At 41.9% G+C, this 117,931-nt stretch overlaps 1 protein-coding gene, 1 long non-coding RNA gene and 1 other non-coding gene across 5 annotated transcripts; 1 reads left to right on the top strand and 2 right to left on the bottom strand.

Moving 5' to 3' along the window:
- Window positions 1-875: 875 nt before the first annotated feature.
- On the top strand, window positions 876-13,776 carry LOC128415855 (uncharacterized). 2 transcript variants are annotated; one of them, XR_008331088.1, is made up of 3 exons: window positions 876-1,661; window positions 4,439-4,516; window positions 10,823-13,776. It is a non-coding gene; the product is annotated as an uncharacterized LOC128415855 (long non-coding RNA). The 2 variants fall into 2 exon arrangements; XR_008331089.1 differs by lacking the exon at window positions 876-1,661 and adding an exon at window positions 1,735-1,939.
- Window positions 13,777-14,734: 958 nt separating this feature from the next.
- EIF2B3 (eukaryotic translation initiation factor 2B subunit gamma) lies at window positions 14,735-93,976 on the bottom strand. Of its 2 annotated transcripts, none has more exons than XM_053392599.1 (12): window positions 93,851-93,976; window positions 93,016-93,172; window positions 90,641-90,780; window positions 78,128-78,287; window positions 76,709-76,820; window positions 59,807-59,896; window positions 46,674-46,804; window positions 46,186-46,376; window positions 41,673-41,750; window positions 39,692-39,840; window positions 22,739-22,842; window positions 14,735-14,951 (listed from the first exon to the last, which is right to left on the bottom strand). In XM_053392599.1, the coding sequence occupies exons 2-12, from the start codon at window positions 93,161-93,163 to the stop codon at window positions 14,899-14,901; spliced, it is 1,356 nt and encodes a 451-aa protein (XP_053248574.1). In that variant the 5' UTR covers window positions 93,164-93,172; window positions 93,851-93,976; the 3' UTR covers window positions 14,735-14,898. The 2 variants fall into 2 exon arrangements, with proteins under 2 accessions (XP_053248574.1, XP_053248576.1); XM_053392601.1 differs by lacking the exon at window positions 93,851-93,976 and adding an exon at window positions 93,574-93,821.
- On the bottom strand, window positions 38,829-38,935 carry LOC128416785 (U6 spliceosomal RNA). The gene has a single exon (XR_008331302.1). It is a non-coding gene; the product is annotated as a U6 spliceosomal RNA (small nuclear RNA).
- Window positions 93,977-117,931: the final 23,955 nt, after the last annotated feature.

Raw genomic sequence — 117,931 nt, 5'->3', positions numbered from 1 at the left:
AACTGATATGAAAATTTGCCTTACCATGCTATTTGGAATTTTCATTCAGAAACTTGGATGGAGCCTGGCAGCATGGTGGAATCCCAGGAACAGCTGAAGGTTAGAGGTCACAAATTGGGAAGTTTCCTGCTGGGCATTACTGGAAACTGGCCATGTATCTCTGCATCATGTCTGGCTGCAAGACAGCAATGAATCTAAAGTTAAGTAGGTTGCCAAAAGATCAAAGGCTGATTATGTGTTTTTTGAATTCCTATACTTAGTGTTCATTTGCTATGTTGTGAGCCACTTTGGGTACAGTTTTGTGGAACAGTGTCATACAAATAAACGCATGATGATAGCAAAAAGAAGAAAAGGGTTCCTGTGCTATAAAAGTGTGATGCAGGAATCAAAGACAGCTATTTGACTGTGGCAATTAGAAAAAAACCCCTTTGAATATCAGAAAGGAGGTAGAGTAAGAGTGAAAATTAAAGTGGGAGAGGCTACTCCCCCCCACCTTCCCACCCTAGGACATGAAGAAGACTCTGACTTGTAGAAGAAGTCACAAGATGGTGATTTATCTCCCTTCAGTTTGGAGAGATGCTGGGAGGAGAGTAGTGACCTAAAGCAAAAGAAAGGAGAAATTTGTAAGGTAAGCCTGGAAGTTATGGTAAACACTGTCTGAAATTCTGGAGAGCCAGGCAGCATAAACAAGGTTTAGGCAGACGGACCCATGGTCTGACTCAGTACAATGCAGCTTCCTGTGGTTGTATGAAAAGCCCCCATATAGGAGTCTCACTGGGGGCAGCAGTGTGTGTACGTGTACAATAGGTGCTGTGGCTGCCGAGCAGAGGAGACATCAGGGGAGTGATGGCAGAGTTGGGCCTCCGCTAGCAATGCTCTTTCTGATGCGTTCACAGTAAGGAAACAAACCTCTGTGATTCCATGCTGAACAGGGGGGAACTAAATTGGCTCAGGCTCTTGCGTCATGGGAAGCGTGAAGGTTTGAGTTGGCTGGCAAGGTGGTTGTAACCTTGGCACCTGGACAGAAACCCCTTTATTCCAAGCCTTCTTCTACCTAGTAACTACTGGAGTTGGCTGCATCATCACAAGCTGCCCAGCACTCACCTCAGGCCTTCTCAGCCATGAAGAAGAGAGCAGGCCAAACCCACAGCGGTTCACCAGTGTCCCAGGGCTCCCCGCTCTTAATAGGCCACTGCTAGAAACAAGGAAGTCTCTGGCTCCCACCAGGAGTTAATTAACAGAAGGAAAACACTTTTAAAGGCTGCCAAGCAAGCAATCGACAGTGTCAGGCAAGGTTACCACTACACAAACTGAGCTCAGCTACACAACTTTTAGCCAGGATCCACAACACGCACACACAGAGAGCTGCTGGCAATCTCTGTGAATGAGCAGCTCATCAACAAAATGCCTGAGGAAAGGGCAGTGGTTCAGCTGGGAATCCAAGTTATTTGCCTGTTAGCTAGGATGGCAAGGCCAGGGGTTGCTTCAGACCTGTGGAGGATCAACTAGAATACAGGCACTGAGAAGTCTCAGGTCTGAAAACATTCAGGTGAAGCAAGGAAAAGAACTAGTCAAGATGGAGCGTCCTGAATTATGCCACTTATCATTGGGATCCTACCCACAGGCAAAAGTCTGGGGGAAGAGGATTGATGCAAATATAGGTGTGTGTGTGAAAGCTTTCATGCGTTGGTAGCTTCTCATTTGGATTATTAGAATGTGTTTGTGGGTGGGGCTGCGTGTCTCTGGAGTCAGTCGGGAAGCTTCAGCAGATGCCAAATATGGCTGTGAGAGTGTTAATTGGGACCAGACATTATGAACATAATATCTCACACTTTTCTCATCCTCACTGTCTCCTAATTCAAAGTGCTGGTTTTGGCCTAAAAGGCCTACACAATTCAGGGCCTTGGGACTTGAAGGGACGCCTCTTCCTGCCTATATGGTGAGCTCAACTGTGGGTGCCCTTTTCCAGTTGCCCCCTCAACCCAAAGTTATGAGGGTAGTCATGAGAGGGAGAGAGAGGGTCTTTTCAGTGGCAGAAAGTGTTCCTGGGGAAGTTTGCCTTCTCTGGCATCCATGTTCTCTTTTTGGCATCAGGCTCAAGACTTTTCTGTTCTCTCAAGCCATTTAATATCATGTGTTTGGTTTTCTTTTTAGTTCCTGTGATAGTCTTAGTGGTCTTTATGTACTTCTATATTTGCGGGTTGTTTTTCAGCTCCTGTGAGTTGTATTGTATTTTATTTTGTTGTTCTTTTGGCTAGATGTTTAAGTTACAGTCTGAATTTTTATGGTGCTATTATGTTTTTCATTTATTTGCATTATGCCCGGAGAACTTATTTATGAGGCATCTGACAAATATAAACAAATATATAATAAATAAATAATGGTATTACTAATTAGTGAGGAATTGGGTAGAATTTTACCTGCCCTTCTATCTGCATGTGTAAATTGCCTAGAGACTTTGAGGGGAAGGGAGAAGGGGGAAGAAGGAAAGGAAAAGGAAGTTCAGGAATGAAGCCCCAAATTTGCCTGAGGTATCCAGACTCCTACCATGACAACAGCTCAGATCAGAATGTTTAGAATTGACAAACCAAACCCTCTCACATCAGCAGCCAAAAAGTCTTTATAAAGTTAGCTCAGGCAGAACAGAATTCAGAGGACACAAGCAGAGTATTCTCGAAAGCCACGTTGCTATCTCTGCCCAGTTTATCATGCTCCTAAGGCTGGCCTCTATGTCTAAGACTAAGAGGGACATAAAGGCCTGGCTCAGAGATTCAAACAAAGAAGAACAAATCTCTTTCTTAGTGTCAGTCATTAAACAGCTCATGGGACTTACAGAATAACCTAACAAAGTCCTTACTATGTCAGATGAATGGTCTCTCTGCGTACCTTGCCTGTGACAGCAACTAGCTCGAGATGACCCTTCGACAAGGCAAACAGCAGAACAGGCCTCTACAAGAACACTGAAAGATGAATAGGAAGGTGCCGTATGACATACCCATTTGTCCACCTGACTCATTGTCTCCATTACACTGGCTGTGCTCATGCCTCATGGTCAGCCACAAACATGGAGTACTGCTACCAGTCAGTGGTCCTGTCTGCATGTTGCAGAAAGCCACAAACCATGGCTTACTGTGAACAAGCAGAGTGCTAGTCCATGCTGCTGAATCACTCCCATTTTACTCCACTCTTCCTCAAACTGGGAGGAACAAACAAGACTTGGCTTACTATGACATCTGAAGCAGCACTTGTGGGTTTGCCCCCTGCTCCAAACATACCACAATGGTTAACCAAGGTTTGCTCATTGCTTCCAAATTGTGTTTTGAACAAACCATGAGTGCTGGTTCATATGCCATGGGAAGCAAAGGCTTGTGGTTTGTTGCTCCCAGCTTCAGGAGGGCAGCGATTTAGCAGCATGCACTAGCATATGAAAGGGCCCACTGACTGGCAGCAGACTGCCAGGGTTTTGGACCCACTTGGAGAAGCAATAGATTGGAGCCCTGTCATTAATGTATGTTGTCTGTTTACCCTGTAAACCCACATCACAACCATGTCTGGATTTTATTCCACTGGGTACAGCGGTTCAGGCTGCTTATACCCCATTTTGTATTCACTCCTCTTCCATCATTATGCCCAGTGATTTAGCACACAGTCAGGAAGCACTTTAGGAACTGGTAGGTATCATTCCCTGAGATACCCCCTAACTCACAACTGGAAGTTAGCCTTGTGAACTGCACTGCATATCTAGGTTCTTGTCAGTTTTGTGGAACAGCAGGAACTGGGATAAGTTATCTCTACAGTGGGTCTGGGTGGGAAGCAAAGAGTTTCTGACCTACGGAGAAGGAATGAACAGGTACGGAATAAAACCAACATATATTTATTTATTTACCCACCTACTTACAACTCAAAATGATGTGTCTAAGTGGTGCACAATAAAACCATTCCATAAAATGCAAAATAGGTTAAAATACAGATCACAAATCCCAACTGCAACATACACAGATGCCTAATGCCAGAAACAATTTGTGAAGAAGTAAAAATACAGTTGAGCCTTCATCAGGAAAGACACAGGTTAAAAAAGAAGAAAAAAAGGTAAAAGTAAAAAGAGGATGTCCTGAGGAGTGACCAGCCAGAGGACTGCTGGACCTTTTACTCGCCAAAGCCCCAGAGCTCTATTGGGCTGCCATAGATCCCACAAGCTGACCAAACTCACTTGGACAAGACTGAACTTCTGGTGCCTATGGCAGATATCGTTGGAGGGGACCCTGGCACTGAGAGAGGCAAGGCACAACTCACTAAGAAGGAGTAGTTGCTGCTGCTCTAATGGCTTCTAGGACTATATTCTCTGGGGAAAGAAATGTAAGGTTTGGGATCTGGCTCTGTACCAAGGGCCAAAGCTCAATTTGGAGTTGACACACTTTACCTGTTTTGTCTTCAACAGGGGCTCCCATCTGAGTGTATCCCCCATGGAATTGATGGATCACAGGGCGTTCCAATGGGCGTTCCCTTTGGACAGCAGGTCAGTCTCCCTCTGTATAAGGCAGGTTCCTATGTATGCCAATATCATAACCTTAGGCTTGGCCTGGTAAAGGTAGATGCAATGGAAAATTTCCTTGGAGCAAAGATGGGATATAAAGGCAGTAAAATAAATACTTTCCATTTTGTCTACTCACCACACTCCATTTACAGCACACGTAAGCCAATTATTCCTAGTTTTTCTCTTCTGTCTGCTTCTGAAAGCAAGTTAGTGACTCTCCCACAATCCTCTACTTAGATGAGAGAGACAGAAATCACATCTTCACCATATATGGAAAGCACTCTTATAGCAGCCATGGCCTCTCCCTGAAGAATTCTGGGTACTGCAAGTTTGTTGGTGCTGAGTGTTGTTAGGACCCTTTATAAAGCAACAATTCCCAGCACCCTTACAGTTCCCAGGATTTGAGGGGGGGGGGGGTAGGCCATGACTGTTAAAGTAGCATAGGAGTGTTTTCAATGTACAGTGTGGATGTGAAGAAAAGTAGAGACAAGGAAATGAATGAGACATCTTGCTTCATTCCCTGTTTGGCAGAGTGATCGTTCTATTAAATCTGTTATCAAAACTGTGTTTTGCCAATCTTTCCCCACCCACCCCGCCTACACCCTATGCCAACCAGATCTTGCTTGGGCATCTTTGACCGTCAGGGTGCGGCCTTACTGCATGAAGCCAAGGACAAGATGGCACCCATCATTCAACATTCAGAAATCAAGCAGGCAGGCAACTGAATGTGTATTTCATCACTAACAACCTGACAATGTCCCATTGAAGATAGCAGGCTAGTTTTTGGAAGCACAGAGTAGGATATGAGGCACATATATCACTCTGCTGTTCAACAGAGGCGAATTACCTCGGTTGGAAGGGGCTGCTGCCTCTGCTCCCTACCCCCAACACTCAGCAGCTGCCTCTCAAGGCAGCTCCCTTAGCCTAATGGCAGGGCCGGCTGTGGCCTTGAATAAAGCCAATGACCACAAGGTCTTCTCTTCTGCCTCCAGCAGAATATGGGAGCATTATAAATTGCAACGTGTGAACGGATCTGACTGAGTGAGCCTACCTCTGGGTAGAGTATATTATCCAGGATTATCAGGGCAGCATAAGTACTATTGATGTTTGTTTTTAATTCCTTTTTTGCTTTTAACTTGTTTTTTAACTTTATGATTTTATTGTTTGGTTTTATGATTTTATATTATTATAAACCACTGTGATACATCTTTATGATACAGTGGTATATAAATATTCAAATAAATAAATAAATAAATAATCTTGTCCTACATTTTCTTTACAGTCACCCTGTGAGGAAGATTAGGTTGAAAGATAATGATTGGCCCAAAGACGCCCAGTGAGCTCCTTTCCAAAGCAGGAATCTGGACATGGGTCTTCTTGGTCCTAGTCTGACACTCTTATCCAGGAGTAGCCAATGTGGTGCCCTCCAATTCTCATCGCCGCTAGCTGTGGCTGATGGGAGTTGTAGTCCAAAACCTCAAGAGATCATGATGCTGGCTACTGCTTTTCTAAACACTGCACTACACTGGCTATCCATCCATATATTAATACATGCACATATACATATCAGCAGTGAAACAGTTTACCACTCTAGAAGTCCAAAAACCTGTCGATGTGGAAATGAGTGGAAAGGCAGTGTAGCATCTCTCTTTTTGTAACTCTACCATAGGCCTGAGCGTGACAGGTACTGCCATGATATTACATTGCAAAGGTAACAGAACTGGCACTTTAGGGCCAAAGAAGATGCTAGTGAAGCGATACAGACATCTGGCCAAAAGTATTATGAAAAGCTCACTGGGGGAACCTGGGCAAGTCACTGCCTTTCAGCCTAACCTACCTCACAGGGTTGTTGTGAGGGTTAAATGAAATGGGGGGAGAACCATGAACAGTACCTTTAGCTCTTTGTTAAAAAGGCAGAATATAAATGTGATAGATAGATAGATGATAGATATAGGTAGATGATAGCTTAGATAGATGATAGATAGATGATAGATAGATGATAGATATAGCTAGTCTGTTCTGCTTGCTCCTTCTCTGCTCTTGCTTCCTTAAAAATAAAATAAAATAAAAACACAATTCTTGAGAAGGAAGGCATGGGCTCTTATTTTACTGGCCTCTGGCAACCTAAGTGTAGCAGTGGTTGGGTTAAAAAGCGCTTGACAGAGGAAGATTAAAAACAATCCAAGGAATTTGTTGCAAACTTCCTGGATGGTTCCCCACACGCAGTGGCGTTTTCTTGGCTGCCTGGCTTATAATCAGCAGAGTGGAATGTTGTAAATTAAATATTTTTAAACAACTTTGCTCTCTCCCTGGTTAAACATTGCAAAGATTGCTCTTTCTTGTCTGTTTCATGCTGGGTGGTCTCTCCCCCCCCCCATTTGCCTGTACGTCTTCCTCAAACACAATTAACCATTTAGATGTTGCACAAAGGATTAGCTTATGCATACAAGGCCAGACGCTAGTCCTTTTCCTTGAGGTGGGGGGCGGAAGGGGGGTGGGGGCAAGGAACCAGGGGGCAGATCTTTTACTTTCCGCTAAAATACAAAAGCCAAGAAAATCCCCTAACCCCTCCAGTTTTCCTTGAATGATAAAGGCCCAATGGTAGGCTCCTCAGCTGCCCTCAAGTGCAGGCCTCACAAGCTCCTTGCTTTCTTATCTTGATGGTCAGCACTGAAACAGCCTTAAGCATCCCAGTTGATGTGGCACCCAGAAATTCTGGTACCTTATAAACCCAAAGTTTGCCTTAACACACTATCTGTTTATGAGCTTTGCCTGTCCACTGGTCTGCTGTGCCTGCAACAGTTATTTCTCGACCCACTGCCACTCATATGTGGAGGTAACCTGTATTCTCAAATGCAGATTAATCAGAGGGATGTTAAGAGACAGTGTTCTGAAAAGTGGAGAGTCTCATTCCCCCTCAGGTATACCTACCAAGTACTCACATGTGTGGACATAGACTGTTGATCTATAAATATTTTTACCTCTCATGAGAACAGCAAGCCAAACCTAGGAGATGAAGTAAAACCCTGCTACTTCAGGATTAGCTGCACTCCTTAACTGGAGTTACCACCACTGGGGAAGAGGAGTATATACAGGTGCTTCCTCTCTTGAGAGCCTGACAATGGGAGAAGAAGCCTCTGTTTGAACTTTGGTTTGGCAGCTGTATTGTAGTGTGGTGTAGTGGTTGAGAGCGGTAGACTCGTAATCTGGGGAACCTCCACATGCAGCTGCTGGGTGACCTTGGGCTAGTCACACTTCTTTGAAGTCTCTCAGCCCCACTCACCTCACAGAGTGTTTGTTGTGGGGGAGGAAGGGAAAGGAGAATGTTAGCTGCTTTGATAGTCCTTCGGGTAGTGATAAAGCAGGATATCAAATCCAAACTCCTCTTCTTCTAAATGACAGCAAGGGGTCAGAAACTGGTGTGCACTCGCGCATAGACACACACATATCATGCCAGAGCCATTTCCTCAAGGCCGCTTTCTTGTACTTCTGGCCAGGGAGCAGGGAAAGCAGTTAAGTCCAAAAACATCTCCTGTCCAAGCTCTCCCAAGAAATGCTGAGCACATATGCCCTTCTTCTGGGCTGGAGCAGGCTCTGAGCTCCCTAGTGTATTGCATTTGTAGAGCTGGGACACTGGATACCTGCAAGTGTCCCTTGTCTGAAGCTGCTGTGCACATTGACTTAATAAAACTGTAGAGTTGGAAGGGACCATGATGACCATCAAGTCCAATCCTCTGCAGTGCAGGGATCTTTTGCCCAACGTGGGGCTTGAACCCACAACCCTGAAAGTAAAAGCCTCATGCTGTACCAACTGAGCTATCCCACTTGGCTGTTGTGCACGTTGACTTAAATGGCCCTGGGCCATAACTCAGTGGTGGAGCCTCAGCTTTGGATGTAAAGGGTTCCAGGTTTAATCCCCAGCATTCCCACACCGGACTGGAAGGGACCCCGCTGGTAAACCTTGTGAGCTGCTGCTTGTCAGAGTGGATAATAAGGATCTAGATGGCTCCATGGCCTGACTAAGTGCTAGGCAACTTCCTATGTTCCTAAATGTAGTTCCTGGGATATGTTTGAAAGGCTACCACTCTGGGTTGGCAGCTTAGTTAGAGTTGGTATAAATGTATGGCTGCATGTATTCATGTGTATATGGATATCTGCACTAAACCTTGTAACTCAAGGTCTGAAACAAAGCATGTGAATTTTGATGCTGCAAATTTGCTTAGATGTGCATAATGTGCATAATGCTTTGTAGATCCCGTGCTAGAAAGCTCAGTGCCTTGGGATATAATAGAAGCTATGCAGATTTCTAGACCTTCAGCTATAACAACCCTGTATGTCATTAAGATGAAGAAAATCCTATCTTCCCAGCAATTAGTGTGTTTAGGAAAATGGTATTTACTTATAGCAAAATTACACCGATTAATTGGCAACGCCGCTGGTTTTGGCCACACACCCAGCAGGGCCAAAAGCAAATTGGTAAGATTTGTTTTACATCTAGCTTTAAAATTACATCTAGAGTTTGCTGCTGTGTTCAAACAAGATTTTTTAAATTGCCATCTAGTTTTCGAGGCTGGAAAATGGGCATCTCCAGAGACAGAGTGATAAATGCACAATCTGCCATGTTCCCCTGCCCCTCCTTCCATAAAGCAGAGTAGCTATTGTATCTTCCCTATTCCTAACACGAATCTCAGCCAACACATTCATAACTGGTCTGACAAAAATGGGACTCTGATAATATTACATTGCTAAACTGGCCTGCCACAAGATAGGCTGGCCTATCTATCAGAACACACAGGCTGCACATGACACACCAGAACAAAGATATGGCTGATTTTATTATAAAAATGTTGGAGTCTCTTGAGCCTCACAGCATTTGGAGAACAATTATTCTCCATTGGCTTGTAAATGCAATGCAAATGCATTTACAGGGTACATTTCTAATGAAAGAAATACTTCCCTGAAGAGAACTGAACCCCTAAGTCAGTCTCCAGGTCTTATAATCACATTTTGAGATGTATGTCAAGAAACTAGATACTACTGAAAGGGCAGCGCAGATGATAAAAAGTTTCAGTCCCATGAAAATAAAAGGATAAAACAGGGGAGGAGATGGGTCTACTCCCTGAACCATCCTGTGTGGACCCACTGGCACTAGAGGCCACCTCCCCTCTCCTGGGCCCTGAGGAGAGACCTCTACCTTTAGGCTCTGACGGCCAGTCTACAGGTCTTTTGGGGGAATCAAGCAATCCGTGAGATTTCCCCACAGCTGGAAACCCCATTACACCAGGAAAGTGTGTCCGTTTGGGCCAAGCTATTTTTTACCACAGTGTGGAGTGCTTTTCTAGATGATGCTTGAAGAGGAAACACCTGATAGTCTTGCAGCCCTCATCCTGCCTATTTTAAGAGTACAGCCACCTGTAATTGACACATTTTCAAACTTGGCCTCATGCAGATCTGCAGGGATGAGAATGGGAAAGGGAAAAAGAGGTAAAGATGTGGCTGTTGCCCCTTTTGATACTCATTTGCCTGCATGGCACTCTGTGCCAAAGAAAATGTGGTGCTAGTCATGTGTGTTGATAGCACAGTGCGAGCTCTTTAAGTTTAATGTGGCCATATAATTTCATGTTTAAATTGGACCTGTTGGTCACACTTGTAGCTCCACCAACTTTAAAATGATTCCTCTCTCTCTCTGTGTGTGTGTGTTACAAGAATGTACAACAGGCATATTGGAAACTGAATGTGTTTGGGGGCGGCTGCTTGAGTCCCAGGGCTTTTTGAAGGAGGTACTGTGAACTATGGCATATCATGGCTTAAGATGTGTGATGGAAATGGGTCACGATAAGTAAAATGATAAAGACAAGATATAACTACAGTACAAGAGCAGCCCACTAGAGAAGCCACTGCCTTGCAGAGATCTGTGCAGTTGTAGTGACTCAAGAGCTGATGGTTTCCACTTGGAAGAGGATTGAGGCAAGCAGCTGCTAGGATGCAAGGGAGCAGGAACTAGTCGTGTGGAGGGTGCCTGCTACAAGACACAACTACATTGGCATGAACCCAGAGGAAGCACCTCTGTTACTGGAAGGATGTGTAAGGTGAGCCTTGTGCAGAGCAGACCCCAGAATCTCACTGCCAGATCACTAGAGGGTTAAATTAAAACAGCTATCTTGTGATTTCTAGAGGAACCATTATTTGGAATTATTCATAATTGCACTGCTGCCACACACAGTGACTACATCAAGAGCAAATCTGTGCTTTGATAATCTACTTTTATCTTGCCCCAAACACCTGCAGGTCATAAAAGGCAAAAAGGAAAAGCCGGTTCCTCCAGCAGTCAGTAGCACTTGCAAGCAGCAGAAAACTTGAATTGAGGACCTCAGTTCTAATCTGCTCACTGAGGCTTCCCATCCCGTCTCACGACATTAAGCAAAACAGGATTATGAAGACAAGGAGATAACATCTGATATAGATATGGGGAGTTATCATGGGAGCAAAGACCTTGCAAAAAACTACGATACCAACTCCTCAGGCTCACTTCTCAATTTACATTTTGTATTCAGGATACTTGCATACAAAAGACAGACATATTGTGTCACCTAAGATCAGCACACCTTTGTGATTTCAACACACCTTTGTGATTTTCTCAGTAAATTCACTTAGGAGAGTGGGAAAGGTTGATCTTTTCCCAACTGCTGCTTCTATGCAAATACACAGGTTTAAATGCATGAGAACCATTTCCAGCAAATATAAGCAATGCACATTTTGTACTTAGCAAGCCCCAAAGTTATAGAATGAATCAGAATATGATCTGGGTTATCTGGCGATGTATGAAGTAGAGCAACATTGGGTTACAGTAGAATAGCACCAAGGGGCAATGGATGAGATTCTCTATTTTTTAAAGTAAAATGTTAAGTTTTTAAAATGGAGGTTGCGATCTGCAGACTTCTGCCCAATCCTCTAACCTGAGCTTTAGACAGATCTCACAATTTATGGCAATATCAGTGCTATGTAGACATACATCTAAATGCCTTGACTATGTGGGCATGCTTTTGTTTTTTAACCTCCTCACAGGGTGTCCCAGAATACTGCAATATGTTGGTACCTTGAGTTCTATCGCTAGTTACATTTTAAAAAGATAATGGAGTGCTGAAGTTTTCTCTGGGTATTTGTGGAATAAAGTTATCCTTCTGCATTCTTTTCCACAAGTGCAATGTGACATTAGATGCTGGAGCAGTTCATAAGGACTTAGATGCAGGGTTAACTTGGGCCATATAGGAGGACCAAAGAGCTGCACAGGGCTGCATGTGGAGAGACAGGCAGCCTTTCATCTTAGACAGCTGCTGCTTCACATCTTTCCATTTGGAGCCAGTTCTTTAATGTGGTTATTTTTAATTTATGAAGGAATGGGCAGGGTTGGCTTATAATTTTGATTCTCCTGTGTTAAATGAGGGAAAAAATGCTGCTCCCCTTAGGGGAAAAAAAGATCAGGATCATGTTTATCACTTTGTCTAATGAAAATGAACTAATATTCCTCTGGGCCAATATCTGGTAGCAGAGACCAAACAACCAGGCTTAGATGTGCATTTTAAGAGTTCTGCTAGTCAGATTCCTGTGAACCAAACATTTTAAGAAGTGAAGAGCCTCTTTATGACACACAAAAGTTCAAGAACTTGTATTTTGCACCATGATCCTGGAATTGTACTTTGAATTGTGGTTGACAGGACATGCGTGTTGTTTTAAATAAAACTATTTTGGCTAAAGGGTTAGATGCATACCACTCCACTGGAGCTTCTTTTACCATGACTATGCTAGTATAGTAATATTCACATTTAGATCAATATTTAACCTTCAAGAGGCTTAAGAAATTTTAAACTGGACTCGGGTTTACCATTTCTCTCCTGTCCTCCATCCATTTAAAAAATATTCCCTTGGTTTCATGGAATCCATAATCACTGCATAGTCTCGGTATTCTTATGCAGGGGGTTTATTGCTTTGCTTTGTTGTTGTTTTTATTATGTGTTTTTATTTTGTATTTTTATGCTATGAACCATCCTGAGCTTTTCAGATGAAGGGCAGTATACAAATTAATTAAATAAATTAAAGGAATGAATAACAAAGTTTAGGGTAGTAAGTGCTACCAGTTTACAATGCAATGAACCTAAAAGAGGTGACTAAATGTGGAACTGTAAAACAGTGACATAAAGCACTCAGGCTTTTAGTTTCTGCCAAAATCAGCAAAGGTAAGGCAAACAGTGACAAAGCACAGGAAATGGTATACTGTGTGCTCCATCGTCAGGTGAATACTAACAACAGAACAAAAACCTTCTGAGTGGTCAGGACACACTCTAAAATAGTAAAGGAATGGTAATATATGCCCCAAGGTAAGCCAAAGCTTGCCAAAAATTTAAGATAAACAACAGGAGTTGGTTCACTAAATGGCTAGCCTGTGGTATATTTTCCTTTGATATCCACTGTAACATCCACTGTTCCTGTTCCTCCTCCTCCTCTTCTTCTTCTTCTTCTTCATATCTCACCTTTTCCCTGGCTTGGGACTCAAGGTGGCTTACAAAAAAAGTGCAAAATACAGCTAAAACAGAAAAGCTAAAAACACAGAAATCATTAAAAAGTAATTAATCAATAATATAAAATAAAATAACAACAATAAAAACATCACAGCAGCAGCTCTTTCCTTAAAAACAGGCAGTTCCTAAAGGCCTGTTGGAATAAAAAGGAAGAGGACAAGAGGGAAGGAGCCAGTCTAACTTATTCCAGGAAGAGAGTTCCAAAGTCAGGGAGCAGCCACCAAGGAGGCCCTCTTCTGCATTCTCACAAGCACATCTGTGAGGGTGGCGGGACTGAGAGAAGGGCCTCCCCCTGAAGATCTCAGGGCCTGGGCAGGTTCATATGAGATAATAGGGTATTGCAGATATAGCCTGGGCTAAGCCATTCATATGCAGGTACTGTTCATCATGTGGAAGCTTGAAAAATATTTGAGTTTACATCTGCACAAGGTGGTTTGATAACATAAGTGGTTTAAGGATAAAGTGCTCATTAGTTTATGAGCAAAGCTTAGTTCATATTATATACCGGTATTCTACCAGGTAGCAAGTGCTTGCAAATGATTTTAAAAACACAATTACCCACCTGGAAGGGCTCTTTCATGAGCTTTTACTGAATGTATGGTCCCCAAAGCAACTACTTGTGGTCTTATCATTGTGAGACATCCTTCTTTCTCAGATACATGTATATTCTGGCATTTAATTATAAACCTTGATATAACCTTGACCTATCTGCTGTATTATGTTGACATGGTGTGATCACAGCTCTAAAGCCTTGTGTGTCTGTGCATTTCCATGAATAAGGAGTAAGATCATATGGAGCCAATTCAGATACTGGATTATTGTCACTCAAATAGACTTAAGAATTTAAAATTATCTAAGTGTGAACATGTCCTGCAAGCAAACAATCACGCCTTTTGTAGTGAATCCCAAAACTCAGGCATTCATGATTTTAAATACTATTATCCTCCCCCACTTTTTTCCCTTGGAAGGAGATGAATCCTGATCTGCTTTGGAAGGCATTCCATACTCATGACCATCTTGTTTTTCTGTAGATATTTCAGTTTTATTATATTATTTTAAGGTGGAGTCAGCAGACACCTAAACAATTCTCAGTATACTGACTGCTGGGCTAATGAATGTATGGTTTCTGAAATATTTTATCCCCTTTCCCCAACATTCTGCTTGCCTTTTGAGGGCTGCAGTGCTTTGTACTGACAATTTTAGGGACGACAGGAGCAGATGCCTGAGTGAGACTAATTAATTCAGAATCAAAGTGGATTTTTAGCGGAGAATATTTTTTTCACTGTGCATCACCTTGCAGTTACTGCTTCTCCGCCCACTGTTATTTAATCGTTTTGTAACATTGTGTAGTTAGCCTTAAGACTGAATCATCTTGTACTATCTTGCTTTTTTAAGGTACTGGAACCCAGAAAGTTGGCACTTTCATCACAGTGAGATCAGCTAAGCTGTTCTTTTGACTGAGTACAATCTGTGTGGTCCCTGCTCTTAGCTTGGTTGGCAACACACAGCATTCACTGGATTTACAGGAACCAATATCACCCTGTGCAAGGCAGCATGCATGTCAATGAGGGAGGATATGGTGGGGGGAGGAGGAGGGAAGAGTCACACAGAGGAAACAGAGAGATGTTCTTGTAAATATTTATTTATTAAGGTGTAAATAAGAAGTTAAAAGCTGGAGAGGATACCGGTGTCAACGATGCTAGGAGTCAGATCATGAAACAGGACTGCAGGCTCCTGCCATGCCATAAGCTCAGGCAGCCAGAAAACCCTCTTTTAAATCTGTCAAATTCAGATTTCCATCAGCTGTTCAGTACCCATGATAACTTCATTAATGTGCTTAGCTGTAAGAGAAAGAGAAACACATTTTAAAAAACGAGTTATTTAAAACCTATGCCTTATCCAATTTAGAAATGAATTTATTTATTTTTGAGGGGGAGGGGCACAGATTCATTGGTAAGTTAGGCACAGCAAACAAATGATCTGTTCCTGTCTGAGGCAGGCACCTAACCAAACATTAGAAGGTGCCTTGAATGAGAGTGCTTGCAAGTATCAATCACTGCCACATGCAACAAAGGCAGAGAGCAACCAGCAGCTGTAGCTGGCAGGTGTATATCTGGAAATCAGCGTGGAGTCACACTGGCCTAAAGGAAGGAAATGCTGTAGAAACTAAATCACAGTACGACCCCACCCAGACCAACCTCCCTTTGGCAAGAAGCTGAACCCTCTTCTGTCAGCCCCGTACGGAAGTGGGCCCAGAATTAGCAGAAACAAAAGGGCTCTATGGGAGTTTTCAGTCCCGGGTCGAGAGGCAGTTCTTTTCAGCTGGCTTCACCCTGTTCTAAAACCCAGATAGGGTTTTGCAAATTCTCCACCTCCTCAAAATTTTCTTACCAGGCTGTCTTTTATTTGCCATTGGCAAGGTTACAGATGCATTCAAGCCGCAAAGAAAAGAGAGGGATTAAAGAAGGTACTTTCAAAAGGGTCCCAGAATTTGGGCTCTGCTTGGCACAATTGTTTCAGACTGAGAGCATCTGTGCCAAGCAGATCCAGAGCCACATCAAAATGTCTGATTAGTGCTTGGTGAGGGAGCATTGCCTGGCCCATTTGTTCTGGGTGCTCCAACCTGAATGGCTTGGAAAATGTGTCACTTGTTACGCAGGAATTTCTGCTGGGAACAGAGGAGTGCTGCAACAAGCAAACTCCTTGGGAAACGCAGACAGAGAGCCCCCCACAGAAAGCTTGGGATCTAGAAGGCTGATGAACTTCTGTTGCAATCAAACTGCAATTTGAATAAACACAGGGACAGAAATGACTCAGTCCCAGCAAAACTCCATCATGGCACTGGGCATTCATGACAAAGTGCTTTCCTCCACCGGACAGCAGCTATTCGCTGGCAGCATCTGTCCTGGAGAGCCCTGCCTTCAGGGGGAATATGAAAGCATCTCCTTGTTGTTTGCTCAATTAGCTCCAGACAGATTGCTGCTGGTGATGGCAAAGCTAAGCTGTAAAAGAGGAGGAGGAGGAGGAGGAGGAGGAGGAGGAGGAGGAGGAGGAGAAAGGGTGTGTGGGAAGAGAGAGAAGGGGTGAGGGCCAAAACCCAGGACCACCACGAAGCTCCAGCCCTCAGGGGCTCCAGAAAACGTTCAGTTTACTCACTCAATTACATACACTGTTTTATAAACCCTTAAAATAAAATAGAAAACAGTCCTTGGCACAGAGTTCCTGTTCTATTATACAGTAGTGATGAAAGACTCCGCTGTGTATGAGCACTCCTGAAAAGCCAGAGATGAATTAATAATAATAACAATAACAATAACATTAAAAAACAGAATAGAAAGGAGAGGGTGGGGTTGTGATTGCAGAAATGCAGAGATGAAAAAGCACACTCTCTGGGTGGCTTGAGCTAGTGCAAAAAGCAACTCCTTTCTCTCTCTTGATCTGATGGTAGGTGGGATAGAGGGGATACCCACAGACGCAGGGAGCAGCTGCAGCTAGAGGTCAGGAGGTGGGGTCGGGCCCGGAAGTTCCATGTGGTGAGGGAGAAGGGAAACAGGTGGTGTGGGGCTGGTTTGTTTGTGTTGGTAACAGGAGTGGGAGCTTCTCACAAATGCTTGCTCCATTCCGCTCAGGATTTATTTAGACAATTCAGTGGTGCCTCACAGGCCTAATGTGGTGGGTGGTGTTGTATACTTTAGCCATCAACAGGGGCAACTGCAGCTCCTAGGATGCAATGCTCTATTTAAATAGGAGACTTTTGTTAGTTGATGCACTCACTATAATGGGGTGTGTCAGTAGGCTGAGCGCCTTTGGGTCTTCCCAGGTGTAATAAATGGGGAAAGACGTAGTTAATCCCTATTGTTGCATTCACCTGTTGGGTAAACAGCCAAAATATCTATTATCAAAATGTTTTCACTAAAAACAATTAATCTGAGACTTCTGCCTGGACAATAACCACTTAGTTTGGGACTAGTTAGCCCCAGAAAGCTATTCCCACAGTGAAAAGTCTTGCTTAACCAGGATTAATTATGGACTGATGTCTTCTGGTGTAAGTGCTGGGAGCTGGGCAAGAAAGTAAATGTCTTACAGAGGAACAATGGACAAGGCAACTAGGGGCAAAACAGGAGGAATTTGCTTCTGCAAATATCTAGGATTGGAATATCCATGCATCTAGCTGTAGCAAGAAACCACTAGCTCTGCCTCAAAGTTCTGAATTCAGCACCTTTCCTGCTTCTGACAAATTAGGCATATTCTGTGATCATGATGGAGGTAATGGAACAGCTGCAGCAACTATGCTCAAGATCCCTGAAGAAAGCTGCTTACTTGGTTCAGTTCGGATAGGTTGCCTCATGCACTTAGACCAGGGGAAGGCAGAATGGCACCCCCTCCAGATGTTTCTGGACTCTGACTTCCATTATCCCTGACCACCGGTCATGCTGTCTGGGGCTGATGACATATGAACTTCAACAACATCTGAAGATGAACAAGCTGGTACCCCTGACTTAGACCAATGGAAGAAGAGCCAGCAGATGAAGTCCAGGAGGCATGCAGATGGAGAAGGACAGACATGTCCCTTCTATTGCTGGGTAGGACAAAGTCAGTAGATGCGCCAGGAGAACCCAGGAGCTTAATGCTCTCCAAGAGTCTGCAAGCCAAGACAAAGGGAAGGAATGCTGGTATGAGAGAACCCCATTCCAGAACCAAACCTAGAAACCCTGCTGGACCTACCCAGAAACAGAAGGAAGGGAGATTGGTTTGATGATTTAGGTCTTCTTGAGACAGGCAGAGCTCCACATCTGAGAAGGAAAAAACTGAAGAGTTCTAAGACTAATATTTCAGGATTTAAGGAATTGCCAAGGAGCATCAAAATACCATTACTTCAAAGACTGTTGCGCTAGAATATTGAGATCACTGCACACAACGTGGTATCATGTTCTTCTGGGGCTTGGTGGGAAAGTCAAGGGCAAGATAAAAAAGATCAGAGCAAGCCCCTGGGCAGCTCCCAGTGTTCATTGCTATACAGGTATAGATGATCAAGAACCACAGTCATCTGAAGACTTAAAGAACAGACTGGCAAGGCCTTCCCTTTCAGTGGCTCTGTCTCATTGAGAGGGCTATATGCAATCTCTTAAGGGGCCTCTCACCGATTCTGCAATCACATGTTGCGGATAAGCTGCTACAGGGGAGCTATATTTTATTGTGAACAGTCCTAGATAACAATCTTCTTGGATTAGCAAGAATCTGGATATTTTCATATCTAGCTCACATCAGCCTATATTTTGTCTTTTTATGGGTACCTACTATTATTTGAGCAAGAGAGATTTCATCAAGCCTGGTCTGCTACTCTTGCAACCAAGTCCCTAAATTTAATAATGAGAGAGGAAGAAATGGCATGCTTGTGAAGCAGAGCTAAACAATATTTTTAAAATGTATGTAGAAAAATTGTGGAAAGCATTGTCAGCATTTCCAGGTGCATATGTGACAGATGCATATCCAGGGCTCCTCAGCCCACTTCTGAAGGTGATCTGGGGAGAAACAACAACAGGAGATGAATGGGACTGCAGGTTCTTGCAATGTGTTTTTTCTCTATTTCTGCAGAGCCACCCATATGCAGATGCCACTGTAGGCTGCATGTACACAGCCCCTAAAGTCAGTTCCCTGGAGTTAAATTTCCAAGGCCTTCCAGATGCACAGTTGTGATTATACAAATGTCATGCAGTGATTTGGACAGCTAACAACAAGGTCTCTGACTCACATGGGCTGTTTACAGAGAACCTCAGGCCACACAGAGCAGTTTCCTGTTGTGATAGATTCTAGTCCAGGATAGACCTCTGCATTCAGAGTCTGATCTCTTTTGACCTTTCTGCAAAAGTATGATCATTATTATAGAAGAAGAGAGAAACGTTTTACATTTTAAGGAGACAAGCAGCCTTTTAACTTTAGCTTGGTTTCCACTGAAGAAGGTAAAACTGGATTACAAGGCTATTGCCAGCTATTGGCTACAACAAATGTGCCAGGCGGGTTGTAAAGCTGACTTTATATTTAATGGGCATGTGAAAGATGAATGCTTGCAGCTCTTGGATTCATGACTATAACAAATTGTTTAAGACCTACCAAACCATAAGCAGCAACATGCCAAAAAGGGTTATATACCCATCTGTTCTTGAAGAATATTATTTCTTAAGTTTATAAATCTATTAGCAAATAAAATATATGTTCAAATCCTTAGCACTGGACCTATGATGGCTTTTCCAAGGAAGCGCAGCAGCATAATAGAGAATTGGAAGGGTCAGAAACATAGAACTGAGTATAACGTAGAGCTGAGTGTAAAGAATTGCATGAGGAAGGATTAAGCTGCCTTTAATGAAACACTGTCCACAAGACACTGAAGCAAAATAACTGTGTACTAGCTAAGCTTTTGGTCATCAAATTGTAAGTATGTGAACATATTGAGGCAAATTAAGTGGGGACCTACAAAAACAAGAAAGAACACAGAACACATGACATATGAAGACTGGCCACAGGAACTCCAGACTTACTCTAGAGCAGGCATCCTCAAAAGCTGTCATTATGCGTCTTACCAAGTCAACAGGATCATCACTCAGTACTCCCCAAGGAACTGGAAGAGTGGTTCATAGTTTGCAACATTCACTTTAATTCTTAGCTTAGGGGTCAAGGCAATAAATAACTGGGTAAACAATGTGTTTGTCTGCCTGTGTGCGCATTTGCATGCATGTGGAGGAAACAAGTGGTTGTTACCCACCAAAGAAGATCAATTGGGTATTAGTGCTGATTTCCAATGGGCATTTAGCACTGATCAATCACCAGTGAACAAGATTCTTTTTCAAGATACATATAATATATGGTGGTGGTGGTGGAGTCAGGGCAGAGTTTGAATCTTTTCTAAAAATTGCAGGTGCCTCACAAGGGATGCCTACTTCACTATTAGAGAAGCAATGGTCCAGAGGGAAAAAACGATGAAGAGGAAATAAGATGTTGTCAAATATTCAATAAAGATGGGGAAAAGAAGGAGAAACAGCTATCTGCTAGGATAACCGGGAGATAGCCCCCAAACAAAAACAAAACAAATGACAACTCCAGTGGGTTCAATTTATAGTGGACTAGACTGAACGTGGGTTGCAGAAAGTGCCTCCCAGCTGTAAGAGTAGTTGGGCAACTGAACGAAAATGCTGCATGGCATGTTATTTCCTGGATTACAAAGCAACCCTAACTGTTGATCACCATCTCTAAATCTGAAGCCTTGTTGCCTCCTATTGGTCAGGACGGCAGGTGGGGGGTGGGGGGAAGTGCCAGCGCCAGGCTGCCACAGCAGAGAGCTCAATCTGGCATCCCTTTAGAATACACATTGTTTCTACTGCTCCAATTTCACATCCCTCTTCTGTAAAGGGGCTGGCTTAATCCTCCAAAGCCGATCCTTTGCCAGCCCAGTTTTCTGTACAGTGGTAACTTGGTTCCCGAGCGGCTTAGTTGACGAACAAATTGGCTCCTGAACGCCACAAACCCGGAAGTAAGTGTTCTGGTTTGTGAACGTTTTTTGGAACCCGAACATCCGTTTCGGCTGCTGGCATTGTTTCCGGGGCTAATCAGCCAATCAGAAGCCGTGCCTTGGTTTTCGAATGTCTTGGAAGTCAAACGGACTTCCAGAACAAATTGAGTTTGAGAAACAAGGTACCACTGTAATTGTTTTACTGGGGGTCTGTTAATTATTCTATATGCTTTATGCTGTATTTGTGACTTTCTATTATGTTCTATCATGTTATTGTTATTTACTGTTTGTAAGCCGCTTTGGGATTCATTTGAATGAAAAGCGGCATAAAAATATAATAAATCAAATCAATCAATGTTCCTCTGCACCCCACCCTCAACACACCCATTTTGGGGCCTCTCATCAGTGGGAACATTGCCTGTGGTAGCTGTAAAATAGTCTGTCAGAGCCTCCCTGCCCCTTACAGAGATATCTCTGCTTAATCCAAACACCTAGCAGCATGGGTTGGGGGTTAGGATCGCTCCATTCATGTCCCCAGGGATATGATAAATGTCGAAGATTTGGCCTATGTGAGTGGGAAAGGCAAGATTAGATTACTCTTGCGCTCCCTTCAATATTGAACATGAAAAATGGAATAGTGGAAGCAAAGTGCACTCTTGATGGGATGTGGCAATAGCTCCAATTGATAGCAACAGGAAATACCGCTTCTGACTGGCGTAAGTACAGCAAACAGTCAAGGAATATAAATAGGTACCGGTATTCCTGGGGCTGCTCCTCTTTGGCAGTTCTAGCAACCCAACAAAGTCCAAGCCTGAGCAAATTATCCATGGCCAGGATGAGCATAAGGGTTTTTTAAAAGGCAGAATTTAGAAGATTCATTACTTATTACTTTGAAGTATTGTCCAGCTTACACTGTGGGGGATAGGGTGGTTTAAGCAAGTAAAAGAAATAATGACGAAATCGTTATGATCAGAAAGCCTTCGTGGTGTCTGTTCATGCCCATGAGAACCAAATGCATTAGTGTCCAAATTAAATGACAAAACACAGTGTAAACACTTCTGCAACTCGGGTCATACACAGTGTATACAAATCCAGCCAGCCTTTCCATTACAGACAGTTAAAGCCTAAAAATCAGCTTGAGAGAGAAGGCAAGCCAACCATTTCTACCACAAATTAACCGCTTGGGTGCAATGCTTTTGTCACAGTTCCACATCCCAAGCAAAGGAGGTACCAACCCTCCATCCTCCACTCATTTTAAAACCTTGGTTTCAGAGAAGATAGTTTAAACAGCTAGTCCTTGATCAACCATGGGCTCTCCAGCTCAGATGGGAGTTGCTAAGACTTCAATACCAGCTCCTTGTACTGTAGGGACCAGTTTTTGATGCACCTCATGATTATAGCAAAACTGTTTTATGCTACTTTTTATTTCACGTGTGTATGTTCCACCTTGGTTCGAGTGTGTGCTTCATGGCTCCAGGCACAAGACAGCATGTTGGTGCCTGCAACTTCTATTGCCAGCACTTTCAAAGGTTAGAGGCAGCATGGTCCGACTTGGCAGGCTGCGTATCCTCTGAGCACAAACTCATTTTACAGGTATATACGTTTTAGGAGGTACTTTCAAATAATTTAAATTAGTTGTTGAAATTGGTGCCATGAGAATCCAGGAACCAAACTATAGACCGGCAACAATGGATCAGATCATGGATATACTGACAACCCGTCTCCTCAAAATGGCCACAATCTAATTTCCCACTTGTATTCATGCCACCAAGCATACCTGATCTGGGGCATGTGACAATAGCTAGTTAGTTAATAACTCCTTGTGTTGCCTGACACTTGTGTGTGATCTAAGGGCCACCATCATTTTAAGGATAACTTTTATTCACTACAGAGCTATTTTTAGTACGCTATTGTCTACATTTGGGGCAGGATTCGAAATAATCTCCATTTCACGATATTGCTTTTACCACCAATGTACTCTCTTGAGTCCACTGATTCGCTAATCATATGCACTTGCATATTGCTCTAGCTGAGAAAGGATAAATCCTGGAAGTGGTGATGGATGAGGAATAGTAGCCCTTCTAGAAAACAGTGGTAAAGTTAAAAGATCATTCATCTGCTTACATTTGGGTTCCAGATGCTGGCTGTTTCCGATCAAGCAGTCCTTGATATCGGCTCCGCTCTCTATCACTGCATTATGGCACACAACACAGTTCTGTAAGCTGCACCTGTAATGCAATTATAAATGGGGCATTATTATTATGATATTGTTTTATTATTACCTTCATATCCCACCTCCAAGGAGCTCATGGTGGCATACATATTTGTCCCCTCTCCATTTGATCCTCACAGCAACCTAGGGAGGTAGGCTCAGCTGAGAGCTAGTGACTACCCCAAGGTCATGCAGTGGAGGGCTTTGTGGCTAAGTGGAGATTTGAACCCTGGTCTCCCAGGTCCTAGTCCAGGACTCTTAACCACCACACCATGCTGGCTCTGAAATGCAGCAAGAAGTTAGACCAAGAACAGTAGTGACTCCTTGACCAACAATAGCACCGCTACTGCCACCAGGGGACAGGAACCATGAATGTATGGTCTCAGATTCCATCTCTGTTGTAAAAAAGGATCAGGTAGTAGGTGAGTAAAAAATTCCCTGCCTGAGACCCTGGAAAATGACTGCCAGTCATAGCAGAGCAGACAATACTGGTCTAGATTAACAAATAGCCTATCCTGGTGTAAGGCAGCTTCCTATGAGCAGACCTGGGATATAAAACCTGCCTTTCTTCCAATTCCAGTCTTCTTCTTTCCCAGCCTGGGTGCTTAGTTGCTATGACAGAGCTCTGCTGCCAGATGTCACAAAGGGAGCATACAAAAGGACAAAGACAAGACAGTTGCCACCTTTCACATTCAGGATGCTTTTCTATTTGCAGCTTCTACTGCCTTGCAGAGCTCCCCCCACCCTTTTGTATTAGGGTAAATATTGCCACTGACTTTGTATTCATGCACACACAAATACCCTGCTATGTTAAACCAACAAAAGCCAAGGAAATAAAGCCTGGAATGCTCTCTGGTTCAGGGATTCCCAATTGGTGCAACCTTGCACACTGTTTGCTAGAATAACAAGGACACAGCCAAAATAGTGAAAGGTATACTACCCTGCCAACAAACTTTGCAAAAGGTTGGTTTTAAGTCACAGTTAAAGAGTCAGAGGAGAAACAAGCAAGCAAGCAAGCAAGCACCAGATTCCTAATTTCAGCTCTCTCAAAATCATACATTTAAGTGGTACTATTCCTTTGCATCTCTGTCTCATGAGAATCCATCATCAGACAAAATAGGGAGTGTGAAAATCAGTGTTAGAAATATTCACTGGCATTACACACAATTTCATTCTCAAACACATACCAAAGCATTGTCAGATCATAGGCTTCTTGTCTGTGCACAGGCAAGTACAAAACCAGAAAAGCTACATAGGCATCCAGCTACTTGAACAGATGTGATTTCATTATGTAACAGAATCATAGAACTGTAGATTTGGAAGAGACCATGAGGGTCATCTAGTCCAACCCCCTGCAATGCAATATTCTCAATGCAAATCCAGAAGTTTCTATTCCGTGTGGAAACAGAAAATAATAGCACACAGAAATGCAGAAATCATAATGCTTTTTGGATACTTCCAAAAGGCTGGAATTCTATGTGCTTTCCCTAAGCCCTTTCACAATGAGACACAAATCTATATTTCTTTTCATCACCTAGTGTTTGGTATCAAATTCCAAAGCTCTATTAAAACCTGGATGAATTGGGGAAAAGTTTTAATAATTTTCACATTTTACGACATTTTCTCATTTCTGGTTGAAGAAAATGACAACCTCACTTGAAATGTACAATTCAAGCTTTTCATGTTTCATTCCCAAGTTGCCCACTTGCAGCTAAAGAAAGCTGCACTCAAGTCCCCTGGCACAGGATAGATTTAGACCCTGAGAAATTGCTCCCCCTATTGGTTGCCCATCACTGTTCCAGTGGAACACGGCTGTCAAAGAAGGCAGATTGTCCTGTGAGCACAAGCAGCATATAAAGGTAAAGGTAAAGGTACCCCTGCCCGTTCGGGCCAGTCTTGCCAGACTCTAGGGTTGTGCGCTCATCTCACTCTATAGGCCGGGAGCCAGCGCTGTCTGCAGACACTTCCGGGTCACGTGGCCAGCATGACAAGCTGCATCTGGCGAGCCAGCGCAGCACACGGAACGCCGTTTACCTTCCCGCTGGTAAGCGGTCCCTATTTATCTACTTGCACCCGGAGGTGCTTTCGAACTGCTAGGTTGGCAGGCGCTGGGACCGAACGACGGGAGCGCACCCCGCCGCGGGGATTTGAACCGCCAACCATGCGATCGGCAAGTCCTAGGCGCTGAGGTTTAACCCACAGCGCCACCCGCGTCAGGGCTTCAAATATCAAGACAGAGACCTTGACTGGACTTAATGAAAATTCGCAAGGATACGATCATAATGCCCCGGGTTGCTAAGGAGACCGACTCCCATCTCAGACAATTGGGAACTGAGCTTCTCCAGTCAAAGCTGAGTTGACAATCCTCTTGTTGAAAAGAATTTAACTCCCTCTCTAAGACATCATAGGGCTCAGAGAGGAGCAGGCCTATGGTATGAAAAGGGAGACATTTTGAACAGGCAAGACTCTCCTTGCTGTAAGCCCAACTGCCTCCCCTCTCACACAGCAAGGCTGCACAGTTATGCATGATGGAGTCATCTAGCTCAGGTTGCCTTGGCAAGGCCTCTTATTGAGATGTTAATAGAGGGGAAAGGCTGTGTAGACAGCTCTCTCTCCCTTTGCTCCCTATCCCTGCTACACTGACACAGCTGCTTCCTTTCCAACAGCTCCATTTACTGCACAGCAGTGCTAGCATGAAGAGTATCTAGGATTCACTGGTTTACACACTAGAAACCCAGAGTGCTGTTGGGATTTTAAAAAATGCACCCCAAGTTCAGGTGCAGCACTTGCAAGATACCCGTGGTTTGCCATCGCAGAGAATTGCAAACTATAACTTTCCAAGCTGAAAGTTTCGCAGTGTCTTGATTCCAAGTGACTTTAAAACAAATGCCATGGAAAACAAATCAAGAGCACACTCTCTCGCATACTGTTGAACTTACCCAAGCTTCTAAGCTGGCTTCATTTGTGATGCTAGGCTGTGATTTCAGGAGATACATAAAGTAAACTGCTCACCTCTATATTTTCAAAGGGCAAGATCTTTATACCAGTATGCTTTGGTGTTACAAAATCTTTTACACTTGGAAAAACTGAAATCAATTAGTCTGCAAAGAACTTCCAGAAGCATCCTCTTAAGACATGTGGCAAACAGGCAAATACCCTCACCCTCTCCTCCATCCCCTTTTTTAACAGGGAGCTTGAGGAAGAGTTCTGTGTTACTCAAAAGCTCGCTAAATGTTTTGTGGCTTTTATTTGGCCTAATGAAGGCATTCTAATACTGCTCTTGTTTGGGCTTATTAAGAAACAAAATTTGGCTGCCTTCAACATCTGTTGGGCTGAAAGAATCCCTGAAAGAGCAGAAATCTCATTCTGGATGTCAGATTCCAGCAAAACAAGGGAAACGTATTTTCCAGCTCCAGGATGACAAAAGCTTACCAGGGCTGGAAACATTTTAAATTCCGTATCTATAATGCAGGATTTCAAACACACACTGATAATTCTAAGCTCCCACTAGGGCCCTGCCCCACAATAGAGCAGTTTGGCCAGATTTTACCACAGGAGTGGAAAACAAATTGAAGACGTAAAACACATTTTGTGGGTGTTCCTTCCACTCACTGACAGATGTAATACAGCCATTTGGAAATTACTTGCAAATGCTTTTTTGTGCACATTTTAAAAATCAAACTATAAAGACTGCCAACAGAAGAATTTTGTGTTTATTTTATTTCAAACTCCTTTCTGTTCCCCCACCCCTGTCAAGAAATAAGCTTATTTTCTTATGTGGTAAGCATCTGATTTCCTGGCAATTTGATTTCCAGTTTTGAGTACTGTATCCTTATAAAACTACAAATATAACATTAGCCTGTATAACAGCTTTGATGCTAGCAGTCACCTATGTAAGAATGTATCGGATAGAGTGGTTTCTAATGGGAAACACATTTATTGTTGCGAAAAGGACAATCTACATTTTCAGCACTGTGAAAGTAGATATCTTCCAATCCTAAAATCTGCAGCACTCACCTTATTAACAAGTCACAAGTGATTTAAAGGTATACAAATTGGCCAATGTGAACACAAAATCAGCCTCTATGCTAATCATAATATATTTAATGTCTATTAAATTCCGCAACTCAAGCTTTGTTTAAGAGCCATAGTCAAATTTCAGGCTGTAAAATCAATACAAAATAAAACACAGATATCAACAAAGACATTATGAGACAGAATAGTACAGTGGTACCTCGGGTTACATACGCTTCAGGTTACAGACTCTGCTAACCCAGAAATAGTACCTCGGGTTAAGAACTTTGCTTCAGGATGAGAACAGAAATAGTGCTCCGGCGGTGCAGCGGCAGCAGGAGGCCCCATTAGCTAAAGTTGTGCTTCAGGTTAAGAACAGTTTCAGGTTAAGAACGGACCTCCGGAACGAATTAAGTACTTAACCTGAGGTACCACTGTATTTATTGCGCTGAAAAACCTGTAAGATATCTTGTAATTATTATTATTTTAATAAGTAACGAGGGTGGTCTCTTTGCTTAATAAGTCTAAGGAAAATGATGAAATTAAAATTGTCATGCATGGGCAGAGTTGCTGCTATTAGAATTAATACACTCCTGAGGTTTCTTTTTGTCTTTGAACATGTGCCAATTAGTATACATGCACAAATACTGACAACTTGGCAGGAAAATGTTATCTAATTTTAGTTGGGAGGGTAAATGATAATGAGTTTCTTTGCAGAATTCAAAAGAGAAAGAGAACAGCCTGCCCAAACTCTTACTATTTTGTCATGGCACTGAAAATGACACATTAAATACATGGCACAAGCTCATTGGAAGATATTCCATTCTGTTCCATTTCGTACTGTTTTACGTGTTTTGCAATTGTAGTGGTTTTGTTTTTATAATGGTATATTCAGTGGCTCCCAAGTGGTTTTCCCCACGGACCACTTAAAAATTGCTGAGGATCTTGGTGGACCAATTCATTATTTTTCTGCCTCTTGTAGCAATCACAATATGCCGTGATAGGCGCTGTATGGTTTTTATTTGTATCTTTATTGCTTTTTTATTTCTTATATTGTATTGTATCCTATTACAATTTGAATTCCACAGAATTCTATGGAATTCAAAAGGCAAGTGAGTTCTTCACAGACACAGTGCAGACCACCTGAAGGAAGCTTGTCCGCAGACCACTTTGGGAACCTGTGGTATATTTTAAGAAATTGTGTGTTTCTAAGAATACAGAAAACCAGACAGTAACAAGCTCTCATTATTGAAATACAGAATGGAGAAATGGGAAAAATATGAAAACAGCATTCACCGATTTTAAAATACTAGTTGTTAATTGGAATGATTCCAAAAATGTTATTTAGAATTCACTGTCAATTTGCTATCTTATTAATTACTAGTATGAAACAAATCTTTAAGTGGAGAAAATATGCTTGAACAAAATTGTTACAGTGCCTGAGTGGGATAAAATCTGTACTAAATGTTTTGATATGCCAGTTAATATTAATATGAGGGAAACATTATAAAATAATAATAGTATTTGAGCCCCAACAAACTGAAAACTATGATTATGTCATTCATAAATGCTGGAGATGTGATCTATTGTGTGATAATGTATCATGGAAATGTTTTCCGACATTACAACGTACCTGCTTTATTGGATGGAATGGTGAGAGATAAACATGACATGCTCACCTCTCCTTTATTAATGGTGGGTGGAATTAAACTGGTGCTCTTGTGTTCATGCTAGTGGAAGAGGAGGGGAGGTATTTTTGCCTCTCACAAGCACTCTGCAGCTCCCACTGAAAACTAGCTCCAAGGAGTTGGGGGACCCTCCAGGACAGGGTGAAGAGTGGCACAAGGGGCTATAGGGAGAAGGGGGAACTGGCAAAAACCACCTCTCTGTGCTGTTAGCGGACACCACTTGATAGCTCCTGTGGCAGAGCATGAGACTCTTAATCTCCAGGGTCTCGGTGGTGGGTTCATGCCCCACGTTGGGCAAAAGATTCATGTATTGCAGGGGACTGGACTAGATGACCCCTGTGGTCTCTCCCCACTCTACAATTCTAGGATTCTACATGAGCTCAAAAGCCCTTTCATGAGCAAAAGGGCATCACAATTGGAGGTGGCCAATTGATTAGTTGCTAAAAATGGGCACAGACCAAAAAAAACTACAATTTAAAAATGGTTCTCCAAAGAATGGCACATTGTACAAATGTCTAAAGTTACTGAGATTGTGAAACTTGGGATAAGGAAGCCAACAAATGGAAACTTTTGTCAAAACATGGCATCTATTCATTAAATTTGGAAGGCTATGTATACATCTCAATATGAATGTTTATACAGGTTTTTAAGTTCAGTAGCATAATTTGTGTTCTTTTTTTGTTTTGTTTGAAAAGCTTTTTAAAGAGTTTTTAATTTTTTTAATAATGAAAAAGCTAACAACCACAACAAAACTGTGATGCATCACAAACCGTTTGACTTAGAACTGAAATTACAACTAGGAGTTTTGATCGGCTTCAAGCAAATCCAAGTAGCTGAACTGGTCTTCTCTGGAGAGGAAGGGATTTAGCCCAATTTTGTGATACTAATGCAGACACAGCCATCTGATGCTAAAATATGTTAATGTGTTGACCAGGTGTGATAGAGAGAAAAAGGGGTTGGGAGTCTGACTTTTGAGAGAAATGGGGGGGGCATGGAGAAGAGGAGTGATGACCAAGAAGTTGGGGAGGGGTAGATTACAAGGATTTAAGTCTTTAAAGCAGAGACCACCTAACAAGATGACTCTGAAATGCTTCTAATTTCAGTAAAGCCGCAACCCACCCCCTCCCCTCCCCCATGCCTCCATTGTAAACAACTAATCCCAGCAGAAAACAACAGAGAGTAAAATGTATACTCATTCTGCAGCATTCCAGGCCTTGCTTTATCTTTTATTTATTTTTCTAAGAGGTCAGAGATTGTTTGAAAGAAGGGGGAGGGAGGGAGGCAAAGACACAGGTCATCTCTTGTGTGGGCTGTTTTAAAGGCAATGTCCAAGAACATACAATCTGGAGTTTTTATAGCAGAGCAATCCCAGGCCTCATTCTCTCCCCCCCCCCCCCCATTTTGTGGTAAAGCTACACAGCTTTAAACCAAAGGACAGGGTGGTCGATTACTTCGGAAAGAAATGTAAAGAATTGGGAAATAATTCCTTTTCCTGTTGAAACTATAAATAAGGAAGGCTGATTTACACAGTGCCAGGACTGCTGACTTTCAAAGCTTGCTATCTGTCTATAAATCAAGTGCGTTGAGGGAAGTTAACTCTATACTTAAAGAGAGAGAGAAAAGCAAAGCCTCCACCACCTAAAGGTAGCGAGAGAGCCAAGGAATTGTGGTCTTCTATTCTCTTTAGCCCCAGAAAAATGCATCTGAGTGAAATCAAACATAGTGTGGAGGAGTGGGGAGGGTGGGAGACTAAAATCTGCAGCGTTCAGCACACAAGGAACAGGCTGCAGAAATCCAAAACACAGCCCATAATTACAGGCTACCCGCCAATTATTTAGGACTCAGTGATTAAAGTAATGAACAGCCATGGAGGAAAAGGAGCTTAGATGACTGAGGTCAAGACCTCAAGCAGAGCCCCAGCCCTAGACTCAGCTACCCAAAAAGGTATGGATGACAAACCCTTGCCTTGCAGCCAGTCTACAGACATGGAGAAGCACAACACATCTATTTTATGTGGTGCTTTTAAATGCCAGGGTAGTGGCTAATGGAGCAGCAGCCATCTATTATTTGACACAGGGCAAGGCTGGCAACGTGGCACACTTCAACAAGCCCTGGCTAGATTTTGCACAAGGGCTTATGCTGCTCTGAAGAGTTGTGAAGGAATATGTGGTGAATCATTCAGCCCAGTAAGGGGACAGGAAAGTGTAATTAGCCATAACTTGTAAAGTTTTCATCCTTTTGGTCAAAATTATTGCAAGTTTGGAATATGCATATTTCATGTCGGAACCTGGGATAGTCTAGAAATCTTGCAGCTGTATTGAACATTCAGCTCCTTAAAACAATCTGGATCAACCTGTCTCAGAGCTGGTGTCTGTGACTCCAGGACCTGGTGTCCTAGAAAACGCCGACATCTGTATCAAGGGTGTCAAGACTGGCTCAACATTTCAAGGCTCCTGAGGGAACCGCAGATCTCACCATGTATTGTATTGGCAGCCCCACAGATGTGGCAGGATATACAGTGGATTTTAAAATTCCATACAAGCCTGGAATCTGCTAACCTGTATTGTGATGGGACTAGAATGTTACCTTTGACTGCTGACTGCTTTGTCAGGGCATGACTCTCAGGGACTATTGATCTATGGATCTGACTCGTTTCTGGAACTCAGAATTGCTCACTTAATTCACAAGTTCTCAAGGTAATGATGTAGTCAGTTTCTGGAAAAAGGTCTAATATAACACAGAGGCTGTTGGTACAATTGCTCCTAAGTGATTCTCTACCCCACTCCGAAGCCACCCATAATTGTAGATTCAGTCAGTTACATTGCTTACAGAGAAGCAAAGCAGCAGGAGGAGCGACAATGCAAATTTAAATCTGACCAAATATGCCACAGAGCCAATTAGAAGGGCTATAATGCGGCATAAAAATCACCAACACAGTTATGCCCAGAAGAGCTGTTCCAGCTGGTACAGAGACTATGTTTCCCATGTTTGAATATTATGGCATTTAAAGCTAATGTGGACTTTTTTTTTTTGCAAAGCAATTTGCAGATAAAATAATACAGTGGTACCTCAGGTTACATACGCTTCAGGTTACAGACTCCGCTAACCCAGAAATATTGCTTCAGGTTAAGAACTTTGCTTCAGGATGAGAACAGAAATCAGGCTCCGGCGGCACGGCAGCAGCAGGAGGCCCCATTAGCTAAAGTGGTGCTTCAGGTTAAGAACAGTTTCAGGTTAAGTACGGACTTCCGGAACGAATTAAGTACTTAACCTGAGGTACCACTGTACAAGCTTAATTTGATTGTTGAAGCAGAATCCAAAACAGAGATGTCACAGTACCTGCTTGTCAGAACTGCTCAGATACATTTCAGTTGTTGCCGAAATATGTTTATATTCAGGAATTATTAGCGCAGTTGTCAAAACCCTGTCCCTAGGTTATTTCACAACTGCTTAACACAATAACATTTATTCCAGCCATGTATTTGTTACAATGCTTGTGTTACTGGGACATCTTATCTTTGATCATTGGATCATGATGGAAAGGCATTTTATTCTTCCTCATGTGGTCAGATCATTACTTTTGAGATTATGTCCCACAGACCTCTGGATTGAATTTAGGCCCAAACACTTATTGCAATGCACCTGCATGCACCTGCACTCTCCATCCTTTCACTTTTCTGCCCAAGAGCAGAACAGATTTCTTTTTTTAAAAAAACACCTGTTCTAAAAACAGCATGAGAATTTCTTACTGTGGCCACTTGCTGAATTCAATAAGGCAATAAAGGCTATGGCACTGTTTTGGAAAATAGCTTAATGTTTGCAGTAATTAGCAGACCCCATCACCTTCTATTCTTATATAAAGTACCTCCATATTTCATATGTTTGATTTGGGGAATTATCCATTCAGATAAGTTCTCTTCAGATTTAGGTACCATTCTCAAACTTTAAAACAGAGTGCAACAGCCTTATGACTTGGAGGAGGGGAAGAGAGAGAGAAGTCACGTAAGTGCTATTATATTTTCATTACTTCTTGCAATATTTTCAGTTATGTACCTTCATCATTGCTTCCAGCAAAGTGCAATGAACAGTTTTGTAGAACTCTTCACTGTAAAAAGCATCATGTAAAATAAGGAAGGATGGGGGCAAATGGTACAAATGTCTCAATTCTTCAAGCGGGGCTTGGTCTTTGGGCAGGGCAACAGCACCACCCCCTCTCCATTAAATCCAGTGGGCATTCCTACAAGCTTATGGGCCATTATGCAATGGTTCTGGGTGGTCTGCTAACTAGAGTCCTTCATAATGGTGAAGGACATGTAAGGTGTCAAGAAGCGACATTTTCTATTAGTATAATGCAGTGCAGAGCTCATCCTGGAGCTCCAGAGGCATAGTTGGCCAGGCCCAACGCCAAAGCAAGCATCTTGCTGGCTGTTTCTTGTCTGTCTTTGGCAAGAGCTGCTTTGGCGTTAAATATAAATCTTATATGTAGAATATTTTTGTCCTTTTTAAGTGGTGGACATCTTCCACAAAGCCCACTCAGTATAAACAGGGAGTTCCAAATTCGTGCTGCTTCAGTTTTGTGGGGCAAATGCTTTCTCCAGAACAGAAACAAATTCTGGTTCACATTAATGCCAGAAGCACTTTGTTCAGCCCATACTGCCTGATTGATGGCAAAATGTCCTCCAGAAAGAATCCACCATTTATCACTGGACATAAGTAGCCTGCATCAGTGTGTCCCATATGATCACCCTTAGTCTAGCCCCACAAGGAGCATGCCAAACTGGCAACTGAAGAGGAGGCATTCCTGTGACAGTTACCATCCTAGGATGCAGACCACCACAATATAAAATGTTTTGATCATCTCCACATGAGTTCCACATTATTTGCAGCTTCGCAGCTATGAGGTTGGAAACAACTTCATTTTCTCATTCCTACTCAAGAGGGATTATGTTGTAAAATATATTTTATGATGCCACACAAATATTGCCTTGGCAGCAGGCTTGTTCCCTTGTACATGTTATACAAGGTGGGGGTGGGAGAAAGCTTCTGTGCTTGTACCCCTATAAATCCCCAATACCACCCTGGGCTTAATTAGAACTTTCTTCAGATCGCTCGCAACTTTGTACATCAGGTGCTGATTTGGCACCATCGAGGAAACAACTCATAAACTTCACAATCAATCTGCAGTTAGCAGCCAACTTCTCTTGCCTTGCTGGTTGGGTTTTTCTCTCCCCTCCCCCGCCCTTGTACACATTCTCATAGAAAGTAGCATTAAATTGGAGACATGTGGTAGGCGGCAGTGGAGCTTAACTAGACACATGTGCTCTTTCTCCCATCAGCCTGCTGCCTGAAGAACAGTGAATGCATCTACATCGTTCACTCAGGCAGGTAACTGAAAAGGTGCTTTAGAAAAACACAATCACCACCAAGAAGCAGCTCATTTCCTAACTATGAGTGACTGTAGAAGGTCCCAGATATTTCTATCCCATTTTTCCATATAAACTATAATCGAGGCAGCTTACAAACAATCAAGAACAATAAAATTATGTAAGCCAGCTCACAGCAGCAACTTCAGTAGGAGTAAAATCTTTATCTCCCAAAACGTTTCATTGAAATAAAGCCACTGCTCATCTGAAAATGAACAGTGATGGGACCAGGTGTACTGGCCTTTGTAGAATGTTCCAGATTCTGGATGCCAAATATATCATCTAGGTTGTGTTCAGATATTGTTGCTTATTCCTCCCCAACCCTTTCAAAACTCCCAACATCTTATCCAGGCTCTTCCACCTCAACATCCTTGTCTGACCACACTGATTCCCATCACAATGATCCTTAGCATTTAAACTGAGCAATTCTCTTGGTGCACTCCACTGAATGAACAGGAGCTATACAAAAGGACAGGGCTTGCTTTCGCAATGCCCATTCATCTTCAAGCACCATGAGCAGAATTTCCCAATAGACTGTGCCCTGTGGCAAGGGTGCTATTTGGATTTTGTGCCTCAGACACCAAAGTGCCTGTTCACTTCCTCATACTTCCCTCAAGTCATCATCCCCACAAGTGACCTCCCTTGTCTGTTTTATCACATGATACCAAGCTTTCAGGACGCGGGTGGCGCTGTGGGTAAAAGCCTCAGCGCCTAGGGCTTGCCGATCGAAAGGTCGGCGGTTCGAATCCCTGCGGTGGGGTGCGCTCCCGTTACTCGGTCCCAGCGCCTGCCAACCTAGCAGTTCGAAAGCACCCCCAGGTGCAAGTAGATAAATAGGGACCGCTTACTGGCGGGAAGGTAAATGGCGTTTCCGTGTGCTGCGCTGGCTCACCAGATGCAGCTTTGTCACGCTGGCCACGTGACCCGGAAGTGTCTTCGGACAGCGCTGGCCCCCGGCCTCTTAAGTGAGATGGGCGCACAACCCTAGAGTCTGTCAAGACTGGCCCGTACGGGCAGGGGTGCCTTTACCTTTTACCAAGCTTTCAAGTCACCAGGCCCTTCAGATCTCTACCCAACCCTTGTCCAAGATTTTATCCTCACCTGTTCCTTGAATTGACCTGTAAATTACCTAATTAGGCAAGTTACCTCATTTAACAAGTGTCTAAAGTATACAAAGAGGCATAGCACTATTACTGAACAATACCTCAAGCGAACTTCATATTGTATTGTGCTTGTGAAGCTCGCCCACTTGCATTCCCCTTGAAGAATATGCAAGTCAAGTGATCCTCCACAATGACATCTTTTCAGATGGAGACCCTAGTCATGCAGCATATCTGCCTGGTTGGCGAGGACAGCAGGTGTGAGATCTCTGCATGATCATGTGCCATTAGTGTGTCTGGCTCACACATTCTGTGAGGTGTCTGTGAGGGGGAGGGGCTTCCACTGCCATCAAAGTGCAAATCAGGGCAGTGATTCTCTCTGGTCCCTTAACTGGGAGGGGACGTGTTCAAGCATCAAATGTATTTTTACCACACTACACAAATGGAGGCCAATATGGTCTAGACTAGTTCTAAAAATGCAAGAAAACTGCAGGAACAGAAGTCGTCTATCATTCCTAGATTGAGTGTTCTATTACCATGCTTATAGGCAAAAACTCCATGCCTTCACTTGGAAAAAAACAAAACAAAAAAATGGCCCAGAAAGTACTTTGTTGATTTTATCTTGTCTTTTAACACTTCTATCCCAATGGATTAACCATGCAGACCCAGAGGCAAACATTTTATATACAAACATAGCCAGCTTAAGCCCATGGCATCTTGGAATGCAGCCGAGCACATCCAGTGTTTTAAGTAATATGCTGAAAATAAAACTGACTGAATTATACAATAAGAGCAAAGACCCTGCCAAACATGTTACTGTTACCAATGACATCAGTTTTACTCTGATGACATTCACTACCACTTGTCATTTGGCAAGCAATCTTCCCAGATGTGCTGTGCATGCCACATGATAGGCAAAGCCAGCTCAGTGCTGTGAGAACTTGGCTGGAAGTTCCCAATGGAACGGCTACAGTCTCCTGCCCATGTTATAGTAGCAAACTGAGTATTTTTAACATGGAGAATAATTATAAATTGCAGGGCTCTGTGACAAGTAGCAACAGAATCCCTTTTCAAGGAGTTGGTTGAGCATGAGACTAGACACCTAGACATTCCTATTAAACAATGCACAGATAATTTGTCAATTGAGTATCCCTGAGGTGTTTCCTCTACATTCCATTTACATGTCAAAAACTGAAATCTGGGTAAGACCTTGATGTTTCTGCTTCACTGTTTTTTCCAACTTAATGAAATTCAAAATTAGCAACTCCAAATGTGGATCTCTCTAGTACTATTGACTAAAATTAAGCTTGGAAATATGCAAGTTTGTCCTTTGTCAACTTTGCTTCCAAGATTGTTCCTTCCCCATCCGCTGTCTGATGTTCCATTTCCCTTGGGAATCAGCATACTTCTTGTGAATCTCCCACCTCTAACCATAACATCTATTAGAATCTGCAACATAACTAAGAGCCACTACAGTGACCACCATTCCATTCCCCACTTTCTACATGGCTGTGGAATATCTAGGTTTAAACTCATGGATTTGTGATCCTGACACCCAGTTTGGCTCTGAGTGCAACTAGTTGATTCTGGGGTTCTAGAATCAACTCTAATGCTACAAAAACAGAGGCTCACTTGCTCTGGTGAAATAAGCAGTAAATGGAATAATATGAACAGCATCTTGAAGCTATGCTTCTATTAAGATTTTCTCTCCCCAGCACCTTCTGATACTATGCAACAATCCTTGACTGGTCGCAACAACTGGACTTCAGGCTGTAGAAACTCAGGCAGATTACCTACTGTTAGGGATGGTTGGGGTGGGCTGTGGGAGAGTTGCTTCTACTTAGCTGAACTGGCTTTGATGCAGAGATTGGCTATTAACTCACCAGTCAATCTCTGTGCTTACTTCTCATTGCAAGCCATACTCTTCCATTGGTCACATATGTGGCAGAAGGAGCAGAACAGAACCAATGAGAGAGCTTGGAACCAAGGGTCACCTTTCAGTTATTGCCAGGGGCCGTAGCTGTTTGCATGGTAAGCAGCCTAAAAACAAAAGACTTAAGTGTCAAACACTCAGAGGCATAAATCATGACTCCTACCTTGCCACACTTTAGCCAAAGTAAAAAAGCCAACACCCATTTCCCAGCTGCTGTAATGATTGAAGGAGAGCATGTGGCTACTGTGCACTGTGCATGGATACACCTGGCTGGCAACTGAATAGTCTCTGTAGTATGGGCAGCAGTTTCTTCCTGGCTGCACAGCTCAGTGCAGTCATTTGTCACTGAGCCCTTGGGAATATCCACAAGGAAACATGGGCATTTTCTACACTCCTGCCTGTCACCTGATTTGCCAGCATCTCTCAGCACTTATACTCTTCTATAAATTACTTCCTTTAACAGCTTTTACCAGTTCACCCCGCCAGCTTGCCAAACCTGGTCAAGCATGCCTGTCATTCAGCACATATGGAACTTGTGTTAGTTTACTGCCTCCTGAAATGGAAGAGCAAACGGTGTAGTGAGGAAAGCATTAAGGAGAGAACTGATAATCTCACTTAGCTATATTGGATTCTTTTTTTAAAAAATGTGAAGGATTACTTAACCAAACTAGGAATCTAGACTTGATGTAAAAGAGAACTGGCTCATCGTTGTTGAGTACTACAAAATAACTCTTTCTGTCATAGCAAATCAATGGGCTCATGCATGCTAATTAAAAGATAAATATTATTAAAGAGTTGCCTTGATGCTAATTCCAAATGTCTCCACATTTCTTTATTGTTGAAAACAGCACTGTAGGTTGAACACATGCAGCCAGGTAAAAACTCTCAGGTGAGAAAGTGAGCTAAACCACAACTCTAAAGAGAAGATACTATCTGTTATTTGGTGCTGAATTCCTGATTCATTTCATGAAGGCCAAGCAGCACAAGGGCTATTTTGGGTTGATGGGATTTCACAAATACCTTAGAAGAAATATTCAATCTAACACAGAGGAGCTCTATCAGAGGGTGAATCATGGACAGCAAAGCAGATGGTTAGTGGAGTTTTAAAATATTCAATATTTAGAATAGTGTAGGAAAATATTATTTAATGCCACAGCAGAAGGTGCAGAATAATTTCACACATGAGATATTCAAAATATTTCCCCACCCAATGAACAATCAGCTTTTGATATTCATTGCTAAATGTAGGATTTAAAGCACCCAGATCCATTTTGTTTGTCAAATGCAGGGTGCTAAATTAGAATAATAAAAAACCTGCAGTTAATCTTTAAAATATTCCATTTGTTTATACACTGGAGATCCTTATATCCCAAGCTTTCCATTTTTACCAAAAAGCTATTTCTCTCCAAGGTAAAACTCTCAACAGAATATGAGTGCCATTTATCAAGTGTAATTCATGGCACCAAAACTGTATGGGATCAATTTAGAAATGAACCAAAGGCTAGCCATTATTTTGGAGCCAAAGGATTTATGATGTACTCAATGTTTGGCAACTGGACACCACACTTACCTGTAGTTTCCTCTATTAAGTACAGTGTTCTTCAGAGATCTGACATCTTTTGCTTCCTCCCCTCCACCCAAACATGTGGCTGTGAGAACCAACTCACATTTTTCAGGGTTCTCACCACTCTCATGAGAGCTATGAGTCAATGTCAAGCTTAAGCAAAAAGGAGTCAATAGCTTGTAGGGTTTCCTATTCACTAGTGCTGACAGGAGGCTGCTCTGTAAAGGGAGGTGGAAAACGTTCATGGCAGCTGCCATTTAGGTAACCATTTGTTGTTTTTTAAAATATGGAATGCTTCATGAATTTGCGTGTCATTCTTGCACAGGGGCCATGCTAATCTTCTGTGTATCATTCCAATTTTAGCATATGTGCTGCGGGAGCAAGCACAGTAACCATTTGCTTTTATCAAAGGTTAAAACTATGCTGAAGGACTGGAAGGTGAGTGTACCAAAGACTGAGGAAAGCCCTGGGAAAATCCACAGAGGCTGCAATCCTTGGGGGAAAATCTGTGAGTCCTACATAAAGAAATAATAAATGCTGCCACTTAGCATTTGTGGAGTGTATGGGGTGTTAGGAGGACACACCGTGCTCCTTTTGGGGTAGTTTGTCCACCTTTGGTCCCCACCCTGCACTCATCTCTCACCTGTGGCTGCTGGAAGCTGTCAGCATGTGACAGCAGCCACATCCCAGAAACGGCTTCAACTGGCCAGCTAAAGCAGGTGAGGGTAACCAATGGGTCTCAAACCCTCAGTGAGTTTGGGACTTCCCCTGCATGCAAAGACAGGCTACGGTGGATTGAATGGACAAGACCAATAATGGGTCCAGTGGCCAAGAAGATGATTTCTGCATGTGCTGTAGATGGAAATGAGGGGAAGAGGGGGCTCGTCAACCTAGAAAGGTATGGTTGTGCTAATGTAATGTTCACCGTAGTGCTACACTGAATGCAACCCCTTACCTTTGCAACTTAACATTTATTTTTCTTTCATCATTTTTCTTTTGGTCTTGGGAGATGAAAGCTTCTGTCCTGGGGCTTTCAGCCAAGATCAAGTGTGCTTGGAATACTCTTACTTCAGCAGACATTGGTGAGTCAGTAACCAAAACTTAAATATGTCAAACCACAAAAAAAATAAGAAAACTACCTACCCTTCCTCAATCCTGACAGAGTTCATGATGATACAGTTAGTAATTTTAACTTTGTCTTTGATCACACATGCAGTACCAATGACAGAATGTTTAATTGCCGTTTTCTCTCCTAGTTGTGTTGATGCACCTACAATGCTGTCAGATCCAACCTTGAGAGGAGCAGAAAGAAAACATAGTTAAACTTCCTATTTACCTTTTATGGGTGCTGCTAGGTCCAATGAGCACAGAACAGATACAAGGGACTCATGGAAGCTTAAATGAAAACCAGCAGGGAAGAACAGTCCCTTACAGCAGACTAGGAGATGGGAACCCAGACAGATATTTGATCTCTGAAAAAAGCTATGCCTTCCCCTAGTCATACGAAGCATGTTTGTGATCCAAGAGTCTTTTCCACATAAACAAGGTCTGTTTATTTCTTTTCAGTGCTGTACAACTAAAGAACTGGCTCCAGGATATGAGTCTTAGCACTGAAGAGGGTGGTGCAATCTTTGCTCATGTAGAACTGTGTATGTGTGCGCTACAGCTAGTGGCACCGCCCACCCTGTGGAATGCCCTCCCATCAGACGTCAAGAAGATGAGTAATTGTATATCTTTTAGGAGACATCTGAAGGCAGTCCTGTATAGGGAAGCTTTTTAAGGTTTAAGAAGAAGAAGAGGAGTTTGGATTTGATATCCCGCCTTTCACTCCCTTTAAGGAGTCTCAAAGCGGCTAACATTCTCCTTTCCCTTCCTCCCCCACAACAAACACTCTGTGAGGTGAGTGGGGCTGAGAGACTTCAAAGAAGTGTGACTAGCCCAAGGTCACCCAGCAGCTGCATGTGGAGGAGCGGAGACGCGATCCCGGTTCCCCAGATTATGAGACTACCGCTCTTAAACCACTACACCACACTGGCTCTCTTAATGTTTTACTATGTGTATATATGATGGAAGAGTGGCTGGTGCAACCCACTATAAACAACAACAACAACAACAACAACAACAACAACAAATAAATAAATAAATAAATAAATCTAACATACTAGAGCAATGGTGTCCAATGGTCAAAGTCTTTGGCTACCACCCTAAAATCTATGAGGAAGCAGGGAAAAGCATAATACTACTGTTGGTTGCCACTCTTACTTAGAATTTAATACTTTCCAATACATCCTGCTGTAAATGGTAATTGGTTGCATTAGGTGGGGGAAGACAACTCTATCTGACTGAATGCTTACATCAAGATCTACAAATATGACACATAACAACGATGCCTGTCTGCTGGATCAGTTTGAGAGAGGAGCTGACTTGACTTGACGCTGGATGCAATCTGACCCAGTCTGTACAATTATATATTGGTTAAATAAGCTGAGCAATGAGTAAGCCTTATGCCTGTAGGCATGCAAGCACTTCCCTTTTCAGTGCACCTGAATGCAGTGTGGTAGTTTTCAATGAACCATAGTTTCCCATATCATCCAAACCAGGAAATTATGGTTACTAGCCTCAAAACAAACCAGCATCTTAAACCATGTTTGAAAGTTTAAGATCTTGTCTTTTTCTAAAGTTGGTAACCACAGTTTCCTGGTTCAGATGAAATGGAAAAATAGGGTTAATTTGAGACTTCCATACTGCATTCAGGCATCTGGCGTAGCCATGGAGAGCAAAGGGGGCAGCTGCCCCCCAACTGCCCCCCTAAATCAGGTAAAGAAATAAATATACTTAACTAACTGACCAATTGTGTCACAGATAACTCGGTTCTGCCCCCCTCCCAACATAAAGCCTCCCCGCCAAAAATAAATCCTGGCTATGCCCATGTTCAGGCATGCTGCAAAAGGGTGTGGCTGCATGCATGAACACAATTATCACTCATATCTCAGCATAGTAAGTCCAAATACAGTCTCTGAGAACTTTCATTGTATTAGGCGGACAGTTAATATGGATGGAAATCATGTAAATTAAGGACCTTTTTTGGTCCCAGCACCCCATATAAAGAGATGTTGCTACTCACCAGACCTTTGTCAATTACTTGTGCAGTACAGTGAACCAGAGGTTCTTCTGGGCAAAGCGAAGACAGCATTTTAGGAACCTGAAAGATGATATCCAAAGTCACAAGTTACAATCCATTGCAGAACTGGGATAAAAATCCACACCCAAAGGGCTTGTTGGAACAGAACGGCCCTCAATAGGTACAAAGAGACAGCAAAAATTGCATTTTTCTGATATATATCAGGAGGGAGTTCCAAAGTGTAGCTGCCACCATGTTAATAATCTGATTTGTACATCATATGGAATGAATCTCCTGATGCGATAGTATCTGGAGTGCTCCTGCAGACTGATGTGATTGTCTAGGTATATATGTGGTGAGACAATCTTTTGGGCGTCTTGGGCCTTTTTTTCCAGCCAGAACTCTCAGGTGGGTGCCATTGTTATTTTAAGAGAACAAGGGAGGTGTTCATGATGAGATAGAAAAATACTACTAGTCCTAGTTAATTAAAAGCAAGCAATATTATTAGAAGCAATATGCTGTGTGACTAGAGAGCTATGACCTAGAGCTAGGGATGGATGTGTTGGGGAAATATTGGGGCACCATCAATTTTGGTTCTCTCAGTTTCTCATTTTTCCAACCTGAAAGTCAGTTCTCTGCATCTTTTTTGTCAATCCTCACAAAATTTCTTCAGCATTTTAGTGTGAATTTCTTCTAATAAACCCCCCTTTTTATGCAGTTTTGACCAATATACACATTTTTGCAAGCACTTTCACCTACTGTTATGCATTTTTTGTATACTATCTTCACTAATTTTGTACCCACTTTCCCCTGACATATGCAAGAAGATGTAGCAAAGGACCATGCAGAGAGCAAAGGGAGAGGGGCTGCCGAACTCTTTCCCTTCCAGCCATTTCCTTGCTCAAAACTGTTCCAATCACAAACTGCTTTCCTGCCCATCTGTAGGAGAAAAGGTGCAAGAGCTTTGTGAAGCTTTAAAATGTGTACCCCAGTTAAATAATGCAAAAATTGTCAACTAAAAGGACACCATTCCTGCCTGTTGCCTGCATGAGAAAATGAAAATAACTATCTAAGAGGCAAATAACAGCTATGCACCTAAGAACTGAAACATTCCAAACAACCCAGGAGAAATTTTTTCCTATGCTAGTTCTGTTACCTAGATTTACATATCAGAAGTCGAGTAGAAAAACTCAATTGCTGCTAGATAGAAGGCAAGGACCAGGCATGAAGAAGAGACAAAGGCCCCTCCTCCCCAGTTACAATTTCGGGCTAGTTCAGGATCAGGCAGTTGTTAGATCACTTTTTGTTCCATGTTGAAGACCTGTTTTGCCTGTGTAAGGGCCTTGTGCATAACGCTGGACATATTTAGCCACCTTGAAGACTTAAGAGATGAGGAGAGAGGAGCCAGAATATATTTATTATGTATTTATTATTTAAAGTACTTATAGGCCACCTTTCAGGGGGAAAATCTCACAAGGCAGGAAACAATGAGATGGGATACTTTAAGATACACCGGAAGACTAAAAAAATTGTAAGAATACAGCATTGTAAAAAAAGAAGTAGTAAGAATCAGTGGCAAAGACTGTTAAAGACAGGCCATCTGGAATATATGAGTTCTCAAGGTATGTTTGAAGGCTTCTGGTATAGGGGAGGTGTGTAGCAAGAATAAGATTTAAGACGTAAGGGTAGGTAGAAGAGCATGATCTCTACCAGGTCAAACTAATGCTGACTGTAGTAAATTCCAGGTGCTTCAGTAAATGCATGGAAGAATAGGAAAATGTTCTGTTCCACAATAGTCACGTCTTCAGAGGAGCGAGTAATATACACAGATAATGTGCATACTCAAGGCACAATCCTCAGTTAAAATCTCAGAGCCCATATAGTAGCATAAAAAGTGGCCAGAGAGAGCGGCTATACATAGAAAAAGGAGATATGAAAGATAGAGCAGTACTTGCAGGGAGTGTCAGGGTCAAGAGGAGGTTTAGCTTAGCTTTTCGTTTTTCTGAAGAAACCTACTTCCTGTTCTCGGAGTTACTCCCTCCTGCTGCCACCTGCCCACACAAAGGCAGCGGCAAACTTAAGAGGTCAACTGAAAACAAGTAAAACATTTCCTGAGTGCAAGGGCAGGGAGGTAAACTGCTGTTCTGTTTCTGCTGCTGAAGCATTAACAGCTGCTTCGCAAGTTACTGATAAAAAAGAATATACTGTGTGCACATCTGTACATGCATCTCCTTAACGGTGTGGCTTATGTATGGTGAAGCAGAAGCTAATCTTCTCTCCCCCCATGTGATGGAACAGGTATACATGTAGCCACTCCAAACCTAACTATGCAACATGCACACAAAGGGTGCAAAGAAAGCAGTAATATGCGAAGCAGGCTTAAGAGAATAATGCTGCAGGTAAAGACTCTGCTTTCTGAAGAAAATGCTGACTTTGGCATAATTTTTATTGTACCAGTGGACTAAATATGTTGTTGTTGTTTAGTCGTTTAGTCATGTCTGACTCTTCGTGACCTCATGGACTAGAGCACGCCAGGGACTTCTGTCTTCCACTGCCTCCCGCAGTTTAGTCAAACTCATGCTGGTAGCTTCGAGAACACTGTCCAACCATCTCGTCCTCTGTCGTCCCCTTCTCCTTGTGCCCTCCATCTTTCCCAACATCAGGGTCTTTTCCAGGGAGTCTTCTCTTCTCATGAGGTGGCCAAAGTATTACTCAGCTTCAGGATCTGTCCTTCCAGTGAGTACTCAGGGCTGATTTCCTTAAGAATGGATAGGTTTGATCTTCTTGCAGTCCATGGGACTCTCAAGAGCCTCCTCCAGCACCATAATTCAAAAGCATTAATTCTTTGGTGATCAGCCTTCTTTATGGTCCAGCTCTCACTTGCATACATCACTACTGGGAAAAACATAGCTTTAACTATACGGACCTTTGTTGGCAAGGTGATGTCTCTGCTTTTTAAGATGCTGTCTAGGTTTGTCATTGCTTTTCTCCTAAGAAGCAAGCGTCTTTTAATTTTGTGACTGCTGTCACCATCTGCAGTGATCATGGAGCCCAAGAAAGTAAAATTTCTCACTGCCTCCATTTCTTCTAAATATGCTCACAAACAAATGAGTGAATGAATTCTGAATGCAACTCCACAAATTAAAGCAGAAAAACTAGGGCGGGATGTGTACGCAGATCAAACATATACAGATTTTTTAAAAAGAGCACCTCGAACCAAAAAATGAAAAAACAAAATCAGAATGTTAGAAACAACACTCCCTTTTAAGGACTCCTCATTGACTTTTGCTGTGATGTTTTCCCTCGGCATAGTTTCCTTAATAATGTTACCATCCTGGAAAGTTAAACATTCAAGGAAAATCTTCTCTGACCATCGAGACCCCTGTGAAGATTTGCACATTAGTTGGGATTACCACCCAGGTGCAAACACATTTTCAGTCCTGACCCCAAATGCTTCAACTGTTTAGATATCTTAAAGGCAGCCGGGGGGCGGGGGGCGGGTTAGAGGCAACCCACACAGTTTCTGGATGAATTCAACTTTGTGGCTTCTTACACAGGCTGACAGCAAGTAGTGGCCCCCTTAGCCATACTGCTCAAAATTAACAATGGTAGCAGAAGTGCTCTCTCTCTCTCTCTTGCCCCTGCCATAAAATGGCTGCCATCCCGGCTATGCCACAGAACAGGTCCCATTCATCTCAAATGGCAGAACAACTTACTGTCCAATGCCTGGGGCTCCTCCAGATGACCTGTTTATTAAGCATTTATCCTGATTTCTTTCTACAAAATTTACATAGATGTAATACTATACCTGCTCTTTATTGAGCTGATGTACAGTTTTGTTTGCAGGGATATTACATGGCAATGAGAATTCAGGGTGGTCTTCCTACCAATACATCCATATCCCACACTTTAGGATGCATTTCCCTGTCACTTTCCTAACTGCAAGAACTCTCTCTGTGTGTTGTTTTTTTAAGTGGATTTGTTGTACCAGAGCACTTTAATCTATTTTGATTGTACAAACCTAAATGCCCTCAAAATGGTGGCAATCTGGAGAACGCAATGGTATCCCTTAAAAGTGTGAGCAGTCTTTGGCCACTCAGTCTCCTTCCTCTAAGTGATGCAGCCAAGATGCAGAAACTTCCCACCTTACCCACCAACAAAATCCTGCAGCATTTTTGCCACAGCTACACACAGTATTGGAAATTTTACTATGTATTTTGTGTTTTTTATATTGTAATATTGCAAACTATCCTGAGACCTACAGACGAAGGGTGATCTACTAAATAAATAAATTGACCCATACAGTTTAGATTTCCAACAGATAGCACAGGGTGCCCGACAAAAGAACAAGGTAAAAAATAAGTTCCCAAATTTGTGTATTTATGATCACAGGACACCAGTCTATATTGGACCGTTGCAAACATGTACACACCTCCATCTTCCACAAGTCATGCAACATCTCAAAATTGTCCCAGTAGACAGATAAGCATGCAGATGTGGTTTGTTTTTGTTTTACCTGTCTGTTAGCTTCAATGTAAAGCCCAAGAGTGTTTACTCGGTAGCACAGCCCATCTTTCATTATGTGAACATAACAACGAACTTTCCCTTCATGGAATGCTTCCTTCATATCTCCTCTCCGATTGTTCCAACAAAGGTTGTCTGTGCCCAATTCAAACAGGCTATCCTCCTTCAAGAAGCTATAGATGTCTGTACAATATGCAAAAGACATAAAAATGAGATTTGAGTGAACATCACATAATATTTTGAAACCATTACTTGGGAAAGCATACAGCACATCTTCACATGCATATTTCTGTGTGCTGTACAAAATGCCAATAGTGAGTGAACGAAAGTGGATGTGGCTCTCACATGCATGCACACATGTACAGGATACTCAGCCCCCCATCAATTGATCTGTGCAATTCAGCTGAAGCAGGTGAGACTGTCTATAATTAAGCAGTATATAAACTGTCTACATACATACATACTCCTTTTTGAACTAACCTAGTGGTTTCTGGTCCTTTTTCCTTTGGTCGTGCTCTTTGTTGTTTTGTCCCTGTTGCAATGGTGCAGGAGATGAAAACTGCTTCCTAACCAAGTATGGAATCAGCTCACTTCGGATTGATGTAAATGACCTAGGGGAAGTTAAAACAACAACAACATACAGCTATTGAATCTAGAAACACTTCGAGAAAAATAGGTTGCTTATTTATAACTGATATTCAAGTGGTTATCTTTGCATTCATGCCATTGGATTTGAAACCCGAGCAGAGCATTTGCAGACCCTTTAAACTGTAAGCAAGTAGACATGCACTTTGGTTTTGACTTCTGTACAGCACCAAGCACGTATTAGATACTTTATATATAATACAGAAAGATGACACAAGCCAGTGAGCTGCTGCTCCTGTCCCTTCTCCTGAGACAGAGAGAACTAGATTTGGACAAGAACACTCTAGTGCTCATTACCTTCCACAAAGCCTCCTTATACCAACCAACAAAGATGACAGGGAAGGAGAGTGGGTTAACTGCAGTATACTTGGCCAACTATAACTTGGACGGATGGCTTTAAAAGAGGATTAGACAAATTCACAGAGGACAAGGCTACCAATGGCCACTAGTCACAATACCTATGTTCTACCTCAGAGGCAGTAGGTCTTTGAATACCAGTTGCTGCAAATGGCAGGTGGGGAGGGCGCTCTTGCCCTAAGGTTCTGCTTGTGGGCTTCCCATAGGTATGGGGTTGGCCACTGTGAGAACAGAATGCTGGACTAGACAGGCCTTTGTTCTGGTCCAGCAGGGCCCCTCTTATACTATACAGATGACCACTTGAAGAACACGGGGGGTAAGATAAGCAAGTTGCTTTTTTTTGAGGTCTCTGTGTAGCCTCACAAGTGGGCGAATGGTAAATAACTGAATCAGATCAGCAGGTCTTGGGACTGAAACCCACGTACTTACAATACCGTAGCTAGAGTAGGAGGAGAAGCCAAAGCAGAGATGGGAGACTTTGCCAGTGTGTTACTGTGGCTGCTTCTGTCCATCAGAAATCTATTTATTTATTTGAACATTTTATATACTGCTTAACTACAATGATATTCTAAGCTATGCACAATAAGCTCAATTTAATGCAAATAAAAATCAAGGACGTGGATCTGAAGGGGCAAAGAGCTTTGTCTCCTCTGAGTGCTTGGAAGTCTTCTTGGTGGCATGTTCAGTCTTAGGCAAGAGGCCTTAGTCATCAGAAGCCAATTGGACAGTGGGGTCAGAAGCAGGGTTGGAAAGTGCCAGAACAGAGACCGTTTATACTGCTTCCCTGGAAAGTCCCCCCACCAATTCAGCAGAGGAGGCCTTTACCAAAAGCATAAACTCTAAAATGATAATTTCCTTAGCAGCAGTGCTCAGTCTTGTGCTCCCCAACTAGACATATCAAGCAATAACCTTGCCTGCTTCCACACATGAGGTACTTTTTAAACATTACCCACTGCGTCACAGGGTTGATGGTAAAATAAAATAAAATGATTTTTGCAAAATACGAATGGAGTCTAAGCCAATAAGCTGAAAATACTAAGAAAATGAAAGAAAAGTGAGTAAAATCACTGAGCTCAGAGAGGACTCTCAGATAAAGTTCTCTGTTATGTTGCAATGATCAGAAAAGAACTGAGGAAGGCACCACTTTGCCCCTTGCGACAAATGCATGAAAGGCCTGGCTAAACTGTTGTTCTGTCCAGTTGTTCTTAGGCTGCAACTGTTCTCAGCCCCAGGCAGCATGACCAAAGGGTTAGGGATGATGGGAGCTGCTGTCCAGTAATATCTGGAGGACTACAGATTAGCCACTCCTGCTTTAGAAAGTTCCAGAGATGCTCTGAGAGGCACAGGCACTACAAGCCCTGTCCCACTCCACATTCACAACACAAAAGCATTAGCCATGTCAGTTAAAAAACAACAACAAAAACCTGGGTAAAATTAGAATCTAAATAGTTACGGTATGTTCTTTTTTAAAAAATATTTTATTTAGGATTTTCTTGTTTTACAGAAGTGTAATGCCTCGGTCCCCCCCCCCCATGTAACATTTTTACAAATCCGTTTCATTTGTTGAGGCATTAGGGGGAGAAGGAAAAAAAAAAGGAAAAAGAAAGGGGGTGGAGGGAGGGAAGATGGATGGGGGTGGGGTCAGGTGGTGGTGTTTCTATTATGCTTAGTGTATGTAGAGTTTGGTGTCAGTGTTGTTTGTGTTGTTCACTTGTGTTCCTTTGGTGGTGAGAGAGTTTGGGGTTGGCCTAGGGTGTGATTGTTTGTTTGTGATTGGCTGTGGTGATCTTTGTTTTCGTGTGTGAGTGAGGTGTGTGTGTGTTTTGGATCAGGTTAGCTAAATAGTTATGTTCTGAAAATATATTGTTGGTACTAAGCAGTTTTCACTCAGTAGGTGTTCCTTTTTGTAATCTTATCATGGTTTCAGACAAACAATTTAGTGGTGAAAGGATTAAAACAATTTTAGTGGCATTATAGATTTCTCCTCTATGTTTGTAACTAGGACACCTGGGACTGATTTGCTGTCTCCTTGTATGTTCCAGCAGTGCTGACTTATTTGCCTCACGAAATGAGGATAAGAGGCTAACTCTGCTTGTTTAAAATTGCAAGCTCTTGGACCACACATGGTTCTTTCCTCAGGGAGGAAAAAAGGCATTGCTTCTAGGTTGGCACATAGCAAAGATGAAGATCATAGAAATAAATCATGGAGAGCGAGTTATTTCACATGTTGAACGGATTCTTAAAAGATGCAGCATATGCACCAAGAACAATCCTGTGGTAGTTGGTCTTCTCATAGTCCCATATGTATGACACTTTCTCAAACATGGAAATTGTTTGTAGTGTTGGAAAATGTGTATAGTGTAATATATGAAGTGAAATGAGAGGGATGTGAACATCTCAGGTTCATACATCAGGAAGCCATGGTGGTATTTGCTTCCTGATGTGAACAAGCCACCCATCATATATTACAGGACACACATTTTTTCCTACTCAGAGATGATGCTTGAAAAGTAATATGCAAAATGGCCTTGAGACATAGAGGAGTTGGATTAGGTTTGAAGCCAGAGTTGATTTTTTCCATCACTGACTTCCATGGGATATTTCAGCTTTCATCCCCAGACCTACTGTAAAGATTAAACCCAGCATTTTCCTGGCATTGGTACCACTGAGGTTTTCAACCAAAGTTTCATAATTGTACCCTATAAATTTTTAGGCACTGCTTGTGGAGCAATCTGAAGTATCTAAACATAATTATATTATTTTGTCATAATTTTACCCTCCTCTGTGCATTGTATTTTGCAATCTGTCCTTAATGTCTGAAATAATCACAGAGCTTAAAGTGGCTATAATCAAGAACTAATGAATAACTCTTCATTCTTGAATCACAGCATCTCTCCCTGCTGTTTACAATCTGAGTGCACCATAGTTCCTCCCCCACTGCCTTGCCTTCTGCCATGCATGTGGGTATGCAGACAGGCAGTTTACTAGCTTAAAATGTTTACATACAGCTGTGCCATTCAGCAATGATTTCCTGCTTGGGTTTTATGCTGAGTCCAAAACTGACAGTCCTGTGTTTCTCTCAGAGGCTGACCAGAGCATTTATGGGATCCATTACATATAAAATTGCTGCGTTTGGCTGAGGCCAACATTGTCTGATGCAATGTTGCCCAGCAGGGCATTAAAGAGATGGAAATGGGAAGATGGCAAAGCTGTGCTTGGTTGTGATCATTGCATTCCTGGCTTGACAAACACTTGTCTCAGGATGCTTCTACCTAGCATTATATTGCCCTTTAAAAAATAAAAACGGGTGTATGTGATAAACAGTGATGTGATTATCTCTAGCTTGGCACTATCAACCTGCTTCCTTATTACCACACATTTTGTAGGAAAAAAATAATCACATGTGAATGCTGGTCATTCGGTGCTGCTTAAGCAGGGCTTATTGTGGATTGTCCCAGGGTCTAATGCTTTTGGAAGGTATTGTTTTATTAGCAGAAAGGCAGTGAGCAATAAAGCCTTTGGAATTTTCTTTAAGGCTTTTGCCAACACTAGTGACGGCGTGAGAATCTTACATGGAAGTCTGCCAGCCAATGTGGCAAGCTGGAGCTGGAGCAAGAAGGAAGGGAAAGGCAGGAGGATTAACACTAACAGAGGCCAATCAGAAGGAAGATGGGAAGAGCCAAAGTAGCCCATCTTGATTCTTCAGGTAAGACAGAAGCAGCAGCTGCTTGCTCAGATTATAACATAGGTGCCATCTGCACTATACATTTAAAGCAGCATCATACCACTTAAAACAGTCATGGCTCCCCTTCAAGCATCTTGGGAACTGTAGTTAGTTGAAGATGCTGTGAGCTCTGATAACTGTACCTCCTTGAAGGGAATAGCAGTTCTCTAACAATTCTCATCACTCTCTGCAAATGGGGCATAAGAAGAGGCAAACTGATAAAACCCAGACATTTTCCCTCTTATCCTGGATCCTATAGCTTCCAAGTGATTGAATTGTACTGTCTGATCCACATACAGAAAATAATTCAGCCACAAGTTGGTGAAAACTTGCAGTCATGGCAGCTGAAGCCTGCAGAACTCTGCAGGAGGAGGAATATAGTGAAGCAGAACAGCGGCAGGCAACTTACACGCCAATGGCTGAAACAGGACTCCCCAGCAGCATAAAAATCTCATTTGAAAAATGTGGTGTTTGGCCTTATTGCCACGGACAAAGTCTCATGCAAAAGGTTAACTGAATAAGAAAAACAAACTGCATGCAAAATCTGTTGATTTCTAAGACAAATCTAAAACAATTCTGGGGTTGGCTTTTTATTTTGAGGGCTAATATTTTTAGGACAAGGGTAATGCACACATGTCCACCAAATGAACATCTACACTTCATCGCACAGGAAGCTTCATGAATGTTTTCAGGGAAGGGATGAAATTTCCATTATCCAAATAAAATATGTAAAATTAGCCACAGGCCTACAGCTTACAATATATTTATAAAAAGTCCTTCATGCAGAGCAAGATTCCCGCCTCTGCAGAACAGGATCCCAAGAACTGGCGTTTAGCAAAACACACCCTAAATCCTGAAAAATATTTGACAACGCTGTTAGTAACAAAAACTGGCCCACTGCCATGCCAAAAAGCAACAAAACCAGTTACTCCAAAATCATGTCATACAGATAATTCTTGGATGGTCTCCTCTGCCTCCTAGTCCTCAAAATGGTGCTCTTTGGCCTGACCCCCGGCAGGGATGGACACAGCCATTGCTTATACTTCCTTGTACTGTTTCTTGCTTGCTTGAGATGTTTTTACTACAAGTGTCACTCCCATTTCACTGGCTGTCATTCATTTTTATTTTCTATGTTTAAAGTTAAACACCATAAAACAGTATTAATGAGTATTAGCATTTTAATAGCGCCTTGTGTGTTTTTTAAATACTGATCTGTGATGAAGTGTGAAATCTTTTATTGTTGCCAGCCCCCACCTGTGAAATCTGCTATCCTTTCTTTAGCACTGCTTACAGGGTGGGAGTGTTGCCCTCCTCATTAAGAAGAGCAACACCATCACTTATTTTCTCAGGTATAATAGTAGTTACAAAGACCAAAGCAACAGAGTAGAATTGTTCCTTTAATTTCAGGGTCCCCCTGACTGATTGCTTCATTTGAAGGTTTGTTGAGACTGTAGGTAGGGTTTCTTAACATACTGAGGGATTAAGCCTAAACAATTATAAAGTTACTTCCCTGGAGCTTTTGAAAAGAGCTCTTTGGTTCTTGGCTCAGTTCCTCTGTTGCCTCCCTCCCACTTTTTAGTATCTTTCTACTATTAATATCTGCCACTGCTTTGCCTTCGCCTCTCAAGCCAGCTGCACCTCCTATGGGAAGTTCACCTGACACTTCTAGAGAGCTGTGACTTGATATTGCTCTGGTCTGTCTTTTACACCACCATCTGGTAATATCTGGCTAGAATTTAAGCAGAGATCTGGCTAGGTTTCCTACCTCTATTATGACCAGGAAATTCATATTGATCTTAATAGGAAGAGACCAGTGTTACACCTATAGCAGTATGGGTTTCTAACCGACAGATGCTTGTCAATTAAGTATTAATCCCGCCAATTCAGTCCTGATGAGTTTTGCAGATTCAAAAAAATAAGAAAGATGTAAGGGGGGGCAGAGGAAGGGAGGGAGGGACAAAAAAGTAAAGAGGATAGAAGAAAGAGAAAAGTTAATTATGAACCCTGTTGGTACATAGTTCATGGTTCTCATCGTTTTAAGGGATAAAGCCAAATAACGTTTAAAAATGCCGTGTAAACCAGGCGCACTCTTGTTGGATCTCAACATTATTTTCTCCTGATCCTTTGATGGAGATTAAAAATTTCCATGTGAATACAAATAATGAAACAACAGTTACTTGGAGGTTTCCCCCCAGCTCTCTATTTCTCCAAACTAGAGCAACCAGTCACAATTCCCCTCCCCCCCTCAATCCCCACTGCTTTAAAGCAAAAAAAAAAAAAAAAAAAAGTCAACTCACTTTGAAGAAAAAAGACAAAACAATGCCAAGAACAGGGGGATTAGGGAAATGATATTTATATCATGGACCAAATTAAAATGTCAATGCAGGAGGCGGGCAAACAGCCCCTACCATATATACACACCAAACATGTCTCTTCAAGGAAAGGGAAAAGAGATTTGAAAAGAGTTAATGCAGCCCCCAGTTAATACCACCTGCTTCAGACTCAACACTCCTTAAAAGACAGGGTTTGGGTTGATTTCCCACAATATGGCTTTAGTGAGCACAATGGAAGAAGCCATTATTAGCTTCTTCTTTTTTTAACTTTCTTTACTGAGTCCCGTCTCTAAAACTTAGGAATTTCAGAGACATGCTAAGAATGCAGTGCTAGCAGATGTGCGTTATATGCAACAGTAGGGAAAATAAACAGGCATACAATTTTTGGCCTGGACTGTGTGTACATCATTTTGCCTCATGTCTTTCCATGCTCACAGCTCCTGTTTGATCTCCTGGAAAAAAATGGCATCCACAAGTGTGGAGATTGCACTACTTTTCCATTCTACTGAAAAAAAAGTCACTCTGCAGTCTGAGAATAGATGGAAGAACCTCAAAGAAAATACAGGATGACAATGATGGATGGTGGTGCCATGAGGGTGTTTCATAAAAACAGTGAAGAAAGCATGGCAATTCCACAGTATATGTCTACTGTAGAAGCACTGGATAAAATCTATTATTTCCCTCATGCAGTGCTTATATTGCCACTGAAAGTGTCACATGGCTGTGGTTACAAAATGATACATTCATCTACTGTTGTGTACCTGTTATATTACTAGTGACGAGAGATTAAGTCCAAGGACACAGATCAGTTTGATGACTTCAGGGTCTCCATACAGTCTGACAGTTCTGTGCCATTGAATTTTATAACACAGAACAGGTACAGACCTTAAGTGGGACCATAAAGCCATGTTCAGAGATGTACCATAACTTGGAGTTAGTTATTCCAGATTCCCGTTCCCAACTATTCATTGTTTCTGGTAACAAATTCAAAAAACAAAACAATAATCTCACTTAAATCAAACTAAGGTGCTTCTTAATATACCCCAATGTATGCAAAAATGTCCAAAGGTACTCAAGAAGGTGGTATAGCCCCAGGTATGTTTGGATAAAACATTATTTGGAGCCAGACTGGCTTCAGACTGGTTTTGGGCCTGAAACTGACTCAGTTGCTCTGGTTGACCGTTGTTGGGAGAGAGAAAGGGGGGGGGGGTGACCTTGTTGATTCTCCTTGACCTTTCAGCAGCTTTTGATACCATTGACCATGGTATCCTCCTAGACCACTTGCAGAATTTGGAAGTTGGGAGCACTGTTTCATGGTGGTTCTGCTCTTATCTCTGAAAGCAATTCTAGAGCATAACACTGGATGACTTCTGTTTGGTTCCATGAAAGTTCTTCTGTGGTTGCCCAACAGGATTTGATCTTAACAGCTATATGATGGAGTCATTAGAGGATCTGGGGTGAGGTGCCATCACTATGTTGATGACATCCAGTTTTCTCTCTGTTCCATCAGTGTCAGGAGATGAAGTCTAGACATTGAATCTGAGCTTAGAGGCAGTAATAAGCAGCATGTGGACAAAAAAACTGAAGCTAAATCCAGGTAAGATGGAGGTGCTGTTTGCAGGTAGTTCCCAGGTCTGGGACCAACAGCCTCTTCTGGATGGGGTTGCTCATATTTTAATATATCAAGAAATCAAAGGATTCGCATACAGTTCTATGATTCAAAATACTCACATACCTACAACACTCTGAAATGGCAATTACAAAGACTGTTAAAATCTGACAGTGTGCACATCTGAAAGCTAGAAATACAACTGAGACCAGCTAGGAAACATAGGCACCAAAGAAATCTAAGTAGCGCTGAGCAGAGAAAAAGCTTCCTATGGAAGAGGTGGTGACTTCAGTGCCTTCAAAGTTTCATTGCCTTTCAGGTACTCTGTCCTCCCCTACTGCAGGACCAACCCCAACTCTGTAAATCTTCAGATTTAAGAGTTATTGAGATAAAATAAATGGGACTGTTTAAAATGTAGGCAAGTGTGAAGCAGTGGTCTCCTCATAAGTAGGAAGGAAAAACAACAACCACATATCCTTAATTGCACATTTACTTAACAGACAAAACTTCATATTCCACATTATAAATAATTAGGACATACATTTTGTTTGCATTTTGATTACTAGAAATATTGCAATTTGCTCAGTTTCTTCTGAACAAATTTGTTTCTTTATGCATTTTAATCACAAGGAAAGTATTCATTATACAACCTGATTTTTACAGGGCAAAAAAATACATTCCAGCCATACGGCTGACGTGTTCTCTATTAGGTGTCCACAGAGCAAGCTCTGTTTTGCAGCCATCTTTTCAGCATGCGAAAAGAGAAAGAGAGAGAGAAAGCATGCATTAAGCCAGGAGTTTGGCTCTGCCAGACCTCCCTCACAGTCTGTAGGCCTTGCCAGGAAACACAGGTGACAGTGTGAATGATAAAAAGGCATTGAGAAGGGAAAGCAAAGCTATGGGCTGGTTTAGTCTGGGCAGCATCTTAATGTAAACCTGCAGGGGCCTCTGTGTACAACATACCACAAAGCAAATCAAGCAGAAGCGTATGGACAAAATATACCCTCATCAACTGAAGCAGAGCTTCCCACCCCCTGGTAATCTCAGTATTCTTCATAGGAGGTACAGGACACATTTCAACTTTTCCCTCGCGGGAAGAATTTCAAACTGTAGTTGAGGTTGGAGAAGCGATCTTTTCTGGAACACTTTTCCAGAGAAAGGCAGGTCTGGAGGGCTGGCTGAAGGAAGAGGAAGGGGAACTACAGAGGAAGTGGTTTATCAAAATGCAGGGTTTTTCAACCATTTATAGTTGTTTTTTAAATTCCTGTTTTTCAGAAGCACTAAAGGTGACAATTTAGCTGGTCTGAATACAAGCCAGCCAAGAGCTTCAGCTGGAATGTAACTTGCTTTTCAGCAGAGCACAGTAACCACGTTACTCAGCAAACTGCTCCATGCATAGCTGTTGAATCTCACTAAGGACAAAAAATTAAAAATTTGACAAAATAAGACAAAACTAATTCATCCGTTTTAAATTCTAGTTTGGTTTATTTAAGAATATATATGTAGGAAGGTAGGTTACTCAAGAGGAAGTTATCCTCAAATCTTCCTTTTGTGACAGGTGCCTGATTCTATTTTGCTCTCCTTGTTTAGTCAATGCATGCCTTTCCCCCTCAGAATCAGGCTCAAAGGTTCATTTTACTAAATAATTGCCTACCTTAGCTGTGGAGCAGATGAGTGCCAGCATGGTATAATGGGCTCGGACCTTGAGCCAGTCACTATCTATTGGTCTAGCTTACCTTACAGGGTTACTGGGATGATAAAATGGGGAAGAACTGTATTCAGCACTCTGAGCTCCTTGGAGGCAGGTGGTGGGAGAGGTTAACTGTAATAATGAATGAAAACCAACCAACGCAGGTTGAATCTAGATAAATGGCAATTGCTTGGTCTGGTGATATAGGAAGGTGTGGAACTTCCTGCTATAGATGATATCCAGCCCCCCTAGTCCTGTTCTGCTGGGAGTCATGAGGACTAGAATCAGAAATTTATTCATTTCATAATTTTCTATCTTGCCTCTTTCACCAAAGAGATTCAATGGGACTTACAAACAGTATTAAGAACAAAATTAAAATAATCCCTAAAAGTACCCCTATAAGCATTCAGATTAATACATTAAGAACAAATAAATTCCAGAAGCACAAAGGTAAGCAAAACTGACCCAGCAAAACTTAAAACATTAACCAAATGCATTTTTTAAAGCCAAGTTTTAGCGTATCGTACTAATCAATAGAGTAAGGGTTCCCAATAGATCTTGCACAGCAATGGACTCTATAGGATAGGTGGCAGAACAGAAAAGGCCCTACTCATAGCTAACACCAGCTTCACCTCCCAAGGTTGAGGGATCTGAATCAAAGCCCCATATGACACTCAGTATGTGCAGGGAGGAACATTTTGAATAAGACAGTTTCCAAAGCACACAGATTCCAAGCTACGTTTAAGACCAGGACCTTGAATTGAGCCCAGAAAATCACATAGAACCCACATGATAAAATCAGAGTGCTGAGCTTCTGTCAGCATTCTACATGCAGTATTCTGCAAAAACTGAAGCTTCCAAATAGTTCCACATAGAGCATATTACAGCAGCCTAATCTGGAGGTCACTACAGAATGCAAAGTCTGCCTTTCTCACAAATGGCTGTAGAATATTCAAAAGCACAAAGGCACAACAGAACATTCCCCCCCTCCACAGCCCCCACTGCCCCCCAAACCTGTTTTAGGGGTTCTTGCAACAATTTGCAGCAGATTTGTGGAGAGTGCAGGGTATGCACAGTGGGAGGAAAAGTCCTGTTGTGCAAGAGGAAATCCTTGCACTGATGAGATGTGGGTAGTTGAATACAGTACTGCCCCTATCCTTTTACCATTTGAGTGCATTGTACTGAAGGGAACATCCTGCATGTAGATGTATTTTTGAAGCTGACCTCTCTTCCTTGGCTGGCTTTTTCATGAACAAGTTAAGGTTTAGTAAACTATTATCTCTGCCGTATCATGTAGCAGCAATTTTTACTCATTTTCATTCTATCTCACTCACACCAGCTTTGTTAAGAGTAAAAAATAGAGTTGCATTCCTGAAGTTTCCTAAATCCAGACATTTGGCTTTCAAGGTGATGAGAGACACTGAAGTACACAACCTATCTCATTTACGGTAGTGACTACAGCAAGCGGTAATAAAAGTGAGGGTCCGTGGGCTCAACTATGGGCTGCTCCTGATTTTAAGGCAAATGCGCCGACTTTTTCCTACAAAGACTGTTCTAGCCAGGATTGCTCTCTTCCATAAATGGTTGTTTTGCTTCCTCTCTGTGGGTGGTCTCAGTTTCATAGAAGAAACACAGCAAGTTAAAGAATACAGGATGTATCAAAGATGTGCAAGGTTATCCAGGATGGGGTGGGATTTGCAGATGCACAAAACAATATACACACAGAAGATACACACAAAAGGAATGGAAATATGTTGATTTTGTTAACAAGGAAGCCCCAATAGATGTGAATTAAGAGAAAGCAGGCACGTATTAGGTTTCTCTAAGAAACCAGCAAGATTATTGGTTCAGTGTGGCATATCCCATCTTCTATTGCTACTGCTTTTGGGTGGGAAGTTATCAGTCATAAAAAAAATACACATTTGAGGGTTTGGATTTAATTTAAGTGTCTAAACAGCTTGCTTTGGTCTTGTCAGATACAGTTAACTATCAAGCATTTATGCTGAACAAACTTCCCTCTCATTTGATATGTTCAGCTAGCAGAAGTCCTGTGGTTACTTCTTAAACCAATGAGCCTTCACATATCACACATGGCACCAGTGGTCAACTAATTTTGGATAGACTTGGTGGCCAGTGAACCTTTTGTCAATATGATCAATGTCATTTCTTGTTGTTGCTGTCGACTTTATAGTGATTCAGTACAATGCCTTGCAGCTGTGTCTGCAACTATGCAATCTGTACCAATGTTTCAGGAAAACTCAGTTAAAAAGTTAATGGTTAAAAGAACATAGCCATCACTAAGAAGCAGCTCTGACACCAGCTGCATCTCTGAAACACAGCAGAAGGTCAAGGACAAACAGAGGCACCTCTGCGGTTCTCCTGTGGTTCAGAAATGGAAAGGGGCTGTCGACTCCTGCAGGCCTTCTTTGCACCTGCCATGCAGCTGGAGGTTCATCCACCTGAGGCACAGGGACAAAAATGAGCCAATGGGGAGGGCAAAGGCTTGTTTTAGCTCTTTGCTGGCATTGAGCAAGCATGAAGCTAAAGCAAATTGCAACCTTCCTCCCATCTTTGGGGCTGGAATCATCCCTCCACCTTTGTAGCTCTGTTCCTGGGAGGAAGCTTCTGGCTTCTCTCGTTCCCCAGAGCCCAGCTGATTTTTCATCAGGTGAGGGCTAAAAGCAAGATTGCTGAACACAGTGTCTCACCAGAAATGCTTTCTTCCACTAATAGTGTGCAGAGGTGATATACAGACAGGGTTGTATTCAACATATCACTAAGCAAACCATTCTCTCCCTTTCCTCCTCCAATGTGCTTCCTAAAACTGTTCTGAGCTCCCCCCTCTCCCCAACCCTCCAAAGCAGATTTGGAGATTGTGTGGCATAAAGGGGCATTTGTATCTGACATTGTCACTACAGGGTTGGCATAGGAGGTGGAAGAGATTAACCTAAGGAACAGAGGTTGGGTAGATAATACTGCAGCTGCTAGAACGGGAAAAGCTTAAGGGTTTGTTGTGTTTTTGTTTGTTTTTTAAGAGAAGAGGAATTTAGGAAGCATTCAAACCCAATCACAGCAATTAAATGGGGTTGAGAATCATAAAAGTATCTTCTCTCTGCCCACCCACCCTCTTCCAACAGTGGAAGAATCTCTGAACAGAAAATCCCACCTTATGCATTCCACATAATTTCTAATGTGATTATTAAAACACTTTAAAATGCACATGTGATTTAGACTCTAGAAGACCTCTTTCCTTACCTGTTCTCTACAAGGAAATCTACCACACATTTCTTCAAGCAGTACAGATGAGCATCCAGCAGTCCTGTCCTAATGTGCATTTTAGAATGCCTGGAAAGGGAATGAAAGAGAGTGAAGTGATTCAGCTCTGCATTCCACAGCCATTTTAAGAGCTCCACTTTAAAATCACTACATGGTAAAACTTTACAAGAGACATCTGTGTTCCCAAACCCTTGCTGCGGAATTAGTAGGGAGGTGAATGTTGATGGCTTCCATGACTAGACTGTGTCATACAAACATACACCTGTTCATCCATTGCCCTTATTCCATAAGTGCTGTAGGCTCCAGCCTGCAAAAGCTTAGGCCATAATTAATCCAATAGTCTTTGAAGATGCCACAAGACTATTTGAGAAGGTGGTTGTTGTTGTTGTTGTTGTTGTTGTTGTTGTTGTTGTTGTACCTCTAATACAATGGGTATTCTTCACGAGTGTTTAGCATATATTTTCTTTATTTTTTATTAAATGCAGAAACCAAGTTAATGTGAACTGTAGTAAGATTTCAAGTTAGGTATACCAACATCACTTTGCTAGTTATTTCTATAGAAACAATAATTTGCTCATATACTATATGGGATTCCCCCTACATGAATACATTTTAAATCAGGGTTTGTTTCTTCTTAAGAGACGGTATTACAAATGTTGGTGTTGGTGGCATCCATCTGTCTTGAGAGACAATGGGAGTGCATCTCTGGAAGTGAAGTCAAACCATTGCATTAGCAGCGCCAAAGTGACCTCCAGGGAGCACAAGTCTGGGCAGTGTGCATGGTGGCTTTGAGCTGTGCACACAACATGGACAAGAGATCATGACATGCAGAGGAGAAACATGAAACCTAGGGATTTGTTTGTTTGTTTTTTGCTAATGACCTGCATCATCACTTTAAATTCTGCTTGACCTGCAAATGTTTTTAACACAGATAACTCAATCAAAGCAAAAGTAAAATACTACATAGTGCTTCATGTTCAGTCATGTCTTCTGCACGTAAAAGGAAATATGTACTGTAAAGAAACTAGAATCATGCAGTTTGACACTGACTCCTGAAACCAGGCTTACCCAATGAAGCAGCATAATCAGGGTCAGAATCTAACCATGAGGGTCAAAGCAGAATATACAATTGGTGCATCTTGAATGAGGCAAGATGATAGTTCCAGTTTTGCTCTCTCAGCAATTCTGCTACTTGCATCCATGGGAAAGGACTCTATTATTTATAGCACGGTCCTATGCAGTGCTTTTTTCTAAAAAAAAATGTTTAGGGGTACTCTCATTTTGACTCAAGAAAATCATAATTTATTGTTCAAATCAGGAAAAAGAAATACAGTAAATGGACAAAAGTACAAAGATTCACCAAATGTTTAGGGGTATGCGTCCCCCTGCGTCCCTCCAGAAAAAAAGCACTGGTCCTATGTATGTCTACTCAAAAGTCCCACTTCTGTGTTCAATTTTCAGTGAGGTTTAGGGTAGATCCAACAAAGTCAGAAGAATAACTTTCTTCGCCCTTCCACCTGCCTTGCTACACCCAACCCAGATGAGATTTTAGGAAGTGCAGGGGGCACACAAGGCAGGAAAGGGTAGGGTAGTTCCAATACACAAACAGAAGCCATCTTGCTCATGTAATGATTTTGTAGGATACAATCCATAGTTCCAGGTAAGTGTACAAAGGATTGCACCTTTAGAGTGCAAACTTACACAAATTTACCTCTGAGTAAATCACACTGAACAGGGTGGGACCTGCTTTTGAGTAGACATGTGCTGTTAGTGTGACTTTTATACTTACTGAAAGTTCCCAGAAGTAAGGTTACTCATTCACTTAAATGGCAGATTGCACCCTGTATGTTGCTTTGACATGGGATAGGAGACTTCACTGAGTACACAAGGAACTTTGGACTGTAGCCAAAATATTGGCTTTTTATTATCTTCTGCTCAGAGAATTTGGGATAATGTATAATTGATTTCTGGGTCAATACCTGTAGAATCCTTCCTATTTAATTCGTTGGTTGAATTAAACATTTCAGCCAAGTGTTGGAACTACAGAAACTGAAGAAATTGTTGGAAATGAAACTTCTTCTTTTCTCTTGTAAACTGGAGACAATGGGCTGGAGAATTTGGAATTCTCATATGTTGCCACCCCACACAGCTCTGCTCAAATCCAATGCAGCTGCAGGTCACATTTCAACAACAAAAAAATCCCATATGCATTCCACTAACAGCATAAAGCAGGAAACACCTCCCTCATTCAGGGTAGTACACCACAAAAATAACGAGGTTTTTGTTTATATCTGAGCTTTAAGAGAGCAATTCCAGAAACTGCAAGTTCCTACATGGTAGTATTGATTTAATTAGCCTGAATAGCACATTTTGTTTGCGTTAAAGACCTCCAACACATTTATTAAAATGGAGTCATAAATGTTAACTGCTTGCTCAACTACTTAAAGATGACCAAGTGCGGGGAAGATACTTCAAAACTCATTTCAAACTCCTTTATAAGCAAATGCAGCATGTTTTAAGGGAGTTCAAACTATATTTAATTAAAAAAATTACCCAGTCAGTCAATCAGATCATACAAATCTTGCAACCCTGCCAACAATCAAATACAAATTAAAGTCATGAAAGAATTTATGGAAGTACAAACCCTGAAGCACTGCAATTCTATTCCTGGCAAATACGACAACCTTCCGTGTTAAAACAAATCTAGGCAGGATTAAAAGAATATTGCCCTATGCAGTTCAAACAAGTATGGATCCTCAGAGTTTTGAGGCTAAATCTAGAACTAAACACATCAGAATAGAAAAATAAATAAATATTAATAGAATAATATTCAGGCCTCTTAATTACTCCCTAAATTATCAGTTTCCCTCCTCTGACCCAACACAGTGAAACTAGAACACCTCCAAAACTGAATGATAAAGATTATATTCCCATAAAACATGGAAACTCAACTTTCAAAGCAACAAGGGCCCTAAATTTAATTAACAACCAGTATCGTCACATATCTCTGTTTGAGACAGCCTCTCATGAGAGCACTAAATTCTTCCTTGCCAAGAGGCATGAGACAAAAGTAGCACCTTTGCCTTTTATAATTGTAGGTGTGGGGGACAGAGGGGGCTTTAGTCTTAAGGTGCAAGTGTGTGTTTTAAAGACTAAAACCATTTCTGTTAATTTCACTGAGGGATAGTGGGAGAGATATCCTTAGTGCTGGAAAATAGCTGGAAGGTGTACAAGGTAGGGCATTAAGAAAAGCTGCAAAAGAATTTTGGGGATGACACAGAGTCACAGACAATGGAGAAGTCCATAAAAAACACAATGGCAATCTTCTATTGGAAGACAAGACAAGGGGAAGGACCTAATTGCTTAAAAAATGGAGGGGGGAGAATCATTTCAATAAAGAATGAAAACCCATGTTCTGACTAATGGATTCAAAGCAGATGGAGGTGGAAGATTGATTTTCAATGACTTTGCTTCTGTTTTAAGCAGTGCTTTTTTTCTAAAAATAAGTTTAGGGGTACTCCATTTTGACTCAAGAAAATCACAATTTTATAGTTCAAATCGGGAAAAATAATTACAGTAAATGGACAAAAGTACAAAGATTCACAAAATGTTTAGGGGTATGCGTACCCCTGTGTACCCCTAGAAAAAAGCACTGTTTTTAAGAGGCTTTCCCCTTAACAGAGACTTGAGCTATGGGCAGACTATTGAGCAGTGGAGGACGGAAGTAGTGCAAGGCATGAAAGTCCAAGAACACCAACATATGAGTCTGTCATCAAGTTTATCTAATTTGGTCCTGTTCTTTATGGAATAAAATTAAGGCTTCCTGGAAAAAAGCATCAGATACAAAGCATGAACAACAATGGTCTAGTAGCTATTCAGAAAGACATGTTTGAATATGGTGTTTTAGAAATGTAGAGAGAATTTAGGAATCTATTAAAGACTGCCATGTGGTCAAATACAATGGAACAAATAGCTGGATAGGCATATTGTGTTGGTGCTGCTTCTCACTCAACATCTTTCCAGTTTTATAATGAACATTTAGAACTTGCAGGAATAATTCAAGAAGAGACTATATACACATTGCACTAATTATGTTAACATTAGCATGGAACATACTTGAGGTTAATAAACCAGTTATGAATAAATTTGAATATTTTGGGTGTACTGCATTGACAAACACAGGATGCTAGAGCTAAGCCTCCAGAATTATGTTTTTACACAGTAAAAGTAGAATAGTGTAGTAACTGCTTCATGGAATATTTGTAGAAGAAGCGTGGAGTCCTGAAGCAGCAGCAGTGTTATATTCAGTGGCATTAGCACAATAGAAATATCTGAAATGAACTGTCAGTGTCAATGACATCTTAAAGAGGTGGCGATGGATAAACAGGGCAAGCATTCTTCTTCTGTGATTAATCAACATGCAAGAGGGGAGAGTGAGGATGACCATGCTAGTTCTGCCCCCATTGCTCTCTATGAGCTGGAGAGGGAACTTCTGCAGCAGGAAAACTTCTCTGCTCAAGTAGGCTCCTTGCAAGATTAACCACAGAATTGGAAGGATAACTCCTGGGCCAGGGTTCTATATCATGCATGAGTAGAGAAGGTTCCCTGGCCCAGGAGTTATCCCTCCAATTCATGGAGGGAGATTGGGTTCTGGTGGTAGAAAGTTGTACATGTTATCTCACACTCCCCTCTTGCATCTTGTGGAGATGTAGAAGTAGAACATATGAATAGGATAGTAGAGTCAGTTATATGGGGTAAGGTAGTCACAGAACCATAACACAGCTCAAACGTGAAGTATGAGCTGGTTCACACGACCTGCTAAGCCAAATCTTGGGCTTTAATTTCATCACCAAAGTCCCTTCACCACTGAAAAAAAGACAGCAGTAGGGCTTTCCATCAAGAGAGATAACATAGACCAGGTTGAATGGGTTTCAAGGAGGAGCTAACAGATCTGTTCTATAGCCATCTCTCTCTGGACCAATTCAGAAAATATGCAAAAGCACTGAAAAGAGGATACTTTCCCCACACTTCCAATTAGGGTGACAACTGGTTTTCAATATTGTGATATATCACCAGCTAAACATTGTGATATATTGCTATGTCACGATATCTGAAACAAAGAAGGAACCACACAGAGGTGAACAGGAAAATGTCCTGGCAACTGCTACTACTTAGGGTCCAAAACAGATAAATTATGATATTACCAATCACCTCATCATGATCACTTTGATCAGCAGGCAAGCCAAAACGCAAGCTGAAAATGCAAGTTGGATGGAACTATACAGAGGCAAGTTGCCAGGACATTGTCCTGCTTGCCTCTGTATAGTTCCATCCTTATTTCAGACATTGTGGTAGATTGCAATGTTTACCTGCTGATAACATTGCAGTGTTTAGCTGGTGAGTTATCGCAATGTTCAGCTGGTGAGTTATCATCATGTTGAAAACTAGATATCACCTAGCCCTTACACACATTGTGATTCACAATATGCAGTGGTACCTCAGGTTAAGTACTTAATTCGTTCCAGAGGTCTGTACTTAACCTGAAACTGTTCTTAACCTGAAGCACCACTTTAGCTAATGGGGCCTCCTGCTGCTGCCGCGCCGCTGGAGCCCGATTTCTGTTCTCATCCTGAAGCAAAGTTCTTAACCTGAAGCACTATTTCTGGGTTAGCGGAGTCTGTAACCTGAAGTGTGTGTAACCTGAAGCATAACCCGAGGTACCACTGTATTGCCAGCTCAAATATTATGAAACAATTATCATGATGTGAACTTCAAACCGGTTTTGGACAATAGATCAATATATCACCCAGCCCTACTTTCAATTTAACTATCTAAGGCTAAGCAGAAACCTCCATATCTTCCTACAGTCTTCTGTGCATACTCCCCACAGGAGAAGTCCCCACTTTTAATATTATGCTAAAACAAAGGAACAGGATGCAAGAGTCACCTGTGTCATCCTTTTTGGCACCTCTGAATAACACCAGGAGTAACTCTTTGATGAGAAGTGTTGTAGCATAGGGACTGGGATTGTATTCAGATTGGATTCACAAAACTCTTTCTACTGAAAGATGCTTTTATTCAGACACCTTGCAGAAAATATCCACATGAATTGCACTAATGCAAGTGATTCATGTACCTTAGGAGAGTGTCTTTCATCATAAGATTAGACTACTCTCTCACTACCTTCATCTCTGTCTCACATGGTCATAAAAATTCTTTCAGATGTGTGATGACTGAAGTTAAGAAACTGCCATAGGAAATAGGATTACAAGGCAAAACTTCTCCTTCTGGCTTTCTTCTACGTTTTTACTCCAGACACTCAGTAGCTGACAAAAACTTTTATTTCTTTTTTTAAAAAATGAATGTTGTAGGTAGCAAGCCAAAGTTGGTGGAATTATTAAGCCCAGATATAAAAATCCTTAAGTCAGTGCCTCTAAAATTGTGCCTTTGTTATTTTTCCTCCGATTCCCAAGCCTTTAGCACAGGTTATTAAACTCACTTGTTTTTCTGAAAACAATTAAAGTTGTCAATCAGTTTTCAGGATTCTAATAAGAACCTGAAATATTCAGTTCTCCACAACTGTTCAGTTTTATCCATACTAGAAAGGAGTCACTTCACAGAACACACACTATTCTAGACCCTCAAGCAGTGTGTTGGAAAATCATACACACCCATTACCTACAACAGCCTTCCCCAACCTGTACTCGAAATCACATCATCTCTGACCACTGGCCATGCTGGCAGGGGCTGATGGGAGTTTTAGTTCAGCAACAGCTGGAGGTTGCCTGTTCTCACCCTGGCTTAAGTTCATCTTCAATGGTAAGCACTCACGACTTCCTACATTTTTCTTCTCACTTTCCTCTTTGTAAGTAACATGAGCCATGTAAGAATCCTACCCAGCTTCCAAAATGTCTCTTATCTTCATACACCGATGTACTTTTCACAATGGCTGTATCCTAGCATTCTATTGTTAAGGAATAGGTATATCAAGCAGAGGCCGGAGAAGGAAAACAAGAACAGAACATGAAGGAATGCTGTCTTATCGTGCAGACAGATAGTGAGGGGGACCCCCCAAAAAATAATAATAATGGAAAAACCCACAGGTTAAAGGGCTTTGCCCAACACAGAATTTTATATTCTGGCCTTCAGCATTCTCATTAAGTACACTTGGGGCTGAGAGGGTGAGCAAAAGTAAGACTGAAACACAGAAATGAAATAATTTTGACACAACCGCACTCCAGTAGTCTGGCCATTAGGAGAAGAATGGAGCTGAATGTGGAAAGAATCCATTATTCTTTCAATAGCGTCTGGTGCAGCTAAATATGTGCTCACATACTCTCCTTCCTGAAAAGCTTAAAAAAAATTCAATAGCTGCTTGGCCTGGGAAAGAGGTGTTCACTGAAATGCTAACGCATGGACCAAGCACAGAGCAGTACTCTACCTGATGAACAATATGTTTCAAGTACTCTTAAAACCAAAGGCTGCAGGAGAAAAGGGAGTCTGAAGAGGTCCTGTTCTCAGGGGTTCTTTTTAGATATTCTATCTGGTGGCTGCCCTTTGGGTGAAATGTTCCAGCCACAACCCTAGCCCATTCTACTGCAAGAATTGAAAAATGGGGCCCCTCTGAAAATAATCAGGCTTGCTGAAAAGCCTTTCCTGCACAAATAGTTTTAATAATAATGCAAACAGAAATTGGCATCCCTCCCCCACCTAGGTTCTAGCTGAATTTATAGTACCCTGAGATTCTGTTATTACTGTTCTATCTGGCCAAGACTCAGAGTTTCAAGTGGGGAGCTCAAAGATATTCAACAATGTTCACTTTATTTGACCATAGCATATCCAATGAGTGTGATGTTCAACTTCTAACACTTTAAAAATAAGTGAAGCTTATAGCATATGCAATGCAAGGAATCTGATACTCCCTGGATTATTATATCAATAACTGCTGTAGTATTTTAAAGCACATAAGCAGTTTTGGCATCTTTTCTTGGCCATCCTCACAATCCATTATGCTAGTATTCAGTGGCAAGCAAAATTTTGCACCATTTTTATTCCATTTTTATTGCAACAATTCATTTAGTTGAGCATGTTTCACCCCACAATCAATTCCTATTTTTTGAACAGCAGTTTGAAACTTTGCCCCTTCTTTTTCTTGGTTTTTTAAAAGGTTTTCCTCAGTTTTCAGACGGCATCCCCTTTCCTTCTGCTCATCCTCAGAGTCAACGTGAAAAAGACACAAGATAATCCTATTGTACACGTGGGGAGCCAAAGATGAAAGGTAATGACTTGCCAATAATAGCTGAAACATACAGACAGTGGTCATGATCCAACAAGCTCCTTCATATGCCCACCAGATTTCTCTCAGGAGCATTTGCAATCCACATGCTGTACACATTTCATATATAGTCTCAATACACTATTGCAACCAAGCTGAAGTGCATGTTACTAAAGTGATTGACTAGAGTTCTCCAGCTTACATCTGCCTTCCCTTCTGTTTCCCATTGTGTCTATTTTTAGATTCTAAGCCTCTTGGGGGAAGGACTTGTGAAATATACAGTTTGAGGAAAACACCATATATATCTAAATTATTTATTGATACATTCATTTATTTAAATTATTCATACCCTACATTTTGGTACGCCTATCCTTCCAAGATGTCTTACAAGTAATAATACTGTCATGGCTTTATTAATGTAGCAACTAACCACAACCTTCCCCACAGGATTATTGGTGGTAATAGGTCAGGGAGGAGGGAACAGAAGGGCCAATCCAGCTCTTCGCCTGCTTTTTTCTCTCTCTCTCTCTCCTGGGAACATTCCCAAAGGGCAGTTGATAGTAGAGCTGCCTATGGGGGCGGTGGGGGGGGGAAGGGGGAGAGAAGCAGTACAGTCCTGCTAGAACACGTATTTTCTTTGCTTACCTGCCTCTTTCATCTTCCTGCCTCCCACTTCTCAAATCCTTTGCATATGACAACTTGGAGAGCAGCTGGGGGAGGCTCCAAGGTGGTCTTTGCCTTCCTCCTTCGCTCTCTTCTTGAATCATTCTCCATAAATACATACATACTTTTTTCCTACACCCAGGTTATTATTGTGTGGAAATACTTGTTTTCACTTATGCTTCCATCTGACTAGCCTAGAACCAGAACCAGACTCTTGAAGTGGCTTGTCTAGTTTCTTGCTCCCACAAAAGGCTTCCATGTTAGAGGCAGTGCATTCAGCAGCTGGAGAGAACTAACTTTCACCTTTCAGTTGTTGACTATTTATGTTCCACAAGGCATGAAGATGGTGGCCATCAAACAGGGTAAAAGCTGATATAGTGTCTCACTCTTTTATTCCTTTCTCCAGTTACAGTACAACCTCTACTTATGATCATAATCCGTTCTGGAGGCCCGGCCGCTGGGCGAAACCAGACTCTAGTAGAGGCGCTATTGTGCGCATGCGCATTAAGCACCAGCGCACCTGTGCGCATGCGTAGAGGCGGCAGCCGCTTCCGCGCATGCACAGGTGGCAGACGCCGCTTCCGCGCATGCGCGAATTGCCGCAAACCCAGTGTTTACTTCCGGGTTTGCCGCGGTCGCAACTTGAAACGTCCGCGAGAAGAGGCAGATGTAAGTCGAGGTTCCACTGTACTTGGCCTGTCAGGGAAACTAAAGAGAAATAATACTTGCGCATGCGCTCTCTCTCCTGTGCTACCAATCAAATTAATAATAAAACCACAAGAGCAATTCTGGTTGGGGACCAACTGAACAACAGTCAGAAGATGATTCAGTGGATTTTCCACCAATAAAAGGAGGATTTTAAAAATAGCATCAGTAAATGTCCTAAATGACCTCACAAGCAATCCACTAGTTCATGTTTCCTGCTGATATTTAATTTGCTGTTTCGACCTGATGGTGCTGAGTTTCACCACAGTGAACAGCATTGGCCACGCACAACATTCTCTCAGCAGCCAGTGCAGTAAGTGTAGCAAATTGGCATTATGTAATTCCAGTTAGTTCAATCAATACCAAATGTAGCTAAGTTTAAAAACAATGAGATCACTTTCGAGTATTCTTTCAAACTGCATGCATGTGTAGACAAAATGATTGGGTTTGAGTAACAGCCCTATCTGTCCTAGGCTTCCTGGAGTAAGGCAAATCAATAGTAGCTTGCAAAATGAAAATAAAATGATCACACAGGTAGCTGAAAAAATAAATCCCACAAGGGTGCGGGGGAATTCCTGTACCCACCTTAAAAATGCTGTGCTACAGCACAACATTAGACATTTGCAGGATAGTAACAGAAGCTGCAAAAAGAGCTTAAGATGAGTTTAGTAGCAGTCTCAGGTCTCTCAAGGATTGTGGACATTTAACTTTTTAGGAAGGAACAGCCACATGCCTCACATTACTTTTGCAGTGCTTCATGTAATATTTCTTCTCTATTCTGCTTCCTTACATTTGTCAATATATTTCCAGCCAGGGCAGGGGTGTTAACTCACTTTGCATTCCAGTCTGCTTTGCGTCATGGAGTTCCGCAGCCCATTGATGAGTAACATATGTCTAACATGTGGCCGAGAAGATTCAGGCCGTGTTCAAATAGGCATGGATAACTCTTCTGACCTCTGACTCAGCCTTCTGCGCCATCCCAGCAGCACAGTAAAATGCGGCTAGACATCTTAGGAACAGTCCACTAAGAGGATGCTGCCCAAATTCAAAAGATCAATACTTTATATATCTCTCTCTCACACAGGCCTATTCAAACTTAATAAAAAAGGAACATTTATGATTCACCAGTGTTCACATTCTCACCAGGAAATTTGATACTGCTTTCCCACCCTCAATAGTGTCTCTTAAGGTACACAGCTGCACACTTGTACGTTTGGATGTACCAGGAGCTCACACAGGCCAAGCTTCATCTATCAAATTTGACCATATAGAGTTCTATTAATATCTGTGTTACAGTAAGAGGCAGAAAGCCACCAGGATATTGTCTCCCATATGACCAACATGCAGCCGTTTCACACACTATAGAGAAGTGGGACACTTCAATTCAACAACAACTCTGGCCCAAGTGAATTCCTTATTCCTTATTCAATTCTAGGCAAAAAGTCCACATTCTGTGTGCACATACAACAAATAAAAAATAATTGATATGTATGTGTGTGCGCATGTGCAGACACACTCACTCATGTTCACAGAAGAGTGAAAAAGGTGGGCCATTAAGATGTTGATGTGGTTCTGCAACTTTGCCGTTCATCCCAAGCAAGATCTAGCATGCTACACATCTTTTCAGGCAGCCAATGAGGATACATCTGTTTTGCTGAGACTTCCATTATCGGAAGAGTTTATAGCTAATTTAAACTAGTTAATGAGGTTTTGACTTTTTTATATAGTTTAAACTACTGAAGTAGTTTCTAGCTTGCTTTCAAAACATTGGATGCCCCCCCCCCCCGCATGCACAGCTGTTTGCACTTGAGGGAAATTGCTTTGGTACTTATTATTGATCCAGTCTTCTCTAAGCACTGCAGCATCCATAGATAGGAACATAGGGGCCTAATCAGCCCTCTCCCTCACATTTCTTCACATTTTATAGGAATACATGAACAGCTTTCAGTTCTACGAAAGAGCTGATTTGCAGAACTGCAATGGGGGAAGGGAGAGGGGCACATACAGAGGATATACAGTGGTACCTCAGGTTACAGACGCTTCAGGTTACAAACACTTCAGGTTACAGACTCCGCTAACCCAGAAATAGTACCTCGGGTTAAGAACTTTGCTTCAGGATGAGAACAGAAATCGTGCGGCAGCAGCGGGAGGCCCCATTAGCTAACGTGGTACCTCAGGTTAAGAACAGTTTCACGTTAAGAACAGACCTCCAGAACGAATTAAGTTCTTAACCCGAGGTGCCACTATATAGCTCAATAAGAGGACTTATGCTTTGCATGCAGAAGGTCCCAAGTTCAATATCTGACAACACCAGAACTTTTGTTCTATTGCTTATTATTAGTGTAAGAGTTTGTGCCAACATCACATAGGTAGGTCCTTTGTTTATGCATATTATATATATATATATATATATATATATATATATATATATATATATATATATATATATTGATAATGCGAGAGATTAGGGGGTCCTGAGTTTGGTTGGTTGCATTCAGTTGATTGTAGTGTGGCTTCTTATATGTGTGTGGAGGGGGCAGGTTGTTGGGTCAGGCTAGCCATATTGATTTGTATGCTGTTGGGGTGGGGTGGGTCATTGTCCTGTTGTGCTGTGTATCAGTCTCTACAGCTACAGCAGGCACTGTAACCTTCCAACAGACACATTCCTCCATTGTCTTCCAAGACAGACGGATGCCAACCAACCAGTGCAGACGGATCAATGGTCTGACTTTGCATGAGGCAGTTTTCTGTGCTCCTTTGAGATCCCTTAATTTGAATAAGGAAACAGTACAACCCTGAAGTATTTGGTGTCACTACCAGGATCAGTTCATAGCATTGATGCCAAGTACAAATAGTGACCCAAGGTACCCCCAAATTTGAAGAAAAAAATATGCATCCAAACACTCACAGAAGGTTCTCCATCACAAATCCACACTCTGCAAAGGAGTTTAGAGTTAAGGCAAACTGATGACTCACTCCATGGGCACACTATTGCAAACTCAGGCACACTGCCAACTATAAAGTTTGATTTTTAAAATAATAGTAATTTTAAAAAAATCTCTTCCAAATGATTCTTTTCTGGTAATTTCCCCAGGATATTTCGACAGAGCTTGTGGCTGTTGCAGGCAGCTTGGGACAGGAGTGTACCAAAAGCATAGCAAACTATATTTTAAAAATCAGCACTTAGTCTGACATGCAGAGAATCCCATCCTCCAACCACTTATGGCAAATAGCTAAACTGGCAATAAAGGGGGCAGGGGAGAGGAATCCTCTGAATCTACCAAAGGGGGGGGGGGAAGCAGGGTGGGTGGGTGGATCTTTTAGCTATTTAACATGCCCTTCTCACTAGTTACCCCTTTTCTAATCATGGTGATTTATGACGCCTTGGAAGAAACCGTAAAAACCTCAACATTGACATAAAACCCAAAATTAACCTGAAATATGTACTTTATAGCAGCTACACTGCTATAGGAGTCAAGTTGGCTTTTAGAGAGGGAATTTAAAGAGAAAACCATGGCAAAAAAATTAAAAATGTTGCAAGTGAACCCAAGGGTTGATGTTTTCTTTTGTTTTAACTTAGGTTTTGTCTTTATTTTATATTCATTTTAAGTGGAGTTACCCAAACCAAAAGTCCCCATGATCTACCAACATTTGTATGTGTGTTTATCGCTGCACTTAAAGAGGTTTTCATCTATTTCCCTCACATTAAGAACTTCAAGAGGACTATTTTCATTTGCATCTTAAAGTGAGACAAGGAAAAGGGGGGTACCCCAAAACCCTGTTTCAAATACATGATGAGTATGATCTTTTAAAAGAAGGCTGCACTGTCACTTCAAAGCCATTCTTGCAATTACCCCATACATTTATATAGGAGGTATTCTTTTCTGTATGAGGTAATGAGTAGTCCGGATTGTCACTGTGATTTATTAGCACATCCTCTGGAAGCAGCACTGCACCTGCATTTGCACAGATGGAACACCCACGAAGGCGGATGGTTTATTAGGGACAGCTCATCCTCAAACAACCCAGCAGCATTTTAAAAGGAAATGCTCCAAATTTAGACCTGCTCCAACAGGTGTCTTTTACTGTGTTTCTTTGTGCAACCATAAATGTCTTAAGGTGAGGCAAACAATTCCCTGCCCATAATAATCACTCTTTGAAAACAAATATATCAGCCCCCACATCCTTGAGGGGGGGAACGAAGGCCAATGGAATTCTCATTATTTCCTCAACCCCATGGCTTGCCAAAATGCTTAAAGAGATGGAGTTTGGTGAAGTGAAGCTTCTGTGGGGTAGGAGGACACTGAACAGAAGTCAGGAAAAATGGGCAGGGCTAGCTGCTGCCCTGCTTTGACCAATAGGGCATAAAGGGTAAGGACAGAGGTGGTGCGAAGGTGTCAGAGGCAAGGGATCCAGAATGAAATGGAGTCCTTGGTCACTTTAAGGCAAATATTTTTCCATGGACACAAAAGAGGGTACCAGGATATATTTTATCTGCGAGCTTAAGAAGATTTGTGCAGTACAGGAGCAGATGATAGGCCTAAATCTGGCGAGCCTAACTCTGTGTTAGATCTACGACACAGAATTTAGAATTGAGTTGTGGGTTGTGTGTGTAACTCTATTTTAAATATTATATCTCATATATCTAAGCTCATCAGATTCTATACCAGAATAATACTGACATCTAAGTAAATATTGCAGACATTTCAATTTTCAAAATCCGGGGGGGGGGGGGTAAGGACCCAACAGGATCCTCATGTCATTTTTTAAAAAGAAAGTTAGAACCTCTAGTGCAACAGAACCTGAACAGCTAGATGCTAATGATTCATTTATAAAATGCATATAGGGCTTAATATATATAAAAAATCTTTAAGCAGCTTATATAAAATATTCAGTATTATCATCAGATCAGTCACTATTTCAACAGGTCTGGTCTCTTCCATATAAGTTACAGATAATCACCATATTCTGCTCCAATTTCTAAACAGTTTGGAACCTGGATTGCCTTCTTCTATATAAACCTGCCCACACAAGTTACCTTTGAAGACCTGGCTTCAGACTCCCATTCTGCCAGAAGTGCAAGGATGATGACACAAGTTTGGTGCTTCTACTGAAAAGACCCTAAATTAAAGAAGCTCCTCAGGGAGCCCCACCTTTCTCCTTGTCCTTGTTCTCCTTCTCCCATCAGGTGATGACAGTTTTAGTCAAGAGGGTGTTTGGGATCAACTGAATAAACTGCTGCAGCTTTTAATTTATTTTAGTAGTTGTTACTGAGGACGTTGGCTTGTTTGGGGGAGACAAACCATGAGCCAGAGTTCAGATGTAACATTAAGCCAATCCATCATTTTACTTCTTGCAGTCCAGCAACAGCAAGGGAGAAATAAAGCAGCTGCAGTTTTCCAAATATGCACGAGCACACATACTCGTTAAACTTAGCCATGGTTTAGCTTAGTGTCATGCTCAAACTGAGCCAGTGGCTTACAAGGTTTAAGTAAACTGCATGAAGGAAGCAGTATGTTTCCCCACTCTAAGATCTAATTGAGAAAAACTTGTGGTGGTTCTATCTCTAATTAAGTTGGTAGCCACAATGGAAAGGGCACTCTTGGTGGCTCCCAGGTTACAGAACCAGCTTTCTGTCAAGTTCAGGAACTTGATTTTTAAAAACAGACTTTTTATAAAATATCTATTTATTTAGATCAGGGGAGACAATGTGATGTACTGCCAATATTCATGGACTCCAAATCCCATCAACTCAAGCTACTTTGGTCAATAATCAGGGATAGTTGGAGTTGTACTTCAACAACATCTGGATGATACTTTTGATGTTTAAAGTGCCTGGTTTTATTTGGGTTTCTTGATTGCTGTTTAGTCTCTCTGCTCACAGTTCCTTTTGACTGTTTTACTGTTGTATTATATTTTGTTTTATTTGTTGAGAATTGAAAGGCAAGTTATAAAATTGCAACAAACAAAATATGGGTTGAAAAGAAATGCTTGAGGCAGAAATAGGATTGCTGAATCCTCAACGCAGATGATTAGGTATGCAATAGAAAGACAGTTTGAAAGCTTAAACGAAACCAACAGTGGCTGTGTTGCTTTTGGTATCTTCACATTTAAATCGGTGTTATTTTCTATGAAAATCAAGTGGCTTTTTGCAGTCCATGCCCCATAGACAAGATAGAAAAATAAGTAAAGTCAAGAAACAATGGGCTGCATCCAATGAAATAATCTCGTTTGCTCAAGGGCTTGCACAACAGAAGGTCCCCTCCCTCTCCTCATTCCATGTCCCTCCCCCATATTTATTCAGAGGTTTGGAGGAAACTCCAGAACAAATGGGGAGGTTACATGGAGGGAAGAGAGAAAAGAGTAGCTCTGTTATGCAAGTGGGAATCCACACATGAAACGGACAACTTCACTGGACACAATCCAACTGACTGGTAAGACAATAAGTTGCATTTGGCATATGAGCTAGCAAACAAGAACTGCATCTACAACACAACATAATCAAGAGAAAATCCTCTCCAAAAAGTGATACAGACAACTCAATAATAATAGAAACACAGATTGTAAATTGGAAGGGACCCCAAGGGTCACTTAGTCCAACCCCCTGCAATGCAGGAATCAAATGTAACCATGCTGATTAAGAAAGGGAACTGCATATGTTATCGCACATTAAGAAATATGGTAGTTGCAACAAGTGAAAAATCAGAAGTCAAATGTTCAACATCAATCCATGGCAGAGCAGCAGTCTAGGAAGTTGTTCTAGACACCATTTAATACAAATGATGCTGAAGGGGGAAAATACTTGTGAATTGTCTGTATTGTCTGTATTTCTAAATTATATAACTATGGTCTGTTTCCAGTGCTAGTACTACTCAGAGTAGATCCACTGAAATTTATGAACATAAATAACTTAGTGGGCCTCCTCTGAGTAACCAGATGCAAGGCAATGCTCTCCACTCAGAGGCAGAAGCTATGTAGGTATTTCTTAAGGAACCCTCCTCTGACTCCAATTTAGCTACTACCAATTATTGGGCATAGAATTAAAATTTGTAAGGGACAGAATATACATCCAGCCCTATCTATATTCCCATAACTGCCTACAGGAGCTATCCTTTATTTACCATTACAACAAGTTCCTTGCTTTTTATTTCCTTTAACAACCCAATCTGTTTTCAGTACCCTTAGTTATACTTCCCCACTCCAAATGAGTTGGCTGAAAGAGGAGTCCCAAAGCTTACTTCTGAAGGATAGATCTCTTAATGACAATTTCTTCATCCAGATCCGCTTCATTGGCCATGAAGAGCAACCTCTTTCCAGAGTCATCCACTCCAATGAAGTCACGCTGTTCCACTGAAGTAGAAAATCGTAACACAAACATTTTACACCTCTGTTTTAATGCAATCTAATGATAGATATTCCACCTGAAACACAGCATATATAAATGTCAGCAAAGTTCATTCATCAAAGCTGAAAGAATTCCTGAAAATTCTGGAGCATACTCATGCTATTCAAGGGAGGGGAGGCAGAAAAGCTGAGGAAACAATATGTGTCACCCCTGCAGCTACCTGCATCTATAATTTGGAAATAATATATGTAGAGAATGCAACCCTCAGAATACTGGGTGAATTTTAGATAGAACTCCTCCCATACATTTTTGGCACCGCATCACTGCTTTAAAATTTGCCTCATTAAGAATCAGCAATAGTAAGGTTGTCATCACAAGCCACTCTTCTCAACATAAATCAGATTATTTTTTGACATGGTTCGTTACTGTGGAGAAGCTTTTCATTTTGTACAAGGATATTCTTCAACACCTAAAATCTTGGACACATGTTTTGGTTTCCAGAATAAATTCTTGAAACAAGTCATCTCTTTAAAAGTGACAATACAAAAGTGAAAAGAGCATAAACAGCAAAGTACAGTATGGGTCTCAGGGCGGTGGCAGCTTTGTTCAAGAAACTGTTTACTCTGCCCAAGAAGAATCAAAGCAATCAATTCTAGGTTCTGGCAAGGCAAGGGTTGCAGGATATAGTGGCACCCTGGACAGCTCCATAACAAGAGAGATCAAGCGTTGTTTCAGCACCATTGAACTTCCAACAGAGCCTTAAGCTGCAGCCCTGACCAGTTAGCACTCCCTTTTCCATTGAAGGGGCTCAATCTACTTTAACAGTCCAAAAGAATAAGAAATACTGATTCCGCTAGGACTTCTGAGCTGGCATCTATAGTGTGAGAGCAGGGCAACAAAACCTCCTCTAACTGGAGATGTACAGGAACAGGCTCCTCTAGTGTCAGAATTTCTGTCTTTAAATGAATATTTGGGGCTGACTCTGAAGGAAATTCCCACTCTGAACCCTAAGATGGGGATTCTGACTATGGTCAAGACATTAATAAGTGATTGATAACTGTTCAAACAAACTAACATACATACTTTGAATTTTCCCCCCTGTACATGTGGATATTGGAAATTTTTCAGGACAATGTGGCAACAATGCTAAGATTACAGAGGGATTGGCAGACACAAATATGGGAAACCAGACACAAACATGGAGAACCATTTCAGCTGGCAGATTCTGCTCCAAGTTTGTGAAAACTGTCATTTTCTGCTGGCAATCCCTGTGAAAATGACAGGACTTTAGTATCAACAGCACCTGATTTACCTAGCTTTTTCTTTCCTTTATGTCCTGGTACAAGCTCTGTGGGTTCATAAGCTTTCTTCATCAACATGGAGAGTGTGGCATCATTGGCTCGGAATAAGTCCACTACTTCATGGAGAGCAACATCTGTAATCAGATCACAACTCAAAACCAACACATCTGTCTGTCAAAAGAGAAAAGAGGAGGAGAGATCATACACATGCAAACACATCTGAAATACAAACTGTCAAGGAGAAGCCAATGTGGAAGGATATCCCAACAAATATTATTATTTTTCTGGAATCTGCATCAAGCTACCAGAGTTACCAATGGGCCATTCCACTAAGACATTTTACCTGTGATACTTACTTATAGCATACAAAGCTTAAATGATTGTTTTCATTTCGCATATTTCTGCTGCTGGTGCAATACACAGGATCAGTTAAACCGCTCACCACCTTTTATCAGGTTACAGAACACTAGTATCGTATACAAGTCCCTAGTTAAAACTGCTACGTTTCTTGGCTCAGTAGTAGAACATCTACTTTGATTGCAGAAGGTTCAATCCCTGGCATCTTCAGGTAGAATAAGGGAAAGGCCCCTTGCCTGAAACCTTGGAAAGCCAGTTGGCATACACAATGCTGAGCTAGAAGAACTGAGCTTCCTCTGTTCCCATGCTTCCTAGTTTGTGTGCCATGTGAGAAAATAAAGTTTACTGTATTTGATTCTCTCCTGAGCCCCAAATTTCAAGATCACAACTTATCCACAGATAAAAGGAAATATGCAAAACATTTTAAATAAATGGGCATTCATTTAAAAAGCCCTTTTGCTTAAATCTCATTTAACAGGCTGTATTTAAAAAACAAATTAAACCAAATTTCGCCTATCTTAGTTTAATTTTCACAAATTCACAGGTAAGTTATAGCACAATGATTTCTGTCCAGAAGCATTTCTATCCAGAAGTAATATCCACTGAACTCAATGGGTGCAAAACTCCAGGTAAGCCTAAGGTTGCAATCCTATAAACACTCACCTGGGAGTAAGTCTCATTGAACTCAACAGGACTTAGTGCTGAGTAGATATGTATTGAATTGCACTGTCTCCGGGCACAACATCTATCCTATGTTGCTTTGCACTGAATAAGGGAATATATGAATTGCGGCTTTTGAAACCAACACACTGCTTCAGAAAGATATATTTCTTTTGAGGAGCCCAGGGAAAACAGGACTGAGCTTTCCCTGGATCTTCAAGGAATAATTGTTAACACCAGGCTACCACTTATGAAGTGTAAACTCTGCAGAGATAGTAACATATCCAGAAGAAACCAAATTGTACAAATTCCAGAGAAAATGTGTAAGTGCACTGGTAAAACTGCAAATGTTACCATTATCAAAGTACCCATGTCCCTGCTAAAAAGCTGTTTTCCAAAGATAATGTTCTTCCAGTTGTCCCCTGCCCTGCCTTCAAATCAAAATTACAAAGGATAAAACACCACTTGTCCGCTTCAGAGCAACCCTACCTCAGCACAGAAGTGATCCCTTGCACAGCAGAAATAAAATTCCACCCATTAACTTTTGACAGTTGCAAATGGTCATAAGCTAATCTTGAACAGAGTGAAAAAAACATGGAAGTGCTGAAATCTGTGAGTGCTCGGCCTGTCAAGTTCATTGTGACAGCACCAAAAAAACTGTCGAAAATGCTTTAGCAAAAAGTTTACGCCGTAGCCGCTGTTAAAGACTAGACTGTTCTTTTTCCATTAGGAAACCTCTTTTTTTCAAAACTGAAAAGAATTCACATCCACGATGAAAACTACGTCAGGGCCACGGACATGCCTTTAGAAACAACTATCTGGACTTGTTAACTCAATCGTGCAATTATTTAACTATGTACTTTAATCTGTCACCCTAGTAAACTGCCAACAAGGCTTTCATAATTGCGAACAGGCTTCTAGTTTTAGGATGAACTTTGGCAAAGGCTGAATGCAAGACCCCCGAGGAGCGCAAGGGAACAGAACCACCAAATGTCTGGTTGCCATCTGTTCTACCCATTTACTCTCTCAATATGTAAATAAACGTCAGAGAGCACAGGGACCAGTGAAACACACGGTTGCTAAGTAAAGCCCACATTTCTGCCTCTCCTCCTGATGAGCAGAGCAGTGGCCTCAGATGCACGCTGCGAGTACACCATGAAAGGCTCTTTTGGGATTCAACAGCCTCCCCTTTGAAACACCAACACCCTCATAAATAAAGCCCTTACTGTCTGATGGATGCCCTTTTTCTAACGTGGAACCCCTGAAAGAATAAACTAATGGCTGAATGAAAAAATAAACCAGGCGAGCACCCTAGTAGAAGGGTGTATTTTCCTTTACTTTCAGTAGTTGGTGCAGTAGAAAGAAAATAAATGGTACAGTCTGTATTTTTTAAACTATATAATACAAAAAATTTCGTGATGAGCCACTGATTGGAAGACCATCACATACAGAGTGAATGTCCACTAGGAAAAGGGGGGGGTGCCTGCAAAAATGTGGCCCTACCGCTTGATTTAATAAATTCCGCAAACGTTAAAATCCCAACAGAGCAAATCTTAATTAAAAATGTTCCATACCGGATAGATCAAACCCCAGTTATTAAAAAGGGACGCAATAAGAAGCAACACTAACTGATGCTGAAGTGGGCACTATGTTTCAGGTTCAGTCAATGCAAACAGAAATAAAAATCATGCAGAACAACTATACTTTCATAACATAGTTTGGGGAAGAGATAAAATTATACCTGATGTAAACACTGGGATCTAAATATTCAAAGTATCATGGGAAGCCCCACAGAAAATATAGGCCCTCCCAGATCACCTATATATTTTTCATTACTTATATAAACATCCTTTATTTGACACTTGTACATGAAAGCTGAACAGAAACATGGCCTTGCAGGACATCTAGTGCAATCCTCAAAAGTTGAGAATGAAAGAAGACTAGAGTGGTGTAGCAGCTTCAGAATGCTAGAATAGGACTTGGGAGACCAGGGTTCATATCCTAACTCGGCCACAAAGCTCACCGGTGACATTGGGCCAGTCACTGTCTCCCAGCCCAACCAACTTCACAGGGCTGTTGTGAAAATAAAATGGGTATGGGTGTGTCATGTATGCCACTTTCAGCTCCTCTGAGGATTAAAAAGGCAGGATATAAATGTAATAATAAAAATAAATAAACTCTACAGTCTCTGCTTCAATACATTCGCCAAGAAAGAAACACAATTCTGGTGAATAGTCCCATTGCCAAAACTGCTTTTACCATGAAGAAGTCACTCTTAATGTTCAACCTGTTCAGACTGTGATTTAAATCATTCAGACCTGCTCCTCAGGAAAATGTTTGTATTACCCCCACTTTCACTACCCTAGGTGCTTGTTAGATAAACAGATCCCAATTTCCTTTTAGTGTATTTTATTTATTTATAGGCTTATATAGTACACAATAATCAACTTGTTACCCACAAAATCACTTAGGCAGAGTTCCTTGGAGAAAAAGTGGGATATAAATTTAAATTAGCAACAACAGTAACAAATAGTATAACCCATACAACTTATTTACTTAACGATTTACTGCTCTTATTACCTAGCTTTTAGTATTTGAATTTTTCTACTTTGGATTTTAAAAATCTTTTTTTCTGTCTTTACTCCACTGCTTTTTATGGAAATTGTTGTAAACCACCCTGGAATTTTCAATGAAGGGTGGCATATACAGTAAATGTCTTAATAAACAAACAAAACTGAATAAATAACCAGGATAAAAGGCCAAAACCCATTCTAAAATATTTAATTTCAAGCACAAACTTCCCAGCAGTTTGATTCTCAGGATGGTGATGTTCTTGTTTCTCTTCCCTATAAAAACTGCACTGCCAAAACTAGTTATTTGAAAGCAGCACATGCTACATATGGGGAACACCTGCAACACTCCCCCATACATATCCCTTTCACCCCATACATTTGTGCTTGGGATTCATGCCAGCTTAACAGTGGCTAGACTAAAAAACAGGGAAACCTGTCCATCCATACCAGCAAAGGCTTGCTTTTTGCTGCTAATAACCATGTCTGCAGAGAGCTGAAATGGGGTTTTGGCTGAGGAAAGGACAGGAAAGATGCAACTACACTCTGGTTAATCTAATCATCCCATTCAACCCCTAACTACACCAGAACACTTTCTTTCTCTCTCTCTCTCTCTCTCTCTCTCTCTCTCTCTCTCTCTCTCTCTCTCTCTCTCAGGTCATTCTGGCTATTTAAAATCTGGCATGCTGCAGAAGTGTGAATTAGTTAGAATTACAGGGGGTAGGGTGGGGGAGGAAGAGCCCTGGTGAGCAAATAGTCCCCTTGCCTGCCAGCCAAACATAAATCTGGAAGATTTAAATGCATCTATTAAAGTATTTATGTCCTACCTTTCCATTTGGAAAAAAATATATGCCTAAGGTGGTTCAGATCATAATTTTAAAAAGTCAGAATATAAATACACAAGGGAACAAAGACAGGAAATGCAGATCTTAAAAAATGCCAAGAGGCCAAGCGTTGGTCAGGTAAAAGGCCTACCGGAAAGGAAATGTCTTCATACAGGGACAGAATGTTATCAAGGAGAGGGCCAGACAGATCTCCCTCTCTCACTCACTCTTGTGTGTGCAGGGCAACAAGAACCACAAACAATTGCAGGGATAATGCTCAGCTAAAATGGAATGAAATACATCTTTTAAATCTAGATATTGATGGTATTTGAGTTTGAAGCTATTTTTGGCTCTGTACTTTCTAGATTCCTAGTTGGACACAATACTGCTGCTGCTGCTGCTGCTACTGCTACTAATTTATTATTTATACCCCGCTCATCTAGCTGGGTTTCCCCAGCCACTCTGGGCAGCTCCCAACAGAAGTTGTAAGTTATCACTCATTTTAATATGATCTCACACTTTTGGAGTAATAAACTGATACACACACATGCAAGAACAAAGAACAACGTTATCCTAAAATACAATTATTTGTTTGTTTATCCCCATTTTACTAGTGGTTGGGTTGAACAGACCATTTTCAGCATCAGTGTATTTTCCTCTCAGTTCACTGACTTACCAAGCAATGACTGATGCTTAGGAGGAAAGGAAATGTATCAAGCTTGTTGCGATCTACAGAATTGCAGTAAGTAGGTCAAGAACTCAAATAAAACTTTCCTTCCCACAAACCTCATAATTCAACATGAAATACAAATCCTTCTACGTTTCTTCACAGCACTGACATGGTCTAAGACTTATATAAATCTCATCAATGAAATGTCTATCAATTCAGCAGTTCCCCCAGACCCTCAATATGGGCTGTAGCGAGATCTTTATTCACCCGTTGAGCATCTCACACATCTGAAATAGAACTCTATCTTGACAGTGAAAACTCTCTACATCCACATGAAAAAGCATTTCAATTAATGCATCGTCCTCATCACTAGACTTGAAATGCCTCATACAAACCTACTTCTACCAATAATATCAGAAAACCAAAGACTCATAGGAGGAACACATGGCATGGTTGGTTGCCATGCTCTTAATGCTCCTCCTGGGAATAGGAGCAATGCTAGCATGAGAAGAAAACTCTTCCCACAAGATCTCTGACTTTTCACCAAATGGCACATGTAACAAAGGGAAATGTTGGAAGAGGTCCCTGCTGCGTATGGTAGAAACCCAAACCACATAGAGCCACAGATGTGACCAGGAAGTACAGCTCCTTGACAAATATAGGACAATAGTTCTCCTATTTTCTTTGTCTCCTGCCACACCCTTTTAATTAGGCAGATATAACTGGATCATTTGGACTATTTGGTGAGAGTTTGGAACATGAAGCTAGTATGCTGGAGTATATGCATGTGTTCCCATATACTTTATTTTGTTTTTCCTAAGTATTTCTCATGCTGTTAAGTTCTTCTCCGCCTTGTGTCACTAGCTATACTCTGGCCAGCTATTAAGTTGTAGTGTTACAGCAATGGAAAATTTTTACATTTTCCTTCCTCAATGAGTTCTTAGTTGGGTGATGGAAGCCCTGACTAACACACAGCAAACCAGTCTTCATTATATTTTACCTTCCATTTTTGCTAAGACATTGACTATGAAATAATGTTCTGTCAGATGGACTACCTGGTTTCTCCTTATTTTTTTCAAAGTAAAGTTTTTTAAAAGGCTCACAATTCTTCCACAGATGGAGAGAGAGGGGGAATAATGTCTCAGAACAGCTAAACAAAGACCGAGAATCCAGATCTTGTTTGGTATGTACATCTTTTGGAGCCACATTGTGGAAAGTGTGATGTCACAGCAGTGGTCTGTATGCTGCTGAGGATCACTGATCCGTGTAGTCTTGGATGGAGCAGCTTAGCGCTTCACTTCCTCTGTTGAAAAATCTCCTTTCCAAACACATGATGTAAGAAGGCTCACTGTAACGGCTGGGAGGTGGAATCTGAATCTCTTGTACAGTTGACGAGAACTTGGTGACCATGGAAAGAAAAACTTCAAACTCATATTAGAGATATTTTTGGACTGTTTTGGTGGATTTTTTTTTAAAGTACCATGAATTTCATCTATGAAGAGACAAATGGGACCTTTTCCTCCCTCACTTAGGAGTGAATTTTGAAAAAGATAAACAGAGCAGTTAGTTTTCTTAAAGCATTTCACCAGACTCCTTTAGTGAGGCTGAAAGGACATTCTCTGTACTTTAAGGCTGCAGTGCGTCCCTCTAAAATACAAATAAAAATTGCTTTGCCTCACTTACCTCTCTTGATGGCTCCATGGAGACTCTTGTGCTTTGCATATGATGTTAACACGTTGTATAGAAAAAAAATTAGGATTCAAGGGATTGGCAGTGGAGTACATAACGTAAAAGAGTGGAAATAGCCCAGTTTGGAGCCCAATTCTGATAGTGGAACACATGCGAAAATCATTAGGTCACAAAGTGAAATCTGCATACATTTTTCAGGAAAGAGCCATAAGCAGAAACAGGCAGGAGCCTAACTATCTCTTTGCTAATATTGCATATGAATTCATTCTCAAGTATTGTGGATTTTAGGCAAGAGAAACGCAATCTGAGAGGGCTACTCTGGAAGATTTGGAGGTTAAGTGATATTATGCTTATTAGTTTTTCTAAACAATACAAGTTTCTTTTATGGGCTGTTAATACCAAATTCCCAACACGTGTGATGGGGATACACAGTTGTATTTATCTGCTCTGATGCTATGCAAAGATCTTGATGGGAGACTTGTAGAGTTAGAATCATCAAGGCAAGGAAGATGATGGTCGAAATTCAGTTTGAAGAGAAGCATAATTGCTGCTGTAGAAGAGTAGAAAGCTGGATGCTTGCATATCCAGGGTCTTCAAGGCTCTCATTGAAGCTCTTTAAAGGTGGCATACATTCATTTAGACTTCTTAGGCTTAGAGTTGTCATTATAAAGTCTGAAGTAGTGGAACGTTAGGGTTATAAAAAGAGTGGCGGTGGGAGTCAGCATTCCAGTAATGTATGAGATGGTAGGTAGCACAAGAGAAGTTTGAAGGGTAAAGATGGAAGATGGAGAACCAAGTTACAGTGCTATAAAGTCAAGTGGGTCTTGTGGAGTAGCACTTCAGGAAGGAAAAAACATCTCGGCAGCAGTGGTTTTAATGAAAACTGCTTTTAAATCTCAGAAAACTGAATGATGAAATTGTGTCCAGGTTTAGACTTCCCACTTCCTGCCAGGTGGGAAGGGGGCACATGGAGTGATCTGGGAACAATGCCTCAAAACATAGGAAGGCAATGGATATCCTCCCAGCTCAAAAACATTACTTGTACCGAGAAGTCAAATCTTAGCCCTTCACGTTGAAAACTAATTCTGTTCATAACAGCTGTGGTAATAAAAGTTTCTGCTTCATCACATGGTAAACAGCTATACAAGTCAAATTAAAACATTATAGCCAGAGTACCAGGTGGAACATGTGGATCATTTCATGGCCTAAGGCAGCAATGAGAAACCTGTGACCCTGCAAATGTTGTAGGACTCCAGTTCCCATCAATCCCAGCCACCATGGCCATTGGTAAGATATGGTAAGAGAAGGAGTTCAGCAACAGCTGGAGGGGGCTACAGGTTTCCTACTGCTGGCATAAGGTGACCTAGAATTTTCTTGAATTTACTGAGGATCCAACAGCATAAGTTCCATTGATTTACGATATATATATATATGTATGTATATATCAGGACATTTTATACTACAGGTGTCACTATCATTCACTCACCATTGTAAGAAATTCAACTGTTTTAAAAAATAAAGAGTTAGCCCCATTTTCCATTATAAAAAATATTTGTTTGTCCCAGAGTACTTAATTTGTAATGAAAATAAATTTCAACATACAATAGAGGCATCTTGGCAAAGTCTGGGATCAGAATGCCAATATGATAACAATCACAATCTGCATCTTTAGCTTCTTCACACTAACTCCTTTCCACCCTCTCAGTTAGTTGCCAGTTATGCACTTTTCTATGTTTTCCACTTGCATTACAGATGCTACACCAAATGACTTGCTATGGAATTACTGAAATGGCCAGGACTTCCAGGAATCTCCTTGGGAAGATGGCCTGCATTGTACATTATGATGACTTCAACAGGTTCATGAACCCCTTTAAAAATAAAATAAAATGGAAGCATTCAATGTTACAAAGGCACACAGAGAGCAAGACAACGATACAGAGTGCTAAAACGTCTGCAAATGAAAGCTATTTCTACAGAAGACTTAAACCAAAGATAGACAGCACTGGGCAGCCAATGAACAGAATTCAGTATAGCTTCCAGACCCTCTTCATAGTCCCCAGAGATATTTGTATCTTCCTTTTCCTGTATCATTACCAGAGTAAAACTAATGGAAAAAATTATAATTATTTTCATAAATACAAACAGAACAATGTACCCATTCAAGAACTGCTTCAGTCACAAGAATCTTGGCATTAATTGTATGTATGTAACATTGTAGGTATTAGGGACGCGGGTGGCGCTGTGGGTTAAACCACAGAGCCTAGGACTTGCCGATCAGCCGGTCGGCGGTTTGAATCCCCGCGACGGGTGAGCTCCGGTTGCTCGGTCCCTGCTTCTGCCAACCTAGCAGTTCGAAAGCACATCAATGTGCAAGTAGATCAATAGGTACTGCTCCAGCGGGAAGGTAAACGGCGTTTCCATGCGCTGCTCTGATTTGCCAGAAGTGGCTTAGTCATGCTGGCCACATGACCCGGAAGCTGTATGCCGGCTCCCTCGGCCAATAAAGCGAGATGAGTGCCGCAACCCCAGAGTTGGTCACGACTGGACCTAATGGTCAAGGGTCCCTTTACCTTTACCTTAACACTGTAGGTAATTTTAAGAACCACAGATAATGCTTTCAAAAGCCATACCAGGCAATTTGCTCAGGTGTCTCTCTAAAGTTTACCCTTTTTACAAAGGCTAAGAGGATATCTGAAGGTTACTATAAGGATCTTATTAGTGAAAAGCTCCACCGCACTTCTGAACTTTCGACTATCTTTTTATATACCTTCCCTTTAATCTTGCCTCCTCTCCTAAGCCTCTGAAGAAGAGTTGTAGAGAGGACCAAGAGACACAGAGGAACCTTTAGAAATCAGTTCAGGTGGCTCCCAAAGAATCATTGCAGCTGCTATCCAATGGAGTCTAACATGTGCAGAGTCATGTGAGAATAATTCCTAAACAAAGTGTCTGGTAAGGCACCACAGGGATGTGTATTGCAACATCACTGAAACCCTTGGAAAATTGCTGTGTTAGAACATGGTTGTCTTCTGTTTGGCGTCATCTTGCTGAGGATCTACCATAATTTTTTACATACAACACTGGTACATAATGCACATTTGCTATACTCCAGCCCACACCTGTGACATCATGGCTTATTCTGCTAGGTAGCATGACTTAGGAAATAGGATAAGAATGGCTATGCAAAATATCCTATCTAAACACACAACAAATCTGCAATCAAGCAGAAAATCCCCCTGACTTGAATTAAAGGGAAGAATAGATAAATGTGAGGAAACCACTTGAACTGGGGTAACAAACAATGCACCATGTCTCCAAATGTATGTACCTTTAATGTATTTTTAAGCAAAACAGCTGAGTACACATGAAATTAAATTACATGAAATTAAAAAACATTCTGATTTTTTCTAAGAACACTGAAAAATCACATGCTAAAGGTGACATGGCATTCCCAATCCTGAAATTCTTTTATTAATTATACAAACTAAGATTAAAGAAGGGATTAATGTTTAGAAAAGACAACATTTCTTGGGCAGCTCTGGAACAAGAGCAAGTCAAAATACATCTGGATTGTTTGTTGTGAATCAGTAAGACAGCCAATTCACATTTGTGTTTAAACTGACCAGAGGGAGGGTATTTTATTTGCTGTTTTTAAACATTTTGGATTTTTAATTTTGTTTGAAAAGCATCGCTTTTATTTTAACTGGAATATTTTGAAACTGTGTTTTACAGTCAGTTGGTGGGATACAAATCCAACAAACCAAACTGTTTTACAAGACTTTTCTCCACTTTGTTACTCAGCACCTGGGATGAATTCCAGAATATATCGAGTCCCCATTGTCCGCTTGCCTATTTGAAACCCTCCCTTGTCTGCATGCCTGTTTGAAAAAGATTTTAACCAGTCAAACTGGGAAGGTCTAATGTATGGCTAGAGAAGAGAGAGAAGACAACTGCCAGGAAGTAGCCACCTGAGATTCCAGATTTGAGGAGGCATTTGCATCAGCTGCGTGGGAAAGAGCAAGTAAACCATCTCATTTCAAAGGCAGCTTGTATAGAAGGATATTTCAGCAGATCTTGTACCATTTTAATTACTAGGAAAGGCACTATTTGCCTTTGGCCAGCTTTGCTAAAGGCTATAATAAGACACCACAATCTTTCACATGAGGAAGTAGCACAATAATGGGCAAGGCAACCACTTAAATAAGTAGTTTTAAGATTATGCATAAATATCTGAGAAAATACTTGGTTATTAGCTAGCAATGGTGTTTATGCAATGGAGATTATATAATTGTAACAAAATATCTTACAAGAGGGAAAGTACTGAAGGCATGAAACAGTGTGAAAAAGTTTGGTTTACATAGGCTCTGGTTTGGGTCCCCCCCATCCATAAATCCAAAACATTTTTTACAAAGCTGTTTTACCGATATCTTACACCATGAGAAATACACAAAAATGGTAAGAATCCATCCTTTTTGTTTCTGTGTTTCAAAAGGATTAAGTTTCTTAGAAGAATTATTAGGCATCTGGAGTGAACGTATTTATATTACTCGATTTGGGAATAAGGGTATTAAACAAAACAAATAATGGAATTAATATTTCACATTTATTTATGTATTGCATTTATATCCCACCCTTCCTCCAAGGAGCTCAGGATGGTGTACATGACCTACTTGTTCAAATGTTGAATTATCTTAAAAGATGCTGTGCCCAGGGATTGACTGAAATGAACGGCAAATCTATTCACTGAAACACTGAAATTCACTCAAGTACAATATAATGGAGAAATAGTAAGTTCAAAAACATATCCATGACTTTACAAGGTCTGGCAGATTGCTAAAATTATAAAATTATTGGCTGCATATAGACATTACACTATAGTTCAGTGAGACAAGAACAAGCTGCAGAAAACCTCTGGCTACCATGTTCTGCCCCTGCCTCCCCGCTCTGCTGTGAAGTTGAGATTGGATGCTTTTAGTTGTACAGCAACAGTTCAACCACAGTTTACAGTTTAGAATAATGTTAACTATGGTTCTTTTAAATAAGCTAGTTTTATAACTCATGGCACAAAGTTGACTTGTTTCAAACCATAGTTAGCCACGGTTTGTCAGATTTTGATAATACAGTGGAACCTCGGGTTGCGAACGTGATCCATGTGGGAGGCACGTTCGCAATCTGCAGCGCCGCATCCGCGCATGTGCATGATGTGTTTCGGCGCTTCTGCGCATGCAGAAAGCGTGATTTAGTGCTTCTGTGCATGTGCAAGCGCCGAAACCCAGAAATAACCCATTCCGGTACTTCTGGGTTTGGCGCGTCCGTAACGTGAAAACGCGCAACCCGCAGCGTTCGCAACCCGCGGTATGACTGTACAACAACCACAATAGAAGCAAATGCTCCCAAACTCCTTCTCACAGTTGCACTGGAGAGCAAAGCTTCACTGCAGCTCATTTTATCATACTAAATTGTGATTTAGCATGATGTATGATGATTAAAGAACAACCATTAATCTGATACAGGAAACCTGGATACGGGAAATCTAATTCTTTTCCCCCCTATTTCTTATATTTATTTATTTTTAAGTTTATTTCATTTCTTCATTATAGAAGAATATATATTGTACTAATCATTTCTTCATTATAGAAGAATATATTGTACTAATTGTGTTATTAGCTTTTCCTTATACATAATTGCATTATCCACATCTACTAAAAATTCTGTTAAATGAATAATTTAAAGTAAAATTTTAAAATACAGTAATACCTTTATTTTCTCATGAATATGCCGCAGTGAGTCTGCAGTCCCCATATCGGCATCTTCAGTAATACATACAATATCAAGCTTTAGCTTCGTCTCCAAGTTTAGAACTTTCTGAACTTCTTTTGTTGTAACCACAATGACTTCTAAAGTGCAGAAGAAAATGTTGTATGAGTACAACTATGAAAAGTTCTAACATTATTATGCTCGTCTACTGAACTGAATATGAATCAATCAAAGCTTGTTTTTCCCCAAGACCAGCTGCTATTATGGGAAATCTAGAAAACCTGCTTTTTACTGACTAAAAATGATTTGCATTAGAATAGGTAAATAGTTAACAGTTCATGGAGTTAAGTATTTTATGACATTAGTTTTATATTTGTGACACAGGAGCCTTGCAGACAACAGTCTCACCTAAAGGAGCTCACAATCAAAGTATAAGAAAGTTACCAAAAATGTAAGGAGAACATGAAGAAATAGTAGCACCTCTGCTCAGTGTGGCATTCCATGGACTTAAATGGACACTCAATATTTACATGAACAGATCATGTTTGAAACATGTGACTTTATAGGTACGTAAGAACACCTCACTCTGAAGAGTATCTAGAATGCTTAGTTTGGATGTGGGAAATACAGGTCCAACTCCTCCATTAGGCTATTAATCACACACCTTGGGTAAACCATCAACTCTCAGGGCCACTTGTTAGGGGTGGCAAAACTTGTTGGATAAGTTTGGCTAATGTCTGATCTCTGGCAAGAGTACCTGCATGAGAGGAGCAATTGGAGAACATCTGTTTCCCAGTACCCCACTTTGCAGCTATCACATTTCAGGAGAACAGGGCCAGGAGCCAGATGACATCAATGTTTAATACCATAAGTAGTACCTGGTATTCCAGATTTACTATTGCAGAGGCAGTAATCTACCTATAAATCCAATTTTACTACTGTGAATTGCTCTGAGAACTATTAGGGCAGAAAAGCAGTATACAAACAACAATTTACTATTTGAAAGCTATACCTGGAAAATGTTACCTATGCACTTGGAAGAAAGGTACTGTATAAGCTGACTTTTTCAGCACATTTTTTATGCTGAAAAAGCCCCCCTCGGCTTATACTCGAGTGAGGGTCCTTTCAGGCTGCTCCTTCCTCCTCCTCCGCCTTTGCCGCTGTAGGCGGAGGAGGAGGAAGTGGCAGCCCGAAAGCAGCCCTTTTGGGCTGCTTGTTCTTCCTCCGCCGCCGCCGCCGCCACCAGGTTTGTGGTGTGGTGAACAGGCTTATACTCGAGTCAATAAGTTTTCCCAGTTTTTTGTGGTAAAATTAGGTGCCTCGGCTTATATTCAGGTTGGCTTAGACTCGAGTAAATACGGTACTTTAAACTAACTGCAAGCCACAATCTGGGGAATCATATTAAAATGAACCAAACTATTCTACAGAAATCCAGATTCCGCATAGCTGCCCCATATTAAATAGTCTCTTGAGAGACACATATATTCTTTATATTTAATTGTGGTGGCAACCTAAAAAGATGCATACATTCAATTTTTTTCTGTGTTTTCATCACAGAAGTTGGCCCTACAAGAACCCCAAAACTTTAAACTTTCTCAGACTCAGAAGGCATTTTTGAAACTTGGCACAACAGTTTTAAAACAAAAGATAATGCTGCTGATGTGCACTGTTTTTCTGCTTTCATGCCAAATCCCAAAAGTGAAAAGCAATAAGAATAATTATGGCATATGCATCCCTCTGGATCATGACCATACTATAGAACACTCATATATAATACCAATGCATATAACGCTACACTTAAATACAGGAATTACCAAGCTATATCAGTCACAGGATCAGAATATAAGAAAAGCTTTTCAGGACCAGAACAGAGATCCATCCAGTGCCACATCCTGTTCCACAAAGCAACCAACCAATCACCTCTCTGGAAGCCCATAAGCAAGACTTGAGCGCAATTCTCAAGCAATTCTCCCATTCTTGTTTCCCAGCACCTGCTCTGTTCCTCTGATCCTGGGATCATGACTAGTAGCCACTAATGGCTTTTACTATCCACGAATATGTCTAATTCCGCTTTAAAACTGACTACATTAGAGGCCATCCCCAGATCCTGTGGTAGTAAATGCCATAGTTTAACTATATGTTGTGTGATCCCCTCCCTCAAAAACCCCTTGAAGAGTAGGGTGACAGTTTGGGTTTATTTGGCCTGCATATATGAAGCAAAAGGCTCCAATTTTGCTTCTTCTTTGTAGCTCATTCCTACACCTGCTGCAAACAAGAAATACAATGCCATCTCTCTTTTCTTTCTGATATTATGTGTAATTTGTTCACACTACAAGTCATCTTATCATAGGCATTCTGCAATGTTTGGTGCTCACCTTCAAAACCAACTTGTTCCAGCAGATTGAGTGGGTACCATATTAAGGGTTTGTTGCCAACAGGTAAGAGAGCTTTAGGGATGCTTGAGGTCAGATCCATCATGCGGGATCCACCCCCAACCGCCATCACCACTGCTTGAAACTCCATGGCAAAGATCTGGAAATACAAATTAGAGAGCAATCTAGAAACAGAACCAGCAAATAGGCTGTCTCCTAGGGAAGAAAATGCAGAGCTAGTGTCACCCTGAGGCAATTGCCCCTGAACTTATCTACAGGCTTCTGCACTGCCTTGAAGCACAACCATCACCCTAATCTCTTATTTACGGACAATTAACACGCCCCCAACCAGGCTAAGTTGCTCCCAAAGGATGCCGACCTCAGAGCTGAACTCAAAATTTGAAACACAATGATCCAGTTTATAAAACCAGAGGGGCAGAGCTGAATCTTCTGGGACAGGGCAGGTTGTGGTAACTCGGGGGAAACACACTCTTCATATGCTCAGAGGCTTTACCTTTATTGCTTCATGCTGAATTTTACTTTTGTGTTTACAGTACTTGCCTTACTGGGTTGGCCTGGCGAGGGCTAGAAATTCAGGCAAGCAAGCCAAAGGCGTCCCACAACTGAGCTCTGGTATCAAAGCCTGTTTGCAGCGCCCACGGACTTCAGCCCCCGGCCTCAAAAGCAAGCGAGGCGGGGTGTGATGATGTCCCCTGGCAACTTCGGCCTCTTTTATTATGCTGGATAGCTGAAGATGGCCGAGGTCCCCCTTGCCCAGTGACAGCGAAGAAACCCCCGGTGGGCTCGCCGGGGCTTCGCAGCCCAGCATACCCCTCACCTTGTCACCTGGAAACAAAAGGCTGCCGGTTAGTCCCCTGCCAGAGTGACAAGGAACCAATCGCAGTGACTTCCCCTTCCTTCAGGGTCGCTTCCGCGCCTGCGCCGCCACAACGTGCATAGGCTCGCGCCAGCGTGTTTACCCGCGGAGCGAATCGATGAGCATCCCCTCAGGAAGAGCGCCGAACAACCAATCCTCCTCCTTGCGGGCGGGGAAAATAGGCCGGGAGCGAAGAGTACCGAGCTATCGATTCCCGCAGGGGCAGCAACGCCGAGCTACCGATCTGCAGGTTTCTTTCTGAAGTTCATTCGGATAGGAGCCCATTCGCAGCTGCTCGAAGGAGGGGAGGCGGGTGGGGTGGCTTGCTGCCTCTTGCTTCCCAAAGTATAACTCCCAAAGAATAAAATATCTACTGTTTCTCGTCGGTAAACCTTCGCCCTTGCCCCGTTGTTAAACTGCAGCTTCCACCAGCCGCAGAGCTACAGAGCCTGCGATGGTCAGGGATAATGGGAGTTGTAGTCCAGGAACATCTGGGCTGAGTAAAGCCGGATTCGAATGGGGCAAGTCAATCCGCACAACCTGGCGCGGATTTATCTCTCTCTGTGTGTACTTGCCGTTGACTACTTTTGCCTGATGGGAAGCAGTGAAACTTGAAATCTCACGTTGTTTCAGCTTAGAATATCTGCCAATACAGATAGTGAGTCTGACTGGGTTTTGTCAAAATTGGCTCTGGAAGGCATGCATGTTTCTGAAATGTGAGCTTTATTCCGGCTAGTGGTAACCGAGGTTTAGTGCCACGGGTTTAGTGACAGATACAAATCCAGGGTTGTGGAAAGTTTCTAGCCTTTCTGCCCAGAAACACTGAAATATCAGAGAGGCTTTAAAAACAAATCTGTTGGCTGCTCGCTATTATCATCTCCAGAAAATGAGGTGAAAAATAAGATTCATCTTCAGCTACCGTTTCAGTGTTTTGTTTTGTTGTTGTTTTTGCATCAGTGCATGTACAGAAGGCTTCAGGATGCTGGAGAAGATAGCAAAATTAGAAAAAAGGAAGCATATATACATTGACTCTAAAACAAAGAGTAACAGCACAATATAAAAACAATTTAAAAAACTGGCACAGGAAACTGCAGCGCCAAAGATCTAAAAACTACTAAAAAGACTTTCCTAATAGCCTGTGGGAATGAAAAGGGGTCTACCTGGCACTGAAAGCCCACAACATGAATCAGTGCCACGTGAGCCTCTCTGGGAATGGCACTCCAGAAACATGATTTGGTTGCAGAAACCTTACATAGAAGTTAGATTATATCCTGTCTTTATTGAACATTTACTTTGCTTGAAGGGTGGTATATAACATTGAGCATTCTTCCTGATTTGCCGCTCTGGTGTCTTCCTGTTTCTTTTCAATGCATTTCCCTATCACTTTCCAAATCACAAAAAGTCTAACCTTTTTTAAGAGTGGATTTGCTGCACTAGGGTGACTGAACCTTTTAATTAACTTTAATTGCAGAAACCTTTGGTATGCGCTTAACTCTTTCCCATGAAATACAGTCTGGAAGTGACCAGAATGACGTTGCTTCCTGGTCTGCAGAAAACCAGACTCAGTACAGCCGCTTGACTACAGCATTCCCAAGATAACTAGAAGCTTATTGTGGGGAAGGAGGACGAACAGTTGAAGCAAGACCAAGACCATAACATTTAGGGGCTGAATCTCTGCTGAAGCTTAACTTTGCTTAACATTGTGAGAGACCACACAAGGCAAAAGAGCAGAGTAATTTAGAACCTACTGAGTTTCCACATGTAATCTTGCCAAGTGGACTGTATGTTTAGGTAGCAAGCAATATGTCACTTGGGTATGTGTAGGTTGGATATAATGAGTAAAATGGAAAGGAGTTATTCTAATGAGGAACAAAAAGACACCCCCCCCCATAAAAAACCCTGGTACCTAGGCATTATAGGTTGCATGCATTGGCTCCTAAAGGATTAGGAGTTTGCCTCATTTCCTTCAGGGGCTAATGAAACCTAGCCTATGAAAGTTCAAAACCAGTTACTATCTTGGTGCTGCCCTTTAGCTTTAAGCAGATTACTCCAATAGCGCAAACATATATTCTTGCCTGATGGAACGATCTGCCCTCTCCTCCCCCTGCATACTGTTCTTGGGGTTCTCCTGAGCTAATTTGGAAGGGAATGGGGATGCAGGGGGGAGACGGGGGGGGAAGCACCATTGCGCTAGTGGAAGTCCTTGTGTGCTTCTGCTTATGGGGCTTAGTTGATGAATCCTGTCCTTACTTTTGTGTTCTTACCTAGAGAGACTATAGCTGGATTGTTTAAAGGCTAAAATTAGGCAACAGAAGTAATTTTGAGGGATAGCCTTATATTCTGCAGTATATTTGCATGTAAATTTTAATATAGCCAATGGAAGTACTGTAAATGGGGTTATTTTGTATTTATAACAGCAGTTTGGGCCTCACTGCTGAATGGTTTCGAGCTGTGGTCCCCGAGTGCCTTCTATATGGGAATGCAGAATGCTTATATATGCTCTGCAATAATCACTTAATGTTTCCAAAAGTCATAACATAAAAAAGAGTCAAGCTATGATGTATGAACCAATCAAAAATGTTATGCTTCTGCTGATTCTATAGAACTGAATGTTTAAACAAAGAAATTAAAATATATGCAAACATGTTTTTCCATATTGTAAGATGTACATTAACGACAGAACTGACAACTTAAAAAAAAAATCACCTTGTGTTTATCTGGGCCAAAATCAGGACTAAAGAACATTTAGGCAGGGCTTGTGCAAACGTGATGAATTAATGGCAGTTAGGCAAGGCAGTCCATCTCCAGTATTTCTCCTGAGCGAGCTCTCACTGTTTTTGTTTAATACTTCATTTCTTCAAGGTTCCCCACATCTGGAAGCTCTCTGAACAATGTAAGTCTCCTGAGCATGTCTGTGCTAGAGTACAGCCAAAAATGGAATCCCCATCCCACATGAGAGTCTGATGTTTCAAAATTCATTTTCATCTCCATATGGAATGGTGGAAAATTTGAAATAGTAAACTTTCTTTAATTCAAAGACGTTTGGGCTTGGTACATAACACGCATTTGGAAATTCAGAATCATAGGGTACAATCCTACACAATAGCAGAGGTAAGGAAATGGATATGTCCAGTGGGTCAGGTCCAGATCTGGCTCACCCTCTAGGCCACCTTTTGACAGGTGGGTGGTAAAACATTTGCTCTAATTTAATCTAATGCATAACTGCACTGATTGTCTCCCATGATCCTACACCCTTTGCCATGTGTGAATACTGTGTCTTTTCTGAACTGTATTGCTCCAACACTTTCCCCTCCCAATAGCAGGGAGTGCTGTCTCCCCCAAATATGAGGCACTCCATTCCAGCCAATGGCATTGTTGACCAGTACAACTTTCGGGTTAGGGAGTCTTCCTAAAAAAAACAACTTTTGGGGTGTCCTGGTTTTACTTTTTGAAATATGGCAACCCTACTGACCAGTCATGAATACTTTTGCCTTGCAGGATCATAGGGAACAGAACAAGCGATGGCTGGACACAGTGTTTCACTACAATCACCGAAAGAGAGGGAATAATAATAATATTAATTTATTTGTATCCCACCCTCCCCAGCCAAAGCCGGGCTCAGAGCAGCTAACAACAGGTAAAAATAGCACAGTGTACATAAAATCGCACAGTCAATTAATTAAAATACATTCTAGAATCAATTCATAATCAAATTAATGGCAACCATCGGGTTAGAGTTCTATGAAGATTACAGAAGGGGAGAGGGGGTCAGACTGTGCCTTGGCCAAAGGCCTGGCGGAACAGCTCTGTCTTGCAGGCCCTGCGGAAAGACGTCAAGTCCCACAGGGCCCTAGTTTCTTGTGACAGAGTGTTCCATCAGATTGGGGCCACGGCCGAAAAAGCCCTGGCTCTGGTCGAGGCCAGTCTAACTTCCCTGTGGCCCAGGATCTCCAAGATGTTTTTATTTGAAGACTGTAAGGTCCTCCATGGGACATACCAGGAGAGACGGTCCCGTAGGTACGAGGGTCCTAGGCTGTATAGGGCTTTAAAGGTTAAAACCAGCACCTTAAACCTGATCCTGTACTCCACCGGGAGCCAGTGCAGCTGGTATACCACTGGGTGAATGTGATCCTGCGGCGAGGACCCCATACTCAAAGTGTACTCAAAGCAGACTAACGCCTACTGTGCATGCAAATTCAGGGGCTATATGCTCCAGCTGCTTCCTGTTTCCCATTACTTTCTCGATAGGTTACTTTTCTGAACAGGTACAGGATCTATCCTGTGACTGTTCTGTGCAGGTGAGGAGGCAGGCCCACCTCTTGACCCACAGCAATGCCCAGGATGCTCCCAGCTGTTCCTATTTGGAATTGTTAAACTATCTGCTCCAGGCAGGTTCCTGTACCTCTGCAAGCTCCCTGACAGTTCAACAGCTCAACAGACAAAGGTAACCTTAGCATGCAGGTGTTGCTGTAAGGAATACTGCACCATCCTTCTGTCAGCCAAGCCACTGTTCAAGGCACAGGAGTCCTGCAGTCCTGACTGACTGTCACTCCCACATATGGGCCTTTCCTTTTCAGGGATCTTCTCCATCCCAGATTTGACACTGCCATGTGTTTTTTGTGTGTTTCCTAAAGGTAAAGGTACCCCTGACTGTTAGGTCCAGTTGCGGACGACTCTGGGGTTGCGGCGCTCATCTCGCTCTATAGGCCGAGGGAGCTGGCGTTTGTCTGCAGACAGCTTCCAGGTCATGTGGCCAGCATGACTAAGCCGCTTCTGGCGAACCAGAGCAGTGCACGGAAACGCCGTGTGTTTCCTAGGAAGTGGTACATAGTGATTCCTCTCCCATACCCTAGTGTGATCTGGCTTCATCCAGCTTAACGATATGGCTCTCGATGGGAGGACAAGAAGCTTGATGGGCTATGGGGCAGTGGTCTCTCCTCTTTCACTCACTCTTAGGTTCTTTGGACTTCAGCAGCAGGGCCCTGAGTGCCCAGGTGAAACAGGAGTTGCTGCCAGGATGCATGAGGCAGCCCCTACCACATTAGGACCAGGGATCCCCATCAGCCATGAAGCTCACTGGGAAACGAAGCTACCTTATGATGGCATTGTGAGGTTAAAATGGGGTAAGTGGGGAGAACTCTGTATGGGACCCTGAGGGTGGGATTAAAACAAATGTAATGTGGGTTGTAGAGAAAATAGTCTGAGACACCACCAGCAGAGACCACTCCATTAAATTTTTTATAAACTTTCTGAGCAGATGAAAATCCCCGGTAACAATCAACCAGAAGTAATTCTGGGAATGATGTGAATTTGAGGCACTCTGCCCTATACTAATATAATCCCTGGGCTCCTTCACTAATCCATTGTCCCTACTACTATTTGATTATTTTCAAACTCCAGAGACTTATCCGAAGTGGCAGAGGCATAGTATGCAGTAATCAATCTTCTTTGGAATCTGCTGTGAGCATACTGTTGAAAACCAGAAGCATTTATTGCTGGGTACAGAAGTGACTATATGGACAGTCTACAAGGGAAATAAACCCCTAATTTTCTTACTCTTGGGTCTTGTACTAGGCCAGCCTTCCCCAACATGGTACCCTCCAGATGTTTTTGCAGTGCTGGTTTAGGCTGATGGGAGTTGTAGTTCAAAACACCAGGAGGACACCAGGCTAGAGAAGGTTGTGCTAGGTGCATGCAGTAAAATTTGCCTTTTGCCAAAGTTAAACAGCCATTGAAAGAGCTACATCCAGGATAGCTGGATTAGATAAACAAGTAGAATAATAAGTACCAGATATGAAGCAATGTGCATTGAGTGAGACTGCACCTAGCACAATGTCACCCTCTTGAGTATCTTGCCCCCAAAGGGGACATTCGCCACTGAGTGATAGCTGCTTAGTACTTTAAAGTCCAGGGGGGACCTCTTAAGAAGGGGATGACCACCACCTCCTTCAAGAAGAATGGTACTTCCCCCACCTCCAATGAAGCACTGATCACTCCCTGAACCCGCCCAGTCAACCCTCATTACTAGCTTTAAGAAGCCGAGATGGGCAAGGGGTGACAGTCACACTTTTTCAAGCAGTTTTTCTACATCCTCACATCACAACTGATCCAATACAGATGAATCAGACAGTTCACTGAATGCCTCAATTGGACTTGTTCTAACTATTTTTAAAATGAAACTGCACTATACAAATATTTCAATACATAAATAAAGTAAAAATATCCATCTTTAATAAGAAGTTAGAGTAGCATTCAAGGCAGCTACAACTGTCCCTTAAAGAAAAGTCAGACTTTCTGTGGTAAGAAGAAAGACAGAAGCAGCACAGGGAAAACACAGGAGGGTTACAATATTGGGCAAGGTTGTTGTGTGACCCCACTGTGAAATATAAGCACCTAAGGCAGGGCGATTCCACACTAAACACCTGTTGTGGAAGCAGACTAACTCCCAGCTACTCACTCCCTCAGCCAGAAAACTTTCTAGGATTGAAACATTTGCCAAGATCTCCTTTTCATATGTTTTTGTTCTGAAGGGCAAAAAAACTATCAAACCAACTCCCAAGTGAGGGAACCAGAGGTTGGGCCCTTCTCCTTCCCAAGGCACATGGTTACTTATATTTGGTTCTGGCTTTGCCAGATCAAAACTGGTGCAGCCTGCTCAGACAATCCCCATTCCTAAATCAGGCCATCCTCTCTCCCATGGGGTGGTGGCAGGAGTGGCAGTTGAGCTGTATCAGTGAGGGGGGGGACCTGCACCCCTGCATGCTGACTCCATCCACCCCCAAAAGCCCTTTCTTCCTATTAACTCAGGGATCCTGTATACAGGAGAGAGAGAGAGAGAGAGAGAGAGAGAGAGAGAGAGAGAGAGAGAAGCCCCCTTTTCACTATTCTAATCCCCTTCCTTCTAATTAGGGCCTGCAGCCCCCTCCTCAAGTATGTTTCTCTTTTTATTAGGGAAACAGTTGCCAACTGAGGCAGGAAAACACCCGCCTACCCCTTTATCCCCTGGCTTGTTTGCCTCCAATTCATTCCTGGGGCCCGGTTGGCTGGGGGGAAACATTCCTATTTCCCTCAGTCTAAAGAAAAATGGCTGCTAATTAGTGGCATGAATAGCTTCAACCTCCCCACCCGCCCTTTACTCACCTGCTTGTGAGGAAGAAGCTTAGCAGGCATCTGACCAAGAAGAATGCCGGGCAATGGCGGAAAAAGTGCATTAAAAAACCCCTGAACATAATATTACAAAAGGTTGATGCAAATATCACTTCTCCTGCAGCTTCATGCAGCCTGCTGGCATCCAAGGAATAAACTGGAGTGTCACACGACATCATTTTGATAACTTCCAAAAGGCACTTTGATATAATCATCTTACTTTATGTATCCTATCCTCTCCTTAATACTGATAGTAAAATTAACAGGAAAATAAGATTAAAGGATAAAAGCTAGGGCACTGTAATCAGCAAGGAGACCAATGCAAAAAGTTATCCTTTTTATAATCTATGTTATTTTTTACTCTTGCATTTTCTCGTGCTCATACCCCACCTTTCTTCCATCATGGAAGCCAAGGCTGTGTCACATGTGGATCTGAGAAGGTCACTCATCCGGCCCTCAGCAGAGCCAGGCCTACTTAGCCTTAGCAGGGTGGTACCCTGATGTGACTTCAGACCGCACCCTGAACTATGTGGACGTTATAGCTACTTCAGAGCTACTTCCACAAGGAAACATCTCTGTGGAAAGTCTCATTCCCAGCACATCATACTGTAGTAGCGTTATAAATATCCTATCTCTGTGTGTATGCCTCCTAGAGGACAAAGCAGTGTCTGCCTCTGAACACATGCACAGACGTGCAGGCATGCAGTTGCACACACAGACACATCCCTGGGGCCACACAGTGGGTGGTTTTGGCCTGGGAGAGGAGAGCGCACGCACAAGCACACACACACCCCTTGCCCCCAAAATTGCAACTCCACAGTTGCTTACTCACCACTCCCTGTCTGTATGGAGGAATTGGAAGTGTTACCTAAGCCAGACTCACTGGGGTGCCTCACCCACAAACCAGCTGACTTCCTCAGCAGCGCTTCAGTCTGCCAGATGGTTATCATGGGAATGCCTCACGCTGCAGACAGCAGGGTGTGTGGAGGGGGACTTGGAGCAGGAATCCATTCCAAAGATTCATAATAATCATTACCTTTTCTTAAAGCAGCTTCAGCATGACTGGATGAGCCAAGGGGGGTAGGGAACGCATCCTGATCAGGGTGATTCATCCAGCTGGTTGGTACCCGCCTCTGCTCCCCCAGGCCCAATTGATGGCTAAGGGGCCATCAATCAATCACTGATCAGCAGCTGAGATGCCTGTCTGTGCCAAGGAACCCAGTGAGGGACTGGATTTCTCATGTGAGCTTGTCTGGAACTACAGGAACAATTGCTTTCTTTCTCGCCCCATTACTGGGTGAGACTCCATCCTGGGAGGGAGGGGGCTGAAGAAAACGGAGAGGGAGAAAGAAAAGATGTGCCCACTGTGTCTCATTTCCCAGCCAGACCCAAAATAGAGTGCTGTCCCAACATGCAGGAATCAGAATCCTGCTTTCAATAAATCTTGCCAGTCTTGGCAAGATTTGTGGATCCTTTAATGTGTAGACCCCACCCCCCACCTCGCTACTTGCCAAGAAGATTATTGGATTCACATGAAAAACATAATTAACACCAAAAATGGCTTGGGGAGAAAGAGAAAGAAAAGCATGCAGCAGTTGTAAGTACACTTATTTGGAAATAAATTCTATTGAGTTGAATGGGATGTGCTCCTAATGTTGAGGACTTAGGAGGGAGAGAAGGACTGGAACACGCACGCACGCGCACACACACACACACACACCAGAAGCGGATGGGGAAAATAAAGTAACTCCCCAAACTCCATTTTGGTATATGAAGATTTATAATATAAAATAACATTTTGTATAAAAATTAATAGGAATTGCTACTTATCTATCTTAAAGTCAACAAAATTCAAGGTAGATGTTAAATTCCAAATGAATTCAATAAAAGATGGCTTTGTGCTAAGATTAATGGGCTTTTGGAACTCACTGCCCCAGGACATGAGCAACTGTTTAAACAGTGAAGAGTAACTGGATGGTGGCAGCAGACGGAGACAAAAATGCTTGCAGCCCAAAGAACACTAGAGGGCCTTATCCATGCGCATATAAATATAACTTGCTTAAGTATTTTAATGTTAACTATGTTGGAGCTGTATACATGCCACAAAGCTATGGTACCTCGCACAAAATATGAGTAAGTTATTAGTCATCTAAAGAAGTTTAGTGGACCATTATTTTCTTTCCACCTGCCATAATGCGTAACAAAAAACTCCAAGGAAATTTTGAATTAAGCCTCTGTTTGGGGAGGACACATTGGGCTAAATTATTATTACTGTGGAACGCCCTCCCATCAGATGTTAAAGAGATAAACAACTACCTGACATTCAGAAGACATCTGAAGACAGTCCTTTTCAGGGAAGTTTTTAATGTGTGACATCTTAGTGTATTTTTGGTCTTTGTTGGAAGCCGCCCAGAGTAGCTGGGGAAACCCAGCCAGATGGGTGGGGTAAAAAAATAAAATAAATTACTACTACTACTACTACTACTACTACTTGAATCTAGCAGACAGATGATTCACACAACCAAACTAGGAAAGTGTGTGTGGGGGGGGGGACTCTCCTTGTTTAGTAGATTGACTTAGTATACTTCCAGACCAGGGCCTTATACTACAAACAGTTTACATTGCAAACGTTTGTAAAGATCTGACTGTAATGTGTGCAAGTTTGGCACATTAACTTCTTCACATTCCTCTTTTTAAAGTCATGGATACTCATTACTATTCTCCTGCATGTCATCCACACCAGTTGGTGGAGCTTTTCTGCCCCGCCTCTCAATTCTTAGCCCTCCACTATATTTTCATGCTCTGGGCATGTGCACAGGTATTTATGTACCTGTGTGCGCACACCTTTAAAAAGAATAAATCCCCGGAAGTATACAAGAACAAACATCACCAGCCTTAATTACTATGTTTCATAATGTGCAAAATTGGGGCTTTGTTGTTGTGGTGGTTGATTGGGGGCAATATCCATTTTCATTTCCCCTTTCCATTTCCAATACTGAGATCTTGCATAAGAATATTTACCTAACTTGCATAAGGCTTGCATAAGAGTGATGAAGAGGTCTTGCATAAGACCTCCCTATTAGTTTTTTTAAAAAAATGTATTCAATTAATGTATATGCCGCATACAGTCTCTAGAATAATCCCTCACACATGAGCAGTGTGGAGACAGTTCCTCCAAATCGGATTGTTTCAGTTTGGGATTTGCTTTCAGCATGCATCAATTAGTGGGAATAGACATGCTTGTATCATTTGGGCCACCTGAAACAAATGAGAAGCAAACAGAAATAGGAGTAGAGTGATAAGGGCCACCTACCAAAGTAAATGCACTAACAAGCATCCACAACAGTGGTGACTTTGGATGTACAACAGTGGTTTTTCCATGTTAAAAGTATGAGCTGGCATTTTGATGCTGACAGTATCAGTGGCAGCTGTGAAAAGCATATATGCACGAGCAGCACTGTCTCCTCAATAAACTCTTACTTGGGAGCATGCCTGAGCTGTGAGGATTTGAGGTGAATGACAGACATCATTGCACACTATCAGATGCTGAGCCAGTCATCTAAGCATGGTGGGGCTGCCCTTGTCAGAGACCGAAGGCCTGGTTGTATGAAACATGGAGTTTCTCCACCCTGCTTGACCGTTCCTGCGGTGTCCTTGTGGCATCAAGGAACATGAACTCTGGAGCATGGATTCTGTGTCAAGGGAATCCAAAATGAATGTTAAATCTAAGACAGGAAGGAGGAGGAAGAGGAGCACAGATGCCTGCTGCAATGAGCTTACATTGAAGCAGCATGGAGAGTGGAGTGGGTCGGGTAGGGCTGGATAACAGAGGAAGGGGATGAACACGTGCAAAAATACTCTGATTTTGAAGATCAGATCAGTGGGTTCAGCAGGGCTTCTAACTTTTAGCCCCCTTGCAAAAAGTGCTTCTGGCTGTGTTGCCGCTCCCTCCACTAGCCCATGTGGATGGATTGCACAGCCAGCTTTCGCAGTGGGCTAATGGGAAGGACACTTCCTGCATTTGCATTTGTGTGTTGTGGTGGAACCAGGAGCACAGGAAACTGCTCCGGACAGGCCCTGAGGGAAGACTTCCACAAGGCTGTGTCTCCCTTTTCACTGGGGGTGGCATTCCCCTCACCCACCACACTCCACGCCTGATCTTTCCAGGCAGTCCATAGGCTAGGCCAGCTGTTTGATCTCTATGGGGGAGCAAGGAAGGGCTGCTCTGCCTCCATGTGTGGCCCTCGCACTGGGCCAAATTACTTTAAGGTGGGTGAAAAATCAATTGACAATTTGTTTGGAAATAGTACTTAGTTGCTCCCTGCCAACTTGGGAGGCTGCACGGAGTGAGGCCGTCCGAGGGTTGGTCACTGACCAAAGCTTTTACCTAACTATGATTACAGAGCAACAGGAAGGGCAGTGATCAAAACGGCAAAACAAGGTTGTAATTGTGCAATTGCCAGCACTTTAAATAGGGCTGTAATTCAGGAGATGTTTGATAACATTTTGGCAACCGGGTAGATATTTTACAGATGGTGAGCATTTAAAAATCTATTGTAGAGAAAAACAGAGTAAAAACAAAATTCTATCATATAAAATATGAGCAGGCTGACTAAACTTTATTGCATAAGCTGCTCTGTGAATATTTATATTGAAAGGTGGCATAGAAATTTTAAAAATAAAATAAAGTTAAGGAAGGATCAGTATGTGCGTATGTGTCTGGGGTGGTTGCAGCATGGATGCCTGAAGACAAAAATATGATGGGTGTATCGGTTCTGTCTCCAAAAAACAAAGAAGAAAACACTGAAAAGGGTTGGGGCAAATAGAGTGTGCCCAACACATTTTGGAGCCTTGCCTTTTTCAGAGAAAAAAGATTTTGTTCCACTTATTGTGGTAATTTACAATAAGCTACCACAATGAATGGAACAAAATCCTTTTGCCCCTGAAAAAGGAAGAATGTGTTGGGTACACTACATTACCCATAAATCTCATTTTGAGCAAAATTCCTGAGGAGGCTTTGAACTCTTTGGTGATGGTTGCTTTCAATTCCCTTGGCATTACCCCAGCTTTTTTCCTGATCTGTGTCTTGCCTCTTCACAGGCACACACTCACACATCTCGGGTTAATTATGTCCACCCAAATGGCAGAATAACTTTCTGCTCTGGACAAGTGGTAAGAAGCTGGACTTTCTTATGGAGTGATAAGTGGTCAAAGAAGAAGAAGAAACAGAGATCAGTAATAAACAGATAGTTCTTGTAACGTTAGTGAACTACCACATGTACACACCTGCCATGGACTCATGATAGGAAATTGTCAGGACTTGACAACACTTGAACATGCTTACTCAGAAGGAAGTCCCAATGTATTCAGTGGCGTTTGCTGTCTGCTAATCAGAATACTTAGGATTCTTACTTTGCATCATAGATCAAAAGAGCATTGTTGTGACAGAGGCAGTCGAGGGCAGGGGGAAGAGCCACCTATGCCAGCCTGAGTTCCTTGGAGAACTCAGAGCAGGATAAAACTCTAGGTAGATAAACAGCATGGCCATGCAGAAACCCAGCCATGGTCACTTAGCCCAATCTACAATGTCATGCGTAGAATAAGGCTAAAAGAATTATATGCAGCATGAATTTCAAGGATCACAATACTGTATACACCAGAGGGGTTAGGTCTTCTGTCACTCCTTTTTCAGAGCTAGTCAACTATTCTGAACATTTAAAATGTGGCCAAGCAGCACCACCTGCAGGCAAATCTGTAGTATAGTCAACGTCCCAAGCAATGAGAGTTTACTATGGTCCATAGTGGATCTGCAACACTGCAGGCCAGGGACACACCTGCACGTTTAAAGCACTATTATACCACTTTAACAGCCATGGCTTCCTCCAGAGAATTCTGGGAACTATAGTTCATCAAGGGTTCTGAGAGTTGTTAGAGGACCCTATCCGCCCCCTCAGAGCTACAATTCTTAGAGTGGTTTAACAATCAATCCCTTTTCACAGCAGCTACTGCTTGCTTTATACAATAAATAGCAACTACTACATATGTACTGCTGTGAGTCATCCCCACCAGGAGTTTCTTTATCACAGAAACCACTGATCAGTTTTAATCACTTAAGGCATTGCACCCTTTGGGAGATCTACCACCCTACTTGGATCTGCTGAAAAGGAGAAAATAGCATACTTGCATGTGGATGACCTCCACCAACCATTTCATTCCAGACATGGGGGACAAAACTGAACCCCACAGAACACCTCTCATAGGAATGAACAGGAGCCCCTTCTGGAATCTGCTTTCCAAGAAGAAGTTGAAATACCACAAAGCACTGTCCCTGATCCAAACTGGCAATCTAAAAGCAGGATTGTCATCCTCATCCTGAGTTGTCTGTCTTCTGCTCTCTAACCATTGTCCCAGACCCTTCATATGCAACACTTCCCACTAAAATTGGCTATCTGTTCAGTGGGACAGGACACCTAGGAACAATTGTGTCAGCCATCCCAAGTCGATTCCAGGTATCAACCAGGCCAAATCAGCTGGAATTTGGATCCCATTGGATCCAAAAGCCTCCAAGGGGGAAAATATTTTTATAGGTTCCCTGGCATTATAACATTTCAAAACTCTTGTTGCCACTATAAACACCCAATGGAAAGGGGGAATCCATCATGGAGAAAAAGCTTGCCTTGCCCCATACCCTCTTCCGTATGTTCCCCGCACCCCTAGCCAATTCTGGTATCCCCACATTAGCCAACCAGGCAGCTAGAGGAAGGAGATGAAACTTCGGGAAGCGTCTGAGGCGCCAGAAGCAATTGTCAGCACTCTGCATCTCAATTGGTTGCATCACTGCTCCTTTGACAGGACAGCCATCCCTGAGTGCTGTCTTATTTTGCAAAGGATAACATGTATGGGAAGCCAGCCAGTATAACCTGGAAGTTCCGGCAGTAGGCAGCTTGATGGAAGCAGGTGGCTTGTGGGTGCATTTATCAATTAACATTAAATGGTGAAGAACAAGAGGACTGGACAAAGGCTGCAAGACTTCAGGAGAGTGAGGAGTAGCTACATTCACTGTGGTTGCTCTTTAGTGGCAGATGCCACAATGTGCGCAGGGTATGTAAGTACCATCCGCTTTCCCATTTTTAAACTGCCATAAGCCATGCCACCTTTCAACTGATCTCTCTGAAATTTTGACAGCTTGCATCCTAAATCTTCCATTCTGACTTTTTTTATAGCAACAGGATGAATCATATCAGTTTCCCTAAGAAACAGCATGCTCGTGATTTAAAGAATAATGAAGCTTTTAATATAGAACCGTTTCCATGACTATATACTATATGGATGAACACTAGGATGCCCACACAGGCTTCCTATAGGGCTGGGAAGGTCGCACATCAACATTCAGCAAGTGATGCCAATGTCCTAAAAATGTAAGGAGAGACCTGCTGGCCAGTGGCCCATCTACGTAGGCCACTTTTCCTTTGTCTCTCAAGATAGACAGATGCCAACCAAGTTAGTAGCCAATGGTAGCCTTCTCCTTCTCCTTCTATATTATTCCATATTTCACAGAACTAAATCATACCCCTTGAAGCTTCACTGGAACATAGGAAGCTGCCTTATACCAAGTCAATTTAGCTCAGTACAATCTATCTACACAGACTGGCAGTCTTTTCCATTCCTACCTGGGTATGCCAGGGATTTTAACTGGGACTGTCTGCATGCAAAGCATATGCTCATATTGCCCTGTAGCCCTTCCCCATATGGTCTTCATCCCATCCTCTTCTCCTCCACGTGCCTGGAATCCTTCTGCCATCATACCTTCAACAATCTGTTCCAACATTCAACCTCCCCCCCCCTCCACTATAGAACTGATATTTAATACAATATTTCAGCAATCAACTCACTTATCACATTACAGAGAAACAAGCAGATTTGCAAACAAAATTACAAACAGACTGAATGACAGGTGGGTGAGTTAACCCAAGAGCAAGGTGTGCATTTTGATTCTGGCAAAGCTTCAACATTGGCCTGAGCCTGGGAAAAACTAAATTCACCAACAAAAAATGAATGACTTCAAAGTGCTTGGGAAACTTTGATGATGATAAAAATGATTCACTTCCAGAAGCTGTGGGAGAACTGACACTCCACACATGATCCAATGGAAGTATTTTGGGTTACGTTGGACTAGAACTAAAATTCATGAAGGCATGTGTCAGGCATATGCCGAATATTGTATCATTCTTGTTGTTTATTTAATTATTTTATAAATGAAAGTAACCCCATGTATGTTCCCTTTTGGTTAATTCTTTTTGTTGCATTTTATAAGAATAAAAATATTGGTTTAAACCTATATTCTTTTCTTTTGATAAAATGTCTTAATTTATTGTCCTCTGTCATCCCCGGTGTTGAATATGGGAATTCCCCATATGCGTTCCCCTGAAAAGTAACAGATTAAATCCATACCCACCTCATTGCAGGTCCAAAATACGTTCCATGTCAAACTTGGAGCAAGACCATTTGCTTAGATCAGGGGGCACCAGTGTGACCACTGTGCTCACCAGTACCTCCTGTGACACCTGCAAATTGTCACAGTAAAAATATGCTCAAACCCACCCCACCCCCCCATGAAAGACTATTGCCTTTCCTGCTCAGTTCCTGTCTGCACTGACTCATTCTCTCCTGCAAATCCTTAAACAGGCCCACATTTCTTTGGATGCCAGAACTGGACACCCACCTTCCTTTCCAGAGGAGAACAGAGGAAAGGAGGAGAGGTGCAAAGAGCTTATCTCTTTGAGTGAATGGGGTAGTGGCTGATGTAGGAGTCTTTCTTCCTTTCTCTGTTGATGGGGCTGTATGTACCCCAGCATCATTTTGTGGTTCTCTTTTTCTGTTTTTGTTTTGCCGTGGCAACCTTTTTGCATTATGCCATGCCCCTCTAGGCAGTCATTTTGTGTTAAGTTATTATCCTGTGGCAGCGTTTTCTGACTGGTACTATTTCTAACTGGCGCCTTTTCAAAAGACAGCACTTTTTCAAAATTCCAATTTGCCTACTTGTCCAAAAAGGTTGACTACTTCTTGGTTTAGATATGTGGCGGACCATAAATCAATACCCTCTTACATCCCAGATGGCAACCTTTTGAATATTAAAAATGCTATTAATCACTCCTCTCTGCACTTACTTCTTTCTCTTGCATATTCAGTTCCTTCAGCTTTTTCTCATCAACAAATAAACTGAAAAAGAACAAAGAAACTGGATTCAAACAGGCCTGGTCAACAGCATCATGTGTGCCAGAGATCTGTTTTCCCCACCAGAGGGCAGTACAGAAGTACAAAAGTGATTCTCTGCACCTAATTTTTACTAACTGAAGTTATCTCTCTGTTTAGCTGAGTAATAAATTTGACTCTAGAATGGACAGTGATCAATGGGTGTGCCAAATATGTTCTTGGTAAAGGCTCATATAATTTGACAGAAGATTCCTGTACAGTACTTTTTGAAACCTTGCTTACCACTCTACTTTCCCCCTTCTGCATCCCCATATGCCAGCCAACCCTCTATAATTAGGGCAATTGCCAAGAAGCACAGTAGGTGATCTTGATCCCCCTCTCTCAGCCTGTTCTACTTCATGGGCTTGTTCTGAGGATAAAAGAAATTCAGAGCTCTTCGAAGGAAAGGAGATTGTATCAGGTTGGTAGAGGTTGATAGCCAATCAAACATGTAGTGTATTTTTAATACACATTTTCCTCAGGGCTACTGTGTTTGGAAACAGAGCACATTCTGTGAAATTATATTTTGCCCACAGAGGGGTGTTTTTTCAGGTCTGGCTTTTTGGCGTAGTCCCACAACATGTCTGGGAATGAGATACAGGACAATACTATAAGCTGGTGATGAAACCAGTGTACATTTAACTTCGGGTGTTGAATGGGTAGCCTCAGGTTTATATGCTTGTTTTTAACTACATAAAATGGGTATTCCCAAAGTTTTGAGAAGGGTCATGGGACGGTTCTTGATCTTGTGTTGGCATAAGCACAGATTTAAGAGTGCACCAAAATAGTTTACACAGTTCTGATTAACGGTTCTGTTCCCATGATGGTTGGCACATTTACCACAGTTTTGACAGCACCTCTCATCTGTTTGGTGGAGTGTGATGTCCTGAACCCGATGAAAACCCAGCAAGAGAATCCTTCTCCATGTGTGAAAGTGACAATCTTTGATTTGACTAATTAATCTTGGTGTAAGAATCCTAAGTATGCAAATTTTCAAATTAAACAGAACTCTCCTTCTTGCAGTCTGGGTGTATATACTGTTATAGAAATTGGGGGGAATCCCCCCGAACCCTAGAAATTAATAAATGCTAGGATTATAGGTTCTTTGTGATATGCAGGGGAAATATAAGCTGCAAGGGGGTTCCTGGGCTGCCTTACGCAAACCAGTCAACAACTCCTTGTCCCAGGTAAGACCAGAGACTGGGGATTTGGAAAGTTGCCAGGGCAACTGCTCTGGGGAGGGCAAGGGGCTTCTGGGAAGAAGAAAGAGGAAGAAATGGGGAGACAGATCATGGTGAGGGTGAAGGAAAAACTGCCTGCAATGATCTGGGCTGTTATGTACTGAAGTTCTCACCCTGGGCCAGCAGGGGGATACTGTAGATAGTTATGCAAATGAAGGATCGAAAAGTGACGTTCAGTGATTGGATAGTTTTGTATGCAAATGAAGGATCGAAAAGTGACGTTCAGTGATTGGATAGTTTTAGAATGTTGCAACAGTTACAATTGTTCTGTAGCTCTATATAAGCAGGCTGACTGAGCTCCTCAGTTAGTTCTGTTCCAGCTTACAAAATAAAGAGCTGCTTTGGAGAAATCGCTGTGTCGTCTGCTATGTCAACCCACAACTTAACATGGGCCATGCTGTAAGATCTGGACCCCCTCCACACAGACCAAGGTTGTAATTAGGCGAATAAACCCTATTTCTTAAAGCATGACAGCCTCCACTGTATCTTCTGTTCTCCAAAGGGACACAGACCCTGTGTGGGTGCCTGAGATCCCATATGCTCTTGCCATGGACTTGGCAGAGAGAGGGACAGGCGCCTGACTGGTTACAAATGTAATTTAGCAGCCTGTTTTCAAAGATTTTAGCACTTCAAATGCAAATCGTGCTGGCTCACAAGAGTTAAACACAATTGTAACGATCCCAAAATATCTCCGTTCAACTTTCAAAAAGGTGTGGTAGGTAAACAACTCCTTGTATTATAAGTAGTTAGGTGTCAGAGGGAGTGGCCATGTTGGGAATTAGACAAAGCATTCCCAGAAAGAATTGCATTCCCAGTCTGCCTGATTAAGAGTTCTGTGAGAAAGAGGCTTGCATACTCCAATGTAAGACGATCCAGTAGAAGATAACACTGTACCTGCTTTGTATTGTGGGTATGTCTACACAGCAGCTGCTACAGCCAGGCATATGACTGGTTGTCCAGGAAATCTCCCTGGAAAGGACAGGCACCATCATCCCAAAAATGCTGAGACGATGACAGTTTTTGCATACGGTGGGCTGGTTCCACTGTTCCCTCAGTCTCCTCCAGCCATGTAGACACACAAACGGCTGGCATAGGCAAAACCCTGCTACATATTTCTGTTATTTAGACCACATGAGCTCAACAGTCAATACTATTAAAAGAATAGCTTTGTGAGCACGATGACCTTATTCTCCAGATAAAGACAGTAACATTTATACAAGACACATTCTCCTCATCCAGTTTCTGGCACCTCCCGGTTTCTATGAGGCCCAAACAACAGCAGGGCCAACCCACCCAGCCCTGGGCCTTAAGATAAAGGTGCAGCATCTGGAACAAATTTCTGTCAAGTCTCCATAGGTTTTGTGGAGAAAATCTACCTGACGGAACAGCTGTGAGTCAGGGCGTGGCCAGTTTTGATGTTGCCCAATATGAGGAGGGTGGAGACCATTCCAAGGACTGTGCACCTTTATTTAAAATGATTTGACAGTCCTTATTTTTAATAGGCATATTCTTCTTTTCTTTTTTTAAAAAAAACATTTATTGTATACTAAAAAGAGCAGATTAAATAACAGATTTGTAGGCATGTATGCAAAACAGTTTGCACAAGTCTGCTGCCTTTGGAATGAACTACGGTACATGAGATGAAGGAGATTGGGGTCAGTTTTTCTCAGCAGGGCAAATAGCATCAGGAGGGGAGGACCAGTTTAGCTCAAGGAAAGGGATAAAAGAGGGAAATGGTTTAAAAAGGCCCCCCTTCATTCTAATTGGGGACTCCAAAGGTGCTTTTCATGAGAAACAGAAACGTCAGGAAAACCAAACACAAACCTCTTGTGTCTTGCGTAGTTTCGCACCAAGGCTCTGGGGTATGTTCTAATGAATTCAGTGACGTTTACATTCATAGGTTCAGGCTGCACAACACCTATTAGACAGTTAAAGATAGAGAATATTTTGCTGGAGCAGATGCTGTCTAATGCTAGAAGGATGTTTTGAAAATGGCTGTATGGTATGTATGTCATTTGCTGTTTTGCAGTAGATGATGTTCGTGTTGTTATGCCTAAGGTGAAAAAGTGAACAAACTTTTCGTAACCTGATTTAAAATAATAATTATACCAGTCCCCACTCACTCGTGGGCTTTGAAAAAACTGGTACGTGGTTGAAAACACAGGTTTATTTAAAAACCTTATCGGCCCACACGACCAGAGAACACATCTCAGCTTCTTAAGCAGCAACTAGACAACAAGAAGGGAGCGCTGTTACTGACTTCCCAACAGATTTAGAAAAACGGCAAATGCAACCATGGGAGAGAAGAAAATTGGGCCTGTGACACAGGAGGAAGGAGACAAAAGCAAAGCAGAGGAGGGAGTCCCCAGCTGAAAGTAACCAAGTCACAAGAACTCAATGTAAAGTGATATGAATGTAAATATTATTTTGGAGATTTGTTTCACTGTCTACACATACCAATTTGTTCAGAGAATTATATTGTTGTTCACATAATGGCTTTGGCTTGTATCTTATGTTTATGTTTATATTAATATCGTTTTAAACTGGGTTCCTGTGACTTCATCTTTTTGTTACAGGATGAAGGAGGACACCATATGTTTTAATCCATAAAGTGGCAACAGCAGCTGTGTAGGGGCAGAAGGAGGAGAATTTTAACCAGGAAACCAGATGGAGATGGGAGAGTAATTCCCTTCTTCAGTGCCCCTCCTGATCTGAATCTCACTCCCCGCCAGCTGCATTTATCAGTTTTGAAAATCATGGGAGATCCAATTGTGAATCTCCCACCATCTCATTAAATCTAGCTCTTAGTTTTTCTTCAGTGTTCAAAATGGCTGAACTCACAATTTTATTTCCAGTGCACTTGTCTTGCACAATTCCCCCAAAGGGCTCACATCTTTGTCTGGGGTAGCTGTTCTTTTCCCACAACTGAGAAGCAAATAAAAGCAACTCCTGGGCTTAGGTGACTCAGCACATTCCAATACAGTGAAAAGCAGGTTTTCTCTGGACTTCCTGGGCCATTTGCCTGCCTAGCAACCAGGTACTCAAACAAACAGTGCCAGACGGGACTTACCTGTGTCTGACCTGAAGCAGCTGGCTAGCAGGCCTCTTTTTGAAAGGAGTGGCCAGCCAACTGTGCCAGATGCTACAGTACAGTCAAATCCCATTCATGGTGAGCTCTGGTTATATACTGACAGTATCCACCACACCTTGATCTAAGAAGTTAATCTGAACCCCTAGCATCCACATGAAGACTGAGCTGTTTACCAGAGCCAGTGTTGTTGGGGGGGGGGGGAAACTGGCCCTTACAGTTAGATCCTTTGCTTCTTGGTCTTTAAAAATGAAGCTGTTACTACTTCTGCATAAGTCAGTCACTGGGGATACAGACTGATGGGTTCATTTCCATGTGTTCCACTCCTAGAATGTTGGGACTATTGGGGGGGGGGGAAGTCCCTGGAATTTAGAATGAAGTTCTGGGAGCATCTATTGGCTGAATATGCTGCATGAAAGAGGCTATTGGAGGTGAGGGAATTCCCCAAGGCTCAGGGAGCTAACCTTTGATTTGTGTTGCATAGAGAGTAAGTTGTATATTGGATATAGCAAACTTCAACTGCTTCTGTCCAACTGATATTTTATTTACTCTATCTATCATTTGCCCGATAATAAATGTTGGAAATGTAAAGAAACTGAAGGTACATTCTTTCACCTTTGGTGGACGTGCCCAAGGATTAAGGCTTTCTGGGAAATGATCTATAATGAAATGAAAAAGGTATTTAAATATACCTTCCTGAAGAAACCAGAGGCCTTTCTTCTGGGCATTGTCGGCCAATTGGTGCCAAAGAAGGACAGAACTTTTTTTATGTACGCTGCAACAGCAGCAAGAATACTCATTGCAAAGTATTGGAAGACACAAGATCTACCCACTTTGGAAGAATGGCAGACGAAGGTGATGGACTATATGGGATTGGCAGAAATGACTGGCAGAATCCGAGACCAGGGAGAAGAGTCGGTGGAAGAAGATTGGAAGAAATTCAAAGACTATCTACAGAAATATTGTAAAATTAATGAATGTTAGAATGATGTTGGATAGAAATTAAGTGGTTTCCAGCTGTAATGCTTTAAGAGAATATGAAAAAAGGGTTATAAATAGGTAAAAATCTAATGGTAAGGATTTGCTGAACCAATAATTTGAAGTGGAATACAAAAAAGGGAGGTATGAGGAGGTCTGGGAAACAAGCTAAAGGAAAATAAGTAATGGAAAATCTGTGTGTTTTTAACTATTTTTATTTTGTATTTTTGTTATTTTTTCATTTTTATTGTAATACTTTAAAAAATCTTAATAAATATCTGATATTTTATTTACTCTGAATGTGTTGTTTTCTAAAAAGATTTTGAGGAGATATATAAAATAATGACAATGAAATTGAGCCTATTCCTCCCTCCCATTCAGCTTGTTCCATCAGTGGAGGTACATAGCATTTATAAAAGCTTTCTGTAATTTATTACAGCAAAATATGATATATCAAGTACAACATCTGAGCGACAGTCCCGTCATCATGCAAAAAAATAAAAGTTGCTTCATACTAAAGGAGACAGAGACAGTTATGGCATCTGTAGTTGCAATGTTGTTCTTTAAGTCCTGTTTCATTGGTGTATGAAATAAATTGCTACCATGTAGTATAAAAAACACACCTGGTGTTTCCTTGCTGTTCAACACTTTAAACATACTGTCTCGCCAGAGTGGTACATGCTCTGGTTATCTCCCGCTTGGATTACTGCAGTGCGCTCTGTGTGGGGCTACCTTTGAAGGTGACTCGGAAACTGCAACTAATCCAGAATGCAGCAGCTGGACTGATGACTGGGCGTGGCCGCTGGGACCATATAACACTGGTCCTAAAGGATCTTCACTGGCTCCCAGTATGCTTCCGAGCACAATTCAATGTGTTGGTGCTGACCTTTAAAGCCCTAAATGGCCTCAGCCCAGTATACCTGAAGGAGTGTCTCCACCCCCATCATTCAGCTCAGACACTGAGGTTATCCCCCGAGGGTCTTCTGGCAGTTCCCTCACTGCGAGAAGTGACGTTACAGGGAACCAGGCAAGGGCCTTCTTGGCAGTGGCACCCTCCCTGTGGAATGCCCTCCCATCAGGTGTCAAGGAGATAAAGAACTACACAACTTCTGAAGGCAGTTCTTTTGTATTATTATTATTAGTAGTAGTAGTAGTAGTAATTTTTTTCAGCTATAACCCGTCTCTATACACACCTATTCACCCTGGTTTTTTACATTTAGGTGTATATTTTTAGGACCCACCTTATTTCTGTTGTTTTATTGTTGTAACCTGCTCTGGGACCTTAGTCTGAAGACTGGGAAATTAGTAATTTATCATGATCATTATCATCGTAATGCACCCCATAGTCGCCTTTGACTGGACTTAACAGTCCAGGGTTCCTTTATCTTTAACTAAGTCCATTGTTAAACCATGCAAATACATCCAAGTTTGGATGATGAGCAACCTTGCTGCTATCAGTATCCAAATGTGTTCTTTGGTTTGTTTGTTTCCTTCATATTACTTATACTAGGGACTATTTGGAAAATGCTAAAGATCATAAGAAGTTGTTTGGATTACGTTAAAGGGGAATGAGTTTTATTTATAATGCTTGCTGTTCTTATTATTTTAAGATGAGGTTCTATTTCCATTTAAAATAAAAGACAACATTATTTGTGTAAGTGCAAAGGGATGATCCTGCCCACAGAACAGCCAGTTTCTATGAGGGCTTGGGTCATTACAGAACCATCTCCCACAACTTGACCAGCTTTTGAATCTGGCCCTTGTTACTTTTGCAATCTCCTAGCGGAAAAAATGACTCATATAGATGAGTATATTATACTAAGCAATGTTTCTGAGATAAGTGAGATAAGTGTCAAGGAGACCTTAGCTCCCGTGTTTTGACACAGACTGACAAGCATGTATAAGCACTACTCTGAGTAGATGCAATTATAACTTTTAGTAACGGGTGCAATTTAGAAGGTCGGTTGGAGTGGCAGTTTTCAAGTGATAAGCTGGTTGCTTAACAGAAAGTGCATCGAAGTATTAAGAAAGCACTGTTTATGGTAGCTGATTATATGATAGTGCTCAGGATTTCCTATGACACACCCTATTGTCTACAATGAAAACATTCACTGCAATGTAGGAGCACCTTTCCATGACCCGTCCAAGTAAACACATCTCTCCTACCCTTTGTCCCTTGTGGTAGGCGAGCCATGGTGAAGAATAAGGTGGCCAGATTGCTAGCTGGAGCAAGATAGTCTGAGCATATAACAATCTTGGCACAACTGCACTGGCTACCAGCTAGTTTGGGGGCTCAATTCAAAGTGCTGGTTTTGATCTATAAAGCCTTATGCTGCT

The sequence above is a fragment of the Podarcis raffonei genome, chromosome 6 (assembly GCF_027172205.1).
Source record: "Podarcis raffonei isolate rPodRaf1 chromosome 6, rPodRaf1.pri, whole genome shotgun sequence".
In the NCBI taxonomy this organism is placed as follows: Eukaryota; Metazoa; Chordata; class Lepidosauria; order Squamata; family Lacertidae; genus Podarcis; species Podarcis raffonei.
The sequence above is the reverse complement of the archived record's forward strand: the minus strand, read 5'-3'. Positions and strand labels throughout refer to the sequence as shown.

What these genes read in the sequence shown, in the direction of transcription:
- EIF2B3 (XM_053392599.1), bottom strand. Translation starts at nt 93,163, where the DNA reads ATGGAGTTTCAAGCAGTGGTGATGGCGGTTGGGGGTGGATCCCGCATG. An exon ending in AAGAGATCTATCCTTCAGAA is followed by an intron (nt 59,897 to 76,708) that starts GTAAGCTTTGGG and finishes TTCCCTTTCCAG; the next exon opens with GCATTCTAAAATGCACATTA. An exon ending in ACATTGAAGCTAACAGACAG is followed by an intron (nt 41,751 to 46,185) that starts GTAAAACAAAAA and finishes ATCATCTTTCAG; the next exon opens with GTTCCTAAAATGCTGTCTTC.